Genomic DNA, 137,273 nt, shown 5'->3' on the forward strand with positions numbered 1-137,273 from the left:
AAAAGGCAAATCCATAGACACAGAAAGTAGACTAGTAATGGCTGGGGCTGAGAGATTTGGGGGGAAACGAGGAGTGACAGCTGAAAGGGGACTGGGTTTCTTTGGTGGTTATGACAGCATTCTGTGATTAGATAATGGTGATGGTTGTAAATATACTATTAATAAAAGCCACAAAGCTGTACACTCGAAAATGGTGAATACTGGGAATTCCCTGTTGGTCTAGTGGTTAGGATTCAGGGCTTTCACAGTCCTGCAGGGATGTGATGGTGGGAGGGGGAATTCCATCCCTGGTGGCGGAACGGAGATCCTGCAAGCTGTGTGGCCCCAAATTTTTTTGTTTAAATAAAAAATGGTGAATATTATGGCATGTGAATTAAATCTCAGTTAAAAAATTTTTTTTTAAAAACAGAGAATTCCCTGTGGTGTTTAGGAGTTCATGATTCCATTGCAGGGGGCACAGGTTTGATTGATCTCTGTTCCGGGAACTAGGATCCAGCATGCAGATAAAAAGAAAAAGAAAAGAAAAAATAATAAACGTGGGAGTTTGGGATTAGCAGATGCAAATTATTATGTATAAATTGGATAAACAACAAGGTCCTGCTGTATAGCACAGGGAACTATATTTAATATCCTGTAATAAATCATAACAGGAAAGAATATGAAAAAGAGTATATATATATGTGGTATATATGATTCAGTATAACTGAATCACTTTGCTGTACAACAGCAGGAATTAACACAGCATTGCAAATCAACTCTACGTCAGTAAAATAAATCAAAGCATAGTTGTCATAAAAATCTCAGTTGCTGTCCACAGTAAATCGGAAAACTGGCAGGTGTGATAAATCCCACTTATCTGGTGTGAGAAGTGTTGGTGTGTGACTGTGCGTGCAGGAGAGGAAAAGCAGGGTGCTTTTCCCTTGTCAGGGCTTCAGAGCACAGAGGCCCCAAAAGGCTCCCCATGGGCTGAGAGGTGGCCCGGGCCAGGCAGCCCTGGACAAGGGTCAGGAGCCTGGTTGGGGTGGGGATGGTTCAGGGCTCCTTAGGTTAGAGCTGGGCCTCCAAGGACCCTGAATCCTGCAATTCAGACACCAGTTCTGTAATAGAGTCAGGCACATTCAATGAATTTATTTTTTTGCCCACAAGTTGATTTTGTTCAAACCCCAAAGATAAAATGTTGCTTCAAAGAATTCCTGACCCCAGGAAGGTGGACTCTCCAGTCTGCAGGGGACTGGGAGAGGATTCCTTTCAATACATTTTAGGGTTCTTGTTCATTTTTACCTGCAAGAGAAGCGGGTGGGGTCAGGCAGGGCCCAGAACTGACCACGGGAGGAGGACAAAGGTGGCCAGTTGGGTGGGGCCACTAGGCCTCCAGGCCAATGGAGGGAGTCCCACCACCTTCTCCCCACCACACCTGTGCCTCCCCCAAACCACACCCAGGCCTCCCTCTTACTCACACACTCCCCGATCCCTACCTGTGGTCAACCTAGGACTTCTGAGGGCATGGTCTTTCAGTGCTCTTCTTCCAGGCGTACAAGGCCATCCCAGCGACCACCACTAGCGCAGCGGGCCACACCGCAGACCCTATGGCCATGAAACCCACAGACAGAGAACCCTTTGCCTATAAGGGAGGAATGAGGTCAGGTGACCTGAGTGACACCAGGGTGACCTCACAGGATGGAGACAGTGAGGGGATTGTAGGGCTCGGGGTCCCAGACTGACAGGAGAAGGTGCAGGAACCAGAGAAAAGACAGAGACACTCAAAAAGATGGCCCCATCCTGCCCCTCCACCCCCAGTTGAGCAGAAAGAATAAACTCTAAGGCAGATGCTGGCCTTGCCCCTCCCTCTGCAGTAACAATCCGGTAATTTCAAGGCAGCGACTTGACCCTCGTGGAGATGGCACCCTCTGCCTCCTGGACTGGTGGGAGGAAACAAGTGCCCACGGGGTGGGGGGGCATCTGGGACGGGACTGCCTGTGGGGAGCCCTTCTGGGTGAGCCAGGTATAGGCTTTAGGGTTTGGGCGAGGGGGCACTCTGGCTCCTCAAGCATGGCTCCAGCCAGACCCAGGCTCCCAGCAGGGGGTGGAGGCCGAGGGCTCCCTCAGGTCCCCTGAACCTCCTGGTCTGTCGCTGGGGATGTGCTGGGGTCTCAGTCCAAGGGAAGCGGTCCCTCCACCCTCACCCCCAGGTCCCTGGAGACTTAATCTGTTCTGGAAACAGCCAGGGTCCTACTCTTGTGCTGGCAGCTGTTGGCTGGGCCTGGTCAGGTCCAGCTGGTTTTGAGGGTGGACTTGTCTCTCACCACGAAGAAGATTATCCCGCTTTTCACATCTGTCATCTTCTCAAGGTATCAGAGTTCACCCCTGTAGGGGGACACCTGTAGTCATCTTCCTTCCCACACACTCCGACTCCCCCAAGGTCCCCCGGGTCCCCCCGCAGAGACTGAGGCCCCTCCCCAACCCTTCTGGAGGGGTCGCCCAGACAAGAGACAAGTGCCACTTGCCTGGAGCTGACCTTGGGGGTTGGCGGTCCGCTGGAAGGTGACAGTGGGGTGTAGGCTGGGCCACCCCAGGGACTGCTGGGTGTGGAGAAAGGAGCATCTAGGTCCCCTCCCCCACTCTCCCCTACTTCCTGCCCAACTGCCCCCACCCCGAGCCTGTTCAAAAGTACCCCCACATGTTGGTGGGGCAGCAATCCCACTCTGGTCCCCAGTCTGGCACCCCCTCACCTTTTGAAGGAAGCCGAGCTCTCTCCTCTCCGACTCTCAGCTCTAACTAGGCCAGATCAACAAATGGACTTGGTACTGCTATTTGCTTTCTCCTCCCTCCCATGCACCACACCGCACCACCGCGGCGTCTTAGAAAAGCAGCAGCTTCCAGGAAACCAAGGTTCTGAGATCACGCATGCGTAGTTGTTCAGTCGTGTCTGACTCTTTGCGACCCCTATGGGCGGTAGCCCGCCAGGCTGCTCTGTTCATGGGATTCTGCAGACAAGAATACTGGAGTGGATTGCCGTGCCCCGCTACAGAGGCTTTTCTCAACCCAGAAATCAAACCTGCGTCTCTTACATCTCCTGTATTGGCAGGCGGTTTCTTTACCACTACCGCCACTGGGAAGCAATGGTTTGTTCCATTGTTCTCTTTCGTCTGCTCTGCAACAAAAGCTTTTAAAGGTACCAGCTGTGAGACAACTCAGGGCTCCATGGGTGCAGATGAGGGGGAGAGGGAGCGCCCAGCACTTGGGCGGGCTTCCCACGTAGATGGTAAAGGAGGCATGGAGAGGCTGTAGGCCACAGGCTGCAGAAAATGGAGCCAAAGACCCCATAACTTGGAGCCCTTTGGAGAGGAGGCTGAGCTCATGCGTAAACACAGCTGCAAGTCCAGCCGCTCAGTCCAGTCCCTGCCCACGCAGTAGCCTCCAGCTCCTACTGATCAGAATCCCTGTAGCCAATAGGTTTGGCAGCGGACATTTACTCTGGGAGGTCCCAGCCGGGAGCCTTCAGTCCTGGGAGACTTCCTGGAGGAGGTGACAGTTGGTCTTGGGAGGGCAGTGACTTGGGGAGGGCTGTGTCCTTGGGGAGAGCTAGCAGGAGGAAGCCTGAGGCTTCCTGGGGACAGGTCCTGCAGGAGGAGGCCCGGAGTCTCTGACACATACAAAACATCCCTCATCTTACCATCCACTGCCCACCATCCCTGTATCATCTACTTCCCTATGTTGGCAGAGAATACAGCCTGCCTGATGCATGTGCATTGACAACCAGGAGAACAGAGTTGCTCTTTTAATGCAAGGTTTTTTCACCATTATTTTAAGTACTATCCTGTAGATGGACATTTAGGTTTATCCCATTTTTTTCATATTATGAATTTGTGCCAATACTATGCATGCATGGATGTCTCCTTCTGACCTTCAGCTGGCATCATGCTCTGTGGCCTCTCCAGGGAGTGGCTCCCACCAATGCTCCTAGGGCTCCGCGGTTTAGGGTACCAGCTGAGGGAGTGCCACTTTATATTTTTGTAAAATATGTTTACACTTTTATAAAGAACGTTTGCATTTTTATAAAATATTTATATTTTTATAAAATACATTTATATTTTATAACATGTTTTATAAAATGTTTACATTTTTATGAAATATGCTTATAATTTTTAAGTGATAGGATTTTGATTGGTCTTTTATAAAATATTTATATAAAATATGTTTGTATTTTAATGAAATTATGTTTATATTTTTATGAAATACATTTGTAATTTTTAAGTGATGGGATTTTGATTGGTTGGTCTTTTATTTTCAGTGTTTAGGGGTTTTTTCCCCTCTCAGTATTTTTTTTAAGATTAAAAAAGTGTCATACTTTATTTGAATTTTCATGAAGCCTCAACTGCTAAGAAATAAAGGTAGTGCTCTAAAAAAAGCTCTAGAAACCCCCAAGTTGCAAAGAGCATCCACCCGGAGAAGAAAGGGGTGGGGAGCACAGTGCATCCTGGTCTGTGGCTTACCTGTATGCGTGAGCTTCCCAGGGCTGCCGTAACAAATTGCCACAAACGGCGTGGCTCAAAACAACAGGAATTTGTCTCCCGCAGTCTGGAGGCCAGAAGTCCTAACTCTAGGCATTGCAGAGTCTTCCACCCTTCCAGAGGCCCTGGGGGAGGAGTCTCCCAGCTCTCCCGCATCTGGTGGCTGCTGGCACCCCTCGGTTTGTGTTTGCATCCCTCTTATCTCTGCCTCCATCTTCCTATGGCCTTCTCTCCTATGCATCCGTCTCCTCCCTCAACTCATGGTGATTTCCTCTGGAGATCCTTCACTAGTTACCTCTGCCAAGCCCCTGGCTCTAAACAAAGTACATTCTGAGGTTCCAGATGAACATGAAGTTTGGGGGGGCCACTAGTCAACACGCTACACTGTAGGATACACATTACATTTCAAAGAAAAATTAAGATCTCTTTCTGGGGACTTTCCTGGTGGCTCAGGGGTAAAGAATCTGCCTACCATTGCAGGAGACGCGGGTTTGATCCCTGATCCGGGAAGATCCCACAAGCGGTGGAGCAACTGAGCCCAAGTGGCAAAACTGCTGAGCCTGTGCTCTAGAGCCCAGGAGCCGCAACAAGAGAAGCCGCTGCAATGGGAAGCCAGAGCACCACAACTAGTGAGTAGCCCCCACTCGCTGCAACCAGAAGAAAACCTGAGCAGCAACGAAGACCTAGCATGGCCAAAAATAAATAAATAAATACAATGTTTAAATTAAAAAAAATCTTTTAGGAGGTTTCATGAAGATTGGAGGGGAAGCCCAGAGGCTGGGAGCCTGGAGAGGAGACTGTCTGTAGAGTCCAGAAATGAAAACATTTGTCCCCACGGTAACCTGCATACTAAAGTTCACAGCAGCACTATTCACAATAGCCATAATGTAGAAACAACTCAAAAGTCCGTCAGTGAATGCATGGGTAAACAAAATGTGGTATATATACATTCAACGGGGTATTATTGTCATAAAAAAAGAGTGAACTGCTGACACGTGCTACAACATAAATCTTAGAAACATTATGCTAAGTACAACAAGATGGGTGTGAAAGGACAGATAGACTCCACCCTGTGAGTGCGGGGTGCACACAGCAGGCCTAATATACTTTCCCAGCTTTAAGAATGCAGAAACAGCCTGGATCGGCAACAGAGACATCAGTGGTTTAATGAACAGAGGGATCGTTAACACATCTGGGCAGGCCTTCCCTGGTGGCTCAGACAGTAAAGAATCTTAATGCAGGAGACCTGGGTTTGATCCCTGGGTTGGGAAGGAAATTTCCTTCCCTTGAGAAGGAAATGGCTACCCACTTCAGTATTCTTTCCTGGAAAATTCCATGGATGAGGAGCCTGGCAGGCTATACAGCCCATGGGGTTGCTAAGAATTGCACAAAAGTGAGCAACTTTCACTTACATGTCTGAGCAAGGTCCTGGAGCAACCACCTCACCGTGTGGGGTTGACAGTGGGCAGGATAAAGTGGCAGCCCTGGCTCCCAGGCACACTCCTTAGTGCTCCTTTAATAAGAACAATCACTAGCTGGGTCCTGGGGGCAAGTACGTCAGAAAGTCAGTCTTGTGCTTAAAATGCAAGTGAAGCAGGCGCTGGCCTGCACAGGGAGCAAGGCATGCACAGGGCATGCACAGGGAGCAAGAGAACAGCCCTCTTGAGGGGCCCAATCGAGCAATGAGGAACCTAGAACTGATGCAGGAAGGGGTCCCCTTCTAGGGCCCGACAGTGGGCTGTTGCCTAACACTCAGAAATGGATTGTCTGAGGAGACACACATGCTGACAAAGCAAGAGACTTTACTGAGGAGTGCCTGGGCAGAGAGCCGCAGGGTAAGAGAACTCAGGGGTCTCAAGGTTAGCAGTCTCGGGGTTTATGGTGATGGGGTTAGTTTCTGGCCAATCCTTCTGACTCAGGGTGCTGCTTGGTGGCCAGCGCGTCGCTCAGCCAAGGTGGATTCCAGGAAGAAGGATTCTGGGAGGACACATGGACCGGTGTCTCCTTTTGACCTTTCGCTAGTTCTTTTGTTTGGAGGTGGCTTGTTTGTTTCATTTTCCTTATTAGGATCTCCTGTTGTAGAATAACTCATGCGAATGGTAACTGTGGTGCCTGGCCAGGACAGTTTCAGTCAGAATAGGCAAATTCTTAGAAAATAGAATAGAGTTTACCAAGGGCTAGGGGGTAGGAAAGTGAAAGAGCAGAGTGAAAAAGTTGGCTTAAAGCTCAACATTCAGAAAACGAAGATCATGGCATCTGGTCCCATCACTTCATGGGAAATAGATGGGGAAACAGTGTCAGACTTTATTTTTGGGGGCTCCAAAATCACTGCAGATGGTGATCGCAGCCATTAAATTAAAAGACACTTACTCCTTGGAAGGAAAGTTATGACCAACCTAGATAGTATATTGAAAAGCAGAGACATTACTTTGCCAACAAAGGTCCATGTAGTCAAGGCTATGGTTTTTCCTGTGGTCATGTATGGATGTGAGAGTTGGACTGTGAAGAAAGCTGAGTGCCAAAGAATTGATGCTTTTGAACTGTGGTGCTGGAGAAGTCTCTTAAGAGTCCCTTGGACTGCAAGGAGATCCAACCAGTCCAGACTAAAGGAGACCAGTCCTGGGTATTCATTGGAAGGACTGATGCTGAAGCTGAAACTCCAATACTATGGCCACCTCATGCGAAGTGTTGACTCATTGGAAAAGACCCTGATGCTCTGAGGGATTGGGGGCAGGACGAGAAGGGGACGACAGAGGATGAGATGGCTGGATGGCATCACCGACTCGATGGACATGAGTTTGGGTGAACTCTGGGAGTTGGTGATGGACAGGGAGGCCTGGCGTGCTGTGATTCATGGGGTCGCAAAGAGTCAGACACGACTGATAGACTGAACTGAACTGAGAGGGTAGGAAGTAGTTATTGTTTAACGAGTACAGAGTTGGGGAATGAAAAAGTTCTGGAAATGGATAGTGGTGGTGGTCACACAACACCATGAATGTATTTAATGCCACGGAACTGTACATTCAGAAATTAGTTTAAATGGTAAAACTTATATTCATGTGCACTTTACCACACACAAAACAACTACACTGTAGTAACACTCCTGACCTATGAGGTTAGCCAAAATGGAAAAGCACTGTGAGGTAGTCCATTGGTGAAGCAGTGGGAAACGGGCCCTCTCTATATTCTGCCAGTGGGAATGCAAACTGGTACAACCCTTACAGAGAGGGATCAGTCCTTACTAACAAAACTGTTTGTCTTTACCTTTTGCCCTAGCAATCCAACTTCTAGGAATTTCCCTTGAAGATACTGTTGTTGCGACCCTATAGCCTTGTAGCCCAATAGGCTCCTCTGTCCATCGGATTTTCCAGGCAAGAATACTGGAGGGTAAAAAAAAAAAAAGAACACTGGAGGGATTGCCATTTCCTCCTCCAGGGGATCTTCCCGTTCGGAATTGAACCCCGGTCTCCTGCATTACAGGCAGATTCTTTACCACTGACCCACCTGGGAAGCCCACCTTGAAGATATATACCCCAACAAATATGAAAATATGTATGCACCTGGTTACTCATTGCAGCATGGTTTGTGATCACAAAACACTGGAAACAATTTAGGTGCTCATATATAAAACAGTAGGGCTTCCCTGGTGGCTCAGATGGTAAAGAATCTGCCTGCGATGCAGGAGACCTGGGTTTGACCCCTGGGTTGGGAAGATCCCCTGGAGAAGGGAATGGCTATCTATTCCAGTATTCTTGCCTAGAGAATTTCATAGACAGAGGAGCATGGTGGGCTATAATCCACAGGGTTGAAAAGAGTTGGACATTACTGAACAACAAACCCTTTTACACTTTTTCACTTTCGCAAACTAGAAATTTCATGAGAAAATTGGTTGACTCCTTCTTAACTAAATGATCTGAATCAGCTCAAAGTCAGTGTTGGCAGAAATGCAACTACCGGGCAGACGTGTCTCTTCCTACTGTACACTGAGAACATGTATCACTTCCCTGGTCTTCCTGCCAAAAATGTGTAACCTGCATTTTAAAACTATGATGAAACACCAGACATACCCACATGGAGGGACCTTCTACAGAAGAAATGGCTTGTACTCTTCAAAGATGGTAATGCCATGAATTACAAAGAATCAGCAACCCTTCCGGATTAAGATGTCTAAGAACGCAACATTTATGATTTTGAATTTTCTTTTGCTATTCAGGATATTATCAGAACAATTGATAACACCTCTATATCAAGTTTGTAGATTATTTCAATGTTACTTTATTTTGAAAACCATACTGTGGATATGTGGGCTTTCCAGGTTGCACAGTGGTAAAGAATCCACCTGCTAATGCAGGAGATGTGGGTTCGAGCCCTGGGTTGGGGAGATCCCCCAGAGTAGGAAATGGCAATCTGCTCCAGTATTCTTGCCTGGGAAATTCCATGGACAGAGGAGCCTGGTGGACTAGGGTCCATGGGGTTGCAAAGAGTTGGACACAACTGAACAACCGGGCACACAGACTGTGGGTACGTAAATGAAGTCGTAGTTCTCATAAGCCATCCTTTTCTCATAGGAATAGGACGTTCTCACAAGCATTAAATGCAGTGATTCACATACAGAGCTTAGCACAAAATATTCAGTAAATACAGGTGAAACTATTCACCTCAGATTGGGACTTGAACCCACGTGCTGGGATTTGAACTCAGCCAAAACTCTGCTTGGGACTCAAACCCACAGCTTTCCAACTAAGATTACACACCTGGTTTCAGGACCTAATGAAGCACAGATTCTTGGTGTCTCCTGGCAAAAAGAACTCAGTGAGATCAGGATGGCAGAGCAGGGGTGTGAACATGCCCCTTGGCTGATCCCTGTCCTGTGGCAGGGGCTACCACATTGCTGTGAAGTGATTGTCCTCCAATTAAATCAATAAACTGAAAAAAACAAAAAACAAAAAAACACCACCTCAGCGAGAGATAGTGATATATAAGAAGTTAATTTATTTAGAGAGAAATTCAATCCACAGAGTGTGGGCCATCTCAGAGGGTGAGCCCAGCCTCACAAGGTGGTGTAGTTAGCTTTTATGGACTGGGTAATTTCATAGGCTAATGAGTGGGAGGATTCTTCCAACTAATTTGGGCAAGGGGCAGAGATTTCCAGGAATTGGACCACTGCCCAGTTTTTGGTCTTTGATGGGTGGCTTTGAACTGTCATGGGTCCTCTCCGTGGGTCATCTAGCTCACTGGTATGTTAAAATGAGTGTATACTGAGGATCACATTCTAGTCAAAGTTGACTTGTCTGCCATCTTGAACCCATTTAATTCTAATCAGTGTTTATCTCGGGTCCTCAGGATATATCATTTTTTGAAAGATTGTGCCCCACCTCCTACCCTCCTATCTCCTGGGAAGAATATCATTGGGAATTTGGTTACAGGAAAGGGTCTTACTGAAGGTAGTGGGTTTTAAGAAACTATCACCTTCACCCTCACCTGAGAAATATCAGCTTAAGCTCAGAAAGGACAGGCTTTTCCACTTTCCCATAAATCACTCCAAAGATGCGTCCAACTCCGGTAAACACTTGCCAGGAGTTCAAGAAGCTAAGATTATATCAGCCCCGGCACCTTTAGGCCAAAAGCTACAGCTCCTACACCAAGCGGTAGGTTGCCCCGCTCCAGCATATGAGGTGAGTTTATCTTTCCACGATTACAAAGAAAACCTAGTAACATCAGATACAAAGTCAAAGGGACCACAGTTCATTAAGTGGCTGCTGGTATAGGCTGCCCCCACCCCCACCCCAAACAGATAACCCAGACGACTGGCCTGCCTGAAAAACTCAGCTTCTCCCAACTCTGCTCTGAGGGAGACTGTCTGGTCCTCAGGCTCAAGCAAAACGGACTTAAAAACATTAACCTAAGACATTCTGCAGAGGGCTGACAAACTTGGGGCGGGGTGTGTGTGGGGGTGTTGTAACGTTTTTACCCTGCCACGTATGTAACACGCCTCATGTTCTGCAGGAGAAAATTGCACCTCTGTCTGGCCCCCTTACTCGTAGTCATAAAAAAAATCATTCCTCAGGGGCAGCCAGCCCGGTTCAGCGGATGGAAGCTGCGAACACCACGGTCTGCCGGCTCAGCTCTTGGCTCAAGCCCTGGGCCTGTAGCTGGGCTCTGGGATTACCGGGGTGTCCGCCGCCCGGGGTCTGGGGAGCGGGTACTCCTGGGTCCGGAATGATGGGTGCAGCATGGCCCCCGGGCTCACGCAGGGAGGCGTGCGGTCACTTGGAGTTAGCGGTGTTATTGGCCTCGGGCCCATTGCCTCCTAACATGGGGAGACAAAATGGCGGCCTCGTGGTGGGGGCGGGGGAGAGCGAAGCTACCTACGGGTTCCACGCCACGCTAGAACTACAACTCCCAGGATGCTCTGGGCCGAAGGCGGGATCGATCGAGGGCTAGCGTCCCTAGGCCCTGTGTCCTGCTCCCCGTCGGAAACCCCCTGGAATGCGCTGCTTGCTCCGGGCCGCTCCCCAGACCCTCCTCGCAACTGGCTGACGGGACTCGTAGTTCATCGACAACAGAGTTGAATCTCCTTCGGGACTCAAGGAACTACACATCCCGTGCTGATTCCGCGCCTGCGCACAAGGCCGCGGAGCGTACTACCGTTCCCGGCGGGCCTTGCGACGCGCGCGGTTGCGTGCTGACGCGTTTAGTTGGTCGTGCTGACGTGCAACGCGGCCCAGGCGGGGTGCGAGTGGCGCAGTCGGAGCCCGCTGCGGCCCCTGAGGAAGCGAGGAGGCGGCGGTGTCGGTTGAGTCGGGCGGACAGGCGAGGCAGGGCCGCGGCTCCAGGCCCCGAAGGACTCAGGAGCTCGATCTGCGGCAGCACCTCTCCCCCTCGGAGGCGGCGGGCGGAGGCGGCGGCGGGTGAGAGGGTTAGGGAGCGAGCGAGCCGGGTGGGGGAGGGGCGGCAGCCCCGGCGCCAGGCCAAAGCGCGCGGAGAACGGCCCAGGCCGCCGCGCGCACGCGCGCTCGCCGTCCCTAGCTCGCGCGGACGTCCCTGCTCGCCTGCCTCCCCTCCCCCTCTCCCGCGGTTCTTGTCGCGCGCGGGCTTTTATTCCCCCTCCCCCATGGCAACGGCGCGCGCCGCCGAGTGCACTTGGGCTCGCGCGCGTTCTCGGCGAGGAGTGGGTAGCGCGCGACTCGGGCTTCTCGTCTCCCGGACGCGTGCGGCGACGAGGCCCTGTTGCAGCTGTCCTTGCCGACATCTTGTTTGCGGGGAGGGGGCTGCGGCGGCGGGGGCCGGCTGTCGGCTCCTTTGCCCCGCGTCTCGCCGGCGTCCGGCCCGTCCGGCCCTCCCCGGGGCTTGGGTCTGGCCCTGAGCCTCCCAGACTACCGGGCGCCGCGCAGCCCCCTCCCCCATCCCTCAAGGCCGAAAATAGGTCTTGGCGGCTCAGGCTGTGCAAAGAACGTCTTGAACTAGATGTCTCCTAGATTTAGGCATTTTGGATTCGTTACTGTCTGCCGTGAAGTATTAAGAAGCGAAGCGTTCAAAACGTTTTTTTTTTTTTTTTGTTATTTTTAATTAAGTATTCAGTTTAGGTATGTTAAGGCAGACCACGTGCTCTTTTCTTTTTTTTTTTGCACCTTTTCATGATCTCCTCCAAAGTTGTGTTGAAGCTGGAGAGACGGCTGCCAGCCCTTTCTTGAGAAAGCGCAGGGTTTTGTTATAATTTGACTAAAAACTCTTCCAGACCTTGGTTTTCACGCAAACGCTTATGTAAGATAGCTTTTGGGTCAAAAATTTTAAAAGTTGTGTTGTCTTTCCTTTTGAGTGTGTTGAATCTAGGCCTCTTTTACTGAACTAGTACTTAAGCTTTTTGGGTTCCATAGTCCCTAGTCAGCTACTATGGTGCCCCAGTGCTGAACTTGATGGGCTTACGTATTACTTAGTTTCATTTTCCTCACCCTCCGCTCCCTTTTTGGTGCGTTTCTTTCATTGACTGTCATAATACTTAATTTTAAGACTCCTTTTGTCTTGTTAGTTTAACATGTGATAATTCTCCAACAGAAAAAACTGCTTTTTATCTTCTTTTGCAGCTTGCTTTTACTATCTGCCTTTAGCTTGGGTGACTTTTGCATGCCTATAGTCCGTGGATCCCAGTTTTAAGTATCTCCATTTAGGTTTTGGTGATTTGTGTATATGTATTATTGATACACTCCTCTTGTCCATCTGTCCTTTTTGAGCATTGTCTTGGATGCCATGGTATTCCTGTTTTTTGTTTGTTTTCTTTGCTGGGTCATTCTCTAAAAGTAGTCTGTTGTGATTGAATACCCTTTGCTTAGCAGCTGCTGGTTATCCTTTTCCAGGGAGTGGGAGGATTATTGTGTGAGGTGGTATGGAAGTGTGGGTGAATGGTTAAACTGAAGAATTAATTGCAGGTCAGAAGCTTTCTGCAAGGGAAGCAGAAACTAGGTAGGGTATAGAGAGCCAGAGAAAATCTAGCTTAAGAGTAAGGAGAAATTTTGAGAAAGTAAAGGCGAAGGTTGGAAGATTTCTTGTAGTATGAAGAAATTTTTCATTTCACACAATTTCGTTTGCCTTTCCTAGATTTAGCATCATCCTTTCCCCCAATATGGTTATTTTTTTATTTTGTTTTCAGATCTCTAGAGTCTGCAACTGGGATTGGGTAGGGACCCAGCCTTAGAGTTGGGGGTTAAGGGGTACCAAACTGTTCTAGAGTTGAGCTGTCTTCTTTTTATTCAACATCTACCTATAAAGGGAGAGGTTAGTACATTTTTCCAGGTGTTTGTATAATGTTTCTTCCAGAGTATTTTAAATGAAACTTTCCTTTTTATCCAGTTCTGTGTTCTTTTCCTTCTGCCTTCACTAATATCTCCACTTTGTTCCTTGGGTTCTTTTCCTGGGGTCCTTTTCACTCACGCATTTCCCTTGTGAAACTATCTTGGACAGGAGGAGTTGGAGAAGAAAGAGAGTACATAGAGCAGGAGAAAGGAATAGAGTCTGTAGTCAAGAAACCTAATCAGGAAAAAACTAGCATTTGAGGGTTTCTTCAGAGTCATGTGGGGCTGGATGAGAAAAAGTAGGAAGTAAGATAATGAGGGGACTGTTAAAGAAAGTCAGCAGTTTGACTTTAATGAAGAAGAGGGAGAAAGAGTGGGGTTTTTGTGACTTAAGTGTGGGGAAAGGATGTAGAGAAGGTATGGGGAACAGTGGGACTAGAGGCCCCTTTGATACACATAGAGTGTTGAGTTGAAAACGCAGTCTTGTAACAGGAGCTAGGGAGACTTGGGTGAGCCACAAACCACGTGAGAAATCCTATTGGGAAGGAAATTGAGGAAATAACATATCAGTCAGGATAGTTGATTAGACATGCCCCTTACCTGAGAGATGAAGTATATGAGGATTACGTATCTAGGCTTCATGTGTTTCTGCAGTGCGTGCTGGCCTTTTAGGTTAGGCCTCCTTTTGGATATCTAGGGGTTCTTGAGTCAATTTGTATTCATAATTTCTGACTACGTTCAGGGTAGCTAGCCTGAAATGCTTAGGTTAGTTCTTGAAAGACTCTAGACTTGACTGCAGGCCATTGTGTGCCACAGATCTCTTTCTCTCTCTCTCTGTTTTTATTTTTTGTTGGTGTTTGTTGTGCCCTGTTTGGAGGCCTCAGTCAGTTGCCAAGGGTTAGGAATCAGAATAGTTGGTAAAGATATCACTTGTGCATATTGGGTTCAAAGGAGAATAAAGGGATAGTGTGGAGAAATTTGGGAGAAATTGGATCTTTGGGGTGGGTAAGGAAAAGCTAGGTACAAACAGAAGTGGCTTTTGCACATCGAGGGTAAAGACTGTAAGAGCTGGTCTTGATTTGGTGGAAAGAAAGTGAGGGAAGGATGAAGGAAGGGTTTGTTTAGGAGACCAGGAGGATTATGCAGCCAAAGGAGGTTTAGTGTGGAGAGACCTGTTGAAGTAGGTTTGAAGAAGAGCAGGGATTTGGGTGGTGGTGAGTGGCTAGTTTGGGGCCAGGGGCCTGACCCGTGTCTCCCCGCTCCCCCTCAGGAGCGGTGGTGCCCCCCCGGGCACGGGGCCATGTACAACGGGATCGGGCTGCCGACGCCCCGGGGCAGCGGCACCAACGGCTACGTCCAGCGCAACCTGTCCCTGGTGCGGGGCCGCCGGGGTGAGCGGCCTGACTACAAGGGAGAGGAGGAACTGCGGCGCCTGGAGGCTGCCCTGGTGAAGCGGCCTAATCCTGACATCCTGGACCACGAGCGCAAGCGGCGCGTGGAGCTGCGATGCCTCGAGCTGGAGGAGATGATGGAGGAGCAGGGGTAGGGAGGTCTGGGGGAGAGCCACGCACCCAGCGAGTGCAGAGCCGGGGAGTTAGGTGGGCTGTAGGGAGCGTTGGGCAAGTTGAAAGAGGCCTGGAGAGAAGTGAGTTGTAGGAGGGGAGGCGGTAAAGAAGATAGCGAATTGAAAGGAGTTGAGGGGCAGTTCAAAGTGGAACCTGTGTCTGGAACATAAAAGGGAGCCTGAGAGAGTCTGAATTATTTAGATGAAGGCACAGGGGGAATGAGAGGGGCCATTGAGAAATACATGCTTTAAGGGAGAGGTGGGGAAGCAGACCAGGCAAGACACAAGAGCTTGGTAAGCTGATATGTGTTGTCATTGGTAGAGAAAAGGAAGGTGAATGGATGTAAGGCCTTGGAGAGTAGCAAAGGAAAGAAAACAGGAAATTGGAATAACATCTGGATAAAGGGGATCATGAGTTGGGTACGGAAGTGAGATTTGTGGAAAAGGAGCACGTTCAGGCAGAAAACCTTTTAGAGCAGTGGTTTTCAAACTTCAGCAGTGGCGTCCCCCCTGTTTTTTTGTTTTTGTTTTTGTTTTTTTTTAACAATGCATGTTACTTTGGAATCCCATGAAATGAAAGACCTGTTCATGTTGATTGAAGTTGGGGAGGAACACTTGGAACTCTGCCTGCTTAACTTTCCTCTTTTGGCCCCGGAGTGTAGCATGTTTAAAATCCACTGTTCTAGAGGGTGTAGTCAGTGGAGGGAAGAAAGATTACAGGAAAAGAGCAGAATTTGATAGGAGGGCCCTTTGGGTGACAGTGAGTGAAACATTTTATGTGTGCATGGAAAGGGAAGGGGTCCTGCTGGGAATGAGGGAATTGTAAACCCGGGTCTGGGGAGAGTGTCTGGTCAGGCTCTAACCCTGAAGGCTTTTGTTCTTCAGGTACGAGGAACAGCAAATTCAGGAAAAAGTGGCGACCTTTCGACTCATGTTGCTGGAGAAGGATGTGAACCCTGGGGGGAAGGAGGAGAACCCAGGGCAGAGGCCAGCGTGAGTGTTTCCCTCTCCATTTTCTCTGGATTCTCTTCTGCTTTTGCTGTTCTCTCTCCTTACTGTGGACTTTCTCCTTGCTCTCGTCTGCCTTTTCTCATGGCTGTTTGGTCCATGCCTGCAGTTGTGTGAATGTGACTGCATTTTGTTGTCTGTCTCCTTTAGACCTTTGACCTTTTCTTCTCTAGGGTAACTGAGACTCACCAGTTGGCAGAATTGAATGAGAAGAAGAATGAGCGACTCCGAGCTGCCTTTGGCATCAGTGATTCCTATGTGGATGGCAGCTCTTTTGATCCCCAGCGTCGTGCTCGAGAAGCTAAACAACCAGCTCCTGAGCCTCCCAAACCTTACAGGTACATGAGATTAGTGTCAGTTTCTCTTCCTAATTCTAAGTGCGTTGCTCCATTTTTTGTGTGTGGATTATTTCTTCTCATATTCTTAAGATTTTGTTCTGAAGTTGAAATGTCTCAGAAAATTCATCTTAGCACCCATCTTTGCTTCTTTTCGTCTTCACTCAGTCTTGTCCGGGAGTCTAGCAGTTCTCGCTCACCAACGCCAAAGCAAAAGAAGAAGAAAAAGAAGAAAGATCGAGGACGGTAAGTTAGTTGGGAAGTTATTTTAGTAGCCAGAGGACCGCACCTGTCAGGCTTTTTCTCTTTGGAAATAGAGGATTTTTATTTCTAGGAAGCAGGAGGGAGTTGTCAGGAAAGTCAGGGAAGAGGAGTTACCATTCAGGTCTCAGCTGAGAGCAAAAATATGTGTGCTGCTTCAGTGGGGAAGGGTTGATTGTGTAGCTGTACAAAATTGATCAGAATTTTGGTACTGTGTTCTGTTTTGAGGTTTGTTGTTATAGGTACTTATGCTGCTTAGAGAGTAAAGTTCTGGGTGTAGGTCTGGCACATAGGTGCTGTTGGAGTTGTTCTGTGCAGCCTTCTGAGGATGGATCGTAAGTAGGGTGGGCCAGGGAAGGAGGCAAGCTGAATGACCCTGTTTCTGAACCCATGTTTAGCAGGTCAGAGAGCAGCTCTCCTCGACGAGAGAGGAAGAAGAGTTCTAAGAAGAAGCAGCACAGGTATGAAGTGGGCGTACATGGAGTGATGGGAGAAGCTTGGTGAGTTCAGGCATAGATAATGGTTTATGTTTTATTTATTTTTTATCCGCAGGTCAGAATCTGAATCCAAGAAAAGGAAGCATAGGTAAGAGCTCTTTGTGGCATAGGGAGGACAGGGCACATGAAGTGGTGAGCCATTGCTACCTGATGGCTTTGTTTGCTCTTTTTTTTTTTCCTTAAAGCTCAGTTCCTTGATTCCCTGCTGTTGATTCTCCTGAATAACAGTTCTTCCCTTTCTACTTTTGGTTGTTTTTTTCTTTAAAAATGATTTTTATTTCAAATAATCTTGCCTTATTTCCCAGGTCTCCTACTCCAAAGAGCAAACGTAAATCTAAGGACAAGAAGCGGAAGCGGTGAGTAAATTAGAGGGAAATTTGCTTAATGGGTAGATGAGTGCCACTTGGGGATAGGGCAGTCCAGTAGAAGGTTGAAGGATGGATAAAGGGAACCTTGTAGACCTTTGACAGTACCCTGAGCTGTGATATTGGTCTTTCTGCAGATCTCGAAGTACAACTCCAGCCCCCAAGAGCCGACGGGCCCACCGTTCAACTTCTGCTGACTCTGCTTCTTCTTCAGATACTTCCCGCAGTCGGTAAGGGGTGGTCCAGGAGGAAGGGAGGGAGAGGGACTCGTGGGTTAATCAATTTAATATTTATTGAGCGCCCACGGTGTGCTAGGCGCTGCACAGACCATTCGGAAGACACGGTCCCTGCCCTCTAGGAGCTGACAGGCTAAAGCAACAGGATGGACAGACATATACATTTCCCCTTCTCTTTTTTTTGTTTTTTGTTTTTGTTTATTTTATTTATTTTGTTATTTTTTGTTTTGTTCTGATATATATGGACTGCCAGAATAGGGGGGGGGGTGGTTTGTTCGTGGTGTCTGGGGGAGGAAGGAATCCTTACCCTGGCTTCCTTAATCGGGGAAGGCTTCCTGAAGGAGGTGGGCTCAGAGGTGAGTGGTGAATGAAGCGGGTAGGGAATGGACTGGGTGGAGGGTTCTGGGAGGTTTGGGGGAGGTAAATATGAAGGGGTAGAGGGAGAATATTTTTTGGGGATTGATGTTGAGAAGAGAAGGAGCAAAATGAACTGGACCTGAATTTCAATATGAGTAATTTGAATCTTGTGAGTGAGAGAAGGTTTTTTGGAGAAGGGTTATAGTCAGGAAAGGTAGATGGGAGCTGGGGAGGGGGTTTTCTGTTCTCTCCTGAACTGATTTTCTTTCTCTTTTCCCGTCCTCAATTACCTCTCGCAGGTCTCGAAGTGCTGCAGCTAAAACCCATACAACTGCCTTGACTGGAAGAAGTCCTTCGCCTGCTTTGGGGCGTCGAGGGGAGGGAGATGTACCGCCCAGGGAACCAGGTACTACCAGCATAGGGCAGCCTAGTAGTCCGGAGCCTTCTACAAAGCAGCCTAGCAGTCCCTGTGAAGACAAAGACAAGAAGGAGGTATGTTCCTGAATTAATGGATGTTCTTGGGGTTGCAAGGCTGTGGATTCAGGATAGCTGTTCAAAGTTAAGGAAAAAGTAAGATCACGTTTTGTTTTCTGATTTGTCTCTTGGTATTCATAAAGTTCTCTTTTGCATCTGCAAATCATTTAGAATTGTGACTTTCAAACTTCACTAGGTATTAATAAATAGGTTTTACCTTACTGTTGTGTTTGTAAATGTAAGATAAAACGCACAACAAAAAATTTTCTTTACACTTATTAGCCATTTACTATTCAGTGTCTCTAGTATTTATTTCATTAAATGCTGGTTGTGGCTTACTAAAATTTCTCAGTCCGCTGAGTTGCTGCTTGCAGTCTGAAAACTACTTTTGGAAATATTTTTTCCATACCTTTTCTTTTATACTTGCTGCTGCTGCTAAGTCTCTTCAGTCGTGTCCGACTCTGTGCGACCCCATAGGCGGCAGCCCACCAGGCTCCGCCGTCCCTGGGATTCTCCAGGCAAGAACACTAGCGTGGGTTGCCATTTCCTTTTCCAGTGCATGAAAGTGAAAAGTGAAAGTGAAGTCGCTCAGTGAAGCGGCCCCATGGACTGCAGCCTACCAGGCTTCTCTGTCCATGGAATTTTCCAGGCAAGAGTACTGGAGTGGGTTGCCATTGCCTTCTCTGTTTATACTTGCTATTCTAATTCAGACCCTAATCATGTTTTCTTATTTCTATCATCACAATATATTTTTAATTGCTCTTTGATAAAGTTGTAGCTCCTGTTATTTTTCATGTTCTCCAGAGTTGCTTTTCCAAACTGCAAGTTCGATCGCCTCAGAAACATAATTTACTTCCTATTTCTCTTGGCTTATGTTTTAAGGTTTTTATAACTTGGTCTCTTTTTCTGTGTTTTCCTATACTTTATCCTAGTTTTTGTTATTCACGTGCCATGTTCTCAAACAGTTTTTTTTCCCTTTAATGTTATTTTTAAAGGGTAAAGTCAGTCACTTTGGGAAATTGCTTTATCTTTACATTTAAAAATACTCTTCTGCATTCAGCATGTTATAGTGGTTGTTGTGAACTAATAGTACATAGATTGCATTGTTTTTTTCTAGAGTAGATGACTCTTGAGATTATTATAGACTCTGTTTTCATGTTTTTAACTGTATTTTGTACTGTGTGATTATTGAATGAATGTGACTGCCTGTGGTGAGGAAAAGGTGTTTCATTGGAAGGGGTGTTGGGACCTTACAGATGATAGGAAGTTTTGGTGCTTACATTATCCCTACCCCTACTCTCTTTTCCACTCTTAGAAATCTGCAGTTCGACCTAGTCCTTCTCCGGAAAGGAGCAACACAGGGCCAGAACCACCGGCTCCCGCTCTGCTCCTTGCTGAGCAACATGGCGGCTCCCCACAACCCCTTGCAACAACCCCCTTAAGTCAGGAGCCAGTGAACCCCCCTTCTGAGGCTTCTCCAGCCCAGGGTCATTCACCACCTAAGTCTCCTGAGAAACCTCCCCAATCTTCTTCAGAGAGCTGCCCACCATCCCCTCAACCTACCAAAGTTTCTCGGCATGCCAGCTCTTCCCCTGAAAGCCCTAAACTGGCACCAGCTCCTGGGTCCCGCCGAGAGAGTTCTTCTCCTGCATCCAAGAGTCGCTCTCATGGCCGAGCAAAACGGGCTAAGTCACATTCTCATACTCCTTCCCGTAGGGTGGGGAGGTCCCGTAGTCCTACCACCAATAAGAGGGGGCGGTCTCGGTCTCGAACCCCTACCAAGAGAGGTCATTCTCGGTCCCGGTCACCTCAGTGGCGTAGATCGCGTTCTGCACAGAGGTGGGGACGATCTAGAAGCCCCCAGCGACGTGGCCGCTCTAGGTCTGCTCAGCGACCAGGCTGGTCCAGGAGCAGAAATGCACAGAGAAGAGGCAGGTCTAGATCAGCAAGACGAGGCAGATCACACTCTAGATCCCCTGCAACTAGGGGCAGATCTCGTTCTAGAACACCTGCCCGGAGAGGCAGGTCTCGGTCTAGAACACCTGCCAGGCGGAGGTCACGATCTAGAACACCTGCCAGGCGGAGGTCACGATCTAGAACACCCGCCCGGAGAGGCAGGTCTCGGTCTAGAACACCTGCTAGGCGCAGATCTAGGACCCGATCACCTGTACGACGGAGGTCTCGTAGTAGATCACCAGCCAGGAGAAGTGGCAGGTCACGTTCCAGAACCCCAGCCAGGCGTGGGCGCTCACGCTCTAGAACACCAGCAAGACGAAGCGGCCGGTCACGCTCTAGAACGCCAGCTAGACGAAGTGGCCGGTCACGCTCTAGAACCCCAAACAGGAGAGGGAGATCACAGTCTAGGACACCAGCAAGACGGGGAAGATCCCGTAGTAGAAGCCTAGTTAGACGGGGAAGATCTCACTCTAGAACACCACAAAGAAGGGGCAGGTCTGGCTCATCATCAGAGCGGAAGAACAAATCCCGCACATCACAGAGAAGGAGCAGGTCCAACTCAAGTCCAGAAATGAAGAAATCGCGGCTTGCTTCTAGGAGGAGCAGGTCTCTCTCTTCACCAAGGTCCAAAGCAAAATCCCATTTGTCTGTGAGGCGAAGCCTTTCAGAGTCCTCTCCGTGCCCTAAACAAAAGTCTCAGACACCACCAAGGCGCAGTCGCTCTGGATCATCCCAACGCAAAGCTAAATCCAGAACGCCACTGAGACGAAGTCGCTCTGGTTCTTCTCCGCCTGGTAATCAGAAATCTAAAACACCATCAAGGCAAAGTCATTCCAGTTCTTCTCCTCAACCTAAAATGAAGTCTGGAACGCCACCAAGGCAAGGGTCCGTAACAAGTCCCCAGATAAATGAAGAGTCTGCAACGCCACAGAGACGGAGCCGTTCTGAATCATCACCTGACCCTGAGGTGAAGTCTAGGACCCCTTCGAGACATAGCTGTTCTGGGTCTTCTCCTTCTAGGGTGAAATCTGGCACACCTCCAAGACGGAGCCGATCTGGGTCGTCATCTCCACGACCCAAAGTGAAGGCAGTAACATCACCAGTCCAAAGCCATTCTGGCTTCTCTTCTCCAAGTCCTAGTAGGATGACATCTAAAACACCTCCAAGGCAAAGCAGATCAGTGTCTCCATGCTCTAAGACAGAATCTAGGTTGTTGCAAAGACACAGCCATTCTAGATCTTCTTCTCCAGATACCAAAGTGAAACCTGGAACACCACCAAGACAAAGTCACTCAGGGTCTACTTCGCCGTGCCCCAAAGCAAAGCCCCAAACTCCACCAGGGTATAATCTTGGATCAAAGTCCCCATGTTCCCAAGAGAAGTCTAAAGATTCTCTAGCACAGAGTTGCTCTGAATCCTTCTCTCTCTGTCCAGGAGTCAAGTCTAGCACACCACCCTCATATCTGCAACAGAAAGGACAATCTCCAACTTCACCAGACTCCAGATCTGGTACTTCAAGCCCAGAAATGAGACCAAGTCATTCTGAATCTCCATATCTGCAGAGCAAATCTCAAACACCTCCTAAGGGCAGCTGCTCTAGGTCCTCATCTCCAGTCGCTGAGCTGGCACCCAGATCTCCAACAAGAGGTGAATTGTCAGCAAGTCCTAGACTGAAATCTGAAGTATCTCCAGAACAGAGCAGGTCCCAGTCCGACTCGTTCTCATATCCTGCCATAGACTCTAAATCTCTTCTGGGGCAGAGCAGATTAGAGCCTTTTGAATCAAAAGAAAAAACTGGCTTACTCCTGCAGGAGGATGTTAGTGTATCACCTCCAAGACTAAGAGACAAATTGAGTCCTCCTCCAGTGCAGAATAGGCCTGAGTCCTCACCAATACTCAGAGATACCCCTAGAACTCCATCAAGGGAAAGAGGTGGTGGTGGTAGGTCATCTCCAGATACAAAAGACCAAAGTTCTACATTAGCTAAGTCAAGCCAAGATGAAGAATTAATGGAGGTAGTAGAGAAATCTGAAGAATCATCAAACCAAGTTCTGCCACATTTGTCTCCAGAACGTAAAGAAACTGCTGGAAGTAATGTTGAATCATCTCCAGAGATAGAAAGGCCTGCTGTACCTTTGACTCTTGACCAAAGCCAGTTGCAGACTGCTTCGGAAGAAGTCCCTGCAATGGCCTCAGCTTGGAGCGGGCCACACTTTTCTCCAGAACATAAAGAACTGTCAAACTCTCCTCCCAGGGAGAATAGCTTTGGATCACCTTTAGAATTTAGAAACTCAGGAGGCCCTGTTGCAGAAAGGAATACTGGATTTTCTCCTGAGGGTAAAGATTTGAATGGACCTTTTCCTAATCAGCTAGAGACAGATCCATCTCTAGATGTGAAAGAACAATCAACAAGGTCCTCCAGACACAGCAGCTCTGAGTTATCCCCAGATGTGGTGGAAAAAGCAGGAATGTCTTCAAACCAGAGTGTGTCTTCGCCAGTACTTGATGCTATACCCAGAACACCTTCAAGGGAAAGAAGTAGTTCTGCATCTTCTCCTGAACTGAAAGATGGCTTACCCAGAACTCCCTCAAGGAGAAGCAGGTCTGGGTCTTCCCCAGGACTTAGAGATGGATCTGGGACTCCTTCCAGGCACAGCCTATCTGGGTCGTCTCCCGGAATGAAAGATATACCTAGAACACCATCCAGGGGGAGAAGTGAATGTGATTCCTCTCCAGAACCAAAAGCTTTGCCTCAGACTCCTAGGCCAAGGAGTCGTTCTCCATCTTCGCCGGAGCTCAACAATAAGTGTCTTACCCCCCAGAGAGAGAGAAGTGGGTCAGAGTCATCAGTTGAACAGAAGACTGTGGCTAGGACACCTCTTGGGCAGAGACGTCGGTCTGGATCTTCTCAGGAACTCGATGGGAAACCCAGTGCATCCCCTCAGGAGAGAAGTGAGTCAGACTCTTCTCCAGATTCTAAAGCTAAGACACGAATGCCACTCAGGCAGAGGAGTCACTCTGGATCCTCTCCTGAGGTGGACAGCAAATCCCGGCCTTCTCCTCGGCGTAGCAGGTCTGGCTCATCCCCTGAGGTTAAAGAGAAGCCAAGAGCAGCACCCAGGGCACAGAGTGGTTCTGATTCCTCTCCTGAACCCAAGGCTCCTGCTCCTCGAGTCCTTCCAAGACGAAGCAGATCAGGTTCATCAAGCAAAGGCAGAGGCCCTTCTCCCGAAGGAAGCAGCAGTTCAGAGTCCTCTCCAGAACACCCTCCCAAATCCAGAACTGCTAGAAGAAGCTCTCGGTCATCACCAGAGCCCAAGACTAAGTCTCGTACTCCGCCGCGGCGTCGCAGCTCCCGGTCATCTCCTGAGCTGACTAGGAAGGCCCGGCTCTCCCGTAGGAGCCGTTCTGCGTCATCCTCACCAGAGACCCGCTCTAGAACTCCCCCAAGACGCCGAAGAAGTCCCTCAGTGTCTTCCCCAGAGCCGGCTGAAAAGTCGAGATCCTCACGCCGGCGGCGTTCAGCATCCTCTCCACGCACTAAGACAACTTCACGGAGAGGCCGTTCTCCTTCACCAAAGCCTCGTGGGCTCCAGAGGTCCCGTTCCCGCTCGAGGAGGGAGAAAACCAGGGCCACCCGACGTCGGGATAGGTCTGGATCTTCTCAGTCAACCTCTCGGAGAAGACAGCGGAGCCGGTCGAGGTCTCGGGTTACTCGCCGTCGGAGGGGAGGCTCTGGTTACCATTCAAGATCTCCTGCTCGGCAGGAGAGTTCCAGAACCTCCTCTCGACGTCGCAGAGGTCGCTCTCGGACACCCCCAACCAGTCGGAAGCGTTCCCGCTCACGCACATCACCAGCACCGTGGAAACGCTCCAGGTCTCGGGCTTCTCCAGCTACCCACCGGCGATCCAGGTCCAGAACACCCCTGGTTAGCCGAAGGAGGTCCAGGTCTCGAACCTCACCAGTCAGTCGGAGACGATCCAGGTCCCGGACATCAGTGACTAGACGAAGATCCCGATCAAGAGCTTCGCCCGTGAGTCGAAGGCGATCTAGGTCCAGAACACCACCAGTAACCCGCCGACGTTCAAGGTCCAGAACACCGACCCGCCGGCGTTCCCGTTCTAGAACGCCACCAGTGACTCGAAGAAGGTCCAGATCTAGGACTCCACCAGTAACCAGAAGGCGATCTCGAAGCCGAACCTCCCCTATCACTCGCAGAAGATCGAGATCCAGAACATCCCCAGTCACCCGAAGGAGATCACGATCTCGCACTTCTCCAGTAACTCGAAGGAGGTCTCGCTCGCGAACCTCTCCAGTGACACGCCGCCGATCGAGGTCCCGAACTCCTCCAGCTATTCGGCGCCGCTCCAGGTCTCGAACCCCATTGCTGCCACGCAAGCGCTCTCGAAGTCGCTCGCCACTTGCTATTCGCCGCCGTTCCCGATCCCGTACTCCACGAACAACTCGGGGCAAACGGTCCTTAACAAGATCTCCTCCGGCCATCCGCAGGCGTTCTGCCTCGGGAAGCAGTTCCGATCGATCACGTTCTGCTACTCCTCCAGCAACAAGAAACCATTCTGGTTCTCGGACACCTCCTGTAGCTCTCAATAGCTCCAGAATGGGCTGCTTCAGCCGTCCTAGCATGTCACCAACTCCTCTTGACCGCTGTAGGTCACCCGGAGTGCTTGAGCCCCTCGGCAGCTCCAGAACACCCATGTCTGTCCTGCAGCAAGCTGGTGGTTCCATGATGGATGGTCCAGGTCCCCGAATTCCTGATCACCCGAGAGCATCTGTACCTGAAAACCATGCTCAGTCAAGAATTGCACTTGCCCTGACGGCCATCAGCCTTGGCACTGCTCGGCCGCCTCCGTCCATGTCTGCGGCTGGCCTTGCTGCGAGAATGTCCCAGGTTCCAGCTCCAGTGCCTCTCATGAGTCTCCGAACGGCCCCTGCGGCCAGTCTTGCCAGCAGGATCCCTGCAGCCTCTGCAGCAGCCATGAACCTGGCCAGCGCCAGGACACCTGCCCTCCCCTCAGCAGTCAACTTGGCTGACTCCAGAACACCAGCTGCAGCAGCAGCCATGAACTTGGCCAGCCCCAGAACAGCGGTGGCACCTTCGGCCGTGAACCTCGCTGACCCTCGTACTCCCACAGCCCCAGCTGTGAACCTAGCAGGAGCCAGAACCCCTGCTGCTTTGGCAGCTCTGAGTCTCACGGGTTCTGGTACAGCTCCAACTGCTGCAAACTATCCGTCCAGCTCCAGAGCACCCCAGGCTCCAGCCCCTGCAAACCTGGTGGGTCCTAGGTCTGCACATGCCACAGCACCTGTGAATATCGCCAGCTCAAGAACCCCTCCAGCCTTGGCCCCTGCAAACCTCACTAGTGCTAGAATGGCTCCAGCCTTGTCTGGTGCAAACCTCACCAGCCCCAGGGTGCCCCTCTCTGCCTATGAGCGTGTTAGTGGGAGAACCTCACCACCACTCCTTGACCGAGCCAGGTCCAGAACCCCACCAGGGGGCCCAGGCTCCAGAACCCCGCCATCTGCCCCAAGCCAGTCTAGAGTGACCTCTGAGAGGGCTCCGTCTCCTGCTTCTAGAATGGTCCAGGCTCCCTCACAGTCTGCTCTTCCTCCAGCTCAGGATCGGCCTAGGTCCCCTGTGCCATCTGCTTTTTCTGACCAATCTCGATCTTTGCTTGCCCAGACCACCCCTGTAGCAGGGTCTCAGTCCCTTTCCTCTGGGACGGTGGCAAAGACCACGTCCTCTGCTGGTGACCACAATGGCATGCTCTCTGGCCCTGTCCCTGGGGTGTCCCACCCAGAGGGTGGGGAACCACCCGCCTGTGCGGGGGCCCAGCAGCCTTCCACACTGGCTGCCCTGCAGCCAGCCAAGGAGCGGCGGAGTTCCTCGTCCTCCTCGTCCTCCAGCTCCTCCTCGTCCTCCTCGTCGTCCTCCTCGTCCTCGTCCTCCTCCTCTGGCTCCAGCTCTAGTGACTCGGAGGGCTCGAGCCTTCCCGCGCAACCTGAGGTAGCACTGAAGAGGTGAGGGGACTTGTAGAACTCTTGTACGGGGAAGGCTTCGGGGATGGTTGGTGGGAGTGGGGAGGGAGAAGCCCTATCCAGAGGTTCTTTGCTCTTTGAGAGGAGGTATGGGACCCTGACCCTTAAGATGGGGGTAGAAGAGAATGCTGGGGTGGGGGTTAAAGGGGGGAGGGACGGGACAGGTAAAAGTCTCCGAAGGTTAATTCTCTAGAGGATAATGATAAGTTTTCCGTCTCTACAGAGGACAGAACTAGAGGAAATGGACTTAATTTTACAGCAGGAGGGATGGCAGTTAGACCTCAAGAGGAACTCCCTGGGCTGGAAGGATCTTCAGAGGTCATCCTATCCCTCTCCCTGCCTCCAGGCAGGACGGCCCCTCCCCCAGCCAACCCGCACACACAGTGGCCTCCCCAAGCTGCGGCTCTCCTCTCCGAGGACGGAGACCACCCAGCTCGGCTTCCACACCTGAGCCCAGGGGCCTTATTCCTCCTTCAGGGACATTCTTGAGGTTTAACCTTGATCCCTTTTGCTGCGGGCCCCAGCCTGTTGCTTGTGTTAGCAGAGGTTGGGTCGGCTGGGGCCACGCTCTCCAGAGAATGCGCTCACAGGCTCCCGGCTCAGCTCGCAGCTCAGAGAGCTCCCAGGGCCTTCCTCAGCACCCCTCCCCCACTGCCGTTCCTCCAGGCCAAGGAAGGTAGGGTTGGGGCTGGGGCAGCTCGTCTCCACGTGACACCCTCTTCTTCCACAGAGTCCCCAGCCCTGCCCCAGCCCCCAAGGAGGCTGTTCGAGAGGGCCGTCCTCAGGAGCCAGCCCCGGCCAAGCGGAAGAGGCGTTCTAGCAGCTCCAGTTCCAGCTCCTCCTCCTCCTCTTCATCATCATCCTCCTCTTCCTCCTCCTCTTCTTCCTCCTCCTCCTCCTCCTCATCCTCCTCCTCCTCCTCCTCTACTTCTTCCTCCCCCTCCCCTGCTAAGCCTGGCCCTCAGGCCTTGCCCAAACCTGCAAGCCCCAAGAAGCCACCCCCTGGCGAGCGGAGGTAAGTGCTGCCTTGCTGGACACAAGGGTGGGGTGTGACCCTGGGTGTGTCTGCCTGTACAGGAGGAGTTGGGCTCTCCTCTCCCTGCCTGCTCCTCTTGTGCCCTGTGCTGGCGGAGGGCTGCGCCATCCAAGCGGGTGCGTGAGCCAGAACTGGGGAGTCCTAGGTTCCTTCCTCTCCCTGCCCGTGACATACAGCCTGGTCCCAGGTCCCAGGGATTCTAGCTTTTAAGTCAGCCTGTTACTGTTACCAGGGCTCTGGTCTGGCCACCGTCATCTTCTCCCGACTCTGTCCACAGCCTCTTCCCTGTCTCCCTGCCTCCACGCCATTCTCTTCCACACGTAGCCAGAGGGATCTTTCTAAAACCGCACATCTGGTTACTCCCTTCACTCCACAAATCCTTCCGGGACGCCCTGTGGCCTGCAGGATAAAGCCCCACCTCTGCGGGAATGGCGTGTGAGGCTCTTCACCAACTGGCCTTGCCTGCCCTGTGTTCTCCTCTCCTGCCCGCCCCCACACATGCCCTGTGCTCCAGCCACACTCAACAGCGCCTTGCAGTCTAAGGAGAACCCCATGCCTTTGGACATGCTGTTCCTCCTGCCTGGAATTCCCTTGTCCGCCTGGTGAACTCCTCGTTCTGCAAGACTCCGCTCAAACAGCACCTTCGAGAAGACTGCCCTGCCCCTTCCCTGCCCTGCCCTTGTCTTCCCTCCCCTGGGTCCCCAGACCCCGTGTACATCCTGTGTACAACTGTGGGGCTGCTTCCCACACATGGGGCCCAGCGAGCCTCCCTTGGCCTCCCTTCACCAGACTGAGCCCCTCCAAGGGCAGGGACTGTCTTTATCTTTGCGTCCCCCGCTGCACCCTGTGCCCCGCCTGTTGGGGGACTCGGTGGATGGTGTGCGGGCGGATGGGTGAGTGAGCGGATGAAGGTGGGTCTGAGGTTGGCCCTGTGTGGTATGAGGTTTGGCGGTCAGGACCTGGGGTGGGGTGGGGGTGGTCCTGAGTGTTGGCTGCTGGGTTTGGAAGAGTGTGGCACTATGGCGACCTGCTCTGATCCCCAGGTCCCGCAGCCCCCGGAAGCCAATAGACTCCCTCCGGGATTCCCGGTCCCTCAGCTATTCGCCCGCTGAGCGCCGCCGCCCCTCACCCCAGCCCTCGCCGCGGGACCAGCAGAGGTACAGTTGCCACTGTGCTCTCCTGCCGGTAGCCCAGTCTAGCAGCTGATTTCTGCAGAATGAAGTTTTAAGGCTCCAGGGTACCAGATGTTGGTGATGTGCTGTGTGTGGTCTCATGACGCTTCTCCATTGCAGCAGCAGCGAGCGGGGTTCCCGGAGAAGCCAGCGTGGGGACAGCCGCTCCCCAGGTCACAAGCGCAGGAAGGAGACGCCCAGCCCCCGCCCCGTGCGGCACCGCTCCTCAAGGTGAGTCCTTGTCACACTCCAGGGCTGGGCACACTGCTGACCGCCGCGGGGCTGCTTGGGCCTCTGCATTGATGATTCTCCTCTGTTTCAGGTCTCCGTGAATCCTTTCAGGGGAATTCCATCCTGCCCCAAGTCCTGGAGCTGCGGGGCATGCCCTTCTTTTTTCCCAACAGAGCTGGGGGAAGGGGTCCTTGTCTGCCTTCCCCCCCAACCCTGGCAGCATCCCATTGGGGAGGGCTCCCTTATTTCCCTCCCTCCTTTTTTTCTTTGTTCTGTGAAATGTTAATCTCTGTGAGTTTTTCCTGGTTCACATGTTCTGGGGGGTTTGGGGTGGGTTGGGAATGAGAATGGGATTTGTGGGAGAGGAGGATATGGTTTGGGACTCCCAGGTTTTGACTCAGAAAGGACTTCGGAGGCACTGCCCCCCTTGAACCCCGAGTTCCTGGGGGGATGATGGTTTGGAACTTGCAGACCTGTGTGAGTTACACCCAGAAGGAAGGGGAGTTGAAATCAGTTGGCTCCTCCTGGCCTCCCAGTGAGGTTGTGGCCCCTCCCCCCAACTTTTCTTCACGTTTCTTAAAGGCATTTTGGTTTTTTAAAATCTGTACAGCAAGAGCAACTTTTTCTGTCAAATAAAAATGAGAAATGCAGGAATTGGGTCTACAAACTTTATTGGTGGTGGGAGGGCTAGGAGAGGAGCTGCCTTTGCTTTCTGGCTGTGTCCCCTGCCCCCGAGGGGGGGCTGCCCTGAAGAAATAAAGTGGGATACCTTTTTGTCCCCGGGCTGAGAAGGCTGGGCTGGAGGCTGAGGGTGGGCCACACACCAGGGAGGGGCACGCCTGAGTCAGGAGAGGGTGTGCAGAAAGAGGCAGCAACCAGGTGGACACCCAAATCTTTTATTGAGGGGACAGTTGGGGGAGGCCTCTCACTGCACAGCCTGTTCATTGGCACTGCTTCCTGAGTCCTGTGGCTTCATCACATCCGGCAGCTCAGGTGGGCTAGAGAAGGGCTCGATGCGCAGGGCCTCGAATGCCTCATCTGGGGGAGAGGAAAGGGGGCCTCGCTGGAGTTGAGGTGGCCTCCGCTGTGGGGGGCCCTCTTCCTTACTCTGTCTCCCTGAGTAAGCCTCCGGGCTTATCTGCACCCACCTACAATCTCCCCCATTCCCTTCACACTTCGCATCATGATATTATATTGCTCCACATGTTCCCACATCAAACTTTTTCTTGCCTTGCCCTCTGCCACTTAGAATGGCTGCTGCCTCCAGGCACCCAAGGGCATTCAGATACCACCTCTTCCCTCTTCAGAGAAACCTTCCCCAGGCACCCTATATAGTCCCTCTATGTTCCCAAAGCCCAGGACACATAACCACCGAATGGGAATGCTCTGTTTCTCGTGACCACTGCTCGATTAGGAACAGCAGGTCCCAGGAAGCTTTCCCTGTCTTGTTCTTGCTGTGACCTCAGCACAGAGCAAATGAACTGCATTTTTTCTTCTGCATGAAAAACCTCTCCACCTGGCTCAGGATCTCAACCAATTAGGCTCCCTGGCTAATCGGCTGAAACTGGCCTCTAGTGGAGACATGACCTACTAGGAGCTTAGGAGCTGGAGATGCTAAACATCCTGCAATGTGGAAGACAACCTCCCCCAGAATCATCCAGCCCCAATGTCAACACTGCTAAAGACACCTGGCCCAGCTTAATAACCAGTTCATCTTCCAAGACACAAATCTGAGTCTTATCACCTCTCCCCATTCTCTGGAAATGGTCTGAAAGGTGCCATTTAACACCTGACACTTATCACACCTCCCTATCTAAGCAGCCACTTGGGTGGGGTGGGGAGACGTGTCTCTCTACACAGGGAGACAACCTGCCCCGCCCCACCCCACCCCCAACCCCAGAAGCGCACTTTTGTGAGTAGAATCAGCCTGTCTTCAGTCCACACCACAGCCCTCATCAAAACGGCTATTCCATACCTGAGGTGCTGCCACCCAAGGTGCAGTCACAACATACGCCACAACTGGGGGTCATGGGGAAAACCAACCACCTTACTGCACTGGGACAGTGTCCACCCGCAAAATGGCTGAGGTGCTGCCGGTCCATAGAGTGCCTTTGTTCAAGTCAGGGCAACAGATACCTTCTCTTGGGTACATGCAGATACTTGCAGCCTGGCCTAGCTTAGGAAGAACACATGGACTACCTGCCTCAGGGAACACCTTTAGAGAGCACCGCACCTGCCTGCCCATTTCTGAGACTCAGGAGAACACACATAAAGGCCCCTAGAACTGCCTTTTCCTGAGCACTCATGGGGCCTGGGTGCATGAGGGCTCACCCGCTCACTGTGAGGCTGGTCCCGGCATCATACTCCTTTTTGGAGACCACCCCAGTCTGGGAGGCGCCGGGCATGATGTAGCTGTCCAAGGACACAGCTGCTGTGGCTTCACTTGCTTTGTCCTCAGAACAGGATATTTGTGAGGCTCAAGTTAACTGAGGCTATATGCTCCCTCCTGAGCCCTCGCTAAGATTTCTTACAAGCTACAAAAAGAAACTTGTAACTTCATCCAAATTCACCAGCCCCTGGGTCTACAGCTGTGAAAAGATCCTATAACTTCTGTTTAAATTTTCAGAGATAAGGGATAAAATTTAAATCTTGAGAAAAAGAGATACACTGGAGCAACATAAACAATCCCCACCACTCAGGTATCTAAGCTTTGGTCAGGGTGGTACGTGGTTGAGGAGCGTACCGGCTCTGAGGGCAAGAAAGGGCAGAATCCAATCTAACCTCTGCAGGCTCAGCTCACTCATCCTTAAAATGATCCTAATAAAAGTCTGCCCAGTACAGAGATGCACCATGGAGACAGCAGGTGGCATGGCACCCAGCTCAAACAAGGTCCCAGCAGCCTGTATCTGGACTGGGGGGTCCCCACATGACTGCCAGCAAGCCTGGGCATCCAAAGCTCCCAAATGGGAATGGCAGTGCTTACTCCTCAGGGCTAGCCAGAGGACTGGATCGGACAATGGAAATAAAATGCAGACTGCAGGGCCAGGCCCTCAGTCCTCTGTAAATGTAAGCCAGTACTGTGACTAAGGATCTTGGAATCTTCCAAGAAATGGGCTTCAATTTCCACAAGCATCTCACATGCTTCACACTGCTTGTAGTGGAGAAGCAAGCACAACATCTATTGCTTGTATTTGGTGTACGGGGAGACAGGGTTTAAGAGGCCTGGAGGAACAGCTGCAGGCTCCGTGAACACCCCTTTCACTGGCCATTTCCACACTGTCACTGCCCCCTCACCTGCCCTGAAGGCTAGCCCCACAGTGGCGGGGGCCTGAGGCCGTGCTGTCTGGCTGGTGAAGCCACACTCGCCCAACGTCTTGCCGTCATCCAGAAGCTGGTCGTCCTGAGGAGAGAGGAAGGCAGGGTCTCAGGAGAGGCCCCAGGAGAGGCAAGTCACAAAGACTTCTCTGGTCAATACCTACATTCCAAGTCAGAAGAGGGAAGAGAGACAGCCCCAAGTAGGGCCCAGAACCACCCCAGAGTATCTAAGTTTCCAGGGCTACACCCAAGACTTTCCATATCAGAATCTCCCAGGATAGGGCTCTGGAATCACTCTAAGGTGAATGCAATTCCAAGTGCCAGTGAACCAATCTGGCCACAGGTAGATCTGGTTGCACCCCAGCTCTACCACCTTGGATTAACAGGTTCCTCTTTTTGATGTGAAGTTTTCTTATCTGTAAAATAGAAGTTATTGGAATTCCCAACTCATAGGGCAGCCAAGAGGCTTCAATGAGCAAAGGCTACACAGTGGAACGAACTCAAGCAGCAGGAAGGGTCTTTATCACAGAAATCCCAGTAGATAAGGGAAAAAAGCCTTTACAGACAAAGGGAGTGGAGCAAAAGATCAGTTTCCAGGCAGAAGCAGATCAATGCACTTAGGTGAGCGACCTCTTGCTGCCAGACTTGAAAGAGGGACCGACACTCTGGATTGCCCCAAAACGCCAAACCCCAAGCCATCCTTGCTGAATAATTGCGATTGGTTTGTAAGGGGAAAGGGGGTAGGGCGCGGGGCTTTTAGAACATCACCAGTAAGCCGGGGAGTAATAAACAGTTGAGGGAAGAAGTGGTGGGACCTGACTCATCTCAACACCCTCCGTTTCTTTACGTTTCTTTACATTAAGGAGTGTCTGGGCCGAGGGGCGAGTGATAGGCTTTCAGAGGATTAAGAGCATCGCGGCTGGAATCCTGACTGCCAACGACCTTGGGTTGGTCAAAAGGCCACCTCCGAGCCTCAGTTTTCTTCACGGCCGAGCTAGGAAGTCAAGAGCCAGAACGTCGCAGGGGGACCGCTGTAGGAATGAGATGAGACTCCGGCCCTCGGCGCTCAGCACAGGGTCTGGCGCGAGCCGCTCACGCCCTCCTGATCGAGAACCCCGGTGCAGCGAGCGCTATCGGGGCTTCACCTCCCCGAGTTCGAGCAACGGCCCCACGCGGGGGAGTTCCGGCCCGCGGCGGCCGGTCGCCGATGTTTACATCAACGACGCTGCCGCCGTGCGCCCACGGGCGCCTGCAGCCCCCAAGCGCCCGGAACCTACGGGACCGCACCTTGTACAGCCGCTGCTCATCCGGCGGCCGCTTGAGGATACCCTCGACGATGCGCTTCAGCTCGAACACGGTGCTCGACTCCTTGGCGTCCGTGAAGATGGTGGTCTTGTGGCGCCGGATCATGAGGAACACGTCCTGGAGGCGGCGGGCCGGCGTGAGCGCGGAGCCGGGCCCACCCCCCTCCCCCGCGCGGCCCCGCGGCCCCGCGCCCCCGGCCCCGGCCCCGACCCCGGCCCCGGCCCGGCGCCCCTCCCCCCGCGCCCGCTCACCATCGCGGCGGCTGCCTCTCCCCCTCGACGCGCCGGCGCGGCCGCGCTCCGCCCCGTTCCCGGCAGCCCGCGCGCCGGCCCCAGCGTGCCCCGCGCCCGAGGGCCCCGCCCCGTGCCGCCATTTTAAGTAATCCGCCAAGGGGGAGCTCCGACCGAGCGTCTGGCCGCCATCTTGGCACCGTGGCGCGGGCGGGGCCGGTTGGCGGAGTGACGGAGGCGGTGGGAGTCGGGTGGGGACCGAGCGCGGGAGGGACTCTGGGCGGTGGAGCCATCTTGGTTGTGGCAAAGGCGAGGTCCCCGTGTTGATGCAGTTAGGCGGATGCCTGGGCGCAGGTCCATCCTTCTTGCAGGGAATACAGGGCTGAAGTTCCCAAGTGTAGGGTTCCTCACGCGCCAAGGAGAGTGTATGAATGATATGTCTTGGTCATCGCGGCGCCAAGACAGTCACAACACAGAGAGACCTGGGCTGCCATAGACCTGTATTCATCACAGTCAGACCTGGTAGTCTGACTCATGATTATGGGACTCCCTGGTAGCCATTTTGAGGAGGTGTTAAATTCTGGATCTTTCGGCCACCGTATCAGAAAACTGGACTGTTTCCCCGCCCTAGCCTAGGTTGTGAGGATTATTTAAACCAGTTTAGCGGGTCCTATAAGGACCTTTGGATGCTGTTGTTGGTGTGAGGCAGTGTGAAAGCAGCTCTTTGCAGGAAACGGCCCTCAGCAGGAAGCTCCTTTTCTTGTCACTTTAGCAAAGCTAAATTGTAAACAAGTTTTGAGCCAGCACACACATCCCTTCCTTGAAACCATGCTTTACCCATCTCTGGGCTAAGCACACCTTTCGAAATTTTAATCGCACAATATCTTGCCATATTAGTTCTTTCTGCAGATCAAAAAAGGAGAAATGAAGAATTCAGCAGGTGACTGGATTACTTCTCTAGCCTGTAATTCAGTACCCTGAACAAACTATGAACAAGACAGCCTCTAGAGGAAGAGCACAAGAAGTTAACTACGTGGGTGAAACAGGAGGGAAGCAGGCAGGGCACAAGCTTTGAAAGAATGACATAACCAGAGGGCATAACATAAACTGATTAGAACCAAATGGGTCCAAGATGGCAGACAAGTCAAGTTGACTAGACCTTGCTTCTCAGTATAAACTAATTGTAACACAGGAGCAAGCTAATGTGAGCCACCATGACAGTTTGACCCTCAAAGACCTCAAAGGTTGACCCTCAAAGACCAAAAAGTGGGCAGTGGCTCAACCCCTGGAAATCTCCACTCCCTCCCCAAAATAGTTGGAATGATCCTCCCACTCATTAGCCTGTCCCTGGAGTAGGAAATGTCAACCCACTCCAGTATTCTTGCTGGAGAATCCCATGGACAGACTAGCCTGGCAGGCTACGGTCCATGGGGTCGCAGAGTCAGACACAACGAACACTAACACATTAGCATATGAAGTTACCCAACCCATAAAAGGTAACTACACCGTATATCAAGACCACAGCACTCACCCTCTGCGATGCCCTGCTCGCTATGGAGTGTTGTTTCTTTCTGAATAAATACATTTCTTAGCTACCACTTTGTGTCTCACTGAATTCTTTCTGATATGAGGTTCGTTAGGTCTTAAAACGAGGTCTGTGATCTCAGTTGGAAGACTATTGGTTTTGGCTGGGTTCAAGTCCCAATCTTGTGAGTTCAAGTCCCAAGCAACGTTTTGGCTCAGTTGGAGCCCCAGCACATGGGTTCAAGTTCCAATCTGAGGTAAACAGTTTCATGACAATTCTGACTCCGGATCTCAAGGACTAACTGAGATTTCTTCCCTTTAAAAGTTTTTGGGGGAGGTTGAGTCCACCATCTCCCCAGATTGCCAGCATTCTGATTAAAAGTACTTTTCTTTTGCCACCAACATTTGTGAGTATGTAATTGATTTTTTGAGTGGCAACCAGTAGGACTTCCATTCGATAACTAATTAGGCCATTGAACAGCCTAACTTGTTAGAAGCACCATGCATGGCCAAAGTTGGTGTTCAGTCTTCCCAGGCAGAGGGTGCCCTGGGCACCTACCTACTCTTCTGCCCAGGTCTACTCTGGCTCTGGAAGGGTATGTGGACTTGGTTTCCCTGTCTGGCCACCCCTCATCCCTACTAACAGCCTAGGGCTTCCTTCTTGGACACTCTCCTGTGTCCCAAATGGTAGTTATGCTAGAGCAAGGCAAGGAGGCTTTTCTCGCAACCTCTCTCAGGGAGAAGGAGAATCTCATCTGGGTTGCTGCTGGCGTGTGCCAGAGAGGCATGCTGTGGCACCCAATGAGAAATGAGCCAGTGATGATCCTGGATGCTGAACAGCTCAGCAGTTACCGAGGCCACAAATGGATAATTCTTTAGAGTGGGTGGAATCTGAAGATGATGCTGATTTGGCCCTGAATCAGGTTGCTGGCTAGCCATGCAGGCTCTAGGCTCAGACCCGCTGAGATTCAAATCCTTGCTCTGGCACTGAGTGTGCAGCCTTGGGCAGTTAACCTCACCAAGCCCAGTGTCCACCTCTCTGAAGTGGCAGAATAGCTGTTTGTAAAGTTTGTGGAGCCTTACTATAAGCAGATGGGGTGGGGGGTGTCCCTGGAGAAAGAGAAACTGGTGTGGTTTTATTGACAGAAGAGAAGCCATTTTTGGCCTGGGCCAAAATGTAATCTAATTTTGTGATCTAAGTCTGGCCTCAATGCAACCCCCTTCATGAATGTGCATGTACCCTTAGCTTAAAACTCCCCCAATGCTGCTGTCCAGGGAGACACTGCTTCGGAAGAGATACCCAAAGTGTTCTCCTCACTTGCCGCAAATAATATAAATCCTTACTTCTTGGTTGTATCTTTTTGCTTGATACCCACCAAGAAGCAAACCCAGCTTTGGGGTAATATCACCAAGAGTTAGCACTCAATAAATATAGATGTTCCCTAAGCTATAGCCATAGTTATAATTTTTGACTTCTGACCTCTGGCTCCTCAGGAGTCCTCTGAAGCCCCTTTCCTTCCTGGGTCTCCTCCCTCTCTAGGCCTCAAGGCAGCCGGAAGGGCTCACATGGGATCCTCACATGGGATCACTGTGCAGCCTATGGTGCTGTGCTGGGTGGTTGGTTGCAGGAGGTAGCTTCCGTCCTCGTGTCAATGAGTACAATGACACCTCCTGCAGGGAGAATGGGGTCAGGAGAGGCTTGAGGGAGGTGTAGAGGCTCAACCCCCAGCCCCCAGCTCTGTAGCTGGGTGCAGACCCTCCTCCAGATGGCAGGTGAGGAAGCTGGCCAGCTGCTCTTGCTTCCCTGCACAGGAAGTCCTCCCCGGTCCTTTCTGCCCTGTTGCTTCAACCACTCAAAGCTCACCATGGAGACTCTCCCGGGCTTCTAAACTAAGCATGTAGGATCTCGGCTAGTGGACCTTCTCCTTTGCTCTATTTAAATTTCTTAAAATGTTATTAATAAATAGCAATTGTCAGGGATTTCCCTGGTGGTCCAGTGTCTAAGATTGTGTGCTCCCAATGCAGGGAGCTGGGGGCTTCCCAGGTGGCTCAGTGGTAAAGAACCACCTGCCAATGCAGGGGATATAAGAGATTTATACCTGGGTTGGGAAGATGCCCTGGAGAAGGGCATGGAAACCCACTCCAGTATTCTTGCCTGGAAAATCCCAAGGACAGAGGAGCCTGGCAGACTACAGTCCATGGGGTCACAAAGAGTTGGACACGACTGAAGTGACTCAGCACGCAAGCACTGGGTTTGATTCCCTGGTTAGGGAACTAGATCCCACATGCCGCAACTAAGACCCAGCACAGCCAAATAAACAAAACACATATTAAAAATAAATAAATAGTAATTGTCAATCACTGCTAGTTACTAGTGTGTCTTTCATTGGCAGCATTTTACAACTATTTTCTATAAGGGAAGTGACATAACTCACTGTGGAATTTGAGTTGATGGCCCAGATTCAAATCTGCCTTCACCTCTTGCCTCTTGTGGGTCATGGGGCACATAACCTAGCCTCTCAGGGCCTGTTTCCCCATTCATGAAATGGGAACACCTCCCTAGTGTTCAGAGATCAGTTGAGAGCCCACCGATGCCTGGCATAACCCGTGTGCTTGCTGGGCAGAACTGAGTCATTTTGACTCTCCCAACATCCATAACGGGGCAGATGTTACCAGGTCAGATCACAGATGGGGAAACAGGTGCATCAGTACTTCTGGGAGAGGCTGGGCCATCTGGCCGCAGTGCTACCAACCAGAGCAGGTGAACGGCTAAAAAATACCTGCATGGACAGGAACCCAGCGTCCTGTCCCCGGCGAGGGTGGTTCTCAGGACTACTCTGAAAGCCCCTCCTGGCAGGTCAGGCTGGCTTTCTGAGGCCTGCGGGGACAAGGTGCAGCGTGAGACTGATGCTGGGCCCAGTCCACCTGTCACACACCCCCTCGGCCTCACTGACCTTGCTGATGGGCAGGATGCAGCAGCACAGGGTGCTGTGCCACTGAGCCTGCGGGGCACAGAGGAGCAGTGTAGCCTGCACTACAACTCCTGAGCCCTTGTCCTCTCTAGATCCCGAGAGCCACAACTGTGCCCTAGAACCCATCTCTGCAACAAGAGAAGCCACCGCAAGGGGAAGCTCAAGTACCGCAACCAGAGAAAGACTGTACAGCAATGAACGCCCACCACAGCCAAAATTTAAATAAATAAATAAAATATATAAATTATACAGAAATAAATTATATATATAAGAAACACTGAGCTCTGAATGGGGACCCATTACTTTGATCGTGGCAGGCCCAAGACTGAGGCATCCTGGCTCTCAGTCCCTGGCTTGTTCTGGTCTCAATGCCTTGGGTGGCGTCTTGAGGATGTTCTCTTGGTGGGCCCCAGGCTGAGGGCAGGATGGGAGGACAGCCAGCATTGCCCAGCCAGGGCTACTAGGACCCCACTGCGATGTGCTCACAGCCTTTTGCCTGGCCTGCTACAGCCAACCTCTGCCCCTGATGGGCAGCCTAGAGGGGAGGCGGCAGCCTGGAGCTCCCTTGCTGTTCACAGACCCACCCTCTGTCCCAGCCAGGTCTGGCCCAGCAGGGACCACATGCTGCAGTCACTTTTTCCCCTGGGAGAAAATGAAAAAAAAGGAGGGGGAGTTCCCTGGCAGTCCAGTGGTAGGGACTCAGTACTTTCACCGCAGAGGGCATGGGTTCAATCCCTGGTTGGGGAACTAAGATCCCATAAGACACACAGAGTGGCAGAAAAAAAAAAAAGAAAGAAAAGGGAGGGAGCCACGGCTCAGGCCTTCGTGGGGCAGCCGCACTTGGCCCCGTCCAGCCAGGCTGCCCCTTCAGGGATAGCCTTCCTTGCCCCCCTGCCCCCCTTGCCCCTGTCAGTTCCGAAGGTTGGAGTTTCTAGGTTTTGTTCAGGTTCTTGTTCCTTCTGTTGCTCTAGAAACTGATCTCTGTCTATACAGACGGATGACCCTTGGCCTGGGGGTGAGATGGCAGAAAGGGGCGAGGACACTAGGTGCCAGCACGTGAGGGTGGTCAGGGAGCTGAAAGGGCATAGGCCAGTGTCCAGGTGCAGGTGGGGAAGGGAGGTCCTGGGCTGGGAAGCCCCAGACCCACCCAGGGCACGGAATGGGGGAGTGGCAGAAAAACCTAAGGACAGCAGAAGCTACGGCCACGCCTACCTGGGGGCCCCTCTTGGTAGAGGGCATGATGCCAAGTGGCCCAGACTCCTGAATGCATGGGAAGGGCAGGTCTGGTGGCCGCCACCTGCCTCCTGGGGCACCTTCACTACAATGGGGCAAAATACGAGTTTTCTACTGCTACGGCAGATGACTACAAACACAGCGGCTTAAACACTAATTTATTACATCACAGCTCTGTGGGTGGGCTCAGCCGGGTTCCTGTTTAGGGTCTCACCAGGCTGAAACCAAGGGCATAGACTGTCAGGGCTCTGGTCTGCAGGCTGCAGGAGGAGTTGTTGGCTTCCAAGCCTGTTCAGGTTATTGGCCAGAATTGGTCCCTTGCAGCTGTCGCGCCAAGGTGCTCCTTTCCCTACTGGCTGTCGGCCAGGGGCTGCCCTCAGCTCCTCACCACGTGGCCCCTCCATCTTCAAAGCTAGCAATGGACAATCATCTCCTTGGTGTTGGGTTCTGGTCCCGTTTGTATCCCTCTGACTCCTTCCGGAAAAGAGGGGCATGCAGACCAGACCCAGCACTGAATCACTTGCCTGTCTTTGGGTGCCCTGGCTGGAGTTCAGGAGGGTAAATATGAGCAGGAAGGGAACAGAGGGAATGTGAGACCCCTAGACACATGGGAGGCTCCTGGAGGAGGGTTGGCAACTCGCATTTGGTGAGCTCCACAGAGGACGCCGGGGACAGACAGACAAATGGATGGAGGGGCGGCTCCTTGGCTTTATCAGGCCTCTGAGCCTTCAGTCCAGAAGGGTGAGGGATGTGTCCGTCCCCAGACAGACGGCGCAGCCGAGGGACCCCAGAGTCTGGCTTCAGGTCAGTCACTGCATCAGATGTTGAGGTGAGCTTGAATCCAGGGGCTGTAAGAGGCCACATTGGTATAGACCCCTGGACGGTTGGGCAGGGCACAGCCCTTGCCCCAGCTCACCACCCCCACCAGGACCCAGCGCCCAGACTTCATGCAGACCAGGGGTCCTCCAGAGTCACCCTGCAGGAGAAAGGAGAGCTTAAGTCCCAGCCCCCCAGGGACTCTGGGTCCCAGGCTGCCGTCCCTCAGGGGTGCCTCTGGGTTGGGGTTCAGCACACTGAGCCTGGAGGTGGTACATCCTGGGTCCCAGGTCCTAAGGAGGTAGGGTGCTGGCCACAGGGGCGTGGGCTCCAGACGTTCCGGGCAGCGTCTCGCACCTGGCAGGCGTCCTTCTGGCCCCCGACGTAGCCAGCGCACAGGCTCCCCGGCAGCACTATGTGTTCTGCCCGGGGCACGTCGGTGCCCAGGTGGTAGAGGTGGTCACAGGTGTGAGCGTCCAGCAGTGGCACCCTCACTCCCTGCAAGGGTCGCCACTCTGGGAGTGGCACTGGAGGAGAAGGGGGAGGTCTAAGAGGCGGCAGAGACTTCTCAGGTGGCACTAGTGGTAAAGAACCCACCTGCCAATGTAGGAGACTTAAGAGATGTGAGTTTGATCCCTGGGTTGGGAAGATCCCCTGGAGGAGGGCATGGCAACCCATTCCAGTATTTTTGCTTGGAGAATCCCATGGACCGAGGAGGTCTGGTGGGCTACAGTCCATGGGGTTGCAAGAATCGGACACGCAGGAAGAGCCCGCAGAGGGTGGGAAAAGCCTCACCTGCCAGCCCAGGGCTCCCTGGCCTTACAGAGAGGATGTCTGGGTCCCTGGAGGTCAGAGCGAGCTGGGGAGAGAGCCCCTGGCCCTCCCCCAGTGCCCCCGTGCCCTGCCCTCTGCCTCACCTCCTGGGCGGAGGCTGCCCCAGCCAGTGACCCAGCAAGGTGTGCCGGGCGGTGGGCGGGCCCCAGGCTCCGGCAGGCAGACGGGCTGAACTCGGGTGCTCAGGGGCGTTGGGCGGCGCAGCAGCAGCAGCGCCAGGTCCCCGTGGGCCCCGTCCTCCGAGTAGTCCGGGGGCAGCAGCACCCTCCGCACGGGCGCCAGGAGAGCAGGGGGCGAGCTGGGACCCAGGTGCAGCGCCCCGAGGCGCACGCGGTACTCAGCGGGCAGCGCCTTCCTGCGTGACGGGGGCGCTAGGTCTAATATTAAGGCAGCTTCCCCTCCAGCCCAGGAGCGCTCGTCCCCGTCGCCCTCTCTCTCAGAGCCCGAGGTGAGACCTGCGCGAAGTCTGGGCGCGGGGTCCCGGTGGGTGTGGGACGCTGGAGCAAGGGCTGGGCCCTGCCCAATCGCCCGGGGGTCTGTACAAACGTGGCCACTTACAGCCCCGGATCCAAGACCTTGCCTGGGTCTTGCTCCACCCGCCCCGGCCTGGCAAACCTCGACGCGGAGCCCTAGGGGGAGGGGACCGTCCCTCGGTGGGGCCCGGCTGCCTGCTGACCTGGGGAAGCAGTGTGCGGCCGTCAGCACCCACTGCGGGGCGATGAGCGAGCCCCCGCACACGTGCGCCCCGCGGTGCTGGATGCTCGCCTGCCACGGCCACTCTCCGGCCCTGGCGTCCCGGCCGCCCACGATACGACTGGACACCCGAGGCTGCCCACAAGCTGGGAGGACAAGGGGACTGGGGGTGGGCAGAGCAGTGGGGGCCGGGGAGGCGGGTGGGGGCGGGGTTAGGGAGGCGGGTGGGGCCGGGGAGGCGGGTGGGGCGGGTTTATGGAGGGGTGGGGCCGGGGAGGCGGGTGGGGCGGGTTTATGGAGGGGTGGGGCCGGGGAGGCGGGTGGGGCGGGGTTAGGGAGGGGTGGGGCCGGGGAGGCGGGTGGGGGCGGGGTTAGGGAGGGGTAGGCACAGGGGGTTTCCGCGGCTTCCTTACCTACATATGCCAGGGTCCCGGCTGCTCCTGGAGGTGGAAGCAGGGAAGGGACTGGATTACGGGTCTGGTGTCAGGTAACGGGGTGACGGGGAGGGCGGTCACAGATTAGGAAGGAGGGTGGAATGTATATGTCGCACTGACTTGATGCCAGATTTTTGTGCAATGGACTACCAGGATTAAACCCTCCCCGGAGCCCTGTGAGGTCGGGACTTAGACCCATTACACAGACGAGCACAACCAGATTCGGAGAGCCCAAGGTCAGTGACAGAGACAGCTTGAATCCTTGGAGCCAGTAGTGCGGGTGTGCTAGGTCACTTCAGTCGTGTCCGACTCTATTCAACCCCAGGGACTGTAGCCCGCTAGTCTCTGTTCATGGGATTCTCCGGGCAAGAATGCTGGAGTGGGTTGCCATTTCCTTCTCCAGGGGATCTGCCTCACCCAGGGATCGAACCCGCGTCTCCTGTGGCTCCTGCATTGAGGCAGACTCTACCGCTGAGTCTCTGGGGAAGCTCTGGAGCCAAGAATAGGATGCCTGAACTTCCCTGGTGGTCCAGTGGTTAAGAATCCGCCTCCCAGTGCGGATTGGGAGACAGGTTCAATCCCTGGTCGGGGAAGATCCTACATGCAAGGAGAGAAGCCACAGCAGTGAGAAGCCCACGTGCGGCAGCTAGAGCAAGCCTGGAAGGAGCAAGGAAGACCCAGTGCAGCCAAAAACAGAAAAAAGAGTAGGATGCCTTAGAGTGCTCTAGAGGAAGCAGGAAGGCTGGGCAGCTGTGGTCAGCACCCCCAGCCCCGCCCCCACTCACCCAGCAGCAGTAGGAGCAGGACCTGGAGGGAGGAAGGCCACTTCATTCTGTCTTCAGGGCTGGGCCCGGTAAGGGTGGTGCTGCCCAGGACTAGCCTGGCAGGAGCCTGCCAAGAGAAGAGGAGGATCTAGCCCCCCCCACCCACCCTGAGCTCCTTTTGTCTTCCTTCAGACCCTGGTTGGTCCCAGAACTAGCCCTGTGGCCCAGGCTCTAAGCCCTATGCCCAGGCCCCAGGGACCACCCCTGCCCCCTCAAGTGCTGCACGATTTGGGCACCTTAGGTCTCCATGCAAGCCCTGGAGCCCAGCCCCTCCCCCATCTTGTATTTCCCTGATAGGTGCCCCCCAACCCTGTTCTCCACAGACCCTGGATTCTTTTCTCACCCTTGCAGCTGGTGTCCTCCCTGCTAACTGGGCTGGGGGAGGATCTGGGGGCTTAAAGAGCCAGGAGCGGGGTGGGGGCCAGGAGGTAATTAAGGAGGTCAGGGCGGGGCTGCGGCTTCCTCAGTCCAGCCTTGAACAAAGATGCTTTGAACAGTGCTTTTGCCGTGGCAGGAAAGGGACACCTGGGTTTCTTGAAGGAAGCCTGGCTTGGGCCAAGGTGCACGGAACTGGGGCTGGGAGCCTGAGTCCAGCCAGGCAAGGGTGGAGTAGGGGGGTGGGATGCATGGGATGGGGTGGGGGTGGGGGCCTGGACTGCTCCCACCTCCTGGAAAGGCTCCGGAACCTCCTTTTACCAAGTCAGTGCCCCACTCCAGCAGCCATCCACTTGGTTCCCCATCCTGGGGGCCTTCCTGTCCAGCACACCCCCCCCTTGGCCGTGTCCCAGGAGGAGGTGATGTGTGACAGGGGAGATCTGATTCGTACCTGTTTGTCTCCCCTCTGTGAGGCAGGGTCTGGGTCTCTGTCCCTGTCTTAGCTCAGGCTGCCAGGACAGAACACCACGGTGTCAGTCGCTCAGCATGTCCAACTCTTTGCGACCTCATGGTCTGTCCATGGAATGCTCCAGGCAAGAATACTGGAGTGGTTTGCCACTGCCTTCTCCAGGGGATCTTCCCAATCCAGGGATTGAACCTGGGTCTCCTGCATGGCAGGTAGATTCTTTACCGTCTGAGCCCACAGACTGGGGGCATAAGTTCCATTCTGGAGGCTGGACGTCCAAGAACAAGGAACTGGCCAGATGGGAGCCTCTTCTCTTGGCTTGTAGGGGGCTGCCCTGCCATCTCACTGAATGATCACATAGCCTTCTCTTTGTGTCTCCTGGGCATGAGGGATAGTGGGGGGAGGTGCTGCTGTCTTTTTTTCTTTTCTGGTTGTGCTATGTGGCATGCAGGATCTTAGTCCCCTGACCAAGGATTGAACCTAGGCCCCCAGCAGTGGAAGCATGGAGTCCTAACCACTGTACTGCCAGGGAAGTCCCCTGGTCTCTCTCTCTTTCTAAAAAAAAAAAAAATTATTTATTTATTTATTGGCTATGACAGGTCTTGGTTGTGGCATGTGGGATCTAGTTCCCTGACCAGGGGTCGAACCTGGGCCCCCTGCATTGGGAGCTCAGAGTCCCAACCACTGGACCATCAGGAAAGTCCCTGGTATCTCTTTTATAGGGACACTAATAAGTCCACCCTATGACTTCATTTAATTACTTCCAGAGTCATTGGGGTTAAAGATTCAACGTATAAATTTTGGAAAGTTCACAGATGTTCTTCCTAGGTGGCTCGGTGGTAAAGAACCTGCCTGTCAGTGAAGGAGACGCAGGAGACACAGGTTCCATCCCTGGGTCAGGAAGATCCCCTGGAGGAGGAAATGGTAACCCACCCCAGTATTTTTGCCTGGAGAATCCCAGGGACAGAGGAGCCTGGTGGGTTACAGTCCACGGGATCTCGAAGAGTCAGACACGACTGAGCGACTGAGCACATGCACAAATATCCAGTCCCCACTGGCAAGAGCAGTGCCAGCACAGAGTGGGCACTGAGTGTTCGGGAGTAAGTGGACAGGGCCAGTAGGCCTGGGGGGCGGTGAGGGTGAAGGAGACGAATGAGGGGACCTAGTGGCGAACCAGCCCCAGTCTTTCCACACAAAGCGAGGGAGGGCGGCCTCGGGCCTGATTTCCACTGTCCACGTTCCAGGACCAGGCTCAAGCCCACGCTCCAGGCTCCAGAGCTGGTTTGTGGAACGTTGTCCCTCCCACCCCCGAGACCTTGGGAGAGTTTCCTCTTCTGTAAAACCCGCCCCCCCGGGAGGTCGTGACGATTAACCAGGTTAGCCCTCGAAGAGCCTGGAACCATGCCCGGCTGATGGAAACACTCTAAAAGGGCCACGAGAATAAAAGCAGCGCCCTCCCTGAGGCGCTGTCCTTGGTTACCCTGGATCCAGCCGCCACTGGAGGCCTTGGTTACAGTGGAGCCAAGTGGGCAGAGCTGGGGTAGCTGGAGAGGCTAGTGGGACAGAGGGTGACCCAGGACCCTGGGGACACACAGCTGTCTCCGGGGACGTGGGCCATACCTTGAGAGGGGGTTCACTGGAAGGCTGAATGCCCAGTCCAGTAGGGGAGCTGGGGGGGCGTCTACCTGTTGCAATTTGGAGGCCTGGAGGACACTTGAGGGCAGGGACCCTGAAACAAATTCCCACCAAGGAACTGGCTTATGGTGGGAGGATCTGGAACTGGTTGACTAATGGGCGATCAAACCTGAGGGGAGTAGGAAGGGAACCCCTTCCCAGGGGTTCACCCCAACCCAGCCCCTTGTCTCAGATTGAGAAACTGAGGCACAGGCCTCTGCTGGCCCACATGCCTTCAGGCCTACCCCAGAGTCACCCTGCACAAACGGTCCCCGGACAAATGTTATCTGCTTGCCTGTCTCACCACCCTCCTCCTGGGGGCCACAGCTGAGTCAGCCCCAGCTTTCTCTGCTGCCGGACCTGCCCCAACTCCCTGGTATGGGCAAATGACCCAGACGGGGCCAGTATCCCACCATGGCCCCCAGGTAACAGTGATGGGTCGAGGTGACATGTGACCCCAGACCAGCCAATCAGAATCCTTCCCTGAGATTTTTCACCCTGCAGGAGGACCGTTGGGACCCGGGCAGGAGACGCCACGGCTGTGGCCACAGGCAAGGACCCTCAGCCAGCCTGAGAGCCTGGAATCTTCTGGACTGAGGAAGAGTGCCCTGTAGAGTTGGAGCTCCTCATTCCAGTCATCCTTGCACTCAGAGGGCTGCCCTGTATCCTTCTAAACCAACTCTCCTTCATTCATGCTGGTTCTAAGGGATCCTGTTGCTTACCACCAAAATCTTTAAGAGCCAAAGATGAAAACAAAGTTACATTCAACAAAGGTGTAAGGGAGGTGCCCCCGAGCTGGCTGCCCTGCCAGTGTGTTTCAGGATGGCGGCACCCAGCCTGCCGCCTGTAGCGCAGGACTCATCTCTGATGAGTGCCCAACCCTGTTCTTGGCCAGACCCCAGGCGCCCTGCAGACCTGGCAGCAAATGAGGTGGGGTTGGGGTGGCCTTCCTGCGACCCAGGTGTTTTCCCACTGATGTCCCAGCACAACCCAGGCCCTCTGGGAGCGCTGTAGCCTGAGCCCACCCCATGCCGACACCACCAACCAGAGTCACGCAAGGAGGGACAACGGTGTGGGGTGAGCTGGGCCACAGGGAGGGGTGTGCTGTGGCACCAGGCTGGGGTAAGTGGCCCTGAACAGGATGCTATGGGGAACGTGTGCCTGGCTGGGCTAGACGGTATTTCTGTGGACAAGACTGTCACTCAGGCACTAGGCCACCAGAGGTTACTCGGCCTACTGCTGGAGGAGGGGCCGTAACACCCTGCCAGGCAGGCCTGCAGGGCAGTGTCGCAGGGCGGCTGGTCTGGGGCCCGCTTCACAGGCATTAAATCACGTGGTCCTCTGGTAACACGGGACACCGGTGAGTGTTCTGTGTGGGGTCAGCCCAGACGGCCTTTGGGGGAGATGAGCAGGGATGCCCTCAGGTTTTGACTGCTCCTAAGGGCAGATGGCGGAGGGTGGAAATCTCAAAGCAGGTGAGTCCCACCTGGGAGAAGTGAAAGACACCAGGCACCAGGCACCTGCCGGCCCCTCTGAGTCACGCACGCCACACAGCCTGAGGTCGACATGGGCCATTGTGAGCTAGGTGACTTGAAGGATTCTGTCACCTCTCTGGGTCTCAGTTTCATCATTTTTTTAAAAAAAATTTATTTATTTTTGACTGTGCTGGGTCTTCGTTGCTGCGTGGGCTTTCCCTAGTCGTGGCGAGCAGGGGCTGGCTACTCTCTGGTCGTGCTGCTTGGCCTTCTCTCGTTACGGAGCATGGGCTCAGTAGTTGCGGTGCATAGGCTGAGTGGCTCTGCAGCATGTGGCATCTTTCCAGAACAGGGATCCTACCCATGTCTGCTGCATTGGCAGCCAGGTTCTGTACCACCAAGCCACCAAGGAAGCCCCTCATCATTTTTAAAAATTATTTATTTTATTAAAAAATGTTTATTTATTTGGCTGAGTCAGGTCTTCACTGCGGCCTGTGGGTTCAGTAGTTGGGGAAGGGGAAGCTCCAGCTTTGGGGGCTGCTAAGGGGCATGAAAGTGGTGTCACAGCCAATGTGGCTTTTGGGCAGCAGGGGTGATGAGGACAGCCCTCCCAGACTCCTCCGCCTGCCTCTCCACAGTGACCAGCCCTAGCGGGACCAGAGCTTCTAGTACCTTCTGTGCTCACAGAACCCGTGGGTCCCATGAAAACACACATCTGCCCGAGCAGTTCCCAGGGGCTCCAGACAACCCTGCTGACCTGTCCGTTGGCCACACTGAGGCTGCGTTCTGGGAGCCCAGTGGGGGTGGGGCAGACATGCTTGATGCCGCCCCCTCCACCCAGGCTGCCTGATGGAACTTAGAGCCTCCATGCCCCCAGGACAACCGTCAACCACAGGGAATCAGGAGAAAAGTGGCCACACCGGGTCTTTGTCCCCCAGGCAATGCTGAGGTGTGTCTCTGTGAACTCTCGGGGGGCCCCAGCCAGACTGTGCGTCAGCTGCCACAAGGGTCAAATGTCATTGGCTCTCGCCCCTTCTGCCTCAGTTTCTCTGCTCTTCACTGGGGCTTCTTGGCATTGCCTCCCAAATGAACTACCCTTGTCCTGGTCCCAGGTCAGCCTTTGGGGACCGTGGTGAGACCAGAGTGTCTGCATCTGTGTGGTGGGGTGCACGGTATGAGCACTGGGGAGTCTGGGGGCATTTCCGCCACAGCACCCCCACTCCAGCCCTCCGAGCCCCCAGCTGCCCTGCTGCTCCTAACGTCCTCTCAGACTGAACTACCTAAGAGGGTTCTGTTGTTTGCAACTCAGACCTGGGTGGATGATGATTTGGGAGTTAAGGAGTGGTCTTGGGGTGGACAGGACGTGGGTGACCATGAGGGTGTCCAGGAAGCCACCCGGAGCCACAGAATGTGCTGCAGGGTGTCAGTTTGAATATACACACTTTATTAGCAAAGGGGACAGAAGGGGACGGGGCCTGATCCAGCAGGCCACCCTACCACCAGGGTGCCCCCAGCCCTTGGTGAATGCGCCCGGAGCTGCGGTAACTACAGCATCCTCATGGACTCAAGTGTGCACAGGCCATCTGCAGGAGTAAGAGAGTCCAGAGCAGAGCGAGGGGCAGCAGCAACCGAGAGGGGTCTGGCCTGGGTGTGCTGCGGGCCGTCAGCAACTGGATCCAGCTGAAGTAATGACTGACATTGGTGTAGATACCAGGCCGGTTGCGCCTACCACAGCCCACTCCCCAGCTCACGATTCCAATCTGAATCCACCGCCCATTCATTTCGCAGACCAAGGGTCCGCCTGAGTCACCCTGGAAAGCAGTGTGGGTGAGCAAGGCTGAGGGCGGGGCAGGAGGGGCCCCAGGAGAGACTGAGAGCAGAGTCTGTCCTCTGGATTTCACATAAGGATCCAAGGAGGTACAATGAATGTGAAACGGGAAGTTTGTTTTACAGGCTGGATATGAGGTCTACAGTGATCTCATGAATACATTCTGAGGATGGATTGGTAGGGAGTCAAGAGGGTTGCCCTCAGAAACAAGATTTGGAGGAGTGGGGCAGGGGTACTCACTTTGCAGCTGTCTGCGTCGCCATCCTCAGAGCCAGCACAAATCATGTCATGATTGATGTTTCTGCGGTATAAAGGCTGCTGGAACAGGTAGGAACACCTGGATTTGTTTATGATGGAGACCTGCACTTCCCGGAGATTGTAGGGAGGCAGCAGCTCTGCCAGGGGTTGAGGGCGGGAGAGAGAAAGAAACAACCTTAGCTTCTCCTCTGCCATCTGGGGAAATGGGGTAAGAAGCGGGGGAGTGGATTTCCCGGGACACCCACAGTCCCCGGGACATGGCTCCTCGGCTCCAGCTCAGCACCCAGCACTTGGTGGACCACAGAAGGACCCAGTGGGTGGGGAGGCTGTTACAGCTCCTCCCCCAGATTCAGTTTCCCTCTCCGTGGCATGCAGATGACAGGCCCTGCTTGGACCAGTGGGGAGAGATCTTGGTTGAGGCTACACAGTGGGGAGGGGCTGATGCTGCTGAGCTTGTTTGTAATCAGTATACTACAGCTGCATGATTCAGGCTGAAGAGTTCCCAAATTTGATGAAAGATGTGACTCAGTGATAAAGAATCCGTCTGCCAGTGCAGGAGATGTGGGTTCAATCCTTGGGCTGGGAAGATCCCTTGGAGTAGGAAACGGCAACCCACTCCAGTACTCTTGCCTGGAAAATTCCACGGACAGAGGAGCCTGGTGGGCTACAGTCCATGGAATAGCAACGAGTCGGACATGAATGAGCGCGCACACACACATGAATCTATACATTCAAGAAGACGAACAAACTCCAAGTAGGATAAACACAAAGAGATCCACATCATGACACATTTTCATCAAAATATCAAAAGGCAAAGGGAGAATCTTATTAAAAAAAAAAACGTTGAGAGAGAAGACACACATCAAGTATAAGGGATCTTTGGCAAGACTGACAGCTAAATTCCTTCCAGACACCCTGGAGCCCAAGAGGCAGTGAGATGACATATGTAAAGTGCTAAGAGAAGAAAACAGTCAACCAAGCATTCAACATCAGGCAAAACTACCTTTCAAAAATATCAAGGCGAGATTAAGACATTCCCAGATAAATGCTGAGACTGTTCATCATAGTAGGCCTGCCCTTCAGGAAATGGAAAAGGGACCCTTTCAGGCTGAAATGAAAGGACAGTAGACAGAAACTTAAACCCATAGGAAGAAATAGAGAACAATGGTGAAGGTAACTACACAGGTAAATATAAAAGCCAGTATTATTATAATTTTGGTTCATAACTTTTTTCCTATACAATTTAAAAGACAAATGCATAAGAATAATTATAAACCTCTGTTAATGACTACACAATATATAAAGATGGAAACTGTGACAATAACAACTTAAAGGAGAAGAATAGCGTTGTATAGGAACAGAATTTTTGTATACTATTGAACCTAAGTTGGTATTAATTCAAAATAGACTGTTATAAGTTTAAGTTATTAGCTTATCTCCAGAGCAACTGCTGAGAAAATAAAAAATACACAGAGCAGGAAATGAGAAGAAAATCAATACAGTATACTAATAAAAATCAATTAAACAAGAAAAAAAGAAATAAGATATAAGGCATAGGGATGATATAAGATATAGATACAAAATATCTATATCTTCTACATCTGACAAAATATAGAAAACCAACAGAATAAAGGAAGCAGTAAATTCTTCCTATCAAATTAACTTTAAGTGGATTAAACACCAATTAAAAGGCAGAGATTGCCAGAATGGATCAAAAACAAGGATCCAACTATATGTCTCTGAGGTGAGAAGTTATTCCATCGTGTCTGACTCTTTGTGACCCTATGGACTGTAGGCTGCCGGGCTTCTCTGTCCATGGGATTTTCCAGGCAAGAATACTGGAGTGGGATGCCATATCCTGTCTACAAGACAATAATTTTAGATCCAAATGCAAATATAGGTTGAAGGTGAAAGGTTGGAAAAAGAGATTCCATACAAACAGTAACCAAAAAGAGCTGAGGTCGCTGTACTAATATTAGACAAAATAGATTTTGAGTCAAAACATGTCATAAGAGTCAAAGAAGGACATTAACTATTGATAAATGTGTCAAGTCTTCAAGATAAAATAATTATAAATATCTACATATCTAATACCAGCCCCAAACTACATGACGCAAAATTGATGTAACTGCTGGGAGAAACAGACAGTTCTAGAATAACAGCAGAGACTTTAATGTCCCACTTTTATTAATGGAACGAATAATCAAAGAGAAGACCACTAAGAAAAAAGAGGTCTTGAATAGTCAGTAGACCAAAACAAACCCCCCAAAGAAGAGCAGAACACACATTCTTTTTAAGTGGATACAAAACATTCTCCAAGATAGATGTCAGACCACAAAATGAGTTAGAATAAAGTAGAAAAGACTGACCGCATAGAAAACAGCTGATTGAGGCTAGAATTCTGTTCCTTCAGAAACAGAAGGAAAACTGAAAAATTCACCATGTGGAAATTCAACAACATACTCCTAACCAAAGAGGAAATCATGAGGAAAATTAGAAAGCACTGTGAGATGAACGGAAATAAAAACACAACACATCAAAAACTCATGTAGCTCAGTTCAGTCGCTCAGTCGTGTCCGACTCTTTGCAACCCCATGAACCTCAGCACGCCAGGCCTCCCTGTCCATCACCAACTCCCGGAGTTCACTCAAACTCATGTCCATTGAGTTGGTGATGCCATCCAGCCATCTCATCCTCTGTCGTCCCCTTCTCCTCCTGCCCTCAATCTTTCCCAGCATCAGGGTCTTTTCAAATGAGTCATCTCTGTGCATCAGGTGGCCAAAGTATTGGAGTTTCAGCTTCAACATCCCTCCAATGAACACCCAGGACTGATCTCCTTTAGGATGGGCTGGCTGGATCTCCTTGCAGTCCATGGGAGTCTCAAGAATCTTCTCCAACACCACAGTTCAAAAGCATCAATTCTTCTGCACTCAGCTTTCTTTATAGTCCAACTCTCATATCCATACATGACTACTGGAAAAGCCATAGCCTCGACTAGATGGACCTTTGTTGACAAAGTAATGTCTCTGCTTTTTAATATGCTGTCTAGGTTGGTCATAACTTTCCTTCTAAGGAGCAAGTGTCTTTTAATTTCATGGCTGCAATCACCATCAGCAGAGATTTTGGAGCCCAGAAAAATAAAGTCAGCCACTGTTTCCACTGTTTCCCCATCTATTTCTCATGAAGTGATGGGACCAGATGCCATAATCTTAGTTTTCTGAATGTTGAGCTTTAAGCCAACTTTTTCACTCTCTTCTTTCACTTTTATCAAGAGGCTCTTTAGTTCTTCTTCACTTTCTGCCATAAGGGTGGTGTCATCTGCATATCTGAGGTTATTGATATTTCTCCCAGCAATCTTGATTCCAGCTTGTGCTTCCTCCAGCCCAGCATTTCTCATGATGTACTCTGCATAGAAGTTAAATAAGCAGGGTGACAATATACAGCCTTGACGTACTCCTATTCCTATTTGGAACCAGTCTCTTGTTCTATGTCCAGTTCTAACTGTTGCTTCCTGGCCTGTGTACAGGTTTCTCAAGAGGCAGGTCAGGTGGTCTGGTATTTCCATCTCTTTCAGAATTTTCCATAGTTTATTGTGATCCACACAGTCAAAGGCTTTGGCATAGTCAAGAAAGCAGTAATAGATGTTTTTCTGGAACTCTCTTGCTTTTTCCATGATCCAGCGGATGTTGGCAATTTGATCTCTGGTTCCTCTGCTTTTTCTAAAACCAGCTTGAACATCTGGAAGTTCACGGTTCACATATTGCTGAAGCCTGGCTTGGAGAATTTTGAGCATTACTTTACTAGCGTGTGAGATGAGTGCAATTGTGCAGTAATTTGAGCATTCTTTGGCATTACTTTTCTTTGGGATTGGAATGAAAACTGACCTTTTCCAGTCCTGTGGCCACTGCTGAGTTTTCCAAATTTGCTGACATATTGAGTGGAGCACGTGTTCTTTGAAAGATCAACAAAACTGACAATGAAAGTGGGGACACTATCACTGATCTTAAAGAAAATTTAAGGACTGTAAGTGAGTACTATGAACAATTGTATGGCAACAAATTAGATAACCTGGAAGAAGTGAACAAATTCCTAGAAACACACAAAATACCAAAACAAATTCAAGAAGAAATAGAAAATCTAGGTCAAGAGATTTAGTCGGTAGTCAGAAATCTCCCAATGAGGAAAAGTCCTGGGCCAGATGACCTAAATGGTGACATCTGTCAAACACAGGAAGAGGGGTTTTCCCAGGTGGTCCAGTGGTTAAGAATCTGCCTTGTAATGCAAAGGATGAGGGTTCGAACTAAGATCCCATATGCTGCAACTAAGACCATACAAGCCAAGCAAGTAAATAAATATTTATTTAAAAATATAGAAAGAAATTAACATCAAGCCTTTTTGAACAACACTTCCTAACTCGTTCTGTGACAACAAAGCCCAGATAAGCTATCTCACAAAAGAAACTACAGATCAACATATACGCAACAATCCTCAACAAAATACTAGCAAACTGAGTCCAGTGGCATTGCTGTTGTTTGGTTGCTCAGTCATGTCCAACTCTTTGCAACCCCCTGGACCACAGCACGCCAGGCTTCCCTGTCTTTCATATTAAAGGAATTCTAACACCATGACCAAGTGAGATTTATCTGAAGAGTGCAAGGGGGGGGGTCCAATATATAAAAATCAATCAATATACTGCATACTATAGTAATAGAACAAAGGAAAAAACCTACATGGTTATCCTGATTGATGCAGGAAAATCCAACACTCTTTCATTATAAAGACAATCAATAAACTAAGCATAGAGAGAACTTTCTTAACCTGATAATGATCACATGTGAAGCATCCACAGCTAATACACAGAATTGTGAAAGACTGAAAGCTTTCCCCCTAAGACAAGGATGCCAGGTTTTTTTTGCCACTTCCACTTAACATTTTATTGGAAGTTCTAGTCAGAGAAATTAGGCAAGAAAAAGAAATAAAAACATATTCAAGTTGGAAAGGAAGAAGTGAAACTCTTTATTTACAAATGACATGATTTTGTATACAGAAAATCATAAAGAATACACAAGAAAGGACTAGAATTAATAAACTTGGAGAATCTGCAGATCTGAAATCAACATAAAAATCAATTATGTTTCTATACACTGCCAATGAACAATTCCAAAACAATATCAGAAAACAAAATTCATTTATATAATAGCATCAATAAGAATAAAATAGTTAGAAATAGATTTAATTGAGGAGATGAAAGATCTGTACACAAGAAGCACTACACAAGATTGCTGAAAGATATTAAAAAAGATTTAAATAAATGGAAATATAGCTCATGTGAATGGACTGGAGACTTAATATTATTTCAATGACAATACTCTCCTAAAGCAATTTACAGATTCAATGCAACCTCTATCCAAACTCCAAAGGTCTTTTGAGTGGAAATTGACAAGTTGATTTTAAAATTTATGTAAAATATCAAGAGATGTTTTGAACTCAAATAACAAACCAATATTTGAAAAAGTACAAGTTGGAGAACACACACTTTTCAATTTCAAAATATAATTGGAAGATACAGGCATCAAACAATGGGGTCCTGACAAACGGCTAGAAACACAGACCAGTGGAATAGAATTTTGAGTGTAGAAAAAAAACAAACCCTTTCTTCTTTGGCCAACTGATTTTTGGCAAGGGTGCCAAGACAATTCAGTAGAGTAGAGAACAGTCTCTTCACCAAATGGTGCTGAGACAACTAGATATCCAAATGCAAAAAATGAAGCCAGACCCCTTATCTCACACTATAGACAAAGATCAACTCAAAATGAATCAAAGACATACATATCAAAACAACAGCTAACACTATCAGATCAGATCAGTCGCTCAGTCATGTCCAACTCTTCGCGACCCCATGAATCGCAGCACACCAGGCTTCCCTGTCCATCAACAGCTCCTGGAGTTCACTCAGACTCACGTCCATCGAGTCAGTGATGCCATCCAGCCATCTCATCCTCTGTCGTCCCCTTCTCCTCTTGCCCCCAATCCCTTCCAGCATCAGAGTCTTTTCCAATGACTCAACTCTTCGCATGAGGTGGCCAAAGTACTGGAGTTTCAGCTTTAGCATCATTCCTTCTAAAGAAATCCCAGGGCTGATCTCCTTCAGAATGGACTGATTGGATCTCCTTGCACTATAACCAAACTTAAAACTCTTCAAGAAAACATGAGAGTACACTTTCATGACCTTAAACTTGAAAATGATTTCTTAGACATGACATCAAAAGTTAAAGCAGCAAAAGAAAAAAGCAACCTGAACTTCATCAAAATTAAAAATGTTGTGCATCAGCAGACACTATCATGAACTTCCCTGGTGGTTCAGTGGTTAAGAATCCACCTGCCAATGCAGGGGACACAAGTTCGATCCCTGGTCCTCGAAGATCCCACATGCCACATCCACTGAGCCTGTGAGCCGCAATTACTGAGGTCACATGCCACAGCTACTGAAGCTGCATGCCCTGGAACCCATGCTCCACAGTAAGAGAAGCCTCTGCAATGAGAAGCCTGCACACTGCAACGAAAGAAAGCCCATGAGCAGCAACAAAGACCCAGGGCAGCCAAAACTAAATAATTAAATATATTTTAAAAAATAGACACTATCATGAAAGTGAAAAGGGATGTGGTCCGTGAGTCTTGGCTCAGCCCTGCATCTGAAGTGCTATTTCCGCATCAACACCAGGGACTGACAACGTGGAGAAACCTGGGAGGAAGGAGGTTATGATCCCTATTTCGAGGAATTTGACGAGTTATGTAAGAGGATTCAAAACACAACTTTCAGACACTAAAGCCTACCTGTTCGACAGAACTTGGGCGAGGTCTTCATTTCAACTTTCAAATCTTTAGCTCTTTATCCGTTTCCTGGAGATTATCGTAACCCTCCTTCCTGGCATCACTTGGCCCTCTGCTCATCATGAACCCCAACAAGCCAGCTGGTCTCACCCCTAGCTACATATTACAATCACCTGGGAAGCTTTAAAATACCCCAGTGTCCATGCCACATCCCAGACCAATTAAATCTATGGAGTGAGACCCAGGAACCAGTTAAAAAAAAAAAGAAAAAGAAAAAAAGGGGAAAAAATAAAAAAAAGAAACCCACAAAATAGGAACAAATATTTGCAGATCACATCTCTAAAAAGAGTCTAGTATCCAGAATACATAAGGAACTATTACAACTCAACTGCAAAGGCAACTCAATTTAAAAATGGGTTGGGGGTCTTCCCTGGTGATCCAGTGGCTAAGACTCCCTGCTCCCAATGCAGGAGGCCCAGGCTCTATCCCTTCTCAGAGAACTAGCTCCCACATGCAGCAACTAAAAAAAAAAAAAATCCCTCATGCTGCAACGAAGATCGACGATCCCTTGTGCAGTAACTAAGATCAGGATCAGCCAAATAAATAAATTAAATATATATTTTTTAATGAATTGGGAATTCCCTGGTGGTCCAGTGGTTACAACTCCATGCTTTCACTGTTGAGGATCCAGGTTCAATCTCTAAGATCCCACAAGTCATGTAGTGTGGCCAAAAAAAAAAAAAAAAAAAAAAAACACACCAAGGTAAGGTACTTAAATAGGAACTACTCCAAGGAAGATATACAAATGGCCAACTAGCACATGAAAAGATGCTCAACATCACTGGTCATTAGAGAACCGCAAATCAAAACCACAGTGAGACACCACTTCACACACACTAGGATGCCCTCCCCCCAAACAACAGCAACCTGTAAAATAATAAGTGTGGAGGAGAATGGAAAGAAATTATAACCCTCATTGTTGATGGGACTATAAAATGGAGCAGCTGCTATGGAACACTGTCAGCTCCTCAAGAAGTTAAAATAGAATTATCATGTGATCCAGGATTGCACTGCTAAATGCATTCACAAAATAACCAAAAAGAGGTATTTAAGCACAAATTTGTATACTAATATTGACACAATATTGACGGAGAAGGCAATGGCAATCCACTCCAGTACTCTTGCCTGGAAAATCCCATGGATGGAGGAGCCTGGTAGGCTGCAGTCCATGGGGTCGCTAAGAGTGGGACACAACTGAGCGACTTCACTTCACTATTGACACAAATACCCAAAAGATTGAATGACATAGTCATCAGTGAGTGAATGAATAAACAAATTGTGGTCCATCCATACAATGGAATATTATTCCGCTGTAAAAAAAAGAATGAAGTTTTGATATATACTATAACATGGATGAATCTTGAAAACTTTATACTAAGTGAAGGAAGCCAAACATGAAAGGTGACATAGTGGATGATTCTATTTACTTGAAACACCCAGAACACATAAATCCATAGAGACAAAAAGCTGGTAGTGGTTGCTAAGGGCTGGATGGAGGCCTGTAATGGGGAGTGATTACTTAATGGTTATGGGATTTCCTTTGGGCGTGATGAAAATGTTTTTGAACTTGATAGTCAACGGTTATGCACTGTGCATGTTTGAAATGCCATTGAATTATAGACTTTATTTTTGATGTAGACCATTTAAAAAATCTTTATTGAATTTGTTACAACATCACTTCTGTTTTATGTTTTGTTTTTTTTGGCCGCAAGGCACGTGGGATCCTGCATGCTGCAGTCCGTGGGGTCACAAAGTCGGACTCGACTTAGGAACTGAACAACAACATGTGGGATGTTAGTCCCCTGACCGGGGATGGAACCCACACCCCCTGCATTGGAAAGTGAAATCTTAACCCCTGGACCACCAGGGAAGTCTCGAATTATATATTTTAAAATGGTTAATATGAGAAATAGCTCAGAAAGAAGGAGTGAAGGACTGACATGCCAAAACAAAAGTGAACATTGAAAATGTTATGCTGAGTGAGAGAAGCTAGGCACCAAAGACCATATGTTGTAGATCGTGTTCATATGAAGTGACCAGAGTAAGTAAATCCATAGAGACAGAAAGCAGATTAGTGGTTGCCAGGGACTATGGCCAAGGACAACAAGGAATAAGGAGTAATGGCTAATAAGTCTGGGATTTCATTTTGAGATGATGAAAATGTTCCGTAATTAGATAGTGGTGATACCTGAACCATTCTGAGTATCCAAAAAAAAAAAGAAACAACCCTCTGAATTTTATGCTTTTTTTTTTTTTTTTTGTCATACCACATAGTATGTGGGATTTCAGTTCCCCAGCCAGGGATTGAACCCATGCCCCCCTGCGGTGGAAGGGCAGAGTCTTAACCACCACCACCAGGGAAGTCCCTGAATTGTACACTTTAAAAGGATGATTTTTATGCTTTGTGAACAGTATCTCCAAAAAAAAAAAAGCCCAGTGCTTTTCTGATAAGTGCACCCCAAAACCTCGCACACCCCTGCAGTCTGGGGCTGCAGGTCTGGGCAGGTGGGCCTTGGTCCCTGGCTCCGGGCTCGAAGCCTCCGGAAGGGAGGGGGAGCTGAGTGTGGGTGCAGAAAGCGCTGCTCCGTGGTGGGGGCGGGGAGGGGGTGAGGGCCGACTGCTGAGGGGGGCACAGCGAGGGCAGTGTGGGCACAGACCGAGGCGGGGCCCCTGCAGCTGCTGTGTGGGCCGGCACAGGGCCTGGTGGACAGTGCTCCCCTCCCCCGCCCCGTCTGTCCCCAGCCTCACTCTGTCTCTCGCCGATGTTCCCCCAGCCAGTCACCCAGCAGTCATTCCGGTTCTTGAACTCCAAGGAGGAGGACGTGACGCAGACGGGCTGGACGTGCTTATTGAAGGTAACCGGGGAGGAGAGCTTCACCAGGGCGATGTCATGCTGAAAATTCTTCCTGAATTGGGGGAATGTGATAATATCCTGGACTCCATATCGACGCAGGAAGGCCCTCAGGCTCCAAATGGATGGTGTGGCAGATAGTTCCCCAAACTGGACTGACCATTCGGAGGGATAACTGTTCCTGGCAAGGGAGGAGAAAGCCCTCAGGGGTCTTCAGAGGGAGGGTGGGCCACCCCAGCCCGCCTGGGGCCGCTTCCTGAGACTGCAGGGCCACTGCCCGGCTCATCCCGGACACAGGTCCTCCTTCCACAAAGGGGCCAGGGTAGAAACGGGGAGAGCCCCGAGCCCCAACCAAAGTCCCACACCTGGGGACCTGGGGCAGGAGGGTGCCTCCCCTGCCAGCTCACCTGGCCAGTCACTCAACCCCGTCGCCTCCAGGGCCCTCCTCTTAAGGGGACCAGCAGGTTCACGGGGGTCACACAGGCTGGGCTCCACACAGCTTCGGGAACCACTGACCCCACCAGCTGGGCTCGTGTCCAGCACTTACCTCAGCTCATTCCTCCCCCGGGGGCACACCTCCGCTGGGAGGTGGGGTGAGGAAGGTGGAGGCTGGAGGTGCCATGTAGGGACAAACGAAGCGAGAAAGAGAACAAGACACACAAATGTTCCGGAAAAAACCGCATAGGGTTTCCTCAGGGAGCGCCCTGGGGGTCTCGCGCCGGTGTGGAACAGGCTGCAGCCCAGCCTAGGGCTCAGGAGCACTCGAGGGCCGCGGCCACGTGGCACATGGGCGCGCGTCCTGGCACAGACCCGGGACGCGGGGTCAGCGGGCCCCCTGCCCCCAGACTCACTTTTCAAAGCAGTGCGCGGCCGAGAGCGCCCAGCGGCGGTTGACCAGGCTCGCTCCGCAGCTGTGGACTTTATTCCAACGCAGGCTGCCCTGCCACGGCCAGCGCCCAAGCTTGGCCTCATTTCCACCCACCACGCGCACCTGGATGCCCTGGATGCCACAAGGCCCTGGGATGGACACACAGACACCAGGCTGAGCTGCGGGAGGCAGGCTCATCCTGCCCACCCTCACCCACTGGGAAGGGAAGGGGCTCCCGGGGAACCGCGCGTCTTGGGGTCGTGACACTCAGGAAGCGTCGAACGCTGGGGACCTGCCCCACGTGGCCCGCGGGCGCCCGCCCCATCCTGCCCGCCCCCGGCCCCCCGGGGCCCATCAGTTACATGAGAGCATCGACGAGTTCTGAAAACCTGGAGCGGGGAGAGGGAAAGCTGAGGCGCCCTTCGCGCTCGGGCCCACGAGCCCTCCGCGGGGAAGCGCCTCCCGCACGCCTTACCTGGAAGCAGCAGGTCCTTGTCCCGAAGGGCTGCGGGCAGGAGACGAGGTGAGCTCCTCACTGCCTCCTCGCGCCCCAGCCGCCCCCCTCACCCCGGTTCGCGCCCGCAGCCCTCGCCGCCCGAGCTCACCCTGCTCGGCGATTTCGATCCGCACCAGCAGCTGCGCCAGCAGCAGCGCCGCCCTCTGCGGGCGCATGGCCTCGCCCCCGGCCGCCCCGCGCCCTCTCCGCTCCCGCCAGCTCCAGGGCCCCGCTGAGCGCCCCCTGGGGGAGAGGGAGCCGCGGGAACCCTGGGTGCCCCAGCCGGGCCGACGACCTCGCTGGTCCAAGGTTTGTTTGGGTACCTGGGACGTCACAGTGCCCAGCTTTGAGCTTGTTACTGGGACTGGTCCCCAACGACGTACCTTGCTATGGCCCAGGAACCGGTGCGAGCAGCCGACCCCTCTCTAGTCCGCCACGCTGGGGGCTAGCCACTCCTTCCTCTAGAAAGGACCAAAGACCTGGCCACCGTCAGGACTCTCGTGAAAGCACAGTCCCAAGTCCTCACTGAGTACCGATTGGGGCCGGGCACTGTTGGGCTGAGCCGGGAGGAGAAGACCCCTCACTAGCCTCTCCTGGGGGACTGGTGGTCTTGGGTCTCGTCCTTCCCTCTGCGGGCCTCAGGCTGGTCCCTGCGTGTGGCCCAAGCTGCCCCCTAGTGGCAGATTCCAGCCCCTTTTGTCACCCTCCTCTGGGTGATTTTCAAGTTGAAATTGCCTTTTACAAACGTTCTTATCTGGGTCCTGCAGGGAAGGAAATGGCAAAAAAAAAAAAAAAAAAAAGGAAGAGGGAAACATCTCTGGTTATTTATTCCTGTGTTCCTGTGACGCTATACACAGGAACCTGGGAGGAACCTGTGCCTACTTAGTGCCCCTCCATGTGCACCAAGTGATGAGTCCCCAGGAATTGGCTTCTGGGGGCGGGGGGCGGGGGGGGGGGCGCGGGGTCCCGCCAGGCAGGGGAGGCAGTCTGGAGTCTGGACTTGCAAGAATATCCCAAGGAGGTGGGCACCCTCAGGGATACTGGGCCCTGGCACCCTCAGCGGGGCCCAGGTTGTGACTCTAAGAGAAGAAGCCGCTGGGGGCCGGAGCAGGCAGAGCAGGGTGTTCTTGACCTCAGGGCTCATTGGGGAGACACGGGGGACATGCCTGGTGCTTGGGGAGCATGGAAGCTTCTCTAGAGGTTGAAGCTGGGCTGTCAGCACCCCTCCTGGACTTCACACTCTGCAGAAGGGGCAGTGGGCGTGGGCTCTGGTTGGTGGGCTCAGGGGCACACTGTGTGCAACAAGGGGTAGGGTTTCCCCTAAGAAGGTCCCCTCTGTGGTCTTTGTTACACAGTGCTTGTGACTGGCCAGTCCCCGTGGGCTCTCCGGGTCAGGGCTGAGTGCAGCCCCTTGCAAGAGATGAGGCGCAGTGCCAACACCTGCCCCCCCCCCCACACCCAAGGGACCGTTTACACAGGTCCTGCCCTGGTCCTTGACAATGGTCCCAGAGCACTCTCCTCCTTCTGACCACCTACCTGCCTGCCCCCTGCCCCAAGTGTCCTTTCCTGGTGAACACCAAGCTTGCTCCAGCCTCAGGCCGGCCTCTCCCTGTGGACTTCTCTCCCAGATGGTCACAGGGCAAGCTTCTTCTGAGCCCTCAAGTCAAGCTCATATGCCCCCAATGACTGTCCTTCTCATTGACCTGTTGTATTTCCTTCCTGAAAGTGAAAGTGTATTGGGAGCTGCATTAGGATTACTGACAAAATGGAGGCACGGCCCCAACTCCCTCTCCTTGTCCCGCAGGCACGGACCCAGGATGAAGGAGTTAGGCCTTGTGATTCTGACTTTTTTTCTTCTCCTCGGCTGAGTTGACTGAAAAGAATATTGAGGTGCTTATTGTTCTTGAGAGGAGCATGAGAAGGCACAAAGCCTTCTGCAGCTGTGCTCAGAGAATAATTCATAAAGTTAATCATTGACATTCGTTCAAGGACCTTTACAGAAGAGTGTTCCAGGATGAGCACGTAGGCCGCAGCTTGAGGCCATGGGAGGGACTGCTATCTGAAACCTATTTGTGAGGGAAATGTTTATGGCAAAGGAGTTTGCTGAATTTAGGGCTTAGGAATAATTAAAATAGTTAGAAGCTATAGATTTAAGGAATGTTGTAATGTTAGCATATTTTACTATAGCTTATAGAGATTAGGAATTTTGGAGATATTAGTGGTTAGAAGCCTTTTTAGAGAAAGTGAGCTCAGGATACTAGGGGCAAACAGGATTTACAAAGATAAGAAATAAACTGAGGAATGTGGTATGCAGCCTAGACATTAGCATGAGTTACTATGTATTGACAAGGACACATGAGAAAGAGTAGAGAAGAGAATCGCTGAGGCAGGAACTCCTTTTGAGGGGCAACAATGATTTATGGAGACAACAAATCTGGGTCAGGGGGAACTGAAAATGTCAAACCTCTGACCTAATGCTTTTGTAAAAGTATAAAAGAGAATTTTTTTTTCCCCCATGGGAAATTTTATTTTAATTACAAGATACTTGAGGCTAAGAAGGGTGCTTTTGTCCATGACTACAAGGATGCAATTCATAATGATAGAACCAGGAGTAAAACAAGTTTTTTAATATATTAAATGAGGAGTTGTCAAAATGCAGGTTTTGTGTGTTATGTTGGAATCAGAAGAGGGGATGAGGGTAGAGGAAGGAGAACTTGCTCCTTAAACTCTGATGCAAAATCACAAGAGTCTGAGGGCCACTTTGCAAATTGAAACCATCTGAAGGAAGTGGAAGAGGATTAGGGAACAGTGGACCTTTTCTGTCTTTCTCAAAGCCAGTTGTGCCCCTTTCTCTACCACCCAACAGAGGCCCCAGAATGGACTCCTTTCCTGCTAGATTTACAAAGCCCTGGGTCTGTGTTCCGTCAGTGCTAACACAACAAGATTTGTATTAATAATCTTGTTCCCCAAATGCATGACCCCAAATTCCTTTTAGATATTCAGGTTGTTGATGGAAATTTTCTTTGAAATTAAAATGCATTACACAGCAAGCTCCCCTTTGCCCTCTAATATCAGAAAGCCTTTCTAGAGAGGTTTCCATTCTCTGAGTTGCACTAATGGGTGTTTAATATGCCAGAAAGGCAAATATTCTCAATGCAAGTAATTATTCTTTTTTTATCTATCAACTTGCAACTCATTTCCAAATGTTTCTTTGGCTTGTACATGTTTGTGCCTCTCTTCACCTAGTTGAAGAATGTGGGGTTAGGTGAAGAGAAAGAAGCAATCTCTCTCTTAGTGTAATTAATCAGTCAGCCCCAGGGACCTCTAACGGGTAAGGTCATATGGGACTTTAAAACACCTTTCTCTTCTGTTCTTGGTGGGCATTCCATTTTTTTAAATTTAAATTTATTTATTTTAATTGGAGGCTAATTACTTTACAATATTGTATTGGTTTTGCCATACATCAACATGAATCTGCCACGGGTGTACACATGTCCCCAGTCCTGAACCCCCCCTCCCACCTCCCTCCCCCTACCATCCCTCTGGGTCATCCCAGTGCACCAGCCCCAAGCATCCTGTATCCTGCATCAAACCTGGAAAAGAGAATCTTAAGTTTGAAATAAATATGCAGTCCAAGAAAACTGAGAGGCTGCATCATTACTCGCCTATACCGCCCATCCCTTCAGGTTGATTCCCTGGCTGCTGGAGCTGGACTCCGGCAAAAGTGAAGTCACTCAGTCGTGTCCGACTCTTTGCGACCCCATGGACTATAGCCTACCAGGCTCCTCTATCCATGGGATTATTCAGGCAAGAGTACTGGAGTGGGTTGCCATTTCCTTCTCCAGGGGATCTTCCCGACCCAGGGATCAAACCCGGGTCTCCTGCATTGTAGCCAGAGGCTTTACCATCTGAGCCATCAGGGAAGTCCATTTCCTTCCTAGAACTTAGCAATATCCAAAATGATCTTGTTCCGTCATTTGCATGTGTGGCTGTCCACTGCCTCCAGGGACTGTGTGTGACACAGCTGGTGAACGTTCAAGAAATTGAAAGACTGATGGAGGTCCCAAAGGACCCCCACTCCTGCCTCCTCTCCCTGCACAGTGGCCAGCACCCCTGCCCCTGCCTGAGGTCCTGCCCTGTGCTCCCTATGCCAGTGGCTGGCTTACATTTCTCCAGCTTCCCTGGAAAGACAGGGGTTGGAGAAAGAGGAAAAGAGATACGGAGCAAGCCCAGGGGCTTCCCTGCTGGTCCAGTGGTTAAGAATCCACCTTCCAATGCAGGAACCCTGATTCCCTGATCAGGGAACTAAGATTCCACATACTGTGCAGTGCAGCCAAAAGATTAAAAACAAACAACAAAAAAGTACCTATCTTGGATTGCCCCTCACACCAGCTTAGCCTGCAGGCAGCTCCCCCTCCAAGGGGCTCCCTGGGTCTCTGGGAAGCCCCAGATGCTCACGTGTGTGCTCAGTCTCAGTCATGTCTGACTCTGCGACCCTGTGGACTGTACCCCACCAAGCCCCTCAGTCTGTGGGATTCTCCAGGCAAGAACACTAGAGTGGGTTACCATTGCCTTCTCCACCCAAATGCTTGATTTAGGTCAAAATCATGCTCAGCACTGCATTATTGCTTTTTCATTTACCTGATCTCTTGATTTCTGAGAGAAAAAAAAATGTGGATATATTAGTTTCTTGAGTATTTAGAACATTTTTGTCTTATTTTTATGTATAACATCTTTTGTTTTATTTTGAGTATTTCAAAATAAAAATTATTGGGGTATAAAATGCTCTGTTATTGGTGTATAAAGGCTCATGCCTCTTATATCCTTTCAGGGCCTTATAACTCTTACCAGTGTAAAATACCCCTGTGGCTCATAGCTCATTCTCGAGACTTTGAGCCTTGGGTTCTATTTTATCTGCAAGTATCTGGTACGTGATAGTCCACAGTCACTTTTATCTTGCTTGCAACTTTCCCACCAATATATATCCTTAGTCAAAACAAAATAAAAAGATGTTTAGAAAGAAATTGAAAGAAAGAAAGTGGAAGTGAAGTCGTTCAGTCATGTCCAACTCTTTGCGACCCCATGGACTGTAGCCTACCAGGTTCCTCTGTCCATGGGATTTTCTAGGCAAGAATACTGGAGTGGGTTGCCATTTCTTTCTCCAGGGGATCTTCCCAACCCAGGGATCAAACCCGGGTCTCCTGCATTGTAAGCAGACGCTTTACCATCTGAACCACCAGGGAAGTCCTAGAAAGAAATTACAAGAAGTTAAATTTCTTAACCTACTTATCTGTGCATGCTAAGTCATGTCTGACTCTTTTTGACCCTTTGGAGTGTAGCCCCCCAGGCTCCTCTGTCCATGGGGTTTGCCAGCCAAATACTGCTGTGGACTGCCATGCCCTTCTCCAGGGAATCTTCCCAAGTCTCCTATGTCTCCTGCATTGGCAGGCAGGTTCTTAACCACTAGTGCCACCTGGAAAGCCCAGCCTACTTATGCTTGGCCCTTATTGGAATAAACTTGCTGGAATCCTTGTAAAATAGTAAAGTACCTCCACTAAAAGTATTACAGATTTTTGTTATTGGAAAAAACAAACAAACAGAAGTTTCATGATTTACTGACACCTTATGGGGATAAAGAAAGACACATCCTGCCTGTTTGTGATTTTTTGTTTCTTTGGTCCCAGAAATTATTTTGAGAATGTCTAGATCATCAGATGGAGAAGGCAATGGCACCCCACTCCAGTACTCTTGCCTGGAAAATCCCATGGACGGAGGAGCCTGGTAGGCTGCAGTCCATGAGTCGCTGAGGGTCGGACATGACTGAGCGACTTCACTTTTCACTTTCACGCATTGGAGAAGGAAATGGCAACCCACTCCAGTGTTTTTGCCTGGAGAATCCCAGGGATGGGGGAGCCTGGTGGGCTGCCGTCTATGGGGTCACACAGAGTCGGACACGACTGAAGTGACTTAGTAGCAGTAGCAGATTATCAGAATTATGTAAGAGCCAGTGCATTTAACAGTAAATCTGATGTAAAGACATCCTTGTAATCAGCTATATCCCAATACAAAATAAAAAGTTTTGTGAAAGAAAAGAAAAAAAGAATGAGATAATACCATTTGTAGCAACATGGATGGACCCAGACATTATCATACTAAGTGAAGTAAGTCAAAGAAAGACAAACATCACATGATATTACTTATATGTGGAATCTAAAAAGAGAAGGATACAAATGAACTCATTTATGAAACAGAAATAGGCTCACAGACATAGAAAATAAACTTATGGTTACGAAAGGGGGGAGGGATAAGTTCGGAGTTTGGGATTAAAATATACATACTGCTATATATAAAATAGAAAACCAACAAAGACATATTGTATAGCACGGGGAACTATACTTAATATCTTGTAACAGCCTATAATGGAAGCAAATCTGAAAAAGAATGTGTTTGTGTGTGTGTACGTGTGTAAAACTGGGACTTTCCTGGTGGTCCAGTAATTAAGACTCTGAGCTTCCACTGCCAGGAGGTACAGGTTTGATCTCTGGTCAGGGAACTAAGATCCCACATGCCACATGGCACGGCTGAAAAAGCAAACAAAAAACTGAGTCACTTTGCTGCACACCTGAAACTAACACAACATTGTAAATCAATTATATTTCAATTGAAAAAAATTTTTTTTAATTTAAATTTATTTTAATTAGAGGCTAATTACTTTACAATATTGTATTGGTTTTGCCATACATCAACTTGAATCCGCCACGGGTGTACACGTGTTCCCAATCCTGAACCGCCCTCCCACCTCCCTCCCCAACTGAAAAAATTTTAATAAAAAAAAAAATAAAGACATCCTGGCACTCCTGATCATCAAATGTCCCTTAAAATTCACAGCCGTTCAACAACTCTTTTATTTTGTTGTTGTTGTTATTTTTATGTCTTTATTTTTGGTTGTGCTGGGTCTTCCTGGCTATACGGGCTTTTCTCTAGTTGCGCCGGGCAGGGTCTACTCTCCAGTTGAGGTGCTTGGGCTTCTCTTTGCAGTGGCTTCTCTTGTTGTGGAACAGGGGCTCTGGGGAACTCGGACTTCAGTAGCTGTGGCTCCCGGGTTCTGAAGCACAGGCTCCGCGGTTGTGGTGCACAGGCTTAGTTGCTCTGCAGCATGTGGCATCCTCCCAGATCAAGGATTGAACCTATGTCTCCTGCACTGGCATGCGGATTCCTCACCCCTGAGCCACCAGGGAAGCTCTCAATTACTCTTTTTGTGTTCATGAGTGTCTGGTCACCCATTCAGAATGATACTGGGAAGGTAAAAATAGATATGGAACCAATACCATGTACAGACGTGCTTGTTTTCTCCCTTTGGCTGCGGTACTCCTCGTTGCTACTGGTGGGCTTTCTCTAGCTGCAGCCAGTGGAGGCTACTCTTTGTTGAGTTGCACGGGCTTCTTGCAGTGACTCGTCTTGTTGCAGAGCATGGGCTCCAGGAGCACAGCCCTCAGTAGTTGAGGTACATGGTCTTAGTTGCCCTGCAGCACATGGGACCTTCCCAGATTGAACTCATGTCACTTGCGTTGGCAGGAGGATTTTTACTCACTGGACCACCAGTGAAGCCCCTGACCTGCTTTTCTAATGGTTTGCTAATGGGGATTCTAGAGGCAGGCCTGATCTTCACCTTTTCTCAACCCCCTATTTTATTTCACTTTAAGTGCTTTTTATTGTGGAGAAATGGATAGACAAGAACCACTCTTTCTTTATTATTATTTGGGTGTGGCGGGTGTTAGTGTCATGCGGGGTATCTTCCTTTGCTGTGCACGGACTCTAGTTGTGTCTCTCAGACTCCAGAGCGAGCTTCAGAGCTCTCACACTTCACTGGTTGTGGTGACCTGTGGGATCTTAGTTCTCCAACCAGGGATCAAACCCTCGTCCCCTGCACTGCAGTGCAGATTCTTAACGACTGGGAAGTCCCAACAAGAACCAGTCTTGACTGTCATTCCACATCTCTACATTTCTCTCTCATGTAATTTGCCCCCTTTAAACTTTGGCTCTAAGTTCTTATGTTTTACTACTTTGGCTCTAAGTTCTCCATGTTTCACTACTCTGTCTTCAAGTTTGCCAATTCATTTTTTAGCTATGTCCATTTTGTTATTCAGGTGTTTGGCTAAACTGCTTGACTTCAGAAATATTTTAAATTTCCAGATACTCTTTCTTGTTCTCTGATTGCTTGGTCCTCTGTAGTATAATTCTTATTTAATGCTGATAAACACTTCTTCAGGCTTTCTGAGGAAACCAGTTAGAATTTTTCAAGCTCTCTGCTGTTCCATGTAATATCTCAGTTTCCTCTGGAGTCAGTTCAGTTTATTTGACTAGATCGTTCCACTGCATGTACAAATTTTCTGTGAACATTTCTTCATTCTTGGTTGCTGTGCAGTAAAAGGTTAACTGAACAGGTCTAGGATGGTTAAATCCTGCATAGTCCAAAGAAAGGACTGGCCTTTTAACAGCTCTTAGGAAATAACATCCACCCCTTGGAGAGTCCTGCCTGAAAAGACTGTCTGTAGATCTGGGTCCTCGGGCCTCTCCAGATGGTTCCTAATGATGTAATTTATGGTGGGGCCTTGGGTCAGACTGGATCAGCTGGACCTCTGGAGGGGCTGCAGTCAGAACTAAGGTCAGCCACGTGGGCACTCCATACCTTTGCAATGAAATCCCAATAGAAACTCCAAGACACCAAAGCTTAGGTGAGTGCCCCTGGTTGACAGCACTTCATGAGTGGGAAGATTAACCAGTGCCCACCCAACCTCTGTCCTCTGGAAGAGGACAGCTGGAAGCCTGCACCCGGTCTCTCCCAGACTCTCCTCTGCACCTTTGGCATGTGCTGATGTTATCTGTATCCATTCACTGTAAGGTACCACAATCAGGAGAGGAACAGCTTTTCTGAGTTCTGTGAATCCTCCTAAAAAATTATTGACTTTGACTTTGTACCCACAAAGTGACTTTGGGGCCCGCGACAGTGTCCACAAGGAGGGGAAGCAACCTGTAGGCTCTGTAGAGAGATGAGGCTCCTTGCCCGGCAACAGGCAGACAGGGAGGTAAAGAGTCCCCTAGATGGTCAAATCAGGCCAGTTTATTCTGTGGGTCCTGTGAAGGTCATCACTTTTAACAGCAGATAATACAGTGCGCGGCCCTAATCAGCACTCAGTGAGGACTTGGGACTGTGCTTTCATGAGAGTCCTGACGGTGGGCCAGGTCCTTGGTCCTTTCTAGAGGAAGGAGCGGCTAGTACAGAGGGCAGCAGGGGGCGGCCAGGCCCCAGCGTGACGGACGAGAGAGGGGTTGGCTGCTCACACCGGTTCCCGGGCCATAGCAAGGTACGTCGTTGGGGACCAGTCCCAGTAACAAGCTCAAAGCTGGGCACTGTGACGTCCCAGGTACCCAAACAAACCTTGGACCAGCGAGGTCGTCGGCCCGGCTGGGGCACCCAGGGTTCCCGCGGCTCCCTCTCCCCCAGGGGGCGCTCAGCGGGGCCCTGGAGCTGGCGGGAGCGGAGAGGGCGCGGGGCGGCCGGGGGCGAGGCCATGCGCCCGCAGAGGGCGGCGCTGCTGCTGGCGCAGCTGCTGGTGCGGATCGAAATCGCCGAGCAGGGTGAGCTCGGGCGGCGAGGGCTGCGGGCGCGAACCGGGGTGAAGGGGGCGGCTGGGGCGCGAGGAGGCAGTGAGGAGCTCACCTCGTCTCCTGCCCGCAGCCCTTCGGGACAAGGACCTGCTGCTTCCAGGTAAGGCGTGCGGGAGGCGCGTCCCCGCGGAGGGCTCGTGGGCCCGAGCGCGAAGGGCGCCTCAGCTTTCCCTCTCCTCGCTCCAGGTTTTCAGAACTCGTCGATGCTCGCATGTAACTGATGGGCCCCGGGGGGCCGGGGGCGGGCGCCCGCGGGCCACGTGGGGCAGGTCCCCAGCGTTCGACGCTTCCTGGGTGGCACGACCCCAGGACGCGCGGTTCCCCTCCCAGGACGCGCGGTTCCCCGGGAGCCCCTTCCCTTCCCAGTGGGTGAGGGTGGGCAGGATGAGCCTGCCTCCCGCAGCTCAGCCTGGTGTCTGTGTGTCCATCCCAGGGCCTTGTGGCCAACGGGTCATCCCGACACGCATAGTGGGTGGAAAGGATGCAGAGATCGGACACTGGCCGTGGCAGGGCAGCCTGCGTCTGTGGGGCTACCACTTCTGCGGAGCGAGCCTGCTCAACCGCCGCTGGGCGCTCTCGGCCGCGCACTGCTTTGAAAAGTGAGTCTGGGGGCAGGGGGCCCGCTGACCCCGCGTCCTGGTCTGTGCCAGAACGTGCGCCCATGTGCCACGTGGCCGCGGCCCTCGAGTGCTCCTGAGCCCCAGGCTGGGCTGCAGCCCGTTCCACACCGGCGCGAGGCCCCCAGGGCGCTCCCGGAGGAAACCCTATGCGGTTTTTTCCGGAACATTTGTGTGTCTTGTTCTCTTTCTTGCTGCGTTTGTCCCCACATGGCACCTCCAGCCTCCACCTTCCTCACCCCACCTCCCAGCGGAGGTGTGCCCCCGGGGGAGGGATGAGCTGAGGTAAGTGCTGGACACGAGCCCAGCTGGTGGGGTCAGTGGTCCCCGAAGCTGTGTGGAGCCCAGCCTGTGTGACCCCCGTGAACCTGCTGGTCCCCTTAAGAGGAGGGCCCTGGAGGCGACGGGGTTGAGTGACTGGCCAGGTGAGCTGGCAGGGGAGGCACCCTCCTGCCCCAGGTCCCCAGGTGTGGGACTTTGGTTGGGGCTCGGGGCTCTCCCCGTTTCTACCCTGGCCCCTTTGTGGAAGGAGGACCTGTGTCCGGGATGAGCCGGGCCGTGGCCCTGCGGTCTCAGGGAGCAGCCCAGGCGTGTTGGGATGGCCCACCCTCCCTCTGAAGACCCCTGAGGGTTCTCTCCTCTCTTGATAGCAACCGAAATCCCTTTCACTGGTCAGTCCAGTTTGGAGAGCTGTCTGCCGCACCATCCATTTGGAACTTGCAAGCCTACTACAACCGTTACAATGTGGACCAGATTTTCCTGAGCCCCTACTATCTGGGCGCTCCGGTGTATGACATCGCCCTGTTGAAGCTGTCCTCCTCAGTCACCTATACTAAGTACATCCAGCCCATCTGTGTCATGGCCTCCATCTCCGAGTTTGAGAACAGGAGTGACTGCTGGGTGACCGGCTGGGGAGACATTGAAGAAGAGCTGAGTGAGTCTGGGGACAGTTATGGGCCAGGCGAGGGTGGCAGTGTCTTCGCCTGCTGGTTCTAGCTGCGCCAGCCTCATGCTGGCAGCCTGCTCAGTGTTCTCCGGACGCTGGCTCTCCACCTTTGCCCCTCGCCCGTAGAGCAGGGCTTTCTGTACCCTAAGCTCCCCTTATCTTTCGGAGATTGTGAGCCAGAAACCAGAGAGGAAGGCCCAGGCTAGCACCCTCAGCCTGCTGGGTGTCTGTTGGGTGCTGTGGGGGAAGTGGGTGTGTGTGTTTCAGGAAACCCTTCTTTCTACCCCAGCAGGGTGCTCCCCCCAACCCCCTCCATCCAGCCTCCCACTCCAGCTCCCCCACCCCTTCTGCACCGACAGGGGCAGTGGGAGTGGGGAGCCCTCCCATCCTGGAGTGCCAGCTCATTCATTCTCTCTCCTTGAAACTTTGAGCCTTGCTCCAGCCCTGCTCCCACTCAATCTCTGCGGGGCTCCATGCACTGGCATTAGTGAAATGTGAAAGTGAAATCGCTCAGTTGCGTCCGACTCTTTGTGACCCCATGGACTGTAGCCCACCAGACTCCTCCGTCCATGGGATTCTCCAGGCAAGAGCCCTGGAGTGGGTTGCCATTAGCTGCCACCCATTTCTCTCTTACCACGAGTCCCTTGAATCTGCTGGGCCCAGGTCCCCCAGAGGGGCTCACGAATTAGACCCCGGTCACGCTGCCCCCGGGCCTAGCGCGGCCCTGCCTTGCCCTCAACCACAGCAGCTGTGATAGACCAAGCTCCCCTGGTGCACTGTGTGTACCAGGGCTCCAAGGACTCTCTTCCTTCTGAAGTCTACCTGCCAAAGAGCTGGGAGCATCTTTATGCCTGCTTTACAGATGAGGAAACCTGGAGAGGCATGGAGAGTTTCCCAGGCCCTAGGGATCCATGGAGAAGCCAGGGCTCCTTGGCCCAGAGAGAGTAGCCAGCCACACACCTGGCATTGCCAGTGAGGAGAGGGGAGTCGACTGGAGACCTGCCCTGTCCTTTCCTTGCACCCCAGGGGGCTGGAGAAAGTGCCCCAGTGTAGACTTCTTGGGCCCAAAGGGCTGGATGGCCATGAGCTGAGGGGCCCAGCCAGGCTGACACTGCCCCTCCCCCAGCTGACAGGCGATCACATCCAGCGCCAGCTGAACCCTCACTCCTGCCCCTCCCCCAGCTGACAGGCGATCACATCCAGCGCCAGCTGAACCCTCACTCCAACAGGTAGAAGGTGACTTCTTGACCCCACCCCCAGAGCTGATGTACTCTGTACTAGTGGGGAAACCTTGGGCAAAGCACTTCTTCTCACTCTGCCTCACCTTCCTCATCTGTAAAATGGGGGTAATAATAGTTCCCACCAGAGAGGGTAGTTCTGAGGCTTAAAAGCATTCCTACATGAGGGCTTAGCAGAGCGCCTGGAAGTCAAGAAACGATTGCCTCAACAGCTTTCAGTGTTAATGGGGTCATCCTCTGCAGGACAAGGAGGTGATTCAGTTCTAGACTTTGGACAGGCCTGGCTTCATATCAGGGCTTCCCAGGGGGTGCTAGTGGTAAAGGATCCGCTGACCCGTGCAGGAGACATAAGAGACCCGGGTTCGATCCCTGGGTCGGGAAGACCCCCTGGAGGAGGGCATGGCAACCCAATCCACTATTCTTGCCTAGAGAATCCCATGGACAGAGGAGCCTGGTGGGTCATGGTCCATGGGGTTGCAAAGAGTTGGACACGATTAAAATAACTTAGCATGCATGGGTTCATGTTAGGCTCTGGCGGCTCCTGGTGCTTTGCCAGGGTTGAGGGAGGGTGACCTTCCTCCCAAATCTTTCCTTACCCAAGACCAAGGCTGATTACACTGCATCCCAGGGATGCTGCAGGAGCACCTGGTAGAGCTCTGGGCTCGGGCTGGGCAGGCTTGTTGCAGGGGGAGAGAGAGCACGCCAGGCTGCACCACTCCCGCAGGCACTGGACGCTGGACTGTGCAGATCCTAAACCATCCCAGTTGCACCAGCCCCACCCCGGAGGGCTAAGGTCTCTCCCTGGGGGCTGGAGCAGGGCCTATTGTCTGCAGGCTGCAGTAAGGGAAGCTGTAACAGCCTGTCCCTCCTCTAGGCCCTTCCGTGGTGTGTTCATCACCCACCACGTGCTGGGTGCTGGGTTAGAGCAGAGGAGTCAAGGGCAATGTCCCAGGTACTGTGGGTGCCCCAGGGTCCCCCCGCCGCATGCCTTTGTAGCCTGTGCCATTCTGATGGCAGAGGAGAGGCTCAGGACGCCATCTTTCTCTGTTCCCTCAACTCCCTGGCAGGTCTGCCATCTCCCTACACCCTCCAGGAAGTGCAGGTCGGGATCATAAACACCACTATGTGTAATCACCTGTTCTCAATGCCCGATTTCCGCATTGACATCTGGGGAGACATGATTTGCGCTGGCGACCCTCAAGGCGGCAAGGATTCCTGCTTTGTGAGTATCCCTCCTGTCCCCAGCTCGCGCATCACCCCAGCCGCCCGCCTCCCCGCCCTGGCCAGAAAGCACCCTGCGACCCTGCCCTCCATTCGGGCCTCGTGTCCACCCTGGGGGGCGGGGGGAGGGACGACTGTTCCACTTTGCAGATGCAGAAACTGAGGCTTGCTCACTTTGGTGGAGGGGAGGGGTGGGATTTGCACCCTGTCTGCCTGGCCACAGCCCCTCCTGCTCTCCCGGCCTCTCTGCTCACCCCTCCTGCGCCGCCCCAGGCTGGACTCACCCATGCTGGTCCCCAGGGTGACTCAGGTGGGCCCTTGGTCTGTGAAAAGAAAGGGCTGTGGTATCAAGTTGGAGTCGTGAGCTGGGGAGTGGGCTGCGGTAGGCCCAACCGGCCGGGTGTCTACACCAATATCAGTGTGCACTACAAGTGGATCCGAGAGGTTCTGGCCCAAAACAACACTTGCAGGCTGGACCCCTGCCTGCTGCTGCTGCTCCTTCCTCTGCTCTGGGCTCTCCCATTCCTACAGCTGGCCTGAGCCCAGCCAGTGGCCCCCGAGAGTTGGGGCCATCTGCTGAGTCAGGCCCAGTCCCCTTCTGTCCCCTTTGCTAATAAAAGTGTATATGTTCAAGTTGACACCTTGCTGCGCTTTCGGTGGCCCCGGGTGGCTTCCTGGACACCCTCACAGACACTTGCATCCCGTCCACTCCAAGACCACTCTTTAACTCCTAAATCATCGTCCACTCATCTGTGCTATGCAGGTTTTGGTTGCAAACAACAAAACCCTTTCAAGGTTAGTTCGATCAGAAAGATCATTTATTAAAGGACTCTCAAGAGTCTTCTCCAGCACCACAATTTGAAAGCATCAATTCTTCGGCGCTCAGCCTTCTTTATGGTTCAGCTCTCACATCCATACATGACTACTGGAAGAACCATAGATTTGGCTGGCGAGGCTTATGTCAGACCCAGTGTTGTCCTGGGAAGACAAGACCAGGGAGCTCCCTCTGGGGCCAGATTTAGTCCCCTGATGGTGGAGAGGGCAGGACGGAGGAGGAAAGTCCTGGGAGGTGGGCAGTAGGGCCCAGATATGTCACCAGCCCTGTTTTCCCAGGCCTGGCCTTCAAGACACTGTGTCCCTCACCGATCCCTTCCAGGGACCCATACGGGGACCTGGGCCTGGCCTGGCCAGGAGTCTGTAGAGCCAGCAGGGTTGGAGCCCAGGAGCTTCTGAACCGATACCAGGAAGATGTGCAGGCCTGCCCTGCAGCCACATGTGGTGAGGGGACCTGGGAAAGGGGAGGGCGTGGGTGTGGGTATGTGAGCTCTGCTTTCAGAGCTGGTGACCCACAAGTGACCCAGACAGACCTTCTCATGGCTGGGAGGGAGGGGCATCTAATCAACAAATAAGTGAACAAACCCAAGAAATATTCACATCTCCCCTCATTTTTCAGGATGGCCTCTGAGGGCCTCACACCCCAGTCCTGGGAGAGGAGGTCTCCCACACACGGTGCCCGCCGGGCTCTGGCCCGCCCAGGCTGTTCTGCAGTTCGCGGGCAGCACCCCCTCCCAGCCATGAGAGGAAGTTCCCACGTCAACCCTGAGAGGTGCTGGGGGCAGAGCCAGAGGTGGTGCCCAGCGCCCAGCCCCCAGCCCCCAGCCCAGCTTCAGGTGGGGTCCCCTGGGCTGGGTGACGGTGCCCTTCCTTCAGAAGGAGAAGCAGGCTGCAGCCAGCCACCACGCCATCCTCACCCGCCTCAGTATCGACCTCTGAGAGTTTCACCTGAGACCGGTGGCCTCTCAAGAGGCCTCTTATCTGAAGAAATAGCCCCCTCAGGTCATCGGGAGGCCCTGTGGGTGGCCCCGAAGGTGTTATTTTGATTTGAACATGTCACAAACTGTACAGCGGCCTGGGAGACACACCCAACTGTCTTCTAAACTGGATGTACCAATAGTATGTTCCCACCAGCTATGAATGAGTTCAGCTTCATTTTTTATATCTAAAAATTTGTACCTTTCCTCCAGATGGTTAGAATAAAATGAGTTAATTTATAAACGGCTTAGAACAATATCCGGTATAGAAGAAGCAAGTTTCCCTGGTGGCTCAGTGGTAAAGAATTCGCCTGCAATGCAGGAGATGCTGGTTCGATCCTTGGGTTGGGAAGATCTCTTGGAGGAGGAAATGACAACTCACTCCAGTATTCTTGCCTGGGAAATCCCATGAACAGAGGAGCCTTACAGGCTACAGTCCATGGGGTCTCAAAAGAGTCAGATACAAATGATTGGCTGGACAACAAACCCAGAATAAGCACTGTGCCTGGGCTCTCATCACCACCGTCACCCCGACTACCACCATCACCAACATCTGCATCGCCACCCTGTGACCCAGCCAGCAGAATTTTGAAAGGAAGAGAACGCCCAGCTCCCGAGGCCCCAGTGTGAGCACCAGAATGACCACCTTACTTCTCTTTCTCTAGATCGATTCTGGAACAGCCCAGCCCTCCTCAGCCATGCCTCTATTTTAGCAGTGGTTCCCAACATGTATTCCATGGAATGTTATTTCCCAAGGCTGTGAATAGACTTCATTTGTAAAAGGAGCCTATGATCACAGACTCTGGGGAAAGTGAAATCTTTAAAAAAATTTTTTTGTTGACCTAGAACCTATTATACAGAGTGAAGTGACTCAGAAAGAAAAAGATAAATATCGTATTCTAATGCATATATACAGAATCTAGAAAAATGGTGCTGAAGAATTTATTTACAGGCCAGCAGTGGAGAAACATACATGGAGAATAGACTAATGGACATGGGGAGAGGGGAGGAGAGGGTGAGATGTATGTTGTGAGTAACATGGAAATTTACATTACTGTATGTAAAATAGACAGCCAATGGGAATTTGCTGCATGGCTCAGGAAACTCAAACAGGGGCTCTGTATCAACCTAGAGTGGGGGGATGGGGCGGGAGATGGAAGGGAGGTTCAGAAGGGAGGGGATATACCTATGGCTGATTCATATTGAGGTTTGACAGAAAACAACAAAATTCTGTAAAGCAATTATCCTTCAATAAAAAATAAATTAAAAAATAGAAAGAAAAAATTAGTTTTTCAGAATAAAAGTTGCAATAATAAAAAAATTTTTTTGTTGCAGAACTTTTCAATGACTTTTACTTGCTAAAATGCATCAGGAATCTGAAAGAGAAAATATAGTGGGTTGTGTTTCCCAAACTTCTTGACCATAGAACTGTCACTTGTGAGGGATTTCTTAAGGGATGTGTGGATGCTGTTCCACCGTCTCTAGGGCCAGGCTGAATCTTCGCAGTTCCCTTGGAGTCTCTCTCTCTCTCTCTCTCTCTCTCTCTCGTAGGACCCACCCAAGCCGACAGCCTCCCCCTTCTCAGGTGGATTTTTCTCCAGTACAATTTCCTTTCCTTTCCGCACCTGTCCCTCCCAGGTACCCCATCTGACACGAGGGGGCGGTAGTGAGCTGAGATCAGGCTGCTCAAGCCGGCCCGGTGTTTGTCTAGAAGTGAGGAAATGGCTCAACATTGACATTTTCTCCTTTTGCTAAATACAGCTGGTAGATGAAAACACAGCAAATTGAGGTGCCTGAAACAACGCTCATTTCCCTGCACTCGTGTCTACGTTGTGACAGCCCTGGGCCCCGCCTTCCCATCGCCCTCACGCTCTTTGTCATTCACCAGCTGCTCAGGTTCCCTGCGTCGAGTCCCTCTTCACGAGGGTCTCCCTTGCTGTCCACCTCCAGGAGAGCTCTCCCCTACAGAATCCGATGGCAGAGCCACCAGGTCATCTGACTAATAAAGAGGCTTGTTTTTCCTTTTAAAGTGGGAAGCTTGAAGAATTGGCACGTGTCCTATCTGGGGCTGCTCATCACGCCCCCACCTTGGGCAAATGTTCAGATAATGGGGAAAATCGCTCTGCAGAACCAGACTTCTTAGCAAAGTAAAAGTAGCTTTATGATGATTATCAAAATAATGCCTTCTTGTTAGAAAATAAAAGTCAATCAAAGGAGCTCAAAGAAGAAACTTAAAAAAAAAATCACCAGAACCAAACTTGTAATCAGTCTCCTAGTGTTGGATAGTTGAAAAGTTGCTGTCATTTAAAATGATATCTTCAGGATAAATTTGGCACATCTTCCCAATCACTCCTATTCATTTATTTATTTGGCTGCACTGGTCTTAGTGACGACATGCAGGATCATTTATTCGTGGCAGGTGGGATCTAGTTACCCGACCAGGGATTGAACCCGGGTCTCCTGCGTTGGGAGCATGGAGTCTTAGCCATTGGACCACCAGGGAAGTCCCTCTCATCATTTCTTAGGATACCTTTTCCGTGGGCGCAATGTTTTAGCCAAATGGGCTTCATGTTTGTAAGGTTTTTAAGTCATGAGAAGGTCCTCAGTACACTCCCCCAGGTAAGTAAGACAACCCACTCCCCATATTGTTCCTGACCCTGGGAACCTCCAATTTCATATCTTTTGAGAACTTATAGGTTAAAAATGTATCCCATTTAAAAAAGAACAATCATTTTTACTTTCTAAAATTAGTACAATCCTATTTTAAAAATGGAAGTGGTACGAAAAAAAACAGAAGAGAGATAGAAAAATGCCCTAAATTCCATCGTCTGGAAGTAACCCTAGTTTTGTTTGAACATTGTTCCAGAAATCTGTTTGGAAAGACAAGTTCAAGGACAGAAAGATGGAAGGAAAGATAAGCAGGTGGGGCAGCATGGACACCTGCTTCTCTTAGACACTTCCAAACTCTAGAAAACAACACGATATGTACAAACAGAGTAATTCTCTAAGAATGCTGGACCCCAGCAATTCTAAGAGAGTTCCAGAAAAACATCTATTTCTGCTTTATTGACTATGCCAAAGCCTTTGACTGTGTGGATCACAATAAACTGTGGAAAATGCTGAAAGAGATGGAAATACCAGACCATCTGACCTGCCTCTTGAGAAACCTGTATGCAGGTCAGGAAGCAATAGTTAGAACTGGACATGGAACAACAGACTGGTTCCAAATAGGAAAAGGAGTACGTCAAGGCTGTATATTGTCACCCTGCTTATTTAACTTCTATGCAGAGTACATCATGAGAAATGCTGGGCTGGAAGAAGCATAAGCTGGAATCAAGATTGCCGGGAGAAATATCAATAACCTCAGATATGCAGATGACACCACCCTTATGGCAGAAAGTGAAGAAGAACTAAAGAGCCTCCTGATGAAAGTGAAAGAGGAGAGTGAAAAAGTTGGCTTAAAGCTCAACATTCAGAAAACTAAGATCATGGCATCTGGTCCCATCACTTCATGGCAAATAGAAGGGGAAACAGTGGAAAAAGTGGCTGACTTTATTTTTCTGGGCTCCAAAATCACTGCAGATGATGATCGCAGCCATGAAATTAAAAGACGCTTACTCCTTGGAAGGAAAGTTATGACCAACCTAGACAGCATATTAAAAAGCAGAGACATTACTTTGCCAACAAAGGTCCATCTAGTCAAGACTATGGTTTTTCCAGTGGTCATGTATGGATGTGAGAATTGGACTATAAAGAAAGCTGAGCGCCGAAGAATTGATGCTTTGGAACTGTGGTGTTGGAGAAGACTCTTGAGAGTCCCTTGGACTGCAAGGAGATCCAACCAGTCCATCCTAAAGGAGATCAGCCCTGGGTGTTCTTTGGAAGGACTGATGCTGAAGCTGAAACTCCAATACTTTGGCCACCTGATGCACAGAGCTGACTCATTTGAAAAGACCCTGATGCTGGGAAAGATTGAGGGCAGGAGGAGAAGGGGACGACAGAGGATGAGACGGTTAGATGGCATCATCAACTCGATGGACATGGGTTTGGGTGGATTCTGGGAGTTGGTGATGGACAGGGAGGCCTGGCGTGCTGCGGTTCATGGGGTTGCAAAGAGTCAGACACGACTGAGCGACCGAACTGAACTGAACTGAACTGAAGCTTCTCAAAGATATAAGCAGGGGCTTCCCTGATGGCCCAGTGGTTAAGAATCCACCTTGTAATGGGAATTACAGGAGACACCAGTTCGACTACAGGGGACACTGGTTCGATGCCTGGTCCGGGAAGACCTCATGCCAGGGAGCAACTAAGCCTGTGTGTCACAACTACTGAGCCCGTGAGCTACGACTACTGAAGCCTGCATGCCTAGAGCCCATGCTCCACAACAAGAGAAGCCACCGCCACGAGAAGCCGGTGCTCGCGACTACAGAGTAGCCCCCACTTGTCGCAACTGGAGAAAGCCAACGCATAACAACGAAGACCTAGAACAGACAAAACTTAAAAAGTTAATTAAGTTAAAAAAAGAGGTAGGCAGATGGGCTTGCATTGATATGGGTCTAGGGGTTTGTAGGCAGGATACAGTGAATCTGGGGTTCATGAGAGGCTCTCAGAAAACCTCAGTCTGTTTGATTAACTCCCTGCAGTGGGTTGGACCAGAGAGCAAGCCGTCACCAAGAACCGAGTCCGTTGGAGCCTTGATCTTGGACTTCAGCCTCTAGAACTGTGAGGAATAAACCTCTATTGTTTGAGCCCCTCCCCCTGCCCCCAGTCTGCGGTATTGGTTACAGCAGCCCAGGCTGACTGATAAACCAGGTGAAAAGCACTTGCGTCAGGCCAGCCTCGGGGAATTGAACCTGGAGATCTTGCCTCCATCAACCTGACCCTTGGGTGGAAGTCATTTTATTTTCAGCACTTGGCACTAATGGGACTTTAATTACATATAAGATTAGACAAAAACGTGTGGCCGGGCTACCTGGCATTCCATTAAAAGTACTGAGTTTCTCTGCAGAAAGGTGGAGAAAAATGTTTTGCTTAGAGCATTCAGTGAGATTTTTAAGGGAGTGAGCAAAGGCGGAGAATCGAGAGCTTCAGAAATACACAGCCAAGTTGTCCTTTCAGAGGGGGCCACCTGGTGTGGCAACAGCCCCCCAAAGGCAAGCGAGGGAAAGTCGCTCAGTCGTTTCCAACTCTGCAGCCCCGTGGACTGCAGCCCGCCGGGCTCCTCTGTCAATGGGATTCTTCAGGCAAGAATCCTGGAGTGGATAACCATTTCCTTCTCCAAGGGATCTTCCCAAGTCAGGGATGGAACCCGGGTCTCCTGCATTGCAGGCAGATTCTTTACCATCTGAGCCACCAGGGAAGCCCCACCAGGCACAAAGGCCAGCTTTGGACTTCTCTTGGGACCGGGACAGAATGCCCCTTCCCTTCTGGATCCCCCCCCTACCCTGTTCAGCAGGATCTTCCATCTGATTCCCGGGGCCTCGGACATCAGATGAGGCCACCTGAGGGAGAGAGCACCCCCTGCCCTGCCCTGGGAGCCTGAGCCTGGGATGCAGGATCCAGCCTCCAAGCAAGCAAGGCAGGGACTCCCTGCCGAGGGGCTGCAGGGAGGTGCCCACCAGCTCTGAGTGTGCTGGGGACCAAGGCCTCAATCGGCTGTCCTAGGGCTGCAGAGCATAGTGGGGAGGGAGGCAAGGGATGTCAGTCCTGACCTGCCCCCGACCCACATGCCAGTTGGCCCAGCATCTGCCCCGGCTGGGAGAAGGAGACCCAGTTGTTCCGGGCTCCTGGCAGACTGAGATCCGGGGTACGCCCACAGAGGGGATTATGGTCTCAATGCTCCTAAACCCCCTTGTGCGCAACTCTGATCCCAGGGACAAAGGGCCTGTGTTAAATCTCCCCAGTGGGCTCAGAGCCAGCACTGGGCCCCGGGTGACTGAGGGGGCAGGGCTCCTCTGGGGACCGGGCTTCCAGCATAGATGTGCATGGTACACACAGCTGCTCAGGGCAAGTGCAAACTCCTGGGTGTAGGGATAGCTGGGCAAATGTTAGAAGGTGCATCCTGTGTTGCACACGTGCATTTTGAAAGCACGTGTGTGCATGTGTGTCCCTTATAACCATGCACCTGCCCTCTATGATAATGTGCCGCCCATGTGCCCTCGGGCAAGTGCCCTCATCCCCTCCTTGTCCAATCTGGCAGCCAATACTTCCTCCAACTCCCACCCTAGGTACTGCATCCTGGAGTCTTGGCCAGACAAACCCTGCTTTTGGGCTCACACTCTGGCAGTCTGCAGTGAGAATGAAGCCTCCTAATTGGCAGCATTAGCAGAAGAAGTGCCTGGCACTGGGCTGGGGCAGGAACACAAGCCCCTTTGTGCCGCCTCTGGGCCCCTTCCTCCAGCAGCTGTACCTGCCGGGGTCCTAGGCCTCCTGTGTCTCCGCCTCCCCAGGAGGATCTGGGGCCCCGGGAGGGCTTCTCTGCCCCCTGCAGCCTGCTGGCGCTGCCCTTCCCCAGAGGCATCATGGGGCTGGAGGCCTCTGGGGGTGTGTGCGGAGCTCTGGAGGTCAGGTGAGGGCCTCACCTTTGCCACAGGAGTCAGGGGGGCCTGAGCCCTAAGGAGCCTGTCCAGGGGGACCAGTGCAGGCCCAGAAGGAGGGGCCAGCTTCTGGACAAGGCTGCTCTCTGCTCCATGTGTGCCGAGTTGCCTGGTCGTGTCCGACTTTTCGTGACCCCGTGGACTGTAGCCCACAAGGCTCCTCTCTCCATGGGATTCTCCAGGCAAGAATTCTGGAGTGGGTTGCCATACCCTCCTCCAGCGGACCTTCTTGACTCAGGGATCGAAGCCATGTCTGTATCTTCTGCATTGCAGGCGGGTTCTTTACCACTGAGCCTGTAGGGAAACCCAAAAGGGTGATAACACTTGTTTATTGACAATGGCATTGACATTTCATGAACTTTTCAAATCTCACATTATTCTTCTGAATTTTTACTAATCATTTAAAATGTAAAATGTATTCTTAGCTCATGGATTGTGTAAGAAGCGATGGCAGGCGGGACTTGGCCTGCGGATCACAGTGTGCTGAGCCCTGGCCCTGGGTCATGATGTAAGTAAGGGAGGTGGCAGCTAGACAGGGCCTCCACTCCGTCACCAAGGCCCACTCACTACCATCCCGATAAAGCCGGAGTCCCCGGTTCCTGGCAGCCAGCTCTTCACCAGTGAGGCTGGCACATGCCAGGCCACTATCTGCGACTTTTCTCCTTGTCATCACATGGGGGTTCTGGACCCTGAACTGGGTTCTACATGAGGCAGGAGCCCTGGGCCCCACGAAACTCTGTGGGCAGCTACCCTGAAGCACTCCTGTGAGGCTGACCCTGTTTGGTCAACTGGGAAGGGCTCTAGGATACCTCCCCCACCTCTGAAGGTCAAGGTCAAGTGCAAGGGCCCAGAAGAGAAACCCAGAGGTCAGAGTAAAATACCTGTCATTGTCTCCTTGAATTTGTGTAGGCTGCGGGGCCAAAACAATAAACACAGCATATCCGGGAGCCTCCCCAAGGGATGGCTCTGGGGATTCCCCCAGAAGACCCCCCCACCAGCTCTTTCCTGCTCCCTGCTGACCCCTTGGCTCCTTCCTCCTGGAGGGGGGCCCACATGGCCCAGAAGGGTATAAAAGGCCCAGTGGCGGACATCCAGGTACCAAAAGACAGGACTCTGCAGGCCAGGTAAGGCCCTGCCCCCACCATGCTTGGGCCCACGAGGTCAGGGGAGGCCCCTCTCTGAGATTGGATGGCCTGTCCTCTTCTGCCCAGGAGCCCTTGAATCTCCAGCCAGAAGCCATGCTGCTGTGGCTGACTCTCGCCCTCCTGTGGAGCCCCACCTGCTGGGCACAGCGTAAGTCTGGCTGGGGGTCCCCCCACCCCAGCCCCCTGGAGGCCCCCCTCACCCCTCCCTCTGTCCAGGGCTGGGGTCTGGGCCAGCCCTTGTCACAGACGGACTCTGCTCTCAGGCCTGTCCCCTCGTCTGGAGGGGCTGTGTCCTCCTCTGGGCAGAAACAGCCAACATGTCACTGTGTGTTTATTTTTTTCTCTTCCCCACCTGGTTCTTTTATCTAATAGAGAAGTATGGGCCTGGAGGAGGTACCTATTTCAGTACCTCTAGAGACTTCCAAAACGATATCACCGGGATTCGAGTGTTCATAGGTCCTCAGGGCCTAATCAAGAGGTGAGTTGAGCAGGGCCCGGGAGCCCCTCACTGCGTCCCAGCTCCTGCCCCAGTCTCAGGAACCTGGGGAGGGGGCTGGTCCCTCCTCCCAGCACCCTCACTGGGGTGCTGATGTCTCCTGAGTCAGCTGAGGTCTGTCCCTCTTCCTCTGCTGTTTCCTCCCCTGCACCCCAGCCCTGTCCCTCCCCTCTCCTCCTGCAAGTCTGGCCTCTGCTTCCTGGGATGACCGAAAGGGAGGGGTGCTTCTCCCCACTGTCTCCTTTCAACCCCAACTCAGCTCAACCAGAAATGGTCTTTCAGTTTGAGAATGCCTATGGGAAAGCAGAAGTTCTGCCCAGGTTAGGGTCAAACAGAAAAGGAAGGAGGACCACTGATTGAACACTAGAAGTGTAGAGGCAGCAAGCCCAGGGTCTTCCCCGAATGGTTAAATGGGGGCTTTGCTCCAGGCTTGGGGTAGATATTTGCTCTGCATTTTCTGGGCCCCAGGGACCCGGGGAGAAGGAATGGGCCAGAGCAGCAGGCACCATGGGGGCCAGAGTGTGGGCGGGGTCAGAGTGGGCGGGGCCAGAGTGTGGGCGGGGCCAGTGAGGAGGGGACACTCTGGGATGGACACTGAGGTGGGGGAAGGTCACAAAGACGGGTCACCTGCTCCTGGGGCCCCCACCTTGTCTACTGCAGTGACTGGGGCTCCAAATGCTGGGCCCGGGGTCAGCTCCCCACTCTGAGCCAGGAGACCAGCTGTACCTCCTGAGGATCCTGATGACTGGGCACCTTGGGGAGCTCTCCTGATGGAAGATCTCAGTGACTGCTCCCCCAAATCAGTCCCACTTTGCAGACGAACAAACTGAGGCCCGGAGAGGCTGGTCAACAAGCCCTAAATCACAGAGCCTGAAAGTGGCAGAGCAGGTGTTGAGACCAGGAAGCCTGTCTCAGGCACCAAAGTCACGTGCAGAGATAGGCTGTCCTTGCTGGACATAGGGGGGTGGTGTTTACAGGATTGGGGACTTGTGGGTTACCCAGACCCTGGACCTTCAAAGCTCGCCCTTTCTCCCAGTATCCAGGTGAGGTTTGGCTCCTCCTGGAGTGAGAAATACGGAGCCCCAGGTGGGACACCTCAGGAAGTCATTCTGCTGCCCGAAGAACACATTACAGGAATCTACGGCTCCTATAAGAATTTCCTCCGCCACTTGGTCATATACACGGACCAAGGGAGGTGGTTCCCATTTGGGAAGGAAGATGGCAACACCTTTACTGCTTTCCCTGATGACAGTGACAAGGTGCTCACCAGAGTCTGCGGCCACTACAGGCTTCTGGGCATTACCAGCATTGGCTTTGAATGGGGTTATCCTTCATTCTTAAACAAATAGCACCTCAACCAAAGAGAAATGACCATTCCTGAATTTCCAGGTCTGAGCTGTGGGTTACCCTGCCAAGGCCATCTGGTTGGTGGTGGGCACAAGGCGGCAGGGACCTGACTGCAGCCCTGAATCAGAATCCACCAATAAATCCAGCTTCTGCAGCTACAGTGGGTCCAGGATGCTCCTTGGTCGGGGATGCGAACAAAGCCTTCTGAGTTTGTGGGGACGAGGCCTCCAGGGCGGAGCTCACTGAGCAGAGCTGCAGGAGGAGGCAGGAGGGGGTCCGACACCCCAGGGCTGGGTGATTCTGACAGGATGCAGGGCCTGCCCATGCAGACCCCAGCTGATCCCATAATCTCTGAGGATTTGGGGCTCCCAGAGGCCCCACCCCGGCTCTCTGCTGCAAGGCCATCCAGGGAGCCTGAGCTGTCCAGGCTCAATTCCAGGATTCTCTGAGTGTGCAGGGACTTGGGGAAGCCACTCAATCATTCATTTACCCATTCACTCACTCAGCATACAGTCGCTAAGGCCTAGGCCACAGATGGATCCTTGGACACCAGAGAAATGAAGAGCCCAGGGATCAGCCAGGGGCTCCCCATGGGAAGTGGATACAGAAGCTGATGGAGGCAGCTGGCTGTTGCAACTGCATTGATAGTAACAGGTCTAGCGCCCTGTGCTCAGGCACAAGCCCAGTGGTGGGTGTGCTTCAGGGAAGCCTTCCCACAGGAGGCACTATCTGCGCTAAGTATGAAGGCTGAGTGAGAGCTGGCCAGGTGGGGTTAAGGGAGGGAGGCCTTCCAGGCCAAGAGATCAACACAGGAATGGCCAGAGCCAGGCATCCCCAGGACCCCACTTCTTGAAAGGCGGGCATTTGTTACAGCCTGAAGGGAAAGGACAGCAGCCCCAAGGCCTGGCACATTCTCTCAACGCCTCCATCAGACTGCAGGAGCCTGTCCCTCAGCCACGGTGCAGAGGCCGCCTTGTCCCCCCTCAGCTCCCTGCCCGGCAACCCTAGAGGGACAGGACTTCTGCTTCACCGCTTGCAGAAGGAGACAGCGCAGGCCCAGAGGACACAGAGGCTCGGCCTGTCACACGGCACGAGTGGCGGAGTCGGGATTCAGGGGGAGGAGGTCTGGCTGCAAAGTCTGGGCTCAGATCCCCAGACCAGTGAAGGTTTCCAGACAGATCCTCATCTCTTGGGGGAGATCCTGCCGACATGTTCCTCTTCTCTAATTTTAAATTTAAATGCCTGTTGAGGATCACTTGGGCTTCTCTGGTAGCTCAGATGGTAAAGAATCTTGCCTACAATGTGGGAGACCCGGGTTTGAATCCTGGGTCAGGAAAATCCCCTGGTGAAGGGTATGGTATCCCACTCCAGTATTCTTTCCTGGAGAATCCCATGGACAGAGGAGCCTGGCAGGCTACAGTCCACACCAGAGGGTCACTTTGTGGTTTTAACCTGGAGTCTGTGGGAAAAATGCAGGAATCCGTGAACTCAGATGTGGAGGAAAGCTCCCTTGTTTTCATCGTCTTCTATGGAAATTTCATCTTTCCTTTGGTATAAAGGGTACTTCAGACCACTCTTTCACATCACCTGTGACCTTGTCATGTAAATTACAGTCCTCCCAGATAGCTTGAATTTCACATTCAGCATGACTTCTAAATTCTGGCTGTTTGCAGATTTGCCTTTCTGGGTTTTTTTTTTTTTTTTTTTTTTTCTTTTTGTATTTTGGCCAGGCCTCGAGGCTTGAAGGTTGGTCCCCCGACCAGGGATCAAACCCAGACCTTCATAGTGCAATCCCAGTCATTGGCCACCAGGGAACTCCCAGATCTGTCTCTTCCTGAAGCAGTAATAAAGTCACAGGGGTTCACAGGACGCTTGTGAGGCACGCGTAGACAAGTGTATCTGCAGCTGCTTTTCAGGACACTCCCTTCTTTCTGGTCAGGGAAGGCAGAAGGAAGGATCCAGAAAAGGCAGCAAGACTCACAGCGGAGCTTCTCCAGCCTCAGGTGTGGCGGAGGGGACTCTCCAGCTTTGTCTTCACGGCTTCCTGGGGTCCTGTTTGCTGAGGGCTTAGCCGGCTGGCAGCTTCTGCGTCCCCGCCCCCGCAGGCGGGCTTCCCCCTTGTCCCGGGGAGGGGGGGGGGTGGTGGGGTGGGGTGGATGACAACGGTCCCCCAGTGCGGTGCCCTGGGAAGGTGGATTGGATTGTGCTGAGATCTGCATGTACCCCTTAGCTGGCGGACGTTTGCAAAAACCAGGGACAGGGAAAGGGGTGCTGGGAAGAGACCTAGGAGCAGGGCGCCTGGAGCTCAGCGGGGTCTCTGCGGATCCAGGGTGATGGCGTGTGGCAATGGTGGTCGGGCTCAGGTCTTGTCCCCAAGATCCTGTCTGGCCTTGGCCACTATCTCCCCAAAGCACCTTGGGCAAGGTGATCAACGTCTCCCAGGCTGTTCTTTCAGATACCGTGGGGAAAAAGCAGTGACGTGATGTCACCAGGGTTCAGACATCTGGTCTGGAGGCCTGATCTGAGTGACACCTTATTCCAAGTCTATGGAAGGGGCAGGGGTTTAGCTTTGTAATTTACACAGGAAATCTACCAAGAGCTCAGGCAACTCCACCCAAGTGAGGGCAGGGTGGGGCCCTGTCTTGGCTTTGTCTGCAGCCACCCTCTGATGGGCCCTTGTTTCTGTGTCTCCCCTTGGCGCTCACCTTGGGCAGAGCCTGCCTGAATACTTCCTCCCCATGAACCCCCCGGCTTTGTGCATCTTGGGTGTTTCAGAACAAACATCAGTCCTGGAGTGGGGAGGAGGGTGCTAGGGTAGGGAGGGGCGGCCGGTGAGTCTGCGTCCCTCCCAGCGCCCGGCTGGGGTTTGGGGCACACTGGAGCCCGTGGTCAGGAGCCCCCAGCAGCCTGGACTGGAGTCCCCGCAGTGGACTTAGAGGCTTAGAGGCGTCGCCCGGCGGCATCCGAAACCCACGCTGCAATACCAGCAGGGGCGCCAGCCGCCGCCGGGTACCGTGCATGCCCGCCTCCCAGCCGCCGCTTGGGTTGGTCGGCCGGCCACCTGTACCCACTCCTCTGCCTTTCGGGAATCAGCTTCAGGTGGGGATTGGGCCCCAAGAAGCCGTCCGCACAGTCGGCCTGCCGTGGTGACCGGGTAGCCGACGACACGCCCGGGGAAGCAGGACCCACTGAGGCCCAGTCCCGGATCCGCCCCCGCACGGGGCTTCCTTGAAGTCAGGTGGGCTCCGACCACCCGTTGGGACTGGAGGCCAGGTGACCCCGGGCTGGTACCAGTCGGCAAGTGCCGGGAGCCAGCGTGAGGAACTCCACCCATGGCAAAAGTCATGAGGAAGGAGGCTCCGCGTATGCAAAGGTGGGATCGAGCCTCAGGAGTCCCCCTGGAAGTTCTTGAGCATCTATCCCCAAAACCAGAGTCTGCCTACTTTACTGCTTTGTGCTCTCACCTACACCTCTGACTTTATGGGGGGCTGTCCCCCACCACCTCTCTCTGAAAAAGAGTTAACTTACAGCTCCAGGTAATAAAGTTCCCGGGCATGACAAGAGTGTTTCAACCTACGACTGTAGCGACTTAGCAGCAGCAGCAGCTGCCTGCCTGAATAGGTTCTTCCGGCCACATGTGATTGCTCAGAGCCTCCCACCTGTGAGAGGCAGGAGATGTTCTAAACTGTCTAAATACAGATTCCTTTGAGCAGTTAAAAGATTGATTAGAAATTGTATTGGTGAAGGATTTTTCACTTGTTGGGCCAATGTTTGCTGCTAAATTTCCATATCCGTTACCTACTGTGTCCCTGGCAGTGTATTGATTAATATAATTGGTGCATAGGAATGTAAGTAGTAGCTTTAATATTTGTAACCTTGAACCCTTGAGTTAATTCTTTTTCTTGTTATAGCCCACCGCACCTTTGCCCTATAGGAATGCAACTTTATCTAATGCTTTCGGAGGGTGGCGCCTGACTTTAGAATAATCACCTTTAGAGAAAAATAAGTTTTCTGAAGAAAGGATATTAAAATGTTAACCGGCCAGAAGATGATGTAAATCACCTAAACTTTTGCATATGATAAGTTTGCAGGAAGAAAGCCTGGCTTACTGCTGACTCTACCCCTCCCCCATTATCCTCTATGCACAACTTAAGGTATAAAACTACTTTGGAAAATGAAGTGCGGGCCTTGTTCACCGAAACTTGGTCTCCCCATGTCGTTCTTTCTCTCACCTTCTGGCTGAATTTCCATCTGGGGTGTGGAGGCTCATCAAGCCTACTAATTTTGCCTGGGCTTCTAAGATCTGACCGGGGAGGCCTTAGTGTCTCCTCTCCTTTGGGAGAATGGGAGGACGCCTGCGGCCTACGTAGGTGACGTAAATTCCTAATTTTGGAATTTTATTAGCTTTCCACATAAACCAAGTTATTCAGCCTCTTTTCTCCACTGAATTTTCTCACTGAGCTATCCTTATTTAACCACTCTCTATATCTTTAATTCTATCGTATCCTGATCGCCGAAGCTGTCTCCCCTTCGAAACCCCTGATTCCACCGGGGCTGGACCCCGGTAGGCAAGGCCAGAGCGACGCTGAGTGCCCGTGCTGAATAAAGGTCCTGCATGCAGCTGTGCACGCCTAGTTCTTGTTTCCGAGGGCAGTTGTTCCAGGGGCCTCCAGGCTCCCTGGGCCTGGGTGCTGACCACCAGCTGGCGCACTGTCCGAGCCTCGCATGCGGATCACCAGGGATGCTGAGGACCCAGGCAGCGTCTCCACCACGTGTGACTCTGTGGGACAGGGCTCAGCCTGGAGGATGCCTCGGTGTTTGCTGTGGGAACCACGAAGGAATCCCTGAGAACCAGCTCCCAAATGTGGCTGGACTGTGCCCGTTCGTGCGCTTCGCAATGAACCCCCACAACGGCCCCCCACCTAGTTGGCACCCTGCCCCCCCACGCCTCCGCCCCGGCTTCCGACTCTCCTCCACATCTTCCTCTTCTCCTGCCTTCCCCAGACTAAGGCAGGGCCTGCTGTAAACATCAGTCCTCTCTTCCAGCAACCTCCTTCCAGCAACCTTCCATCCTGACCCTCCTTTCCCCAACCAGGAGACACTGGCAGGCGACCCCCTCCCAGCTGCCAGCTCCAGAGAAGGTGGGTGCCGGAGTCCAGCTCCAGCAGCCAGGGATTCAACCTGAAGGGGTGAGCGGTGTTGGCGAGAAACTGAGGCAGCCTCTCAGTTTTCTTGGATGCCTGTTTATTTCAAGCTTATGATTCTCTTTTATACGTTTACAAAAGCAGTAAGTCAGAGGTTTGATATTTTCAGTTCCCACTGACCCAGATTTGTTGTCTCCATAAATCATTGTTGCCCCTCAAAAGGAGTTTCTGCCTCAGCGATTCTCTTATCTACTTTTTCTCATGTGTCCTTGTGAATACACTGTAAATCATGCTAATGTCTGGGCTGCATACCACATTCCTCAGTTTATTTCTTATCTTTCTAAGTCCTGTTTGCCCCTAGTATCCTAAGCTCACTATTTCTTAGAAAGGGCTCCTAGCTAATAATATCTCTAAAGTCCCTAATTTCTATAAGCTATAGTAGAATATGCTAACATTACAGCATCCCTTAAATCTTTAGCTTCTAACTATTTTAATTATTCCTAAGTCCTAAATTCAGCAAACTCCTTTGCCATAAACACTTTCCTCACAAATAGGCTTCAGATAGCAGTCCCTCCCATGGTCTCAAGCTGCGGCCTGTGTGCTCACCCTGGAACACTTTTTTGTAAAAGTCCTTGAACAAATGTCAGTGATTAACTTTATGAATTATTCTTTGAGCACAGCTGCAGAAGGCTTTATGCCTTCTCATGCTCCTCTCAAAAACAATAAGCACCTTAATATTCCTATTCAGTCAACTCAGCTGAGGAGAGGAAAAGACAAGTCAGAATTACAAGGCCTAGCTCCTTCATCCCAGGACCATGCCTGCAGAATGAGGAGAGGGGTCTGGGGCCGTGCCTCCATTTTGTCAATAATGCCTAACGTGGGTCCTGACAGGTGGGCACCAGAAAAGGGGTCCAGTCTCCTCAGGGCTGAAACAGATGTCCCTTTTAGCAAGTCAGGGGCAAGGAATTAATTCTGCAACAGAAAGGAGCCAGTTCCCAAGTGCTGCTGGTGGAAGCTACTCCTGTGGAAGAGCTTCGTGTGTGTGTGAGCGGTTCTGTGATTTGATTTATTCCTGCAGTAAGGGAGGGAGGGATGGATGGATGGAAGGAAGACTAGCATTGATCCTGAACCCACGTGGGGTCAGGCCCCTGGGGTCAACCCCTGGGGTCAGCCCCAGGGTTTCACAAGTGTGATCTCATTTAATCCTCACAGCAGCTCTCAGAGGGGTATTCCTCTCCTATCTTCAGGAGAGTTGGCGTGCTTGACCCAGTGAGCTGTGGGATTTAAACCCCCCACCGCTCTGCCCCGCATTCAGATGTCCGTCCAGGGTCCATCTGGTGCCCTCTGGGGAGAGATGTCCCTTCCTTTGTCCCCGCAGCCCTCGTGCCCACACGCTGCAGACTCCCATGGCCTGGGGCTCCCTGCAGGGTTCCTGCTGCTGCTCTGGGAACTTGGGGCCAAGATGCTCGAGGCCTTTGGCAGAGCCGGCCTGGTGCCCGTGAGCTCCTTCTCAGCAGTCCTAGAAAGTTCAGAGACCAGGCACGTGCCACACCTGAGCCCTGGGGTCCAGGCTGAGGGACGGGCAGCTTATCCTGGGCTTGGCTCCTGCCCCTCATCTGGTCTGTGGTCAGACGTCAGCCTCGTGGCCTTCAGAACATTCCGGGGCCTCTAACCCCTTCCTTACCCACGTCCCAGCTGAGCTGTGCAGGGTCCTCGCGTGTGCGCTGTGAGCTGCTTCTCCTCCGCAGCACTGACCAGTGCAGCGCCCGGCTCCTGCCCTGTCCTTTCCCTGGACAGTGGCCCTCGTCCTGGGCTGCCAGACGCCCGTCAGGACGCAGGGGTCGGCCAGCCCTGGGGCCTTGAGAGACATTCAGCCCTGCAGCCGGGAGTGGGCAGCCAGGGGCCAAGAGGAGCTGCTGGAGGCGGGGCTCCCTCCGCCCCCCAGGAGGCCCCCCATGGGCCCCAAGAGAACCCTCTTTGTCTGTTTTCCAGGCCAGGGCTGGGGTGGATTCTCTAAGCACAAGTGTCAGTCTTCCGAATCCTCTGCAAACACCCCCGGAAGCTGTGGAGAAAGAGGACAAAAGGGCTGGACTCTGGATCCTGGCTGCAGGGTCTGAGGTTCGGGCTCCTTCCTCTTCACTCACTGTTGACACAGCGGGAGGCGGGGTGGGAGTGGAGGGAGCCCAGGAGCTGAGTGATTTCTGCTGTCTGCTGCCGGCAAGAGTGAGGGGTCTGAGGGACACACACAGAGACACACACACACATACACACACAGACACAGACTCACAGATACACACACAGAGACATACACACACACAGAGACACACAGACTCACAGATACATACACAGAGACACACACACACACAGACAGACATAGACACATAGACACATACACACACACACAGACTCACAGATACACACACAGAGACACACAGACACACACACAGATACACACAGACACAGACACACACACAGAGGCACACACACACAGAAACATACACACATACACAGACACACAGAGACACACAAACAGACACACGCAGAGATATACGGACACACACACAGACGCACACACAGAGAAACACACACATACACAGACATATAGAGACACACACACAGACTCACACAGAGATATACAGACACACAGACTCACAGAGACACTCACATAGACACAGACTCACAGAGACACACTCACAGACACACACAGAGATATGCAGACACACACAGACTCACACGCACAGACAGACACACAGATGTGGACTACACACACAGACATGCACACAGACACACACACACAGATGTGCACTACACACACACACACATACACAGACACACACACACACAGATGTGCACTACACACACACACATACACAGACACACACACAGACACACAGAGAAACACACACAGATACACACACAAGAGACACACACAAAGAGATACAGACACACACAGAGACACATACAGAGACAGAAACACACAGAGACAAACACACACACAGACACACAGAGACACACAGAAACACACACACAGACACACACACAGACGTGCACTCCACATGGGGTGTTTGGCTACAGTGATGACCAGCTGTCCCAGTGTTGGGGCCAGTGTGAGGAAAGCAAGAGGGACTCCATCTTGAAGCCTGTCATTGGTCTTAAAGACAGGATGTGGACTGGGCCTGAGCCCTGCTCAAGAGTGAGAAAACCGTTGCTGGTGAAAACCAGGTCTCCTGGAGACTTTTCTCGCTACACACAGCAGAGATTGCTGTTGAGGTCAGGCTGCCCCTGTTAGATTAACCATGGAGACATCCCCCCTTGATGCATAATCATTGTTCCTCTCCTTTAAACTTAATTGTTTGTTCTCCTAGTACCCACTTGTAGAACTCAATCATATGCAACAAAGAGGTTGCTTAACATGTAACCGTCACGCAGTGGGGGATATAAAATTGGGCCTCTCAGAAACATCAGGGTGCTTGTTGGGAACTGACTCCCCTTGGACCTGCTGGTGTAATAAACTGTATTTCACTGTCGGAGTGTCCTCCAAGGTGTGTTTTGCGACTCCGGATTCCACAACACCGGGACTCATGACGCATCAGAGTCACTGTGAGCTCTGGGCCTCAAGCGCCTGGCTGTCTCCTTCAAAGCCCCCCCCCCTTTTTTTTTTTTTTTGCTTGTTTGAGCTTCTGTTTTTGGCTGTGTTGCACAGCTTGAGAGATCTTAGTCCTGCAACCAAAGCTTGAGCCTGCTCTTGGCCGTAAAAGTGCTGAGTCCTAACCATTGGACCACCAGGGAACTCCCAAATCCATTTGAGATTCACCGTCTTCTGATTCACCACCAAGGCTCCCGAATTGCAAATCTCACCGGGAGGGTGAATCTGGACGCCATCACTTGGGGTTCACAGGGCCCCAGGTAAGAGAAAGGCCAGCGGCTGCAGCAGAGGCGCAGGGGGAAATGACGCTGCTTGAGGGTTCGCCCACCCTGTCTGTGTAGGTCGTGGGTGCAGACACCAGGCGGGTGTAGCCCCGTGCGGTGTGATTCCCCGCTCACAGTCCTGACCTGGTCACCTTGGCCCAGGGAGGTCCACAGTATGGAAACCAGGGACCCCGACCCATAGCCCTCCCGGCCTCAGGGGCGGGGTGAGCAGGCCGCCCTGCTCGGGAGCCGTGAACAGGTGTCCTGGGCTGGGGTCAGGGGCTGGTGAAGATAGGTAGCAATGAGAATCAGAGCATCGGCTCAGCTTCCTGCGCACACAGGCCCTTGGCCCTGTATCCTGGCCTGTGCTCGGCTGTGCATCCAGGGCCCCGGGTGGAGACCCCCCTCACGCTCACTGATGACAACCTCCTGGTCAATAAAGCACAGCTGCTCGCAACCACGCAAATCAATCAATCAATCAGGACAGAGGTGGGGCAGACGCAGGTACTGGGGGTGAGGTGAGGAGCCTGTGGCCACCCTCCACCCACCCCGTCCACCCGAGGAAGCTGTAACCCCGAGGGCGCCCAACTGGGGGGTGAGGGGGCCCCACCCTCCTGCCCCTCGAGGCCGTCCCCAGCTGATATGTGGCGGCCACTGTCCTCAGGGGCCCCTTGGTCTCCCACAGTCTTCCTGACCTCCCTGGAGGGGCCACACCCTGGAAGGCCGAGCCGGTGGAGACGGGGCTCAGCCTTGCACATCAGACCTGTCTCCTCCTCTGTTTCTCCTCCCACATCTCCTACATGCGCGCCCCTGGCCTGGACCATTGGCTGGAATGTCCAGAGCTGGGCCTTCCCAGAGGCTGCACGTCCCCGAGGGCCCCTAGGAAACCAGACAGATGGTGGGGCGGAGGGGGGGGGACGGGTAGGGGATGGCGGGGGGGTTACCCTCCTGGTCTTAAAGGCCAGGAGTGCAGGACAGGGCGAGTCGCAGTTCTCCTTCCGGGCAGAGGGGCCCCACCCGCACTGAGGGGCTTCCGGGTCTCCTCCTTGATTCTTTCTCCTGCCTCCACCCCAGCAGGCGTGCTGCCCCCAAGGCTGGGCCTTAGCTGGCAGCCCTATCCTGGACATCCAGGAAGTTTCCCGGAGGATGAGAGAAGCGGGAGACCCAGGCCCCACAGGAGAGCAGAGTAGGCGTGGGGCAGGGGTGGAGGGTCCCCTCGGGGTCAGCAGATCCGGCAGCAGAAGCAGCAGGAGGCTGCCCAGCCCCACGGCCCCTCCTGCAGACCCTGCTCAGGGGTCGTTGGTGCCTGGGGACGGCTGGCGAGCCCCTCACTGATGGCACCCAGCCCGCCCCTCACCCCAGTCCTCTTGGGCTCCTGTCCTGCCCTTCCAGGGAGATGGCCGAGAGGAGGCTGGGGAGAGCAGGCTTATCTGAGGCCACCCCCTCCTAGGAGCCAAGGTTGGCGGAGCTGGTCTGGCCTCCCTGGAGTGGACGTGGAGCCACGCCATCCTGCAGGCAGCTCGTCACCCCTGTGTCTGGGAGACCCGGGCTCCAGTCACACATGAGCTGTACCTCAGAATAATTAAATAGAAGAGGAAATTTACTCTTTACAGACAATTTGCAGTTAACTAGTGGAGAAGGAACCGTAGAATATCACCATGGTGCAATCGAATAAATACATTGATCTTTGCAATGATGTCCAGCAACTGCCTCCATCACCAAGAGATGAGCAAGCGTCGCATACCTCCTGATAGAAGACACACCTGGGACTCTGAAGTATCTTATCCAGAAAAATTGATTTGTATTTGCTCAAGCCTCTGGATACAGATGTCAATTAGCAGGAAACACAGAGGCAAGAAAATAAGTTAGAGTCCCACAGGATGGGTTACAAACTGAAAGTTGGGCTTCCTCCAAATCTGTATGTTACAGCCCTGCCCCAGCAGGATGGGAGTTGGGCGATGGGGCCTTGGGAAGTCCTTATGTGAGATGAGGGCCTTAGTGTGGGGCCCTCTCAATGGAATCAGAATCCTTGTAAAAGAGACAGCAGAGAGCTGGCTACATCAGCCCTGGGAGGGCACAGCAAGAAGGCGACTGCAGGGCAGGAGAACTCCCCTGGGACGAGGGCTTGCTGCTTACGTGTGTGTGCTGTACACGCATGGAGGAGCTTGTGCAAGCTCCTGTTGTCGGGAGAGCTGGAAGGTGTATCTGCCTACAAGCCTGCTGTGCCTTTTGAGCTTCAGTTCAGTTCAGTCGCTCAGTCGTGTCCAACTCTTTGTGACCCCATGGACGGCAGCACACCAGGCTTCCCTGTCCTTCACCATCTCCCGGAGTTACCTCAAACTCCTGTTCACTGAGTGGGTGATGCCATCCAACCATCTCATCCTGTGTCGTCCCAACGTCAGGGTTTTTTCCAATGAGTCAGTTCTTTGTATCAGGTGGCCAGAGTATTGGAGTTTCAGCTTCAGCATCAATCCTCCCAATGAATATTCAGGATTGATTTCCTTTAGGATTGACTGGTTGAGCTTATGTGTGTGTAAATGTGGGCTTCCCAGGTGGCTCTAGTGGTAAAGAATCTGCCTGCCAACCCAGGAGACGTGGGTTCAGTCCTTAGGTTGGGGAGATCCCCTGGAGGAGGGCACAGCAACCCACCCCAGCATGCTTGCCTGGAGAATTCCATGGACAGAGGAGCCTGGTGAGCTGTCGTCCTTAGGATTGCAAAGAGTCAGACATGACTGAAGCCACTGAGCACACATGCACGTGTGTGTGTGTGAATCTCGAATAATCGTGTGCTCTGTGAAAATGCACCCCCAGTGCCCTGGGGCAAGTCCTGTCAGCCCCTCCTTGTCCAGGCCGGCAGCCAACCCTTCCTCCCTCCTGGGAATACCCACCCCAGGTACTCTTCCTGGAGTCCCGGCCAGATAGACCTTCCTTCTGAGCTCAAACCCTGGCAGTCTGCAGAGAGAAGGAAGGCTCCCAAACTGGCAGCTTTTTCAGAAAAAGTGCCTGGCGCTGGGCTGGGGCAGGAACACAAGCCCCTTTGTGCCTCCTCTGGGCCCCTTCCTCCAGCAGCTGTACCTGCCGGGGTCCTAGGCCTCCTGCATCTCTGCCTCCCCAGGAGGATCCGGGGCCCCGGGAGGGCTTCTCTGCCCCCTGCAGCCGGCTGGCCCTGCCCTTCCCCAGCCCAGAGGCATCATGGGGCTGGAGGCCTCTGGGGGCGTGTGCAGAGCTCTGAGGGACAGATGAGGGCCTCACCTTTGCCACAGGAGTCAGGGGTGGGGGCCTGAGCCCTAAGGAGCCAGTCCAGGGGGGCCAGTGCAGGCCCAGAAGGAGGGGCCAGCTTCTGGACAAAGTTGCCCTCTGCTCCTTTCTCTGCACAAAGACTGGTTGTTGTATGAAGCCCCCCAGCCCCTGCAGCCAGGACCATGGACAGAGTGTGGTCTCTTCCCAAGCAGGGAAGAGGGGTCCACCAGGAATCCTGACGTGGTGGGTGAAGGGCCACACATTTTATGTTTCCAAGTCATAAAGTACATGGAACATGCTCCCCAGTGCCACTTCCAGCCTGGACACAGCCCCAGACTGTATCCAGATGATGAACGATAACACATGTTTATGGACAATGACATTGAAACTTCAGGGTTTTCCTCTTGTTGCACATTTTCTTGAAATTTATTCTAACCATATCAAAATGTAAACAGTATTCTAAGCACACAAGTAGTGGGGGAGAAACCCATGGAGGGTGGGACTTGCCCTTCAGGCCATAGTGTGATGACCCCTGGGTTAGCCACGTGGTGTGAGTCGGGAGGTGGCAGCTAGACAGAGCCTCCACTGGACACAGGCCCCCAGCATGGCAATCCTGATGAAGCCAGGGACCCAGGTTCCTGGTGGCCAGCTCTTCTCCTGTGAGGCCGTGCACACACCAGGGCATGCTCTGCGCACCTTCTCCTTGTCACCACGGGGGGTTCTGGACCCTGAACCGTGCTCTGCTCGAGGTAGAAGCCCTGAGCCCCATGAAGCTGCTGCAGGCGGCTCGGCTACCCTGAAGTACCCCTGTGAGGCTGACCCTGTTTGGTTAACTGGGAAGGGCTCTCAGGACACCTCCCCCACCTCTGAAGTCAAGGTCAGGTGCAAGTGCCCAGAAGAGAGACCCAGAGGTGAGAGTAAAATACTGGTCATTGTCTCCTTGTATTTGTGTAGGCTGCGGGGCCAAGACAATAAACATAGCACATCCGGGAGCCTCCCCACTGGATGGCTCTGGGGTTTGCCCCAGGAAGAACCCCCATTCTCAGCTCCTTCCGGCCCCCCTGGTGGCCCCTTTGGTCCTTCCTCCAGGAGGGGGGCCCACAGGGCCCAGGAGGAGGGTATAAAGGGCCCAGTGGAGGGTGCCCAGGCACCACCAGACTCCCAGCACCAGGACGGGACCTCAAGACTCTGCAGGCCAGGTAAGACAACCCCCCCTCCCCACCATGGTTGGGCCCATGAGGTCAGGGGAGGCCCCTCTCTGAGATGGGATGGCCTGTCCTCTTCTCTCCAGCAGCCCTTGACTCTCCAGCCAGAAGCCATGCTGCTGTGGCTGACCCTCGCCCTCCTGTGGAGCCCCACCTGCTGGGCAGGGGGTAAGTCTGGCTGGGGCTCCCGTGTCCAGAGCATCCCCCTGGAGACCACCCTCCCCTTCCACCATCCAGGGCCTGGGGTCTGGGCCAGCTCTTGTCACAGACTAACACAGCTCTCAGACCTGTCCCCTTGTCTGAGGGGCTGTGTCTTCTGCTGGACAGAAACAAACCACATGTCACTGTATGTTTATTTTCTTTTCTCTTCCCCACCTGGTTCTCTCATTAACAGCTTTGTATGGGCATGGAGGAGGCTCATATTTCAGTACAACTAAAGACAATGAAAATGAGATCACTGGGATCAGAGTGTTTATAGGTATTGGTGGCATAATCAAGAGGTGAGTTGAGCAGGGCCCGGGAGCCCCTCACTGCATCCCAGCTCCTGCCTCAGTCGCAGGAACCTGAGGAGGGGGCTAGTCCCTCCTCCCAGCACCCTCACTGGGGTGCTGATGTCTCCTGAGTCAGCTGAGGTCTGTCCCTCTTCCTCTGCTGTTTCCTCCCCTGCACCCCAGCCCTGTCCCTCCCCTGCACCCCAGCCCTGTCCCTCCCCTCTCCTCCTGCAAGTCTGGCCTCTGCTTCCTGGGATGACCGAAAGGGAGGGGTGCTTCTCCCCACTGTCGCCTTTCAACCCCAACTCAGCTCAACCAGAAATGGTCTCTCAGTTTGAGAATGCCTATGGGAAAGCAGAAGTTCTGCCCAGGTTAGGGTCAAAGAGAAAAGGAAGGAGGGTCAGAGTGGACCACTGATTGAACACTAGAAGCGTAGAGGCAGCAACTCCAGGGTCTTCCCCTAATGGTTAAATGGGGGCTTTGCTCCAGGCCTGGGGTAGATATTTGCTCTGCATTTACGGGGCCCCAGGGACCCGGGGAGAAGGAATGGGCCAGAGCGGCAGGCACCATGGGGGCCAGAGGGTGGGAGGGTCAGAGTGGGCGGGGTCGGACTGTGGGCGGGGCCAGTGAGGAGGGGACACTCTGGGATGGACACTGAGGTGGGGGAAGGTCACAGAGACGGGTCACCTGCTCCTGGGGCCCCCACCTGGTCTAGTGCAGTGACTGGGGCTCCAAATGCTGGGCCCGGGGTCAGCTCCCCTCTCTGAGCCGTGAGACCAGCTGTACCTCCTGAGGGTCACGGTGACTGGGCACCTTGGGGAGCTCTCCTGATGGAAGATCTCAGTGACTGCTCCCCCAAATCAGTCCCACTTTGCAGATGAGCAAACTGAGGCCCGGAGAGGCTGGTCAACAAGCCCCAAATCACAGAGCCTGAAAGTGGCAGAGCAGGTGTTGAGACCAGGAAGCCTGTCTCAGGCACCAAAGTCACGTGCTCAAGGATTTATGGTGCAGTGATAGGCTGTCCTTGATGGACATAGGGGGGTGGTGTTTACAGGATTGGGGATTTGCGGGTTATCCAGACCCTGGACCTTCAAAGCTCGCCCTTTCTCCCAGTATCCAGGTGAGGACTGGCTCCTCCTGGAGTGAGAAATATGGAGCCCCAGGTGGGACCCCTCAGGAATTTCTCCTGCAGCCCGGTGAATACATTACAGGAGTTGATGGCTCCTACAAGCTTTTCCTCCGGCACTTGGTCATCTACACCAGCTATGGGCGTAAGGCCCTATTTGGAGAGAACGGTGGCAGGAGCTTTTCTGTCTTCCCTGACGGGAGTGACAAAGTGCTCACTGGAGTCTTCGGACAGCATAAGCTTCTGGGCATCTCCAGCATCGGCTTTGACTGGGATTATCCAATAATACAGTCGATCCAAGATCAAGGAAGTACTACCCCAGAATAGCTTGGAACTGAGCCTTAGCTTGAATGAGCAGTCCTGGGTCTCCAGGGCTGGGCTGTGGGTTAACCCTGCCAAGGCTGTCTGGCTGGTGGTGGGCACAAGTCACCAGGGAACTGAGTGCAGCCCTGAATCAGAATCCACCAATAAATCCAGCTTCTGCAGCTACAGTGGGTCCAGGGTGCTCCTTGGTCTGGGATGCAAACAAAGCCTTCTGAGCTTGTGGGGACGAGGCCTCCGGGGCGGAGCTCACTGAGCAGAGCTGCAGGAGGAGGCAGGAGGGGGTCTGACACCCCAGGGCTGGGTGATTCTGACAGGATGCTGGGCCTGCCCATGCAGACCTTGGGCCGATCCCATAATCTGGGAGGATTGTGGGGGTCCCAGAGGCCCCATCCCCTGCTCTCGTCTGCAAGCCCAGGCAGGTGGACTATGCAGCCCAGGCTCAATTCCAGGATTCTCTGAATATGTAAAGGGCTTAGGGAAGTCCTCAGTCATTCATTCACTCATTCAGAACACATATGGCAAACCCTGGCCAGCAAAAATCTCAGTGGACTCTGGAGGAATAGAGAATGGGCCATGCGCCCAGCTTGGGGTTTCCCATGGGGAATGGATGCAGAAGCTTATGGAGACAACTGGTGGTTTCATCTGCATCAATAGTGACAGGTCTAGCGCCCTGTGCTCAGGCACAAGCCCAGTGGTGGGTGTGCTTCAGGGAAGACTTCCTGGAGGAGGCAACATCAGAGCTAAATACAAAGGCTATGTGAGAGCTGGCCAGGTGGGGTTAAGGGAGGGAGGCCTTCCAGGCCAAGAGATCAACACAGGAATGGCCAGAGCCAGGCATCCCCAGGACCCCACTTCTTGAAAGGCGGGCATCTGTTATAGCCTGAAGGGAAAGGAAAGTAGCCCCCAGGCCTGGCACATTCTCTCAACACCCCCATCAGACTGCAGCAGCCTGCCCTTCAGCCACAGTGCAGAGCCCGCCCTGTCCCCTCTCAGCTCCCTGCCCAGCAACCCTAGAGGGACAGGACTTCTGCTTCCCCGCTTGCAGAAGGAGACAGCGCAGGCCCAGAGGACACAGAGGCTCGGCCTGTGAATGGCACAAGTGGCGGAGTCGGGATGCAGGGGGAGGAGGTCTGGCTCCAAAGCCTGGGCTCAGATCCCCAGACCCAGCAAAGGTTTCCAGAGGGATCCTCATCTCTGGGAAAACACTTGCTAACTCTTGGCTACCTTTATTTTCATTTTACATGCTGGTTGAGCGCCGCTTAGTGGTTCTTACTAAAAACAGCAGAGTCTGTTACAAATGACGTTCAACTTTCTCAGCCTGAGTTTCCACATCTGTGATGATGGGAGATTAACATTCACCGGAAAGCTGTTGTGAGGATTAAATCAGATAATTGTTAAACCACCTGGCATTCCGCCTGGCCCCACTTGGGTGTACGATTAATGCCATCTTTCCATCCATTCATCCATCCACCCACCCTTCATCCCCTCATTCAAGGAATAAATCAGATGACAGGAAACTTGCTAGCAGACACACAAAGCTCTTTAGGAGAAACCCTTTTCTACAAGCAGCACGTGGGAACAGCATTTCTCATGATATGAGCCTCTCTGCTCTCTCTCTCCCCACCCCACCCCCTGCCCAGCGCTCTCAATCCTCAACTTTAAAAGGAGTCCTCGCAGACTTCCCAGATGGCTCAGTGGCAAAGAATCCACCTGCCAGTGGAGGAGACATGGATTCAATCCCTGGTCTGGGAGAATCCCACGTGCCACAGAGCAACTAATCCCATGTGCCACAGCTATTGAGCCTGCCAACTTAGGTACACCTGAAAGGTATTAGTTTGTTCACTAAAGGACCACCCCTTCAAGGTGGCAGGGACATTTCGTACATCCAATGAGAAAATGAAGATCTCGGAGAAAATCCATCTTCTACAGACAAGAGACGACCTGGCCCAGCTTGCACCAGGGAATGGGGGATTCAGACCCGATAGGCTCCACTTCCCTCTTCCCTGGCCCCACCTTGGGGAGCTCAGGTCACCCACGTGTCTCAATTGCCCACCTGTTATATGCGGGAAGCAATAGCCCCTCCTCGCAGGGGTTGTGAGATTTCAGTGACACCCTTCTCCACCCAGGGTGAACGCCGGGGTCTTACCCCTGTGGGCAGGGGCTCAGGTTTTCCTTTGAGCAGCCCATATGATTTCATGGATGTGGAATTTTAGAAAACACAAAAGTAATTCATCATGACAAAAGCAGACCTGTAATTAGGGAAGCTGAGTTTGCTGCTGCTGCTACTAAGTCGCTTCAGTCGTGTCCGACTCTGTGCAACCCCATAGACGGCAGCCCACCAGGCTCCCCCGTCCTTGGGATTCTCCAGGCAAGAACACTGGAGTGGGTTGCCATTTCCTTCTCCAATGCATGAAAGTGAAAAGTGAAAGGGAAGTCGCTCAGTCGTATCTGACTCTTAGCGACCCCATGGACTGCAGCCTACCAGGCTCCTCCACCCATGGGATTTACCAGGCAAGAGTATTGGAGTGGGATGCCATTGCCTTCTCCAAAGCTGAGTTTGGGATGGGACCAAATGCCAAGGGGCATGCGAGGTGCCTTTTAGGGGGGCAGAAAGTTTCCTCAATCTGAGCGTGGTGGGAGATGCATGAACATCAGTGTATACATTTGTTAAAACTCATCAAACTGTTAACATACTGACATGTTATTACATGTAAATGGTACTTCAATAAAGCTGAATAAAAAACAAAACAGGAAAATTGGGGAGAGAATATAGCTGACTATCAAAACCCTGTGGAGGGTCACGTGACAATGTTAGAAGCGGTAGACAAGATCACCGAGCAAAATCTGGACAGACGTGAGAGTGTGAGATGGAAAACTTATATTCACAAAAGCATTTTTAAGGTCAATTGTATAAATGAGATAAAATAGTGGCACTTCCTGCTTAATGGGTACTGGGTATGGGATTTCTGAGGGGTAATGGAAAAGCTCCGGAGCTGAATAGCAGTAATATTGCAAAACCAGCAAATGTGCTTAATCACAGAGTTGCTCTCCTTAAAAAGATCTAAATGGTAAATTTCATAATTTGTGCATTTACCCACAATAATAATATTTGCCAACCTCATCCAACATAGGAATAGATGTGGAAAAGATCACACAATCCATGCTTAGCTGGAAACCCCAGAGAGATGAGGCCCAGGATTGGAGAAGACAGGAATCAGAGGAGAGACCCCACGGCTAAGGGCATGGGGCGACTGTAACTGCCGGGACGAGGGCACAGGTGTTGTGAAAGGGGGGCCCGGGTCTTGACAAACCAGAGGAAACCGGAAATTTCCCGGAGAGGACAGTGAAAACATGGGAGCTTTTCTCCTCATCCTGGGTCACGGATCCCTGAGTTCTTCTCACAGACTCCAGGCTAAGAACCACCAAATAGCCCTCAACTGAGACAGCAGGGAGGCGGCCAGCAGGCAGTGAAGACAGGCTGGACCAGCTGAAGCCGAGGGGACTCTGACAATAGCTGGGTCCTTAACTTTAGCTCACTCTGCCTTCGTTTTATTATTGAACGTCAACCCCCCTTCACCACAACAGTTCTGAGTGTGACCATTAAAACCAAAATACAGGCAGTGGCCCAGTTCCTGGAAATTCCCACCCTATCCAGAAATAGCAAAAATGTTCCACCACTTGTTCCTGTGTAAAATGACTGAATCTGTAAAAACCTCCAACCCCGAGCCCTGGTGCTGCTCCCGGCTTCGGAGATGAACCGCCTTCTGCCTATGACGTGTGCATCTCCCCAAATAAACCTGCTCTCCCGTTACTCTGACGTGCTCTTGATTTCTTTCCTGGGCAAAGGCAAGGATTCTCTCCGGGGGTCCCTGTGGGGCCCAGGACCTGACACTCCCTCTCCCACACGCAACCAGCATCTATAATTAATGTAAAAGTAGAAAAGAGGAACATGTCAGCTAGGGAACTGCAGAGAGATGATGATCAGTAAGGCAAGCTTTGCTGGGTCTGGGGATCTGAGCCCAGACTTTGGAGCCAGACCTCCTCCCCCTGAATCCCGACTCTGCCACTCGTGCCGTGTGACAGGCCGAGCCTCTGTGTCCTCTGGGCCTGTGCTGTCTCCTTCTGCAAGCAGGGAAGCAGAAGTCCTGTCCCTCTAGGGCTGCTGGGCAGGGTGCTGAGGGGAGACAAGGCGGCCTCTGCACTGTGCCTGAGGGGCAGGCTGCTGCAGTCTGATGGAGGCGTTGAGAGAATGTGCCAGGCCTGGGGGCTACTTTCCTTTCCCTTCGGGCTGTAACAGATGCCCGCCTTTCAAGAAGTGGGGTCCTGGGGATGCCTGGCTCTGGCCATTCCTGTGTTGATCTCTTGGCCTGGAAGGCCTCCCTCCCTTAACCCCACCTGGCCAGCTCTCACATAGCCTTTGTATTTAGCTCAGATGTTGCCTCCTCCAGGAAGTCTTCCCTGAAGCACACCCTCCACTGGCCTTGTGCCTGAGTTCAGTTCAGTGGCTCAGTCGTGTCTGAGTCTGTCCCTGTCCATCACCAACTCCCAGAACTTGTTCAAACTCATGTCCATCGAGTTGGTGATGCCATACATCCATCTCATCCTCTGTCATCCCCTTCTCCTCCCGCCTTCAATCTTTCCCATCTTCAGAGTCTTTTCCAATGAGTCAGCTCTTCCCATCATGTGGCCAAAGTATTAGAGCTTCAGTTTCAGCATCAGTCCTTTCAATGAATATTTAGGACTGATCTCCTTTAGGATTGACTGGTTTGATCTCCTTGCAGTCGAAGGGACTCTCAAGAGTCTTCTCCAACACCACAGTTCAAAAAGCATCAATTCTTTGGCGCTTAGTTTTCTTTATGGTCCAACTCTCACATCCATACATGACTACTGGAAAAACCATGGCTTTGACTAGATGGACCTTTATTGGCAAAGTAATGTCTCTGCTTTTAATATGCTGTCTAAGTCGGTCATAGCTTTTCTTCCAAGGAGCAAGTGTCTTTTAATTTTATGGCTGCAGTCACCATCTGAAGTGGTTCTGGAGCCCAAGAAAATAAAGTCTGAGTGCAGGGTCTAGACCTGTCCTTATCAATGCAGATGGAACAACCAGTTGCTCCATTTGCTTCTGCATCCATTCCCCATGGGAAGCCCCTGGTTAGACACATGGCCCATCCTCTATTCCTCCAGAGTCCAGGAAGCCCATAGCCAGCCAGGGTTTGCCATACGTGTTCTGAATGAGTGAATGAATGATTAAATGGCTTCTCTGGATCTGTTTGCACACTCAGAGAATCTTGAAATTGAGCCTGGACAGCTCAGGCTACCTGGATGGCCTTGTACCAGTGAGTCGGGGATGGGGCCTCTGGGAGCCCTGAATCCTCAGAGATTATGCGATCAGCCCGAGGTCTGCACAGGCAGGCCCTGCATCCTGTCAGAATCACCTAGCCCTGGGGTGTCAGACCCCCTCCTGCCTTCTCCTGCAGCTCCACCCTGGAGGCCCTGTCCCCACAAGCTCAGAAGGCTTTGTTTGCATCCTAGATCAAGGAACACCCTGGACCCAATGCAGCTGCAGAAGTTTGATTTATTGGTGGATTCTGATTCAGGCCTCTGGTGCGTTGTGCCCACCATCAGTCAGATGGCCTTGGCTGGATAACCCATGGCCCAGACCTGGGGACCCAGGAGTAGTCATTTCTCTTTGGTTGAGGTGCTATTTGCTTCAGTTTGAAGGATAATTCCAGTCAAAGCTGATGCGGGTAAAGCTCTGAACCATATACTGTCCATAGAAGCCGGTGAGCACCTTCTCTATGTCATCATGGGAGGCAGCAAAAGTGTTGTCTAATTTCCTTTCAAAATGGATGAACGTCCTAGGAAGGTGCATATGAGCAAAGATTGAAGGTATTTCGTGTAGGAGCAGTGGATTCTTATAATGTGTTCACCCTGCTGTAGGAGCAATTCCTGAGTTATCCCACCTGGGTCTCTGCATTTCTCACTCCAGGAGGAGCTGTATCTCACCTGGATACTGAGAAGAAGGGGGAGCTTTGAAGGTCCAGGATCTGGGTGACGCCCCAAATCCCAGGTCCTCAACTTCCCATCACCAGCAAGGGGGCAGCCTGTCACTGCAGCATAAGCCCATGACACATGACATGGAGACCTGAGACAGGCTTCCTGGTCTTTGGTCTCCCTGCTCTGCCGATTTCAGGCTCTGTGATTTGGGGCTTGTTAGCCAGCCTCTTCAGTCTCAGTTTGCTCACCTGCAAAATGGGAGTGATTTTGAGGAGCAGTCACTGAGATCTTCCATCAGGAGAGCTCCTCAAGATGCCCAGTCACTATGACCCTCAGGAGGTTCAGCTGGTCTCACGGCTCAGAGTGGGGAGCTGACCCCGGGCCCAGCATTTGCAGCCCCAGTCACTGCACTAGGCCAGGTGGGGGGACCTGAAGCAGGTGACCCCGATCTGTGATCTTCCCCCAGCTCAGTGCCTGTCCTGGAGCCTACCTCCTCACCTGGCCCCGCCCACACTCTGGCCCCATGGTGCCTGCTGCTCTGGCCTATTCCCTCTTCCCGGGTCCCTGGGACCCTGTAAATGCAGAGCAAATATCTACCCCAGACTTTGAGCAAAGCCCACACTCAACCATTAGGGGAAGACCCTGGGCTTGCTGCCTCTATGCTTCTAGTGTGCAATCAGTGGTCCACTCTGACCCTCCTTCTTTTTCTCTTTGACCTTAACCTGGCCAAAACTTCCCCTGCTTTCCGATAGGCAGCCTCAAACTGAGAGACCATTTCTGGTTGAGCTGAGGTGGGGTTGAAAGGAGACAGTGGGGAGAAGCACCCCTCCCTTTCGGTCATCCCAGGAAGCAGAGGCCAGACTTGCAGGAGGAGAGGGGAGGGGAGAGGGCTGGGGTGCAGGGGAGGAAGCAGCAGAGGAAGAGGGACAGAGCTCAGCTGACTCAGGAGACATCAGCACCCCAGTGAGGGTGCTGGGAGGAGGGACCAGCCCCCTCCCCAGGTTCCTGAGACTGGGGCAGGAGCTGGGACGCAGTGAGGGGCTCCCGGGCCCTGCTCAACTCACCTCTTGATTAGGCCCTGAGGACCTATGAACACTCGAATCCCAGTGATATCGTTTTGAAAGTCTCTAGAGGTACTGAAATAGGTACCTCCTCCAGGCCCAAATGTCTCTATTAGATGAAAGAACCAGGTGGGGAAGAGAAAAAAATTAACACACAGTGACATGTTGGCTGTTTCTGCCCAGAGGAGGACACAGCCCCTCAGACGAGGGGACAGGCCTGAGAACAGAGTCCGTCTGTGACAAGGGCTGGCCCAGACCCCAGCCCTGGACAGAGGGAGGGGTGAGGTGGACTCCAGGGGGGTGGGGTGGGGGGACCCCCAGCCAGACTTACGCTGTGCCCAGCAGGTGGGGCTCCACAGGAGGGCGAGGGTCAGCCACAGCAGCATGGCTTCTGGCTGGAGATTCAAGGGCTCCTGGGGAGAAGAGGACAGGCCATCCCATCTCAGAGAGGGGCCTCCCCTGACCTCGTGGGCCCAAGCATGGCAGGGGGCGGGCCTTACCTGGCCTTCGGAGTCCTGTGGTCCCGTCCTGGTGCTGGGAGTCTGGTGCCTGGGCACCCTCCTCTGGGCCCTTTATACCCTCCTGGGCCATGTGGCCCCCCGACAGGAGGAACGGTCAAGGTGCCAGTGGGACAGGAAGGAGCTGGGGAGGGCTCTTCCTGGGGGAATCCGCAGAGCCATCCGGGGGAGGGGACGTGCTCTTTACTGCCTTGGCCTCGTGGTCACCACAAACAACACGTGACTCTAGGAGCATTTTTCTGTCACCTCTGGGCTTCCCATCTGGACCCTGCACCAGACCCTGACTTCAGCCATGGAGAGGTGTCCTGAGAGCCCTTCCCAGTTTGAGCAAACAGGTTCAACCCCTCGGCTGCTTCAGCATAGCTGCCTCCAGCAGCTTCAAAGTGCTCAGGGCTCCTTCCTCGTGCAGAACCTAGTTCAGGGCCTCACTCGGGCCTGGGCAGAGCCTTACGTGCCCTGGGCTTTCCCCTCCAACCCTCAGAGCTGCAGCGGACAGCTCAGTTCTGAGGGCCTGTGGCAGGTGGTAGAAACAGCCTGGGCCTGGCCCTCCATGGCCTGTCACTGGAAGACGCCTGTCACCTTTCCTTTGAGCTGGGTCTGGTGTAGCTGGGGATGAACTGGGTCCTGTGGGCTATGGGATGACTGACAGCAAGGACCCCAGGACAGGAGGGGTCACAGTGGTGCTCCAGGTCAGCTCTCCCCAGAGCACCTGGGGCCAGGCCGAGGGATCACCTTGTCCGGGAGGGAGTGGGGGGCTTCTCGAGGGCTGGGGATCTGGGGGCCTCATGGTCCAGCAGGTCCAGGCTCCCTGTGACTGGATGGTGCTCAGGCTGTCTGCACAGGCTCCCTGACCATTGGGAAGAGACACGGGGTCACAGAACTCAACACATGGGTCACTGTGGGCGTAGAGTTGGAGCCTGTCAAGTCTGAACCCACACTTTCCTCCTCCCTGGCCCCTCTTTGGGGAGCTCAGGTCACCCACGTGTGTCAATTGCCCCCCTGTTATATGTGGGAAGCAATAGCCCCTCCTCACAGGGGTTGTGAGATTTCAGTGACACCCTTCTCCACCCAGGGTGAACACCGGGGTCTTACCCCTGTGGGCAGGGGTGCAGGTTTTCATTTGAGCAGACTTCACCTGCATATCTGTAGTTAGTGATATTTCTCCCGGCAATCTTGATTCTAGCTTGTGCTTCTTCCAGCCCAGCGTTTCTCATGATGTACTCTGCATATAAGTTAAATAAGCAGGTTGACAATATACAGCCTTGACGTACTCCTTTTCCTATTTGGAACCAGTCTGTTGTTCCATGTCCAGTTCTAACTGTTGCTTCCTGACCTGCATACAAATTTCTCAAGAGGCAGGTCAGGTGGTCTGGTATTCCCATCACTTTCAGAATTTTCCACAGTTTATTGTGATCCACACAGTCAAAGGCTTTGGCATAATCAATAAAGCAGAAATAGATGTTTTTCTGGAACTCTCATGCTTTTTCAACGATCCAGCAGATGTTTGCAATTTGGTCTCTGGTTCCTCTGCCTTTTCTAAAACCAGCTTGAACATCAGGAAGTTCACGGTTCACGTATTGCTGAAGCCTGGCTTGGAGAATTTTGAGCATTACTTTACTAGCATGTGAGATGAGTGCAATTGTGTGGTAGTTTGAGCATTCTTTGGCATTGCCTTTCTTTGGGATTGGAATGAAAACTGACCTTTTCAAGTCCTGTGGCCACTGCTGGGTTTTCCAAATTCGCTGGCATATTGAGTGCAGCACTTTCACAGCATCATCTTTCAGAATTTGAAATAGCTCAATGGGAATTCCATCACCTCCACTAGCTTTGTTCGTAGTGATGCTTTCTAAGGCCCACTTGACTTCACATTCCAGGATATCTGGCTCTAGTTCAGTGATCACACCATCGTGATTATCTGGGTCGTGAAGATCTTTTTTGTACAGTTCTTCTGTGTATTCTTGCCACATCTTCTTAATATCTTCTGCTTCTGTTAGGTCCATACCATTTCTGTCCTTTATCAAGCCCATCTTTGCATGAAATGTTCCCTTGGTATCTCTAATTTTCTTGAAGAGATCTCTAGTCTTTCCCATTATGTTGTTTTCCTCTATTTCTTTGCATTGATCACCGAGGAAGGCTTTAGAAAGTGAAGAAGAACTAAAAAGCGTCTTGATGAAGGTGAAAGAGGAGAATGAAAAAGTTGGCTTAAAACTCAACATTCAGAAAATGAAGATCATGGCATCTGGTCCCATCACTTCATGGGAAATAGATGGGGAAACAGTGGAAACAGTGTCAGACTTTATTTTTTGGGGCTCCAAAATCACTGGAGATGGTGACTGCAGCCATGAAATTAAAAGACACTTACTCCTTGGAAGAAAAGTTATGACCAACCTAGATAGCATATTGAAAAGCAGAGACATTACTTTGCCAACAAAGGTCCGTCTAGTCAAGGCAATGGTTTTTCCTGTGGTCATGTATGGATGTGAGAGTTGGACTGTGAAGAAAGCTGAGCGCCAAAGAATTGATGCTTTTGAACTGTGGTGTTGGAGAAGACTCTTGAGAGTCCCTTGGACTGCAAGGAGATCCAACCAGTCCATTCTGAAGGAGATCAGTCCTGGGATTTCTTTGGAAGGAATGATGCTGAAGCTGAAACTCCAGTACTTTGGCCACGTCATGCAAAGTGTTGACTCATTGGAAAAGACTCTGATGCTGGGAGGGTTTGGAGGCAGGAGGAGAAGGGGACGACAGAGGATGAGATGGCTGGATGGCATCACTGACTCGATGGACGTGAGTCTGAGTGAACTCTGGGAGTTGGTAATGGACAGGGAGGCCTGGTGTGCTGCGATTCACAGGGTCACACAGAGTCGGACACGACTGAGTGACTGAACTGGACTGAAGGTTAGGAATGGCAGACCTGTCCATAAGTTACTGGTTCCACGAATGGAGGAGTCCTCACCACAGGGGAAGCTACACGGGCCTAGAGAAGGAGTGGACCCCAGGCTGTGCTGATACATTGCCTTAGGACAGGCTGGGCAGAGGCTAGAGCATCCAAGCTCCCACGTGGTGGCAAGGAGAAGGGGCACAGAGCACGGCCTGGCGTGTGCACAGCCTCTCTCTCTGGAAATGCGGGCCACCAGGAACTTGGGACCCCGGCTTCACTAGGTGGTAATGTGGGGGGCTGTGTCGGGGTGGAGGCCCTGTCCACCTGCCACCTGCCTACGTACATCAGGTCCCTAGGCCAGGGACCAGCACACTATGGCTTGAAGGTAAACTCCCATTGTCTACCTGTTTTTGCGCAACCAATGAGCTCAGACTGCACGTGTGCTAAGTGGCTTCAGTCATGTCTGACTCTTTGCAACCCCATGGGCTGTAGCCTGCCAGGCCCCTCTTATCCATGGGATTCTCCAGGCAAGAATATGAGAGTGGGTTGCCATGCCCTCCTCCAGGGGCCCTTCCCCACCGAGGGATCAAACTGGCATCTCCTGAATTGGAGGCAGATTTTTTACCACTAGTGCCACCTGGGAAGCCTGAGCTCGGAATACTTTTCATCTATTTATATTGTTAGAAAAAAATTCCAAGAAAAATTGTGACAAGTAAAAATCTCTAAATTTCCAACATCATTCGTTGCCCATTTACGTGCACTCTCATGGAGATGTCACCTGGGGCTGTGTTCCAAGTGCAGAGGCACGGGGAGAGTTCTGACAGAGACTCTGTGGCCCAGAACACTAACCCCTGTGGCCTATCACTCACAGAATCAGGATTTCTGGGGGACCCCTCTTCCCTACCCGGGGCCAGAGGCAGCTCTGTCCATGGTGCTGACTGCAGGGAGGTGGCGGGCATATCAACCAGCCTTTGTGAGGAGAAGGGAGCAGAGGGCAGAAGGCACTTTTTCTGTTAAGCTGCCAGGTGGGGGCCTTCCTTCTCTCTGCAGGCTGCCAGGGTTTGAGCCCAGATGGATGGTCTATCTGGACTGGGACAAGGAAGCAGTACCCGAAGTGGGAGACAGAGGAAGAGACTTGCTAGTCTGGTCAAGGGGGGGATGGTCAAGGGCACAGGGAGGCACATTTTCACAGAGTGCATGAGCATGGTTATAAGGGATGCCCGTGCACATGTGTGAGCTCAAGAGGCACCACAGGCTCACAGGTGGATACCTCCTCAAACACATACCCCTGCCACCTCTCCCAACTACCAGAGCTCGCAGGTGTAACTTCTATCTGAGGGCGCATGAAGCTTGCCTGTCTCTTGGTGACACAGAGTTGTTGGAGACCATTGCCAAGATCAATGAACTCCTTCAATTGCAACAGACTGATATTCTCTCATTCCTTCTCTGGTGAGTAGCTGGAATTCATCCATCGAGAGTCAATTTTGGGGGCTTCCCTGGTGCTCCAGTGGTTAATAATGTGTCGAGCAATGCAGCGGTCAGCCCTGGTCTGGGAAGATCCCACATGACTTGGGACAGCTAAGCCTGGGAGCCACAACTACTGAAGCCCACGTGCTGGAGCCTGTGCTCAGCAACAAGAGACACCACTGCAGGGAGAAACCCGGGAACGGCAGCTAGAGAGCAGCCCCGCTCGCCCCACAGGAGAAAGATCGCATGCAGTGACGACGATGTAGCCCAGCAGGAATAAATGAAAATTAATTAATTTAAGAAGAGCCAGTTTTCCTTTTGTATTTACTATTCTTGAGGTACAGATTATGTACTATAGGAAAGGCAGAAAGTGCTTGATCATTGATTTATTGTTTCTATTTACCAATTTTCCAAATAATGATTTTATCCCCTTGGCTTACTCCACAGATAACAAATAATGGATGGTTGTGGAGTCACTGGGAACTCAGGGGTTTCTACATGCTGTGAGCTGCAGTTTTCTGGGGTGAAGGAAGTCAGGAGGTGGCCAGTCCACAGGGAGACCTCGCGGGCCCTGGATGGGGCTGGGGGCTGGGGTGGCCTTCCCTGAGCAGGGAGTGGGGACCCCCCTGCCCCTGGACTCCTGATGACAAGCTGCCTGCAGGATGACGGTGCTTCCACGTTCACTCCGGGGAGGCCCCACCAGCTCCACCGACCCTGGTCCCTCAGAGGGACTGCCTGCAGTCTCGGCCTGGTTCCCAGCTGTGCGTCCCTCCAGGGGCCCCTCCAGGGAGGCCGGGAAGATTGTGGGACACCAAGGGGCCCCTGAAGAACCGTGGCCTACTGGGCACCCTGAGAGGGACTGCTTCTTCCAGGGGGTGGGGTGGGTGGAGGGTGGCCACGGGCTCCTCACCTCGCCCGCTGACCTGTGTCTGTTCCCTCCTGGGTCTTTATTGATTGGTTGATTTGCATGGCAGGAAACAGCTGGGCTTCTTTAACCAGGAGGGTGTCGTCAGCAAGAGTCAAGGGCGAGTCTCCACCTGTGGCCCCGGACCCCGAGCTCAGCCCAGGACGCAGGTCAGGAAGCAGACCTGACTTGCCTTGTTTTACGTTGATGCTGCTCTTCCTGTGGTCACTGTGGGGTTGTCGCTCTGCTGCTGGCATTGTTGTCACTGCGTGGCTGCCGTTGTGTTGCTGGGGTTGTGTTGTCAGCACTGCTGCTGGGCTGTTGTGGTCGTGGCCGTGCCCTTGCGGCTCCGGTGGGGACAGCCCCTCAGCCCTGCTGCGAGGCTGCTGGGCCAGGAGCCCGGTCCCGCCTCCCTGTCCCCCGGCGTGATGTGGAGGTTGCTGCTCCGTCCCCCTGTGGGACTTGGATCCCGGCAGGACTGTGAGCTGGGACTCAGGCTGCCTGGGCCACACTGGCCTGGTGTCCACACCTGCACAGACAGGAAGGGGGACCAGGCAGGGTCGCCTCAGGCACCCCCGGGGTCCCCGCTGTGACCCTCCTGCAGCCCTGCTGGCCTTACTCTTCCTGGCACCCTGGGAGCCCCGAGTGACGGAGTCCAGACTCACACTCTGGTGGCGACTGCAGTCCAGGAGACTCAACGGTGATAGAAAACCTGCGTCTCAACCGGGCTCTGAAGGAGGCAGCGGCGCGGGAGACCGTCACAGGGACTCTGGCGATGGTGAGTCCTGGACCAGCTGGTCACCACTGAAGCCAACACCCCGTATGTAGTGCAGGTCTGTGTGTGTGTGTGTCTGTGCATGTGTCTCTGTGTGTGTCTGTGTATGTGTGTGTCTCTGTGTGTGTGTGTGTGTGTGTGTGTGTCTGTGTCTGTGTGTTTCTGTGTGTGTGTGTCTGTGTGTGTGTGTGTCTCTAGTGTGTTTATGCGTGTCTCTGTGTGTGTCTGTGTGTGGGTGTGTGTCTGTGTGTGTGTGTGAGTCTGTGTGTGTCTATGTGTGTGTCCCTCAGACCCTGCACTCTTGCCGGCAGCAAAGAGCAGAAATCGCTCAGCTCCCGGGCTCCCTCCGCCCCCACCCCGCCTCCCGCTGTGTCAACAGTGAGTGAGGAGGAAGGAGCCAGAACCTCAGCCAGAACCCGCAGCCCGACCTTGGCCAGGATCCAGACTCCAGCCCTTTTGTCCTCTTTCTCCACAGCTTTCAGGGGTGTTTGCAGAGGATTCGGAAGACTGACACTTGTGCTTAGAGAATCCACCACAGCCCCGGCCTGGAAAACAGACAAAGAGGGTTCTCTTGGGGCCCATGGGGGGTCTCCTGGGGGGCGGAGGGAGCCCCGCCTCCAGCAGCTCCTCTTGGCCCCTGGCTGCCCACGCCGGCTGCAGGGCTGAATGTCTCTCAAGGCCCCAGGGCTGGCCGGCCCCCGCGCCCTGACGGGCGTCTGGCGGCCCAGGACGAGGGCCACAGTCCAGGGACAGGACAGGGCAGGAGCCGGGCGCTGCACTGGTCAGTGCTGCGGAGGAGAAACAGCTCACAGAGCACACGCAAGGACCCTGCACGGCTCAGCTGGGACGTGGGTAAGGAAGGGGTTAGAGGCCCTGGAATGTTCCGAAGGCCACGAGGCTGACGTCTGACCACAGACCAGAGAGGGGCAGGAGCCAAGCCCAGGATAAGCTGCCCGTCCCTCAGCCTGGACCCCAGGGCTCAGGTGTGGCATGTGCCTGGTGTCTGAACTTTCTAGGCTCGCTGAGGAGCTCACGGGCACCAGGCCAACTCTGCCAAAGGCCTCGAGTGTCTTGGCCCCGGGTTCCCAGAGCAACAGCAGGAACCCTGCAGGGAGCCTTGGGCTGTGGGAGTCTGCAGCGCGTGGGTACGTGGGCTGCGGGGACACAGGAAGGGACATCTCTCCCCAGAGGGCACCAGATGGACCCTGGACGGACATCTGAATGCGGGGGCAGAGCGGTGGGGGGTTTAAATCCCACAGCTCACTGGGTCAAGCACGCCAACTCTCCTGAAGATAGGAGAGGAATACCCCTCTGAGAGGTGCTGTGAGGATTAAATGAGATCACACTTGTGAAACCCTGGGGCATTAGGCCTGACCCCACGTGGGTTCAGGATCAATGCTAGTCTTCCTTCCATCCATCCATCCATCCACTACTGCAGGGATAAATCAAATCACAGGAGAACTGCTCACCCACACACGAAACTCTTCAACAGAAGTAGCTTCCACCAGCAGCACTCATGAGGGGATCAGAGTCCTTGTGAAGGCAGCAGAGAGCTGCCTATGTCTGCCCAGTGAGGACGCAGAGAGAAAGCCACCGTCCGCAGGGCAGGAAGAGAGCTCCCCGGGGATGGGGGCTTGCTGTTTATGTGTGCATGGTGTATACATGTGGAGGAGCGTGTGCAAGCTCCTGTTGTCGGGACAGCTGGCAGGTGTGTGTGTCTGAAGTGTGTGTCTGAAGGCTGATGAGCCTGCAGTATCTTTTGAGCTCCTGTGTGCATCCCTTATAGCTATGTGCCTGTGCTCTGGGAAAACGCACCCCCCGTGCCTTCGGTTAAGTCCTGTCTGCCCCTTCTTGTCCAGGCTGGCAGCCAACATTTCCTCCAACTCCCACCCTAAGTACTGCATCCTGGAGTCCCAGCCAGACAGACCTTCCTTCTGAGCTCACATCCTGGCAGTCTGCAGAGAGAAGGAAGCCTCCTAACTGGCAGCTTTAGAAGAAGCGCCTGCCGCTGGGCTGGGTGCGCACACAAGCCCCTTGGTGCCGCCTCTGGGCCCTTCCTCCAGCAGCTTTGCCTGTCGGGCTCCTAGGCCTCTTGCCTCTCCACCTCCCCAGGAGGATCTGGGCCCCGGGAGGGCTTCTCTGCCCCTGCAGAGAGGGGCCTCCCCTCTCTTGTTTTGGAAGTCTCTAGAGGTGTTAAAATAGGTACCTTCTCCAGGCCCAAATGTCTCAAAAGAAAAAACCAGGTGGGGAAGAGAAAAAAAATAAACAGTGACATGTTGGCTATTTCTGCCTAGAGGAGGACACAGCCCTTCCGTAGCCCAGAGGCATCACAGGGTTGAAGGCCTCTGGGGGCGTGTATGGAGCTCTGGAGGACAGGTAAGGGCTTCACCTTTGCCACGGGAGTCAGGGGGGTGCCTGAGCCCTAAGGAGCCTGTCCAGGGGGGCCAGTGCAGGCCCAGAAGGAGGGGCCAGCTTCTGGACAAAGCTACCCTCTGCTCCCTTCTGCCCACAAAGGTGGGTTTTTATATGAAGCCACCCCTTTCCCAATAGCTCAGTTGGTAAAGAATCTGCCTGCAATGCAGGAGACCCCGGTTTGACACCTGGGTTGAGAAGACCCCTGGGGAAGGGATAGGCTACCCACTCTAGTACTCTGGGGTTTCCCTTGTGGCTCAGCTGGTAAAGAATCCACCAGTAATGCGGAGAGACACAGGTTTGATCTATAAGTTGGGAAGATCCCCAGGAGACGAAAATAGCAACCCACTCCAGTATTTTTGCTTGAAAACCCCACGCACAGAGGAGGCTAGCAGGCTACAGACCATGATTTCGAAAAGAGCTGGACACGACTTAGCAACTAAAAAGACAAAAAAGAGAAAAAGGGCACTATCTTGAGTGATTGCAAAGTCTGGTCAAATGAAAACCTGCGCCCCTGCCCACAAGGGTAAGACCCCGGCGTTCACCCTGGGTGGAGAAGGGTGTCACTGAAATCTCACAACCCCTGTGAGGAGGGGCTTTTGCTTCCCGCATATAACAGGGGGGCAATTGAGACACATGGGTGACCTGAGCTCCCCAAAGGGGGGCCAGGGAGGAGGGAAGTGGGGGTTCAGACCTGACAGGCTCCAACTCCACACCCACAGTGACCCATGTGTTGAGTTCTGTGACCCCATGACTCTTCCCAATGGTTGGGGAGCCTGTGCAGACAGCCTGAGCACCATCCAGTCACAGGGAGCCTGGACCTGCTGGACCATGAGGCCCCCAGATCCCCAGCCCTCGAGAAGCCCCCCACTCCCTCCAGGACAGGTGATCCCTCGGCCTGGCCCCAGGGGCTCTGGGGAGAGCTGACCTGGAGCACCACTGTGACCCCTCCTGTCCTGGGGTCCTTGCTGTCAGTCATCCCATAGCCCACAGGACCCAGTTCATCCCCAGCTACACCAGATCCGGCTCAAAGGAAAGGTGACAGGCGTCTTCCAGTGACAGGCCATGGAGGGCCAGGCCCAGGCTGTTTCTACCACCTGCCACAGGCCCTCAGAACTGAGCTGTCCGCTGCAGCTCTGAAGGTTGGAGGGGAAAGCCCAGGGCATGTAAGGCTCTGCCCAGGCCCGAGTGAGGCCCTGAACTAGGTTCTGCACGAGGAAGGAGCCCTGAGCCCCGTGAAGCTGCTGGGGGCAGCTACGCTGAAGCAGCCGAGGGGTTGAACCCTGTTTGCTCAAACTGGGAAGGGCTCTCAGGACACCTCGCCATGGTTGAAGTCAGGGTCTGGTGCAGGGTCCAGATGGGAAGCCCAGAGGTGACAGTAAAATGCCCCTAGAGTCACGTGTTGTTTGTGGTGACCACGAGGCCAAGGCAGTAAAGAGCACGTCCCCTCCCCCGGATGGCTCTGCGGATTCCCCCAGGAAGAGCCCTCCCCAGCTCCTTCCTGTCCCACTGGCGCCTTGACCGTTCCTCCTGTCAGGGGGCCACATGGCCCAGGAGGGTATAAAGGGCCCAGAGGAGGGTGCCCAGGCACCAGACTCCCAGCACCAGGACGGGACCACAGGACTCCGCAGGCCAGGTAAGGCCTGCGCCCACCATGCTTGGGCCCACGAGGTCAGGGGAGGCTCCTTTCTGAGGCTGGATGGCCTGTCCTCTTCTCCCCAGGAGCCCTTGACTCTCCAGCCAGAAGCCATGCTGCTGTGGCTGACCCTCGCCCTCCTGTGGAGCCCCACCTGCTGGGCACAGCGTAAGTCTGGCTGGGGGTCCCCCAGCCCATCCCCCTGGAGGCCCCCCTCACTCCCCTCCCTCTGTCCAGGGCTGGGGTCTGGGCCAGCCCTTGTCACAGACGGACTCTGTTCTCAGGCCTGTCCCCTCGTCTGAGGGGCTGTGTCCTCCTCTGGGCAGAAACAGCCAACATGTCACTGTGTGTTAATTTTTTTCTCTTCCCCACCTGGTTCTTTCATATAATAGACACATTTGGGCCTGGAGGAGGTACCTATTTCCATACCTCTAGAGACTTCCAAAATAATGTCACTGGGATTCGAGTGTTTATGGGTCATTTTGGCTGTGTTAGAAGGTAAGTAGGAGCAGTGAACCGTGAACTTCCAGATGTTCAAGCTGGTTTTAGAAAAAGCAGAGGAACCAGAGATCAAATTGCCAACATTCACTGGATCATCGAAAAAGCAAGAGAGTTTCAGAAAAACATCTGTTTCTGCTTTCTTGACTATGCCAAAGCCTTTGACTATGTGGATCACAATAAACTGTGGAAAATGCTGAAAGAGATGGGTATACCAGACCACCTGACCTGCCTCTTGAGAAACCTATATGCAGGTCAGGAAGCAAAAGTTAGAACTGGACATGGAATAACAGACTGATCCCAAGTAGGAAAAGGACATCAAGGCTGTATATTATCACCCTGCTTATTTAACTTACATGCAGAGTACATCGTGAGAAACACTGGGCTGGAAGAGGCACAAGCTGGAATCAAGATTGCTGGGAGAAATATCAATAACCTCAGATATGCAGATGACACCACCCTTATGGCAGAAAGTGAAGAGGAACTCAAAAGCCTCTTGATGAAAGTGAAAGAGGAGAGTGAAAAAGTTGGCTTAAAGCTCAACATTCAGAAAACGAAGATCATGGCATCTGGTCCCGTCACCTCATGGCAAATAGATGGGGAAACAGTGGCTGACTTTGTTTGTCTGGGCTCCAAAATCACTGTCAATGGTGACTGCAGCCATGAAATTAAAAGACACTTACTCCTTGGAAGGAAAGTTGTGACCAACCTAGACAGCATATTAAAAAGCAGAGATGTTACTTTGTCAACAAAGGTCTGTCTAGTCAAGGCTATGGTTTTTCCAGTAGTCATGTATGGATATGAGAGTTGGACTATGAAGAAAGCTGAGTGCAAAAGAATTGATGCTTTTGAACTGTAGTGTTGGAGAAGACTCTTGAGAGTCCCTTGGACTGCAAGGAGATCCAACCAGTCCATCTGAAAGGAGGTCAGTCCTGGGTGTTCATTGGAAGGACTGATGTTGAAGCTGAAACTCCAATCCTTTAGCCACCTGATGTGAAGAGCAGACTCATTGGAAAGACCCTGATGCTGGGAAAGATTGAAGACAGGAGGAGAAGGGGACAACAGAGGATGAGATGGTTAGATGGCATCACCGACTCAATGGGCATGAGTTTGGGTAAACTCCGGGAGTTGGTGATGGACAGGGAGGCCTTGCATGCTGTGGTTCATGGGGTCGCAAAGAGTCAGACACGACTGAGTGACTGAACTGACTAAGGAGCAGGGCTTGGAGCCCCTCACTGCATCCCAGCCCCTGCCCTAGTCTCAGGAACCTGGGGAGGGGGCTGGTCCCTCCTCCCAGCATCCTCACTGGGGTGCTGATGTCTCCTGAGTCAGCTGAGGCCTTGGGGTCCTGGAGCCCCCAGCCAGCACCTCTGTCTGTCCCTCTTCCTCTGCTGTTTCCTCCCCTGCACCCCAGCCCTGTCCCACCCGCTCTCCTCCTGCAAGTCCGGCCTCTGCTTCCTGGGATGACCGAAAGGGAGGGGTGCGTCTCCTTTCAACCCCAACTCAGCTCAACCAGAAATGGTCTCTCAGTTTGAGAATGCCTATGGGAAAGCAGAAGTTCTGCCCAGGTTAGGGTCAAAGAGAAAAGGAAGGAGGGTCAGAGTGGACCACTAATTGAACACTAGAAGCGTAGAGGCAGCAAGCCCAGGGTCTTCCCCGAATGGTTAAATGGGGGCTTTGCTCCAGGCCTGGGGTAGATATTTGCTCTGCATTTACGGGGCCCCAGGGACCCGGGGAGAAGGAATGGGCCAGAGCGGCAGGTACCATGGGGGCTAGAGGGTGGGAGGGTCAGAGTGGGCGGGGCCGGAGTGTGGGCGGGGCCAGTGAGGAGGGGACACTCTGAGATGGACACTGAGGTGGAGGAAGGTCACAGATACGGGCCACCTGCTCCTGGGGCCCCCACCTGGCCTAGTGTAGTGACTGGGCCTGCAAATGCTGGGCCCGGGGTCAGCTCCCCTCTCTGAGCCATGAGACTAGCTGCACCTCCTGAGGATCACGGTGACTGGGTACTTTGGGGAGGTCTCCTGATGGAAGATCTCAGTGATTGCTTCACAAAATCACTCCCACTTTGCAGATGAGCAAACTGAGGCCTGGAGAGACTGGGTAACAAGCCCCAAATCACAGAGCCTGAAAGTGGCAGAGCAGGGGTTGAGACCCGGAAGCCTGACTCAGGCACCAAAGTCCCGTCAGGGATTATGCTGCAGTGACAGGCTGTCCTTGCTGGTGACGGCGGGGATAGAGGACCTGGGATTAGGGGGTCTCCAGATCCTTCAAGGCTCCCCCTTCTTCTCAGTTTCCAGGTGAGACACGGCTCCTCCTGGAGTCACTTATATGGAGCTGAAGGTCTGAACCCTCAGGAATTCCACCTGCAGAAAGGCGAACACATTACAGGAGTCCTCGACTCCTTCAGGCATTTCCTCTCCTACTTGGTCGTTCACACCAACCTACAGCCCTTCATCCGTTTTGGATGTCCACGTGGCCCCTTCTTATCGCCTCCCCTGATGACAGCCAGAAGGAGCTCACTGGAGTCTATGGACAGTATACAGTTCAGGGCATTACCAGCATCTGCTTTGACTGGGATTATCCTTCAAGTTGAAGCAAATAGCACTTCAACCGAAGAGAAATGACCCCTCTGGGTTCGCAGGGCTGGGCCGTGGGTTGCCTTGCCAAGGCTGTCTGGCTGGTGGTGGGCACAAGTCACCAGGGACCTGAGTGCAGCCCTGAATCAGAATCCACCAATTAATCCAGCTTCTGCAGCTACAGTGGGTCCAGGGTGCTCCTTGGTCTGGGATGCAAACAAAGCCTTCTGAGCTTGTGGGGACGAGGCCTCCGGGGCGGAGCTCACTGAGCAGAGCTGCAGGAGGAGGCAGGAGGGGGTCCGACACCCCAGGGCTGGGTGATTCTGACAGGACGCAGGGCCTGCCCATGCAGACCCCAGCTGATCCCATAATCTCTGAGGATTTGGGGCTCCCAGAGGCCCCATCGCTTGCTCTCTGCTGCAAGCCCATGCAGGTGGCCTGAGCTGTCCAGGCTCAATTTCAGAATTCTCTGAGTGTACAGGGGCTTGGGGAAGCCACTCAATCATTCATTCACCCATTCAGAACAGGTATGCACCCTGGCTGGCTACAGGCTCCCTGGACTCTGGAGGAATAGAGAATGGGCCATGCACCCAGCTAGGGGTTCCCCATGGGGAATGGATGCAGAAGCAGATGGAGGCAACTGGTGGTTTCATCTGCATTGACAGTGACGGTCTAGCATCCTGGAAGGGCTCAGGCACATGCACAGTTGTGGGTGTGCTTCAGGGAAGCCTTCCTGGAGGAGGCAACATCTGAGCTAAGTTTAAGGGCTGAGTGAGAGCTGGCCAGGTAGGATTAAGGGAGGGAGGCCTTCCAGGCCAAGAGATCAATACAGGAATGTCCAGAGCCAGGCTTCCCCAGGACCCCACTTCTTGAAAGGCGGGCATCTGTTACAGCCTGAAGGGAAAGGAAAGTAGCCCCTAGGCCTGGGACATTCTCTCAATGCCTCCCTCAGACTGCAGTAGCCTGCCCCTCAGCCATGGTACAGAGGCTGCCCTGTCCCCCCTCAACTCCCTGCCTGGCAACCCTAGAGGGACAGGACTTCTGCTTCCCCGCTTGCAGAAGGAGGAAATGGAAGCAGGGGTCCCAGTGGTGCCTGAGGGAGACCCTGCCAGGGTTCCCCCTTCCAGTCTGCGTAGGTGGCACATGGCTGCGGACACCAGTCCAGGTGGCCCCGCGCAGCCTGACTTCCAGCTCACAGTCCGGCCCAGATCCAAGTCCCACCGAGGGGACAGAGCAGAGGCACCCATGTCACCCTGGTGACAGGGATGCGGGGCCTGAGCCCCAGGGCCCCGGCCCTGAGCCTGTGGACCTTCTTCTGAGGCCGGGGTTCTGGGCAAATATGTGCTTGCTGGATCCTGGGGTGTGGGGACAGGGCAGGGACAAGCCGAAAGAGGGCGGCTGGAAGCCGCTGTCACCTGTTGGAGCCCTTCCAATCACCCAGGGGCCAGAACTCAGCCTCCTCAGGGAGGCTGGGCCTGGGGGCTAGGCCGTCCTGTGCGCACCACAGGCTGGCCTCCTGGGCCCTAAGGGGCATGGTTGCTTCCCAAGGACGCCCGCCGGGACTGGATCTCCGGTTCCTCCCTCCTCCCAGAGTTGGAAGCAGGGGCTCAAGCAGCAAGTGCAGGCCCCAGGCATCCACCTGTGACCAAGGGGCCCTGCTAACCTCACAACCTCTGACCTCAGCTTCATTGGCCCAAGCACGGGCAGAATCCTGGACACTAGACCAAGGCTCCCAGTCCTACCAGCAAATGTTGCCCCGGGGGATCCAGAGTTTAGAGAGCAGGGACCCTGACCCAGCGTGCTCCTGGCCTTAGGGTCGGGGTGGGCGGGGGAGAGGGACCCAGGAGCCGCAGAGAGAACTGTCCTGGGGGGCCCTGCTGGGGAGGTGTTGGCACAAGTCCTGGGCCCGGGGCAAGGGCTGGTGAGGTCAGGTGGGAGACGGAGCTCCACCCTCCTGCCCCTTGAGCCCGTCCCCAGCTGACCTGCAGCGGCCACGGTCCTCAGGGGCCTCTTGGTCTCCCACAGTCTTCCTGGCCTCCCTGGAGTGGTTGCACCCTGGAGAGCCAGGCCGGTAGGGACAGGGCCCAGCCTCGCACATCAGACGTGTCTCCTCCTCTGTTTCTCCTCCTGCGTCTCCTACACGTGCGCCCAGCCCTGGATGTTCTCGGGCTCCTGTCCTGCCCTTCCAGGGAGATGGCAGAGAGGAGGCCAGGGACAGCAGGCTCGTCTGAGGCCACCCCCTCTTAGGAGCCAGGGTCGGCGGAGCGGGTCCAGCCTCCCCGGAGTGGACGTGGAGCCATGCCATCCCGCAGGCAGCTCGTCACCCCTGTGTCTGGGAGACCCAGGGCCAGCTCACTCACTCCCTCTTCCCAGAGGTAACTGTGGCTCACAGTAGAAATTCCCGGGATCGTGGTTATACCACAAAAAAAGCCTTCATTTGTTATGTGTTGAGTAGGGCAAGGAAAGTTGAATAGTGAGTTTGGTGTTATTGGAATTTCTCTGATGAACTCAGACAGTTCCAACATGGTTCATTAGCAGAAGCTAACCCCAAGGACCCCAAAGGCAATCCTCCTCGGTGATGGGGTCAGCAGCATGAGCTGAGGGCTGGAGGTCGGCTCATGGCTGGAGCTAGAAGCTCCTTGAACATGGCTCTCCAGGTGCTGTCCTCTGAGTACGACCTGTTAGACCCGCAAGCGCAGACCTCCCGTGCTTGACTGCAGGGCGGGCTGGCGTGAGCTTGCTTATAGTGTAACCAGGGAGAGGGGGTCAGTGTGTGTCAGACTGTCATGTTCATGGGGTCCGCACTTGACTTTGACCCAAGCAGGGGAACGGAACTGAAGGAATAATATGACTTTCCAGTTCTCATAGAGCAGGTCCCTACAGATCAAGTCAACCCGTAGGATTCTCAGATAATTTCTGGGCAGAGTGGGGCCACCTGGAGAGACTAAACGTCTGCTAAAGAGAGAACACGGGGCTTGAGTGAAGAATTAGAAAAATGAAAGGGATGTGTCCACATTGTCTACCAAACTGACGACACCGATCATACTCATTACCATTCACTCAAGAAACATTTACAGTGTCTTCCCTGGTGGTCCAGTGGGTAAGATCTTGAGCTCCCAATACAGGGGACCCAGGTTCGATCCCTGGCCAGGGAACTAGATCTTGTATGCTGCACCTAAGAATTTGCACATTGAAGCTAAACATTCGGCATTTTGCAACCAGGACCCGGGGCAGCCAAATAAATAAATAAATAAATATATTTTTAGGTTAAAAATAAAAAAATAAACATGGTGTATTAATCAGTTAAAAAAAATAGAAATCAAGAAAGAAAGTATATTTACAAACATGTGCTGTTTTGCAGGAGCCTTTTCTGGACACTGACCACATCAAGGTGTATAAGATAAACGTCTCTCCCTTCGTAAGCCCAGAGTATTTCCTGGGAAAGATAAACAAGTAAACAGAGAGTAATGCGAAAACATGCCAAAGGCAGGGACAGAGGCTTACCTTCTGGTTGTGTATTTGGGAGGGGATGATAAAGAACAAATGGACCAAATAGCATGCTAAATAGTCATAAATGTCCTGGGAAAAGAGAAAGCAAGAAAAGGAACAAGAAGGGAGGGAAGGGACGTTGCTGTTGTAAACAGGATGATGACAGGGTGACACGTGAGCAGGTACTGGTAGGAAGTGAGGAGTGGCCATGCAGTCCTACGGGGGAAGAGGAAACTGTGGGTGCAAAGGCCCTGAGGCAGGAACGCGCCTGTTGTGTTCCTGAGCCCAGCTGGGAGGCCAGCGACACTGCCACTGTGACCAAGGAGGACAGAGGTGAGAAGGGAGGCCGAAAGGACGACATCATTCACTCTGATTAGGGTTTGCAAGAGAGTAATGATGGGATCTGACTTCAGTCTCTTGTTTTTCTTTAAAGCTGGAGTCAAGCAAGGACTTTTTTTTTTCCCTGCTGCTCACGGGCTTTTTCTAGTTGCAGTGAGCGGGGGCTACTCTCCCTTGCGGCGCACAGGCTTCTCATGCGGAGGCTTCTCTAGTTGTGGAGCACAGGCTCTGGGCACGTGGGCTTCAGTAGTTGCAGCACTCGGGCTCGGTACTTGTGGCGCATGGGCTTAGTTGCCCCGCAGCATGTCCAGAATCTTCCAGGACCAGGGATTGAACCAGTTTCCCCTGTACTGGCAGGCGGAGTCTTAAGCACTGGACCACCAGAGAAGTCCCCGACTTTGGTTTCAGGAGAACCACCCTGGTTGCTGTGTTGAAAACAGCCTGGTGGGAATAACAGCAGAAGTAGGAGGGACCAGACAGGAGGCCATGACAGAAACTGGGATAAAGAGGAGAGGGGCTTGGGACGGCGTGGGAAGGAGTGACCAGGTCTGGACATATTTTGGAGATAGGACAGAACCCACAGGATTTGCTGATGGCTCGAACTTAGAGAATGAGAGGAAGAGAGGAGAAAGGAAGACTACATGTTTTTGTGTTGGGATTTTTGAAAAATCAGTTTTATGGAGGTATGGGCTACCCTGGTGGCTCAGATAGTAAAGAATCTGCCTGCAATGCAGGAGACCTGGGTTCAATCCCTGGATAGGGAAGATAACCTGGCGAAGTGAATGGTTACCCACACTCCAGTATTCTTGCCCAGAGAACTCCACGCACAGAGGAGCCTGGTGGGTTACAGTCCATGGGGTCACAAAGAGTCAGACATGACTAAGAGACTAACGCTTCCACTTCATGGAGATACAGCTTACATAGAATAAACGTCATCATTTTTTTAAAAATGCAATTCTTTTTTTAAAAAAATATGATTTATTTTGGCTGCCCAGGCTTTAGTTGTGGCATGCGGGATCTATTTCTCTGACCAGGGATGGCGCCCAGTTCCCATACATTGGGAGCACAGTCTTAGCCCTCCAGAAAAGTCCCCTCAAAATCACCATTTTTGTATAAACTATAGTCCTGAGAGATTTCGTAAATGCATTCAGTCAGGTAACCATCACTGCCATCAAGATATAAGGCAGTTCCATCATTATTTACAAATCCCCCCATGCGCCTTTGGGGGCAGTCCTTCCCCCACCCCAGCCCCCGGCAGCCACCTATCTGCTCTCTGGCCCTGCAGCGCTGTCTTTTCCAGCACAGCGTCATATAGATGGAATCATGGTGCGGAGCCTCTGGAGTTCTGCTGTCTCGCCTCAGCAGCATGTGCTTAAAATTGACCACGTTGTGTGTGCATGCGTGCGTACAGAGTCACATCCGTCGTGTCTGACTCTGTGATCCTATGGACTGTAGCCCACCAGGCTCCTCTGTCTATGGGATTCTCCAGGCAAGAATACTGGAGTGGGTTGCCATGCCCTCCTCCAGTGGACCTTCCCGATCCAGGGATGGAACCCAAGTCTCTTACGGCTCCTGCATTAGCAGGTAGGTTCTTTACCACTAACACCAGCTGAGAAGCCCCGTGTTGAGTATAGTTTGTTCCTTTTTGCTGAGGAGTAGAATTCTACTGAATGGACGGACCACAGTTTGCTTATTACAGCTGAAGAAACACTTGGGTTGCTTTCACTTTTTGTCGATTCTGAATAAAGCTGTTATAAATATCTGCAGACAGATTTTGTGTGAGTATGTTCTCTTCTATCTTGGATCAGCCTTAGGAGTAGGATTGCTGCGTGGATAGTCAACCTTATATGAAATAGTGAGCATCTTTTCCCCAGGGGTGAGATCACTTTTCACTCCAGTTGCTAGGGGTCCTTGGCGACCCTAGGCGTTGTCCGAATTCTGAGGTTCCTAAACTGAGCGGTTGGAAGGAAGGACTGTTGCCTTGTGTTGAGATGGGAAATTCTATCAGTGGAGCAAATTTGAGAGGGAATATTGAGATTTGTTTGAAGTCATAATAAGGTTGAGATGGCTATATGATATGATATGTACAAGGGGATGTTGAGTATTTGGGTGGACATGGGGGTGAGAATTCTGGAGTCACCTTTATGGATGGTGGGCAGAACTGAGAAAGCAGATGCTATCACCCAGGGATACAAGGAGGTGAAGGAGCAGAGAAGCCCCAGCACTGATGTTGGGGTATCCACCACGGAGTGGGTGAGAAAATGAGGAAGAACCAGCAAAGTAGACTATGTTCTGTGAAAGTGATTATTCCCTATTCAGCATGAATTGAGACAACTGTGTCCCTGAAAACTGGTATTTGCCCTGGTTTGTCTGTGAGTAATTGTTTCGTGGCTGCCGACAGGAAATCAGACCTATGCGCCCATTGCATCAAGGTTGAGAGGTGAAGCAGATGAACTCGGCCCCCACAGTCTGACACATGCCGCCCTCCCCCGTGCCCTGGTTGTGCTCTTACTCACTAGCTCACTGCCAGTCTGCCTGGTGTCGTCACATGAAGTCTAAGGTTGCAGGCTTTGAAGGTCCTACTCACAGCCCAGTCCTAGTTCCCATGAGCAACTTTGTGATGCTATGAGCACAACCACCTGGGCACTGGTAGCAAAGTTTGGCTCGAAGCTGGGAAAAACCATTCTCTCCACCTTTATGTAGAATCCCACACTCCCCAGGCAGTCTGGGGAGCTTGGGGAGATGTTGCCCTTGGTCTGGAGACTGATGAGCTCATAAGGGCACCATCAACAGGGGCAATGATGAAATTCCTTCAGTTGCCACCTCGGGCTGCAGCGTTGACTGGGAGGCTTTGAGCAGGAAAGGGAGAGGAAAAAAAAAAGACTTGCTCTTTTAATATGTATTTATTTACTTTTTATTTGGCTGTATGGGGGCTTAGTTGCCCTGAACCTACATCCCCTGCATTGCTCAAAAAACAATGGATTCTCAAAAAGACTTGATAATTTACTCTTGAGTAAGCATGACATGAAAACCTGAAACTAATGGGGGCACCCCCTGAAGGTCCAAAGCTCTTGTGGGCAGCTGTGAGCTCAAAACCTTTATAATCTGTTTCCATAACAACGAAAAGAGTTTTCTGTAAAAAGCCAAAAATTTTCTATAAATCTAAAACTATTCAAAAACAGAGGGTCTGACACTGGTATATCAGTTACAAAAGCATTTAGCTGCAGTAAAAGAATATCTGACCAGCAGTGGCTTAATAGCACACAAGAAGGATACAGGCAGATTCTCAACCACATCCTTACGCCCACAGCTTCTGAATCTTTATTCACTGCTAATTTAGCACATCAATTCGTAGCCTCAAGGTGATAAGATGACTGCTAAAGGCTAGGTATTACATCTGCATCTTAGAAGGAGGATGGTGGGAAAGGATCATGCCAGCTGAATAGGTCCTTTCTATCAGAAAAACAACAACAAGAACAGTCTTCCCAAGAAACCACCCATCAGATGTCTGCTTCCATGGCGACCTTGCAGGAGACTTTGAAAGGGAGTATCTAGCTTTCCCAGTCTCTTTGGTAGAGGAAGCAAGGGAGGGGCATTGGAATGGGTTTTACCTTAGCCAACCAAAGGAGTCTGCCACCAAGGGGGCTCAAAGGTGTGGCCTTCTCAGGGGCTTTGGTTGGGACGGCATTGGAGGCAGGGGTGGAGGGCGGCGAGGGACGGGGCATGGGGGAAACTGAGGCACAAGAAGCTGGGGGCCAGAGAACAGAGACGGAGACAAAGAAAGGGTAAGCAGACAGGGGCAGGGTGTGGGGGAGCGAGGAGCAGAGGGAGAGCCTGGCGGATAGGGGGGAAACCGAGGCAGGGAGGAGGGCGACAAACAAGGTGGCGGAGGACTGAGCCCAGAGAGGCAGGGAAGGGGACGAGGGAAGCGTGGCGACAAAGAGGGACCAGGTCACAGAGGGAAGGGGCCACACCGGAGCCACCTGCTCGCTTCCCAGGCCAGTTCCCAGGCCAGATTAGCGTTTGTTTACTCGCTTAACATTTCTTTCTTTATCGGGCTGTCCCAGGTCTCAGTGGCGGCATGCAGGAGCCCCACTGTAACACGCGGGCCTCTCTAGCTGCAGCACACAGCTTTAGAGTGTTTGGGCTCGCTAGTTGCAACATGTGGGCTTAGTTGCCCGGAGGCGTGAGGAATCCTAGTTCCCCAGCCAAGGATCAGACCCGAGTCTCCTGCATGGGAAGGCGGATTCTTAACTACCGGGTCAACGGGGAAGTCCCAGTGTGTGTTAATAAGAGCAACCCCACAGCATTTACCTCGATCTGATATTAACCAGATGCGTGAGTGGGTGTCAAGTTGACTCAGGCGTGTTTGACTCTTTTCCACCCCATGGACTGACTGTAGCCTGCCAGGCTCCTCTGTCGATGGGATTCTCCAGGCAAGAATACTGGGGTAGGTTGCCATGCCTTCCTCTAGGGGATTTTTCTGATAACCCAGGGATCGAACCTGAGCCTCCTGTGTCTTCTCCATTGCACCCAGATTCTATATCACTGAGTCACCAGGGAAGCCCAGTATTAACACGGGGGTGATTAAAAAAAAAAATACGAACAAAAGTCTTAAAAACAGTGCTGCCAGTAAAGGATACCTACCTACCAACCAGATCGGTACTGCGTTCTCAAGTCCACTGCACTGACATCTTTCATTGGGGACCCTGAGGTAGCCATGCATCTCTGTCTCCTTCACGGCTGGGCCTATGTGTCTTCCTGTTGGAAAAAATCTCTCGCACACACTCAGCAAACCAACCACCCAGCCCTCTCTCTGTATGCTGGGAAGCCTGGGTGGGGCTGGCACAGGGTCCCAGAAAGGGCTCGGCCTCCCAGGCCCTGGGAGGAAGGGCAGGCGGTGGGAAAGGAGAGCCTGCATGAGCACTAGCTGGTCCCAGGCAGACCCCCTGGTGGCCTAGGGCTGGGCTCCCAGCCCCACCCGTGGGGGCAGCTGAGGTGACTCAAGGCTCCCCCGGCCCCCAAGCAGAGACCTGCTGTCTCATTGTTTTTCTCCTCCGTCCTTCTGAGGGAGGGTTCAGAGAGTCGGCAGTGACTCATCCGGTGAGTCACCTTCTGGGAGCCCTGGCTGCCTCAGCCCAAATCTGAGACACCTGGTTCTGCGGGCAGGGTAGAGGGGAACACCCCACTCTCATGTGTGTTTGGGGGGTTCTCCCAGCCAGCCCCATTTCCGAAATTCAACAGGCAGGTTGTGGGCCTGCCTGGCCCTGCAGCCCCACCTAGCTTTCAGGAGACAGAGCTGGGCCTCCTGCCTCCTCTCCCTGCTGGCCTCCCTGGTGGGAGGGGGTTATGAAAGGACAGTGCCAAGGTCAGAGGTCAGGATGTTGACTCCTAGGTGGGTAGGACGCCTGGCTCCCTGGCCAGGCCACCATTTAAACTGCTACCTGCCTGCCCCCATTTTAACCCCAACCGGATCCCTGCTGACCAATGTCCACATACCCAGGGGAAAAAAACAGGAACTGGGGAATAAATAATAAATAAATGGGTTTCCCTGGTGGCTCAGACGGTAAAGAATCTGCCTGCAATGCTAGAGGCCCGGGTTGGATCCCTGGGTCGGGAAGATCCCCTGGAGAAGGAGACGGCAACCCACTCCAGTATTATTGCCTGGAGAGTCCCATGGACAGAGGAGCCTGGCGGGCTACAGTCCTTGGGGTCGCAGAGTTGGACACGACTGAACGACTCAGAACGGAGAATAAATAATTTATTGAAGTTGGAGGAATAAATAAGATACGTGGGTGTGGTTACAAATAACTGTAAAAAGCGTTGACATGTATATACACAAAGGCGCTCCGGGCCTAAGGGGTGGGGCCTGAGCCCGGGGAGGGGCGGGACCTCCCGCGGAGGCGATCCGGCGCCGGGTCGCGGGCGCCCCCCAGAGGTAGACGGCTTATTTACAACGGAGGAGACGGCACAAGGTTTCCCCGGGTCCCTAGTCCGCGCGGCGCCTCTCGGCCCCGCGAGGGCGCAGCGCCCCCAGGGCCCGGCCCCGGCGACCTGTGGGCCCGCCCCGCTGCGAGCGCCCGCGGAGCTGCACCCCCTGCACGATCCTCTGCACCCAGGAGCGGTGGGCGGCCAGACTGATGTAGACCCCGGGCCGGTTGCGCTGCGCACAGCCCTCGCCCCAGCTGATGACGCCCGCCAGCAGCCAGGTGCCCTCGACCTGGCACATCAGGGGGCCTCCGGAATCGCCCTACGGAGAGGAAGGAAGGTGAGAGGCCCGTGTGGGCCAAGGGGTGGGCAGAGCCCAGCACCTGTGCCGCAGCAGGTGGCGGACGGGCCATTTCTCCAGACCCTGGGGCCTGGACCGGCAAAGCCCTAACTAGCGCCCCCGGGGCAGGGAGGGCCCCCTTCCCAGGCTCACTCCTGGTGAGAAGCACCTAGTGCTAGACCTTCTCCCTCACAGCCCTGGAGGCACCGAGCGGGGGTTGTGATCTGCCTCACTGATGAGGAAACCACGGCTCAGAAAGAAGAGTGTCTCAGACCGGGTGTGCAAGGTCCCACAGTCCACCATCCTCCTCCCTGTAGCCTGCTGGGGGGTGCCAGGACCATAGCACCCCCTCCTTGGATGCAGCTCCCTGAGAATGGGGTCAGGCACACCCCATTCTCACCATGTCTGATGTATGAACAAAGGCAAGAATGGCTGGGCCAGGCTGGGGCTGGGTTCTATAGGCATCTCTCTAGGGGGACTGCCAGGTCAGGGCAGATTCTAGACGGAGGCCCAGCAAGGCGAGGGGTGATGGAGCTGAATGGGGCAGGGCCGGGAAGGGGGCAAGTGCTCACCAGACAGGCGTCACGCTCCCCCTCCAGGTAGCCAGCACACAGCATGTCCTCGGTGATGGCGCCCTGCCCCGCTCCCCGCCAGTACAGGCGGCCGCAGGTGGCCGAGTCAATGATGGGGACCTTCAGCTTCTGGAGGGTCTGAGGGTGGGGCAGGGGCACTGGGAGCAGAGATGAGAGAGTCAGGCTTGGGAGGCTCTCCTGCTGGCCTCCTCAGTCCCCACCATCCCCCTTAGGAGCATTTCTCAAAGGGTAAATGGATCAACTCTGTCAGGCTCAGCCACGATGCCCACAGAAAACCCAAATTCCAGGACTCCACTCTGGACCGACTGAATCCTAAAGGAGCGTGCAGCCTGAAATTCTGAACCTTTAATGAGATCTCTGATGCCCACAAAAAGGTTCAAACCAATGACCCTGCTTGTCCTGTCTCAGGCACCACTTTATCCAGCTTGAGGACTGCTACAGACTAATGGCCACTCGGTGTTGAATGTTATCAGGACTTGAAGGACCTCCCCATCCCCTAGAGGGATTGCAGACCCTAGGGTTGGTTGGTCAGTTTCCCCAATCCATAAATCCAGCTTTCACAGGAGCCCCTAAGAATGACCATGGCTGAAACTTCAGTGTCAGTGGGATTCCCCAGATGCCCAAAATGGTGTCATTTCTCTTAATTCTTCTGAAATCTGGTTAAAGTCCCATTTTCTTACATTTTGTCCTTTCTTAGTCTCTCTTCTCTCCCTCTCTCTTTCTACACACACACACACACACACGTATTACAGCTTTTCTGCTTCTTACTTTCTAATCTGCTTTGTGTTCTAGATGAGGTTTTCCAAACTTCCAGACTTGGTTTGTCAATTATATTTTACCTGTACGGAGATTGCATTTTTTTTCCTTGGAATTTTGCCTGCAATTGTGTCATGATGCCACCAGGGGGCACCTAATTCTGACTTGGAATCTCAGGGCTGTTTTCTTATTCCCCTGGTTGGGCTCAGCTTCGTAGAAATCTCTAGTGTGTTTGTGCTCAGTCACCAAGTGGTGTCTGACTCTTTGTGACCCCATGGACTGTAGCCCTCCAGGCTTCTCTGTCCTTGGGATTTTCCAGGCAAGAATACTGGAGCAGGTTACCATTTCCTTCTCCAGGGGATCTTTCAAACCCAGGGATCGAACCAGGGGATCTTTCAAACCCAGGGATTGAACTGGCATTTCCGGTGTCTCCTGCATTGGCAGGCGAATTTTTAACCACTGAGCAACGTGAGAAGCCCCAGAAACCTTCTATCAGTCTTTCCTATATCACTTCATAGCCTAGTTGATCTGGCAGTCAGAACACAGCTTAAGTTACCTTTTAACTAGAACTGATCTGAAGTTGTCCACCTTGGTTTCTAGGTCATCACATCTCTGGGCTGCAGACCATCTTTTTTCCTCTGGATCATGCTCGGCCCCTGGCCTCTGTTCTTTGCCACCCATGGGACCTGTATCTCCCAGTGTTTGCTACCCTCTGTCCCCACCCACCCCCGCCCCGGAAGAAGCCGCACCTCCATCGTGGACGCTCCCCCAGCCGGCAATCCAGCAGTCGGTGTCCGGAGAGAGCTGGACGGTGGAGTCGGGCAGGCAGATGGGCAGGACACGCTCAGAGAACTGGATGGCGCGCTCCAGGCGCACCAGGGCGATGTCAGCGCGGGAGCCCTCCTTCCAGGAGTACACAGGGTGGGGCTGCGCCGAGGCGATACCCACCTCCTGGGACCTTGGGCCAGGGTTCCCCAGCTGCCAGGCTCCCAGCAGCACAGAGAACTGGGTTGGTTTGTCCAGATTACTAAAAGGACAGAGGGAAGAGGAAGAGGGTGGGTGTTGGCATCAGCCCAGGAAGGGCCTGGGAAGGGTTTCTGAGGAATGGCATGCACATGAAGGCCCCTGGAGCGCAAAAGGGGGGCTTCCCTGGTGGCTCAGTGGTAAAGAACCTGTCTGCAATGCAGGAGATAGGGGTTCGATCCCTGGGTCAGGATGAACCCCTGGAGAAGGGAATGGCTACCCACTCCAGTATTCTTGTCTGGGAAATCCCATGGACATTGGAGCCTGGAAGGCTATAGTCCATGGGGTCACAAAGAGCCAGACAGGCCTGGGGACACACGCACTGCGTGCAAAAGAGGCTTCTGGGCAGAAGCCAGAGCTCTCCTGAGGGACCCAAGACCGGCCGGAGGCCTGGAAACCGGGGCTGGGTGGGCAGCCTGGGGTCCGGGAAACCAGGTGGAGGGGCGGGTGGGGCACACGTACTCCTTGAAGCAGTGGGCGGCCGTGAGCACCCAGCGGCTGGTGAGCAGGGAGCCCGCGCAGTGGTGGGTGCCGTTCTTCCGGATGCTCACGACCCAGGGCCACTCGGCGTCCGAGCTGTCCTCGCCCCCCACGATCCGGTTCAGCTGCAGGCGCTTCCCGCAGGCTGGGGGGCCTGGCGGTAAGGGGTCTGTCAAACTCTGGGCGCCGTCGGTCCCCCTTCCAGCTCCCCTTCCCTGCTTCACGCACTGAGGCCTGTGTGCCGCTCTCCCTTCAACCCGGCCCAGCTGCCTGCCTGCCTGCCCCTTCCATCCTCTGCCCTCCCCGAGCTGGGCACTTCATCCTCTAGTCCCCTGGTCCTTTCAACTGCTGGGGCGGCTCAGTCACTCCCTGCTCCACACACACACACACACACACACACGCACACACACACCCCGCCTCTCCTCCTTGACCCTCTGTGCCTCCTCTCCTGGGTGCCTTCTTCTCCAGCTCAAACCCTCTCCTGCCCCACTGCCCACTCCTGACCTGCCCCTGACAGACAGACACACAGGCTTCCTCCCTCCCCTGCTTCCCTGAGGTCAGCTCAGACTCACCGGCTGTCTTGACAGCATCCAGGGTGGCTGAGGGCAAGAGAAAGAAAGGGTCAGGCCGGTGGAGGGGCTCTTCCGTGCCCTGCAACTCTCCCTGGGCTGTCCCAGGGCCTCAGGGTCGCGCTGCCGGGTGGGGCATTTCCCGGAGCCTGGGCAGGGCTGGCAGAAACCTCAGGCCCTGGCTGTGAGCGGCGGCCTTGGCCTCCCCGTAGCTTTGTGTCCAGCCTGTGCCCTGGGGGCTGGGGCCCTGGGGGCCAGGTCTGGGGTGGGGGTCTCACAGAGGGTGAGCATGAGAACCCCTCGTAGGCCCCAGGTCCGGATGCTGCCTCCCCAGCAGTGGACTGAGGAGATGGGGGAGACAGGAGTGGAGGGCAAGAGGGTAGAGCAGAAGCCGAGCCAAGAGCCCTGAGTGCTGACTGGGCCTATGGGTACCTGCGGTGTTTCCTGTGCTTCTCACGGCTGCAGGGGAAACTGAGGCTCAGAGCAGGCAACTTACAAAACAGCGAGACAGCAGAGGAGAGGAGAAGAGGGACTCAGCAGGACCAGGGAGGAAGTGGGGGGTGGGCAGTGAGGGAGGCCTAGGCCAGCAGGCCCACAGGACTCACCTGGAGCGGCCAGAATCAACAGGGAGGCCAGGACCCCGAGGCAGGGTGCCCCCAGGGTGGGGGGAGTCGCCAGAACCACCATGGCGCGCCGATGGGAGTGCCTTGTTCCCCCGCAGCAGGCCGCCCCAGGTTTTATCCTGGGAGGCGGAATGCCGTCGGACCAGTCCCCCGAGTGAGTGGCGGTAGTCACAGGGAGGGGTGGGGCTTCAGGGAGGAAATAAGCCGTTAAGGGGTCTGGGGGGGTGGGCTTCCAGCTGCGCCGTCTACCTGGGGCCTGCATGGGGCTCTGCAGGGGCAAGTGGGGACCCTGGGCCCCGGGGTCTAGGCTGGGCCTTGACGTTGACTGGGGGGGTGGGGCAGAGGAAGGCCCCCCAAGCTTGAAAGGGAGGTGCTGGACCCTGCCGGCCGGGAAGCTGGGTGTGGGCTGTTGGGAAGGCCCTGGGGGCCTTGGGGTAGGGGTGGGGGCCGGTGAGGGGCTGCCAGAGGCTCCCTAACGGGCCCTGTGACTCAGCGGGAGACCTGGCTCAGCCCTGGGCTCCGGATCCCGTTAACCCACTTCCCGAAGGCCCATGAATCAGGCCCCCAGGAGCCACCTGTTCCGGGTCCCCCTTCCTGTGGGTCCCGTCACTGGGCAGCCAGAGGACTCATCTCACCTGGATGTCCGGGATGCCCAGGTGGGGCAGCCAGCTGTCCAGGTAGCCGAGATGGATGTGGCTGCCTGCAGAGGCCAGGAGGCCCCACAGCACCCCCAGCCCCTGGTCTCCCGGGACCACCCCCCCACTCCTCACTGGGGTCAGAGGGCTGCTGGGTGGTGCTTGATGGGAAGCCCCAGGAGCGGGGGTGGTGTTGGATCCAGATGCTTCCCTGAGGAGCCTGCCTGCCTGATCCCGGAGCCCCCACCCTGCAGTCTGCCCTCCAGACACCCGCACCCCAAGCAAGAGGAGTGGGGCTGTCTCCAAGACAAACTGTGTATCTCTGACCTTCTGTCATTTCATCCACAAACTTTGCACTGGCCTTCACTGTGAATGGACATTACAGGAGGTAAACGAGTCCATCCTAAAGGAAATCAACCCTGATTATTCATTGGAAGGACTGATGCTGAAGCTGAAGCTCCAATACTTTGGCCAGCTGATGTGAAGAATTGACTCATTGGAAAAGACCCCGATGCTGGGAAAGATTGAGGACAGGAGGAGAAGGGGATGACAGAGGATGAGATGGTTGGATGACATCACCGATTCAATGGACATGAGTTTGAACAAACTCCAGGAAATAGTGAAGGACAGGGAAGTCTGGTGTGCTGCAGTCCATGAGGTCAAAAAGAGTCAGACCTGACTTAGTAACTACTCTGTTTCATCAACTATGCTAAAGCCTATGACTGTGTGGATCATAACAAACTGTGGAAAGTTCTTCAAGAGATAGAAATACTAGATGATTGTACCTGTCTCCTGAGAAACCTGTATGCAGGTCAAGCAGCAACAGTTAGAACCCTGTATGAAACAACCGATTGGTTCAGGATTGAGAAAGGAGTGCAACCGGCCTGTCTGCTGTCACCCTGTTTATTTAACCTCTACACTGAGCTCATCATGAGAAATCCAGGCTGGATGAGTTACAAGCTGGAATCAAGATAGGCAGGAGAAACGTCAACAACCTCAGATATGCAGGTGATACCACTCTAATGGCAGAAAGCAAA

At 53.0% G+C, this 137,273-nt stretch overlaps 7 protein-coding genes and 2 long non-coding RNA genes across 28 annotated transcripts; 5 read left to right on the plus strand and 4 right to left on the minus strand.

Moving 5' to 3' along the window:
* Window positions 1-1,103: 1,103 nt before the first annotated feature.
* LOC102414455 lies at window positions 1,104-2,885 on the minus strand. The gene is made up of 4 exons (XR_327661.3): window positions 2,730-2,885; window positions 2,304-2,364; window positions 1,476-1,621; window positions 1,104-1,281 (listed from the first exon to the last, which is right to left on the minus strand). It is a non-coding gene; the product is annotated as an uncharacterized LOC102414455 (long non-coding RNA).
* Window positions 2,886-3,031: 146 nt separating this feature from the next.
* On the plus strand, window positions 3,032-5,250 carry LOC123331617. The gene is made up of 2 exons (XR_006548354.1): window positions 3,032-3,172; window positions 4,992-5,250. It is a non-coding gene; the product is annotated as an uncharacterized LOC123331617 (long non-coding RNA).
* A 4,822-nt stretch (window positions 5,251-10,072) lies between these two features.
* SRRM2 (serine/arginine repetitive matrix 2) lies at window positions 10,073-29,503 on the plus strand. Of its 18 annotated transcripts, none has more exons than XM_044935849.2 (15): window positions 10,073-10,186; window positions 14,571-14,842; window positions 15,750-15,857; window positions 16,046-16,210; window positions 16,376-16,453; window positions 16,867-16,929; window positions 17,021-17,053; window positions 17,271-17,321; window positions 17,468-17,560; window positions 18,223-18,415; window positions 19,713-26,392; window positions 27,141-27,425; window positions 28,490-28,603; window positions 28,739-28,849; window positions 28,941-29,503. In XM_044935849.2, the coding sequence occupies exons 2-15, from the start codon at window positions 14,601-14,603 to the stop codon at window positions 28,948-28,950; spliced, it is 8,226 nt and encodes a 2,741-aa protein (XP_044791784.2). In that variant the 5' UTR covers window positions 10,073-10,186; window positions 14,571-14,600; the 3' UTR covers window positions 28,951-29,503. The 18 variants fall into 18 exon arrangements, with proteins under 18 accessions (XP_044791784.2, XP_025131116.3, XP_044791785.2 ...); XM_025275331.3 differs by lacking the exon at window positions 10,073-10,186 and adding an exon at window positions 11,209-11,422; XM_044935850.2 differs by lacking the exon at window positions 10,073-10,186 and adding an exon at window positions 11,209-11,422 and having other exon boundaries at window positions 28,742-28,849.
* Window positions 29,504-29,729: 226 nt separating this feature from the next.
* Window positions 29,730-33,871, minus strand: ELOB (elongin B). The gene is made up of 4 exons (XM_025275333.3): window positions 33,721-33,871; window positions 33,452-33,586; window positions 32,144-32,249; window positions 29,730-29,887 (listed from the first exon to the last, which is right to left on the minus strand). Exons 1-4 carry the CDS (start codon window positions 33,721-33,723, stop codon window positions 29,775-29,777), a joined length of 357 nt encoding a protein of 118 aa, XP_025131118.1. The 5' UTR covers window positions 33,724-33,871; the 3' UTR covers window positions 29,730-29,774.
* Window positions 33,872-39,569: 5,698 nt separating this feature from the next.
* Window positions 39,570-60,503, minus strand: PRSS33 (serine protease 33). Its single transcript, XM_044935844.2, has 11 exons — window positions 60,321-60,503; window positions 60,191-60,220; window positions 60,078-60,104; window positions 59,699-59,864; window positions 58,745-59,028; window positions 49,088-49,242; window positions 42,991-43,096; window positions 41,755-42,211; window positions 41,162-41,433; window positions 40,602-40,771; window positions 39,570-40,404 (listed from the first exon to the last, which is right to left on the minus strand). The coding sequence occupies exons 1-11, from the start codon at window positions 60,385-60,387 to the stop codon at window positions 40,246-40,248; spliced, it is 1,893 nt and encodes a 630-aa protein (XP_044791779.2). The 5' UTR covers window positions 60,388-60,503; the 3' UTR covers window positions 39,570-40,245.
* Window positions 60,504-69,567: 9,064 nt separating this feature from the next.
* Window positions 69,568-76,798, plus strand: LOC102395529 (serine protease 21). Of its 2 annotated transcripts, XM_025274763.2 has the most exons (8): window positions 69,568-69,850; window positions 69,951-69,980; window positions 70,067-70,093; window positions 70,314-70,479; window positions 71,148-71,431; window positions 73,749-73,903; window positions 75,016-75,180; window positions 75,356-76,798. In XM_025274763.2, the coding sequence occupies exons 1-7, from the start codon at window positions 69,784-69,786 to the stop codon at window positions 75,133-75,135; spliced, it is 849 nt and encodes a 282-aa protein (XP_025130548.2). In that variant the 5' UTR covers window positions 69,568-69,783; the 3' UTR covers window positions 75,136-75,180; window positions 75,356-76,798. The 2 variants fall into 2 exon arrangements, with proteins under 2 accessions (XP_025130548.2, XP_025130545.2); XM_025274760.2 differs by lacking the exons at window positions 75,016-75,180; window positions 75,356-76,798 and adding an exon at window positions 74,203-74,540.
* A 1,474-nt stretch (window positions 76,799-78,272) lies between these two features.
* Window positions 78,273-85,455, plus strand: LOC102395200 (zymogen granule protein 16 homolog B). The gene is made up of 6 exons (XM_044935845.1): window positions 78,273-78,332; window positions 82,163-82,276; window positions 83,353-83,433; window positions 83,521-83,602; window positions 83,827-83,932; window positions 84,987-85,455. Exons 1-6 carry the CDS (start codon window positions 78,273-78,275, stop codon window positions 85,297-85,299), a joined length of 756 nt encoding a protein of 251 aa, XP_044791780.1. The 3' UTR covers window positions 85,300-85,455.
* An 8,701-nt stretch (window positions 85,456-94,156) lies between these two features.
* On the plus strand, window positions 94,157-100,903 carry LOC123331579 (zymogen granule protein 16 homolog B). 2 transcript variants are annotated; one of them, XM_044935903.1, is made up of 5 exons: window positions 94,157-94,347; window positions 98,545-98,789; window positions 98,885-98,963; window positions 99,190-99,295; window positions 100,400-100,903. In XM_044935903.1, the coding sequence occupies exons 3-5, from the start codon at window positions 98,909-98,911 to the stop codon at window positions 100,737-100,739; spliced, it is 501 nt and encodes a 166-aa protein (XP_044791838.1). In that variant the 5' UTR covers window positions 94,157-94,347; window positions 98,545-98,789; window positions 98,885-98,908; the 3' UTR covers window positions 100,740-100,903. The 2 variants fall into 2 exon arrangements, with proteins under 2 accessions (XP_044791838.1, XP_044791837.1); XM_044935902.1 differs by having other exon boundaries at window positions 94,161-94,347; window positions 98,882-98,963.
* Window positions 100,904-131,036: 30,133 nt separating this feature from the next.
* On the minus strand, window positions 131,037-135,741 carry PRSS22 (serine protease 22). Its single transcript, XM_006059715.3, has 6 exons — window positions 135,584-135,741; window positions 134,982-135,008; window positions 134,392-134,563; window positions 133,656-133,933; window positions 132,130-132,287; window positions 131,037-131,539 (listed from the first exon to the last, which is right to left on the minus strand). The coding sequence occupies exons 1-6, from the start codon at window positions 135,663-135,665 to the stop codon at window positions 131,279-131,281; spliced, it is 978 nt and encodes a 325-aa protein (XP_006059777.1). The 5' UTR covers window positions 135,666-135,741; the 3' UTR covers window positions 131,037-131,278.
* Between the last annotated feature and the right edge of the window lie 1,532 nt (window positions 135,742-137,273).

This window comes from Bubalus bubalis, chromosome 24 (assembly GCF_019923935.1).
Source record: "Bubalus bubalis isolate 160015118507 breed Murrah chromosome 24, NDDB_SH_1, whole genome shotgun sequence".
Taxonomy (NCBI): Eukaryota; Metazoa; Chordata; class Mammalia; order Artiodactyla; family Bovidae; genus Bubalus; species Bubalus bubalis.

Coding starts and splice junctions, on each gene's coding strand:
- PRSS22 (XM_006059715.3), bottom strand. CDS start 135,665: ATGGTGGTTCTGGCGACTCCCCCCACCCTGGGGGCACCCTGCCTCGGG. Junction 134,564..134,981: donor GGATGCTGTCAAGACAGCCG/GTGAGTCTGAGC, acceptor CCTTACCGCCAG/GCCCCCCAGCCTGCGGGAAG. Junction 133,934..134,391: donor GCCGCCCACTGCTTCAAGGA/GTACGTGTGCCC, acceptor CTGTCCTTTTAG/TAATCTGGACAAACCAACCC.
- LOC123331579 (XM_044935903.1), top strand. CDS start 98,909: ATGCTGCTGTGGCTGACCCTCGCCCTCCTGTGGAGCCCCACCTGCTGG. Junction 98,964..99,189: donor CCCCACCTGCTGGGCAGGGG/GTAAGTCTGGCT, acceptor TCTCATTAACAG/CTTTGTATGGGCATGGAGGA. Junction 99,296..100,399: donor ATTGGTGGCATAATCAAGAG/GTGAGTTGAGCA, acceptor CCTTTCTCCCAG/TATCCAGGTGAGGACTGGCT.
- ELOB (XM_025275333.3), bottom strand. Junction 32,250..33,451: donor ATGAGCAGCGGCTGTACAAG/GTGCGGTCCCGT, acceptor CTCTCTCCTCAG/GACGACCAGCTTCTGGATGA. Junction 29,888..32,143: donor GGGGCTAGCCTTCAGGGCAG/GTGAGGGGGCAG, acceptor CCTCTCCCCCAG/ATGAGGCATTCGAGGCCCTG.
- LOC102395200 (XM_044935845.1), top strand. CDS start 78,273: ATGGGCTTCATGTTTGTAAGGTTTTTAAGTCATGAGAAGGTCCTCAGT. Junction 82,277..83,352: donor GTGTGTGCGGAGCTCTGGAG/GTCAGGTGAGGG, acceptor TTCCTCCTGGAG/GGGGGCCCACATGGCCCAGA. Junction 83,603..83,826: donor CCCCACCTGCTGGGCACAGC/GTAAGTCTGGCT, acceptor TTTATCTAATAG/AGAAGTATGGGCCTGGAGGA.
- LOC102395529 (XM_025274760.2), top strand. CDS start 69,784: ATGCGCCCGCAGAGGGCGGCGCTGCTGCTGGCGCAGCTGCTGGTGCGG. Junction 70,480..71,147: donor GCCGCGCACTGCTTTGAAAA/GTGAGTCTGGGG, acceptor CTCTCTTGATAG/CAACCGAAATCCCTTTCACT. Junction 73,904..74,202: donor GCGGCAAGGATTCCTGCTTT/GTGAGTATCCCT, acceptor GCTGGTCCCCAG/GGTGACTCAGGTGGGCCCTT.
- SRRM2 (XM_044935849.2), top strand. CDS start 14,601: ATGTACAACGGGATCGGGCTGCCGACGCCCCGGGGCAGCGGCACCAAC. Junction 16,930..17,020: donor TCTAAGAAGAAGCAGCACAG/GTATGAAGTGGG, acceptor TTTTATCCGCAG/GTCAGAATCTGAATCCAAGA. Junction 28,604..28,738: donor TCGCCGCGGGACCAGCAGAG/GTACAGTTGCCA, acceptor TCTCCATTGCAG/CAGCAGCGAGCGGGGTTCCC.
- PRSS33 (XM_044935844.2), bottom strand. CDS start 60,387: ATGCGCCCGCAGAGGGCGGCGCTGCTGCTGGCGCAGCTGCTGGTGCGG. Junction 42,212..42,990: donor CCTGCTCCTACTGCTGCTGG/GTGAGTGGGGGC, acceptor TTCCACCTCCAG/GAGCAGCCGGGACCCTGGCA. Junction 41,434..41,754: donor GCCGCACACTGCTTCCCCAG/GTCAGCAGGCAG, acceptor CCCGTCACGCAG/GAAGGCGCTGCCCGCTGAGT.